The 140,798-nt window shown below is 36.6% G+C and overlaps 16 protein-coding genes across 19 annotated transcripts in view; 5 read left to right on the forward strand and 11 right to left on the reverse strand.

The window, feature by feature from the left end:
- Window positions 1–1,311: 1,311 nt before the first annotated feature.
- On the reverse strand, window positions 1,312–5,095 carry LOC130721858 (COP9 signalosome complex subunit 8). Of its 2 annotated transcripts, none has more exons than XM_057572440.1 (6): window positions 4,939–5,095; window positions 4,741–4,852; window positions 4,541–4,620; window positions 4,116–4,297; window positions 3,342–3,449; window positions 1,312–1,726 (listed from the first exon to the last, which is right to left on the reverse strand). In XM_057572440.1, exons 2-6 carry the CDS (start codon window positions 4,822–4,824, stop codon window positions 1,587–1,589), a joined length of 594 nt encoding a protein of 197 aa, XP_057428423.1. In that variant the 5' UTR covers window positions 4,825–4,852; window positions 4,939–5,095; the 3' UTR covers window positions 1,312–1,586. The 2 variants fall into 2 exon arrangements, with proteins under 2 accessions (XP_057428423.1, XP_057428424.1); XM_057572441.1 differs by having other exon boundaries at window positions 4,933–5,028.
- Window positions 5,096–10,019: 4,924 nt separating this feature from the next.
- Window positions 10,020–12,939, reverse strand: LOC130721857 (uncharacterized). Its single transcript, XM_057572438.1, has 2 exons — window positions 12,201–12,939; window positions 10,020–10,444 (listed from the first exon to the last, which is right to left on the reverse strand). Exons 1-2 carry the CDS (start codon window positions 12,858–12,860, stop codon window positions 10,358–10,360), a joined length of 747 nt encoding a protein of 248 aa, XP_057428421.1. The 5' UTR covers window positions 12,861–12,939; the 3' UTR covers window positions 10,020–10,357.
- A 4,456-nt stretch (window positions 12,940–17,395) lies between these two features.
- Window positions 17,396–21,352, reverse strand: LOC130724250 (uncharacterized). Its single transcript, XM_057575445.1, has 10 exons — window positions 21,199–21,352; window positions 21,014–21,118; window positions 20,850–20,915; window positions 20,511–20,687; window positions 20,301–20,414; window positions 20,059–20,130; window positions 18,801–18,884; window positions 18,590–18,690; window positions 18,180–18,264; window positions 17,396–18,016 (listed from the first exon to the last, which is right to left on the reverse strand). The coding sequence occupies exons 1-10, from the start codon at window positions 21,274–21,276 to the stop codon at window positions 17,618–17,620; spliced, it is 1,281 nt and encodes a 426-aa protein (XP_057431428.1). The 5' UTR covers window positions 21,277–21,352; the 3' UTR covers window positions 17,396–17,617.
- Window positions 21,353–23,019: 1,667 nt separating this feature from the next.
- LOC130726216 (mitogen-activated protein kinase kinase kinase 1-like) lies at window positions 23,020–27,199 on the forward strand. The gene is made up of 8 exons (XM_057577452.1): window positions 23,020–23,839; window positions 24,017–24,101; window positions 24,172–24,234; window positions 25,110–25,267; window positions 25,526–25,598; window positions 25,688–25,747; window positions 26,079–26,189; window positions 26,294–27,199. Exons 1-8 carry the CDS (start codon window positions 23,130–23,132, stop codon window positions 26,516–26,518), a joined length of 1,485 nt encoding a protein of 494 aa, XP_057433435.1. The 5' UTR covers window positions 23,020–23,129; the 3' UTR covers window positions 26,519–27,199.
- Window positions 27,200–45,722: 18,523 nt separating this feature from the next.
- On the reverse strand, window positions 45,723–49,452 carry LOC130723626 (kinetochore protein NDC80 homolog). Its single transcript, XM_057574735.1, has 4 exons — window positions 48,314–49,452; window positions 47,389–47,635; window positions 46,952–47,098; window positions 45,723–46,200 (listed from the first exon to the last, which is right to left on the reverse strand). Exons 1-4 carry the CDS (start codon window positions 49,396–49,398, stop codon window positions 45,961–45,963), a joined length of 1,719 nt encoding a protein of 572 aa, XP_057430718.1. The 5' UTR covers window positions 49,399–49,452; the 3' UTR covers window positions 45,723–45,960.
- A 3,507-nt stretch (window positions 49,453–52,959) lies between these two features.
- LOC130722444 (separase) lies at window positions 52,960–68,114 on the reverse strand. The gene is made up of 27 exons (XM_057573173.1): window positions 67,436–68,114; window positions 66,856–67,033; window positions 66,683–66,778; window positions 66,174–66,308; window positions 65,725–66,077; window positions 65,276–65,384; window positions 65,004–65,129; window positions 64,023–64,283; window positions 63,814–63,930; window positions 63,472–63,693; window positions 63,247–63,357; window positions 62,763–62,906; window positions 62,311–62,676; window positions 62,136–62,225; window positions 60,932–61,195; window positions 60,694–60,817; window positions 59,800–60,597; window positions 59,028–59,259; window positions 58,438–58,540; window positions 57,096–57,269; window positions 56,358–56,413; window positions 56,040–56,269; window positions 55,701–55,935; window positions 55,041–55,446; window positions 54,445–54,684; window positions 54,225–54,312; window positions 52,960–54,127 (listed from the first exon to the last, which is right to left on the reverse strand). Exons 1-27 carry the CDS (start codon window positions 68,032–68,034, stop codon window positions 53,610–53,612), a joined length of 6,375 nt encoding a protein of 2,124 aa, XP_057429156.1. The 5' UTR covers window positions 68,035–68,114; the 3' UTR covers window positions 52,960–53,609.
- Window positions 68,115–79,155: 11,041 nt separating this feature from the next.
- On the reverse strand, window positions 79,156–80,352 carry LOC130725817 (F-box/kelch-repeat protein At3g23880-like). The gene has a single exon (XM_057577006.1). The coding sequence runs from the start codon at window positions 80,350–80,352 to the stop codon at window positions 79,156–79,158; it is 1,197 nt and encodes a 398-aa protein (XP_057432989.1).
- Window positions 80,353–89,190: 8,838 nt separating this feature from the next.
- Window positions 89,191–90,056, reverse strand: LOC130726633 (uncharacterized). The gene has a single exon (XM_057577936.1). It carries the CDS (start codon window positions 89,952–89,954, stop codon window positions 89,391–89,393), a length of 564 nt encoding a protein of 187 aa, XP_057433919.1. The 5' UTR covers window positions 89,955–90,056; the 3' UTR covers window positions 89,191–89,390.
- Window positions 90,057–91,350: 1,294 nt separating this feature from the next.
- Window positions 91,351–93,620, forward strand: LOC130726133 (uncharacterized). Its single transcript, XM_057577362.1, has 7 exons — window positions 91,351–91,503; window positions 91,601–91,857; window positions 91,945–92,003; window positions 92,328–92,388; window positions 92,519–92,609; window positions 92,685–92,761; window positions 93,233–93,620. Exons 1-7 carry the CDS (start codon window positions 91,476–91,478, stop codon window positions 93,347–93,349), a joined length of 690 nt encoding a protein of 229 aa, XP_057433345.1. The 5' UTR covers window positions 91,351–91,475; the 3' UTR covers window positions 93,350–93,620.
- A 6,903-nt stretch (window positions 93,621–100,523) lies between these two features.
- Window positions 100,524–101,848, forward strand: LOC130725818 (F-box/kelch-repeat protein At3g23880-like). Its single transcript, XM_057577007.1, has 2 exons — window positions 100,524–101,033; window positions 101,255–101,848. Exons 1-2 carry the CDS (start codon window positions 100,524–100,526, stop codon window positions 101,846–101,848), a joined length of 1,104 nt encoding a protein of 367 aa, XP_057432990.1.
- A 626-nt stretch (window positions 101,849–102,474) lies between these two features.
- LOC130724691 (partner of Y14 and mago) lies at window positions 102,475–105,900 on the reverse strand. 2 transcript variants are annotated; one of them, XM_057575974.1, is made up of 4 exons: window positions 105,619–105,900; window positions 105,410–105,529; window positions 104,876–105,106; window positions 102,475–102,788 (listed from the first exon to the last, which is right to left on the reverse strand). In XM_057575974.1, the coding sequence occupies exons 1-4, from the start codon at window positions 105,817–105,819 to the stop codon at window positions 102,666–102,668; spliced, it is 675 nt and encodes a 224-aa protein (XP_057431957.1). In that variant the 5' UTR covers window positions 105,820–105,900; the 3' UTR covers window positions 102,475–102,665. The 2 variants fall into 2 exon arrangements, with proteins under 2 accessions (XP_057431957.1, XP_057431958.1); XM_057575975.1 differs by having other exon boundaries at window positions 105,640–105,898.
- Window positions 105,901–112,437: 6,537 nt separating this feature from the next.
- Window positions 112,438–117,104, reverse strand: LOC130723570 (uncharacterized). The gene is made up of 5 exons (XM_057574675.1): window positions 116,757–117,104; window positions 115,447–116,362; window positions 115,229–115,324; window positions 113,285–113,421; window positions 112,438–112,826 (listed from the first exon to the last, which is right to left on the reverse strand). The coding sequence occupies exons 1-5, from the start codon at window positions 116,978–116,980 to the stop codon at window positions 112,652–112,654; spliced, it is 1,548 nt and encodes a 515-aa protein (XP_057430658.1). The 5' UTR covers window positions 116,981–117,104; the 3' UTR covers window positions 112,438–112,651.
- A 3,559-nt stretch (window positions 117,105–120,663) lies between these two features.
- Window positions 120,664–125,265, forward strand: LOC130726734 (protein SUPPRESSOR OF GENE SILENCING 3-like). Its single transcript, XM_057578037.1, has 6 exons — window positions 120,664–120,880; window positions 121,635–122,481; window positions 122,575–122,866; window positions 122,961–123,205; window positions 124,151–124,308; window positions 124,868–125,265. Exons 2-6 carry the CDS (start codon window positions 121,651–121,653, stop codon window positions 125,055–125,057), a joined length of 1,716 nt encoding a protein of 571 aa, XP_057434020.1. The 5' UTR covers window positions 120,664–120,880; window positions 121,635–121,650; the 3' UTR covers window positions 125,058–125,265.
- Window positions 125,266–127,868: 2,603 nt separating this feature from the next.
- On the forward strand, window positions 127,869–133,753 carry LOC130726733 (sterol 3-beta-glucosyltransferase UGT80B1). Of its 2 annotated transcripts, XM_057578035.1 has the most exons (15): window positions 127,869–127,976; window positions 128,160–128,231; window positions 128,806–128,902; window positions 128,993–129,135; window positions 129,557–129,627; window positions 130,202–130,283; window positions 130,663–130,764; window positions 130,951–131,006; window positions 131,431–131,465; window positions 132,211–132,415; window positions 132,518–132,727; window positions 132,832–132,891; window positions 132,988–133,027; window positions 133,226–133,447; window positions 133,527–133,753. In XM_057578035.1, exons 1-15 carry the CDS (start codon window positions 127,908–127,910, stop codon window positions 133,578–133,580), a joined length of 1,518 nt encoding a protein of 505 aa, XP_057434018.1. In that variant the 5' UTR covers window positions 127,869–127,907; the 3' UTR covers window positions 133,581–133,753. The 2 variants fall into 2 exon arrangements, with proteins under 2 accessions (XP_057434018.1, XP_057434019.1); XM_057578036.1 differs by lacking the exon at window positions 133,527–133,753 and having other exon boundaries at window positions 133,125–133,368.
- A 903-nt stretch (window positions 133,754–134,656) lies between these two features.
- Window positions 134,657–138,156, reverse strand: LOC130724249 (uncharacterized). The gene is made up of 7 exons (XM_057575444.1): window positions 137,493–138,156; window positions 136,909–137,052; window positions 136,627–136,699; window positions 136,193–136,298; window positions 136,025–136,121; window positions 135,150–135,245; window positions 134,657–135,067 (listed from the first exon to the last, which is right to left on the reverse strand). Exons 1-7 carry the CDS (start codon window positions 138,153–138,155, stop codon window positions 134,912–134,914), a joined length of 1,335 nt encoding a protein of 444 aa, XP_057431427.1. The 5' UTR covers window position 138,156; the 3' UTR covers window positions 134,657–134,911.
- Window positions 138,157–139,225: 1,069 nt separating this feature from the next.
- Window positions 139,226–140,798, reverse strand: part of LOC130723471 (probable plastid-lipid-associated protein 4, chloroplastic) — a 2,301-nt gene continuing 728 nt past the window's right edge. The window contains exons 3-6 of the mRNA XM_057574542.1: window positions 140,475–140,573; window positions 139,835–139,909; window positions 139,561–139,628; window positions 139,226–139,473 (exon numbers count right to left, since the gene is read on the reverse strand). Coding sequence (XP_057430525.1) covers window positions 139,401–139,473; window positions 139,561–139,628; window positions 139,835–139,909; window positions 140,475–140,573 — 315 coding nt within the window. The 3' untranslated portion in view covers window positions 139,226–139,400. The remainder of the gene's footprint in view (window positions 139,474–139,560; window positions 139,629–139,834; window positions 139,910–140,474; window positions 140,574–140,798) is intronic.

A 140,798-nucleotide genomic window follows, 5' to 3' on the forward strand; every position in this document is an offset into this window, starting at 1 on the left:
GCACCCAACACGTTAGCGTGTGGCTTAAATATAGAAAAGCATGACGGTGACGGAGATATAAATGAATGATATCAAAATAATAAAAACCACCCTAAACCAAAATTAGCAAATAAATAAATACTACTTTAAATGTAAAAAAAATAAAAATAGAAAAGAAAAAAAGAAAGAGATAAGTAAAGGGAACACGTATGTATATATGACAGTTACAATTACAAACCCTATAAAATTACCTCGTTCTTCTCTGTTTCTTTCTGTCTTCTTCAACCATGGCACGACGACGCGAAAACAAAAAATCCTTGTTCTCTCAAACGGAGATTGAGGCTGCGAGAAACCTCATACAACTCAGCAACAGCATCACAACAGGTTCTACCACCGCCTACTCCGACGACAACAGCTCCAGCGTGCAGTGGAAGCCACAACAAAGCAACGTTGATGATGATCATGATGAATCACCACCATCACTATCACCATCATCCAGTGATGTGATTGAGGATGTGTTGGCAGATATAGAAGAAGATGAATGCTTGAAAAGGAGAAACAAGAGGTATCGCTACATCAGAGATTTATATCTAGTTACAGAGCCTGTAGTTTTCCATGAGCCTCCATCTAAAGTGAGGAAAGTAAGATGAACATCTTGACTTGTGTTAGAAGCTAACTTCATATTAGAGATTTCAAGTTCCTGATCAGTGTGTTTATAAGTATGTATATATGATGATCTTAGTGACTTTAGCATGGTTTCAAGCTTTTTTGGTTACTCAGAAATTTCCAGAAGCATTGCATATGATTCTGAATACTGCATATATTAAAGCATGATTCCCAGTAACGAATAAATTTTTCTTACACCGCCCATCGTAAATTGAGAACAGGAAAGCTAAGGTCGGTTATGGAAAATTAATTTTTTAACCATGGATCTTTTCTAACTTTATGACATTCTCGGTAAGAAACCCCCCAATCTGAGTTCTGAATAGAACAAAGAATAAAGTTAAATGTGAGTTAGAGGCTCCTAATTTGTAGATGCAATCTAGTTTATAATATATATATATATATATATATATATATATATCGGTTTACAGATTACAAGCTTGTGATGATCATTTACCTAAGGTAAGTTTGGCGTTGTTCTAATCAAGAACGGTATTAGTGTAAGAAGAAACTGAAGTGGAGTTGTTTCTTAGATTCAACTCGATAACAGGTTCCATTTCCTATTGATAATGCACTGGGAAGCAGGAATCCTAATCCAACTACAGTGTTAATGCATATTAATTATTGGCATTGTGCTACAATTAAAAGATTAGCTCTAATGACTAAATATTCAGCACAAATCAGAATATACAGACACTTATTTCTCAAAAGCAGGTATAATAAGCAAATATAAAAGTTATCTGTTCCACTATTACAAGAGAGTGGCATGTTCAGTAACTACTGAGGCTATGAGCTAATTAGGCGAATTTCACATAATCCAAAATTATGAAACAGAATGTACACACTTCCATGCACTTTGAAGAACATAAAAAGTAAGATTTATCAGACTCAAAAGGAAGACTTCAGAAAATAAATCGTTCAATTCCTTCACAAGATTGAAAGCTTCAATGCTCGAGATGGAAGACATATTCTGTCAATCGCTGCAATTTACTAGGATCTAGTTTCTGCTCTGTCACGACAGGTTGCTTCTTCACCGTAAGCATCCGGGACGCAGAGTCCACAGTCCAACCTTGCTGTTGTACATCTGCAATTATACAACCGAAAATGTCAACAATGATAACATGTAGAGGGAGCAGTATATAGTTATGATATAATGTAATCCTCACGGAAATATTTCAAAAGCCAGCAAAAACAAGACTACGCAAGTGGAAGTTGCAACATTATATATAGCTTCGTTGCTTATGATAACCAAATTGACACAATCAAGTTTAAATTGGCAATATTTGATTATGACAAGGAAGTTCTAATATTTTCCTTCTTTTCATTCCTCCCTCTTTGGTTCCCACTCCCATTCTTTTCTCCTTTAATCAGTCTGTTTTCAAGGAAGTTATTCTCAAATTAAGCCAGTGCTGTGTATGAAAAACCAAATACCAATTCTATTCAATTCTAAACCCAAACAAAACCACCACAGGCAGTCTCAAACAATATAAATGTAAAACAGTTATGAGGTACAGATTATATTGAGAAACTATAATAATAAATATCTAGCATGCATAACACTAAAACAGAAGACTTTTAACTATATCTACATAACTTTAACCCTGGTTGCAAGTGCTTAAAAAGTTAAACCGGTCATTGAACTGGATAAGACACTGGTTTAAGGTTAGGTTAAAATATGATTGAATCGGGATAGTTAGATATATATTCATTTAATATTATATAACATCATGTAATGAACTATCACAAAATGTTCAGAAATTAAGCTAAATTGAGCTAAACAAATACAATATGAAGACAGATGACAACAATCCATGATTCCATATATATCGGTCTTTGTTACTTGACATTAAATCTTTATATATTTTGTTTAAATTAAAAAAATACAAATCTGGCTAGTCCAAGACGCTTTTTTACCACTAGATTTTATCCAGTTTTCCCTAATTATGGACTGATTAAATTATCTCTTTATTGAGGTTCACTGATTTTATAATCAACCAGTCTTTTGGGTTTATAATCAACCGGTCTTTTGGGTTTATAATCAACCAGTCTTTTGGGTTGACGAGACTAGACACCTATGTAGTTCACCAGTTTTTTGGTTGAACCAACCAGTCCTGTCCAAATTTTTAAAACTACAATAACAACATGGAGCCTGGTCAACCTTAGAAGGTACTTTTATTGGCTATCCTATTAACAAAGCATATCATCGTGAAGTGTTATCGACGTGCCATACAGTGTATACAAGATAAGGCTTTTAGTTACATGCAGCCAATATTCAGTCAGTAGCAAAAGGGAGAAGATGGAGAGTTGGACCTCTATTACTAAACAGTCATAAAAAGTATCTGAGTCCGCCTTTCATAGGAACTATTTAAGGGCAAGATTCAAAGGAGTTTATTCAACCCAAACTGCCTGAGGGTTCTCAAGAAAGGACAGGTGCTAGGGATTAGATAAATATGTTTCATATATTCATGCAGAAATAATGCTTGTTTTTAGATATAGCACGAGATAATTAGTCTGAATTCATGTATTCGCAATTTATGTAATTGCTGGCCACATAAAACAAAAAACATGGATTGCTTGTGCATGTTGTTTAATGTTAAAATTCAATAATGTCAACCAATTACATGTGTCTGGACCAAGAGACAATAAATCAGAAATAGATATGCAATGTTTCAATCAAAGATGAACATAAAATTACTTACAACTTGTAGCATCATCCTCATTCATTCCCAAAAATAAAGCAGCATCTGCAATGCTTATTGTAGAATAGGCAGAGAGGAGCAGCTGAAACATCTCCTTTGTGTAAAGTTCTGGAAAAAGCTTACTAGTATTAATATCAAAACTGTACTAAACATCTTTGGAAAAAATATAGATGCAAAATACTTGTGATCTCAAACTATCTAGGAAAGCAATCCAAAGGCAATAAACTTAAAGGGAAAGGGAAGTCAAATCTTAAAAGGTGTTTAATCCCTAATCCTCCAAGTGTAAACTACAATACAATTTGTTTTCATCAAACTCATTCTAAAATTAGCCAAAAGGTAACATTCATATTCATAGCAAACATACTAAGGCCACATGTAGCTTTCTTTACGTTGTACATCTAAAACTGCATATAACCAACAATATAGAATAAATGAATAACACATCCACGCGTTAATGATTCACCCACACAGAATGGCCAACTTAGTTTCAGAACAACATATAGTCTAACAATGTAAAAGGTAACGTGTAATAGGTTATAAATGAAAGTAAGGGCAACATTTTGATCAAGTAGAAATCTATGTTAACAGCTTCACTGCTTTAGTCCAACAAATAAACTGAATTGATATCTATCTAGTTAGATTGTTAAGAAGATTTTCAAATTGAAGATAAAGTGAGTAGATTCAAGCCTTAACTAAAACAAACATGCAAGAATTTCATCATAACTTATGTAACTATGCTAAACCGGGAAGGCAAAGAATATTAAAAAAGCTTGCCTGAGAAAGCAGCAACAAATCCTTGGAGTTCCTGGCTCCAGTCAAAGCCGCGAATTGCCTCATGCACTCCAGCATAGTCACGCAACCAAAGCTTCTGGCCAATCCTCCACACAGCAGTGACTTCAGGCTTGTTTTCTTTGATTGAGGAAGGTATTGATTTCCAAAGAAAACGAGCGCTATTGCTGCAAGCAATATCACAACATCAAACAAACATGACAACTCTAAAAACAGAAACTAAATAAATTCGCAGGACACAACCAACCCCAGCACTTCAAAATTGATTTAAACAAATTGCAAATTGTAAATCAGAGATTATTTCATGACAAATATGCCAGTCAAACAACAAATTAGTGTAATTTGACAAGTAATATAACCCCCCAAGAACCAAAAACATGAGTAATTGAATTAAATAGAGAGGAAAATACATGTCATTCACATAAAAGTGAGAGAGAAGATGAATGGCGTAGGGCCAGTCGTCATGGTAACCAATGCCATCTGTTGCAACCTGAGTGATTGAGTGAGTAAAGGGTTAAGCGAAGCCATGAGAATAACAAAAAACAACCCTAAGGAAAGGAAGAAGCAGTAACAAAGAGAGAGAGATAAGTGAAGTGAAATAGATAGGTACCTGAAGCATGAGATTATCGCAGATATCAGCAACCTTGTCGTACGATTTCGATGCCAACGCCGCCGTCACCGTCGACAAATCCATCACTCTCAAAATTCGCTATCCCTGAACCCTGTAAATATGAATCGAACAATGAATAACACGGTACAAGTTAGGAATGGGAAACCTAACACGGCATTGGCGAAGTCATACCCATACCTTGATTCGACGACGACGACGGAGGAGAAAACCACAACTGGTTCCACCTTCTCCAACTCCTAGTGAGAACGGTTTCTACTCTTCTGTATAACTAGAGTATCATCTACGCTAACGACGTCGTTTTTACCTTGCTCAAACTGAGAACCCAAGAAAGTGTAAGGCCCATGAGTCAGCCCATATAAGATCGGTAGTAAGCCCAGTTGCATTGTAATGCAACCCATCACTGAGGATTGTATCTTATCTTTGCACACTTTTTACTATTTATAATTTTATAATTTTATATACATACCCCTTTAAGAAATAGATTAGGGTGTGTAAATTTGGAGCCGATCCAGAGAACTTGATGAGTTTCAACGTGGGTGAAGAGGTGGGTGGTGAACATGGAATCTGTTGGGCAAAATGAGTGGGAGGAGGTTGTGGTGGGATTGTAGGTGGCTGGGTGTGCTGGTATGATACTTCATCCAGGAACCAAGGATCTGCACATATTGGTCTTGAAAATCCACCATTAATGGCAGGGTAGGAAGGTGAAGAATGGGCGTAGAAAATGGATCTGGGATCTTGTTGTGCTGCAAGGATGGATGATAACACATCATAGCTGAGCACCATTGATGTAATGGAGGAAAGAGATCGATAATGAAAGCACCAAATTGGTAGAGAGAAACTCTACCAAGTAAAATCAAAGGAAGAAAACCAAAAGAAAACTAAAGAAAAGAAGATAAAATAAAACTTTGTCAATTTTCTTGTTAATATTTCATAATGGAAACCATACAACTTATACTAACTATCTACTCTAAGGGATGAAAGGTGACCTTACATGTGGCACCATCATAAAAAGTAGAATACTCTAGAACATGATCTAAATAACAAACTAGAAATAAACATAGAAATAATATTAACTAATTATATTTGGCCTAGTAACTCGAGGCCCATAAAGGATGTAGTTATAGAAGCCCATTAAGCATGCAACCCTCTACCATTACCATCCCCTTGAAAACATCCTTGTCCTCAAGGATGAGAAATAGACTATCCAAGCAATAATAAGAATCCACTCAAGAAGTGTAGTGCTATGCCAAAGCCCATGAAAGGAGTACAGAGTCTGTGAAGTGAACTCTGACATGGAACAAACTAAATATGTATTGTCTAATTCCATTTCAGAGAAACAAGTCCCAATGCCACGTCCTATTGCCAAAGGTGCTCTAATGGTCTTGTCCACAACAATGTTATGCCATATAAAGCTAACACCAGTAGAGTGACATTGCCACATAAAGACCATACATTTGTTGACCCAATGCCACACTAGCAAGCTGTGTTGGAGAACCCATACATGTGTTGACCCATCAGAATAATAATCCATGATCCAGAAATAAAGGTGGGGAAGGCAATGGATCATTGAATATGGGTTGAATTGTCCAAACAAGCTCAACGTTGCAAGACCCACATAAGTAACAGTAGACTGTGTAATGGTGCTTGCATTTGATCCAGTAAACATAGCCAAATCAACCTCAACATTTGATATATTGAGTACTATCCACTTGACTTGCTCCAGCAAGGCTACAAATGCATGGGTCAGATCTCTCCACAATAAGGGTTGAAACAGATAGAATTTGAGTATTTCTTGTGAAGACACCGGCGTAGGAGTGGGATGTGCTTTTGCAGCTTGCACTGGAAACTGGCCGTGATTGAAATTGAGATGTTGGACTTCCATAATGAACCATTCCTCTCTAAAAGACCTCTTCATCTCATCTTTTCTTTGTTCCCCAAGTGGTAGCCTCTGTGGATATGCAGCTAATAATTGAAAAACAACTTGGCACAAATGTTCCAGGTTTATGATTCCAGGGTCAAATAATTGAGGATAAAATTCATGTAGCGCATGTCTTCTAGCGGCAATCTGATCAGACGTGAGCTCCAAAAATTCAAGTGTCTGAGGCCTTGAATCAGCATCAAACGAATGACCCAATTGAGCTGATGTGAACATAGCAGCAAGGAGTTCATCAGAAAGGCCATTGACAGATAGTGTAGGCCAAACGCATGAATCGAAAAACCAGCCAAGAATGGCGTGAGGAATACTAGATCCTTGACAACTAGATGATACTCCCTTATCACCATTTGAAGAGTAACCATAAGGCAACATAGAATGTACAGCAACAAGTCCAGGGTCATAGTAATCATAATCATGTACTTGCTTTTCAAATTGAGCCTCATTATTTTTCTGCACCAACTCTTTCTCAAGCAACTCCTCAAACACTAGGTGATTTAATGTGAAATCTCCAGCAACACATGTATTTAAGGCCCCATATGCTAGCTTAAGAGTGTGAGTACAAATTCCCGGGTCAAAAGAAATTATGAACAAGCCAGGTTTAGCCAAGAACTTAAATAAAAGAGAGTCAAGAGCATAAGTAGAGTCAACTTGTTTCTCTTTATCTTCCAACTCATGCATTATGTCAAATAGTTTTCTCTCATGCATTTTATCAAACAGTTGGGGTGTAGTCTTAGAACCAATGCCATTTTTAGAAAAAATTGAACAAGGGACCAAGTCTGTGATGAAACAATTTGACATGAGATGCTTAGTAGAAGTCTGAGTGTGGACACCGGTAATAAACCAATAATCCAAGCAGTGTGAATGCCTACCAAGCCAGCCAAGATTGATTTGGAGAAAAACTTTAGCAGGCTGAGTGATAGAGGGCAATTTAATAGGATGTAGGTAACTCAACTTTGGGTCTTCAATAGCAAATGAAGCTACGTGACCATTGCCCAAAGTTGGAAGTAAATGAACAGTTCCAGGATCAAAGGGTGTGATAACAATTCCATGTAATTCAATTAGAAAACGTTTCCCAAAATAAGCATCAACATTGTTATGCCTAAACTTCTTCTCATGCATTTTGTCAAACACATGGTGACCAATAGAAAGTGTAGTCAGGGAATACTTTTCCTCTGCCGTAATGTGCTCACACCTTGGGTCGTCATGGTCCACATATGAAGTCTCCTCATATTTGTCTCCAGATGAGGTATTGGGATCAGTCACTGGTACTGCCATTGAATCCTGATCCACAGTGGAGGTAAGAGCTTGGGTTGGTTGACTATGCACAGATGTGGAAACAGAGCTCTTCACCAGTGTAGGCTCATTGCCTAAATCACCTCTCTGGTTCGCAACTTTCTCAAGGTTGTCTTTGTGACCCATCGTTGTATCAGCCTCAAACAAAGATCTGGTAGTGCTAAACTGAGGCTTCGCCATTGGTGTAGCATTGGATTCCACTGCCTGAGCTGTCATGGGTTGTAATGTGTTGGACACTGAAGAAGATTTCCCAGATCTGCTGGCTCCATTTTGCTCAAATTTGCATGTGATAAACTGAAATTTGAACACTTCTCGGAATTTGTCCCATGAATCAAGTTGGTGGCGCCACAGTTGGAACCATGTCAAGGCAAATCCCTCTAGATGCAGGGCAATAAAATCAAAGCGAGTTTCCAGTGGCCATGGGTGCTGTAGGAAATACAACTCTGTGTTTAGCAGCCAAAAATTTGGAGCCGATCCAGAGAACTTGATGAGTTTCAACGTGGGTGAAGAGGTGGGTGGTGAACATGGAATCTGTTGGGCAAAATGAGTGGGAGGAGGTTGTGGTGGGATTGTAGGTGGCTGGGTGTGCTGGTATGATACTTCATCCAGGAACCAAGGATCTGCACATATTGGTCTTGAAAATCCACCATTAATGGCAGGGTAGGAAGGTGAAGAATGGGCGTAGAAAATGGATCTGGGATCTTGTTGTGCTGCAAGGATGGATGATAACAGATCATAGCTGAGCACCATTGATGTAATGGAGGAAAGAGATCGATAATGAAAGCACCAAATTGGTAGAGAGAAACTCTACCAAGTAAAATCAAAGGAAGAAAACCAAAAGAAAACTAAAGAAAAGAAGATAAAATAAAACTTTGTCAATTTTCTTGTTAATATTTCATAATGGAAACCATACAACTTATACTAACTATCTACTCTAAGGGATGAAAGGTGACCTTACATGTGGCACCATCATAAAAAGTAGAATACTCTAGAACATGATCTAAATAACAAACTAGAAATAAACATAGAAATAATATTAACTAATTATATTTGGCCTAGTAACTCGAGGCCCATAAAGGATGTAGTTATAGAAGCCCATTAAGCATGCAACCCTCTACCACACAAACTCCTAGTAATTTCAGACCATGTAGAGAGTTGAGAGTTGTGAAACATCCACTTATATAACTCGAGGGCTTTTCCCTTCATAAGTTCATATAAAAAGAAGATAAAATCAAAGCGCTACTTTAGTGGGGTGTGATAGAGCATGAAATAGTGCTCCACCAGAAACAACCATTCAAGGGCCATCAATAGAGTCGAGTTACAATATAAGTGATTAGGGGCTATGATGGGTTTGCACTCAGTGAAACCCAGATGGAGGTGGGGGTCGTTATAGGAGGAGATGGATGCAAAAAAGGACCAGTGGTGAGGGGGAATGGTTGGTTGCTGCCTTACGGTCGTTACATAAATTTAAATATTTAGCGGTGGTTTTAAACATTCGCGTAATCAACATGCAAATTTTGTGGCAGTTTTGACTACACTCTCAAACCGTCATAAAATGTTTTTTATCCTTTTTAAGATACTCTGCCGATTGTTTCGATCTACGTATGCCCATTGGTGTTTAGTAGTATGCTTGTTTTAAATAATCATTATTGTTTTTTTAAGTTGTCACAACTATAGCAATAATTGTGCAAATTGCAAAATAATACTGTAGTACATTTTTTTTTGATAGGCATATTGTAGTACATTATAAATTGGAAACACCACTTGCCTTGTATAATGACTGAACATGTAATGTGAAGAAACCCGACAATTATTTTCTTTGTTCAAAAGGGCTATTCTATTCAACTTTAAATTTTAGAGCCATAAAAGAATGATAGAAGTGGCTTCCATGACAGATCTTACATCAAATTTCAATAATCAAATTGGCAAAATTTCTTATACATTTTTCAAAAGCAGAAAAGCTTAAGGAAAAAAGAAAGTTGAAAAAAGGGGGAGGGGTGGAGGTTGGAGGAGAGTGAGGAAGAGGAAATGAGAGAGAACTAACAAAAGCCCTTTAGATACCTCATCCACTCATTGGATTCACTTTACAGTTTGCACTTTGTTCCACAATTTCTTTTTTCTTCCAAGTGAAGTAATCAATTCATAATTTCTACAAAATTTTTGGAGAAAATGTTTAATAGCCTAAGTTGATATCTTGTCTAAAACCTTGTTCCCTGACTTAGGAGTTTAACAATTTTTTGTGACTCCTTTGATAGCCATTTCTAAAATTAACTCTAAAACTCCCATCCAAATTATGAGAGGCAAGTGAGAAATTGAGTGAAAAACAAGGACATTGATTGACAAATGATAGTAAGAGTTTTTCCCTCATTAGACACTCAAGCCATCGAATCCACACTGCTTGTAAGTGAGAGATTGCTTTCTTGGACTGATCACTATAGCACAATCCACAGAGACCTGTACAGTTGAATAATGCAACATCGTTAATCTTTTGGCCAAACATAGGAAGTTGGAGTGATTGAAAGGGCACCAAAACGCAGTTTCATTGCTTGCAAAGGTGAAAGTTTCACACTAGCAGATATGGAAACAGAAAGGTGATCCCACTCCCAATTCAATCCCATGTGCCCCACAATCAGGAGTCACATGCTGAAGACTTTTATTGGCCTAAAAAGTAAAAACAACATGGCAGTAGCGTTTGACATTTGCAAACTTTGTTTTTGGTCTATTCTACCTTGAATTTTATAGCTTAGATGAGGGGTACATATGAAAATGTGCAAAGTATAGTGTAGTTTGGAATCTCATTCAAAAATCATATAGTGGACAAAAACAATTTTCCTTTGCTTTTATTTCCAACCAACATAATTTTAGCTTTATCATAATTTTTGAACTAGTTTCTAAACATGTTTTGGACTTGTGGTACCCATCAAGCAACCTGGTTCATCTTCAACTATAGTGGGACCTAGTATTGTTATCTCTAACCATTCGTTTATTTGCTAAATTGGGCCTAGACAATCAATTATTAACTTTTATGTTTTACACACCCAAATTCTACAGCATTGTTTGGGTCCCAAATTCCTATTCCAACGTACTAGTATCATTTAAAACTTAAAGGTAAAACCTTGAAATTAAGGATTTCTCACTGTTGTCATGCCCCAAAAAACAGTGTGTCCGCAAGTCAAGGTGGAATTTGTTTTCAGTATGAGGCTATTGGAATGTCTCGCCATCATGGTATGCAGACAAACGCATAAAATTGCGGGACAACAAAGCACTTGTCAGCAGGAACCATTAATCAATGGTGAAAACAAAAGGAAAGCCCAGAAATCGATTTCACCAACTAGGAGTTTATTACTGCTAGCAAAAGTTTATTGACATAGGTATAAGCCTGAATAGTGAATACCACATGTTAATATTTAATTATTCAATCCACCTCATACTTACATAATGTATGTGTCATATTTTGAAATTATAATTTATAAATCTTTTGGATATTTTTTAATTGTATTAAATACCATATGTTTGATGACTATTGTTAATTTAACCATTAATACTTAGTCTTATTGATAAAATAATACTTTTATCATAGTATTTTATAAAAGATTAAAATCTTTTATTTAACTAAAACACACAAAAAAATTATTTACAAAATGTGGCAATGAGTAGTAAAATTATACCAAAAAAAAGTGTGAATGTCATGAAACGGTGCTGAAGCACAAACTGCAAAAATGTACCTCAAAATCATGAGATGTGAAATTAAGAAGGTATCTCCATTAAACAATTTCCATCATGACGTATTAATACTAGTAGTATATAGTAAAAATACAAAATAACCTTCAGCGCACGTTATCACATAGAAAATGTACTACTACTCATAGACAGTGCACGTTAGCTAGGAAAAGAAAAGGGAAAGACAAAGAAGAGAAGCAAAGAAAAAGCAGAGTGTGACAGAGAGTAGTGGAGTGGAATTCGCCACCCTCAAAGACTCGGTCGCGCAGAGACTCAGCCTCTACGCGACTGAGTCTTTGAGTGTGGCGGAGGAAAAACAAACCCAACCGATAAAATTAGCAATTGATAATCAAAGCGTGATTTTGTAAGCAAAATTGGAAATGTGAACTAAACTAAATTGGGAAAGTTGAGATCCTAATAATACCAGATTCCACAAATTGGAAGACCTAATTTCAAAACGATGATGAAGATTGAGAGTGAGAGAGTGTACCTGAACACCAGGAGAATCGAAATTCATGACCCGGATCTTAGCTCCGACGTCTCCCAATATCCGAAGGTCGACCCGGTCGTTAAGCGAGGCGTCTCTGATCAAATCAGCGGCGTCGGCCTGAAGCAAACTCATACGATCGACGGAGATGGTGGCGACAACTTGTTTCGTACTGTGAGCTTGCTGGAAGAATCCGGGAACGGAGGCTTTGCCGAGAGGGATTCCACGGTACATGATTGTGAACCGGGACTCGCCGTACCTGATCCCCACCTTATTGGGGTTGTCGGCGTTGAAGAGGAGGCGGATGGTGAGGGTGATTGAGGCGGTGGTGCCGGTTGGGTTATCGGCGGCGATGTTCATATATTGAACCCCAACTGACTGAAGATCGAACTGTGGCTTTTTGGGCTTCACCGCTAGGATGATGACGAGCACCACCGCCAGAGCAAGAAGTGCCAGGAATGACAGTAGAAGGAAGAGGCAGCAGCAGCAGCCTTTCAATGACGCCGATGATGATGGGCGAGAAGGTGTTCTCGGGTAGTAAGGGGGGTGAGGCTGGTGATAACCATTTGAAGAAACTGAGGCTACTGGTGCCGGTGGTTGTGACGGTGGCATTTGCCGTCGGTCGCCGTTGGGTTGTGGTGGCTGGTTGCTTCTTGTGGTCATATTCCCCTCTCTCCAATGACTGTGTATTTGCAGAGCTATGAGTGAGAGAGAGAGTGGAAATCAGAGAGTGATTTTGACGATGAAGGAGACTACTTATTGTTTCAGAAAGTAAATTAAATTAAAATTAAAATATTATACTAAAATAATTGGTTTCCATGTTACTTTCACACTGATTTTTATTTTATTTTTTCTGGATATTCGTTATCTGCCACGTCAAGTTTGTGTACTTACTCAATTCTAATTGATTTTCAAAATAATCCATAAGTTGCAATTTTGCATATTGTAAAGTCATGAGTTACTGTATGTAATCTTTGACATACATGTGATGTCTATATATATCCAGTGCATTTTATTAAAATACCCTAACACATGTTGTAACTCTGAGATATAGTCTAGGAATTAGCTTACTTCATTCCTTAATTATGAGATTAGTAGTTTGATCATCGATTATGGAAGTGAAATACATATTGTGATCAATCATTTACAACTTCGTGCAAACACCATTAACAAATGAATTAGTCACTATGGTTAGTGGTGAATACTCCAAGTTAAAAAAATTAAAGCATGTTCTAAAAATGTTTTCACCGTAACTTTTGCGTATACATATAAGTTAGAGTAATTTTGTTGGGTACCTATAAGTTATAATTACTATAAAGTGATGGTGTAAATGGAATTGAAGTTGGTAAGGGAAAATGCTTTTGAATGAATATGTAATTAAAAGTTGAAACGGTGCTCAAGAATATCCACAGTTTTTTCTTTCTAGTACGTGGTATTAAAGGCAAAATTTCGGTACCCACCTAAATTAGAACAGTTTCCTATCTTTTTAACTTGAAGATCAATGTTATTTTGAGTAATAAATTTTTATAAATTTAGTCTTGATATTTCAAATGAGACGTCGGATATTAAATGTTGAAAAAGAGCTATTGCATGTTATGATAAATAGGGGTACACCGTATATGGTGTAAATACGTTAAAAAAAACAAAATGTAAAAAAGAGATTATTTCAAATTCATGTAAGGTCGACCTGAAGATTAAGTGAAGCGTCTCTTATTAATTGGCGGTGTCAGTTTGAAGCAAAGTGATGGAGTAAACAGCCATTTTGGTCCTTGGTTGTGTATAGCTGTGACGGAATGGTCCTCAGCTTTTAAAAATGGTCGTTTTTAATCCTTGAATATGTTGACGTCGGTCAAGTTAGTCCTTTTTTCAATTTTCCGTTGGTCCCTGAGACGGAAAATGCCAAATGTCACGTTTTTTTACACGTTGGCATCCTACGTGGCTCTCCAATGGTTAGAATGAAAGTAAGTAAACACATTCAGGGACCAAAATGACGGTTTACTTCAAAAAATCACTTAACCATAATCTTCAACCTCATCTTCCCTTCATCCTCAATCTCACCTTCTTCTTTCATCATTTCCATAAAACAAACACAAAATCCTCAAATCTTCATCCTCCATCATCTTGACATAAAACTAAAATCATACCCAAAATAATCTCAATTCTTGTTCGAATCAAACTAAAAACCATACCCAAAATAAAACAAAAAATGAATTAACCATTAAATTGACATAAATCAAACAACATATGCCAACGGAATTTGAATTACACTTGTACAGATTTTTTAAAGTAGACTCGCATAAAAAAAGGGAAATAAAAGATCAAACAGGGGTCAAAAGCCATGAACTTTAAAGTCGTGTGCTAATAACTGGCACAAAATAGTCAGATCAAAGACAAGAAAAAAAAACTTTCTTATTCAATTTTGCTGCAAATTCATTCAATTTTTCCATCCCCAAAAGCTTGGAATAATTTTGTTGTTTGACTTCATCCCCTAAAGCTAAAGCTAGGGGTGCGCGACCTTTCCTTTTTACTTCTCCAAATTTAAGGAACCCAGAAAATGTCATAAACTCTATCTCCCAATTAAACACAAATTTCGTTGTTTGACTTTACCTTCTTTCTCACTTCTCCAATTTCTGAAACCCTAACATCATGAACCAGATCAGCCCACACTACTAGATCTGAAATCACTCGCTAAAAAATGAAGTAGAAAGAGGACCTGTTGAAGGAGCGCATCATCATAACCGGGCCACCACGCCTCCTACCACCGTGCCTGCAACCCCACGTTCTCAGTCCTGTAATGCACCACCTTCTCGCCGAATTTCCAATCAAACCCATCAACGAACCTGCGAGGAGTTTGATGGTGAAAGTGAAATTGTTGTTGGGGGAAATGGGGGTAGGGTTTGGAATTGGGTTCCGGAGGGTGAAATTAGGGTTTGATTCTGGGATTGAAGATGGGAGACAGGATTGGTGGAAGGTGTAGAAGATTAATGCGGCGAGGGAGATGAGGATCAGTGGGAGCATGTGCCTAACCCTAATCCCACCATTGTCCATTGGTAAGGGTTGAAGAAACACTGACAACAAAAAAATAATGAATAAAAAGACCCAAAAATGAAGAATAAGAGATGAGTAACATGAAGTTGAAGAAACACTTTTTTTGGGTTTTTAAAGTTTAATGGTTGAATATGGAAAAAGATGATGGAGGATGAAGATTTGGGGATTTTGTGTTTGTTTTCTGGAAATGATGAAAGAAGAAGGTGAGATTGAGGATGAAGGGAAGATGAGGTTGAAGATTATGGTTAAGTGATTTTTTGAAGTAATTCGTCATTTTGGTCCCTGAATGTGTTTACTTACTTTCATTCTAACCATTGGAGAGCCACGTAGGATGCCAACGTGTAAAAAAACGTGACATTTGACATTTTCCGTCTCAGGGACCAACGGAAAATTGAAAAAAGGACTAACTTGACCGACGTCAACACATTCAAGGATTAAAAACGACCATTTTTAAAAGCTGAGGACCATTCCGTCACAGCTATACACAACCAAGGACCAAAATGGCTGTTTACTCCAAAGTGATGCGGTCGACAGAAATGGTGGTGATCACTTATCTAACAATGCAAGTTTTTTGGTAGAACCACGAAGTAAAGGCTTTACTCAATGGAATTAAGAGTTATGTAAATACATCAAGTATGTCTCTATCTATAGCACCACCCAAATGTGTTATCTAATATGAGATTAGCTCAACCTCGTATTATAGACGAAGTTTGCACTTGGAGAACTTCATTCATCAAATAAACAAACACCTCTTGTGTTTAACAAAGGGTTGTTTTGCAACCTTTGATTACTTAAGAATAAAAATTCTAATACGTTGATAAATATATTAATTCATAGATTTTTCTAGTGTAGCACTGTAACTTCCACGCATGGATTCGCACCTTGCCACATTAAACTACTTTAGCATTAATTTAGGCATATTTCAACTTAGATTTGATCTTTACGTTTCTCAAATATCTGAACTTAGCTGAAAGTTCTCACAAGTAGGTCACTTTGGGACACATTTAACTAAAGCCAAGTAGCCTAGACTCTAAAAGTAGCACCAACCACATCACACCTTTCTTTCCAATTAAGAAAACCCTTAGAAGAGTTCATTTTTTTACCAAGTTGTTCTGGTCCTCTTCTTTTTCAAATGGTGATCAGAGAAAGATTGGGCAGGATAATTAGAACTGCTATTAATGATTGGAAGAGGAATGTTTTTAATATGATGATGACACACAAAGTGGGGCGGACATGTGAAAGAAAATAAGGTTTTTAAAAACTCGATTAAAAAGTATGAATAAGAGGAGAAAATCTCATTATTATATAGCTAGAAGCAAATCAGAGAAATTTTGTTAGCACTTTACCTAGTATTTCTTACATAATGCAGAGTCTTTAGTTTAGACTACCAATTAAATGAGAATTAAGTTGTGGAAGTCAAACAAAAAATGTGGCGCCTTTTAAACTAAAGGTGGGTGTTCTTTCTCATCTCACAAGCTAAAGAAAAAAGATGTCTCCATATCGATCCAACTACGCGGGTTCATGCATTTGTACTAACAAGAGCTATAAAAGGCTGGTGAAAATAATATAAGTGCAACCCAAAAGGGCATGAATAAAGGAGTATATGATTAGCTCCAGCAGTGTATCATGAACCGCAAAAGATTGATAAGCAGAATTAGTTCTCAAAAGCAATTAATTCAAAATTCCGTGAGAAGGAGCCTTGGAATCGAATTGAAAAGAATACACAAAATAATTATACCTTCACACTTGATTTCCCCTTCCATCCAAGAGAGAAAGGGAAAACAAATGAGAAAGAAATGACAGATATGATATATGATAGGAAATAAAAGGAGATAATAAGGGAAAGCAAGTGAAAATTAGATGAAAGAAAAAGTGAAGTGAATGAATCAAAACCTATACGAAATGATTGAAGATGATACACCAAATGACAACGCCCACTAACATGTTACAAGCAAGGATTCTCTTTACCCATGTTTGCAGCTGGTTGGAGATTTATCTTTTTCTTCCTGTGTTATAAAAAACAACACTGGCAGGTCGGCACATTATTGGAAATTATACAAATAATGTTTTCTTTGTTCTATTTAATTTGTCATCAGTGTCTTCAGAACCAGTTCAATCATTAAACCAGTCAAATAAATTCCAGATAAAAATTCACGGAAATTGAAATGGGATAAATACCAAGTTTGCTCGTTAAGGGCACAAACACAAGAAACATAGCACATTGCTATGATTCTACAAAGGGCAGCCATACAAAGAGATTCAATAAAGAAAGGTCATTAGAATACATAAAATACAAAAGTTCCAATACAGAAGGCTAGCATAGCAAGGGCTAAACTACAAAACACAATCTCATAGAATAATCGAACAATTGTTCACTTACGGTCCACATTATCAGCATCAGCTGCAGGATCTGCACTGGTGTTACCTGCTTCCGTCTTAATTGTTTCATCAATTCTTCTACCAGAATCATCGTCTAATTCATCATCCATCATATCATCCTCCCCGACGTTTATATCTTCCACATCGTCATAGTCTTCATTATTGCTTCCGTCAGGGATCTTTCTTTTCTTGGGACCATGCTCGAGCCTGTGAGTGTCCAACTCTTTGTCCATAGTTTCCTGTAAATTCTGGTCATTGTTTCCTTTCTTTGCATTCCTTGCATTCTGCCATCTCTCCAAATCCTTTTCAACATTGGCAAGATATTGCTCCCCGATCTGTTTCTGATACTCAGTCAATTCCTCTCTTCTTGCATTCTTCCATGCAAGGAAATCCTGCAGATTGAAGAAAAGGAAATTACATGAAAACATATACACTTTAAAAGCCAATAATCCTGAATTCAGTCTGACCATGAGAATGCACTCATAACCATCCATGTTACAACAAAAAATAACATCAATATAAGACCAAAACTATGAAATGCCTAAGTTTGACAACCTCTTCTTTGCGCTTCTCAATTGATATAGCATCCTCATCCAAGGGCTTGTTGGGCAAATAGTAGATTGGAGGCTCTGCTTTAGTCCTGCAAAAATGCATGCCACATCCATTCAAAGATTTAGCCCAAAAAGATTAAAGAAAAACTTTCATGTCAACCTAATATCCAGCAATGGGCAGGAAATTTCCAGTCATCAAGTTGTTTTAATACTACGATGCACGTGAACAGAAACTTATCTTCGTCTGAATAAAATGTGAATATGGACACTTTTGGACCAAAATTAAAAATAACCTGCAGAGCATCACAGGATATGGTGTCAGATAAAATAGAGATCCAGCTTTTGAAGTGGCCAGCAAAAGACTTGTCATGAGAAGACTCTTGCCTCATAAGTTTACAGTTCTAGGGGGCAAACCTTATAAAATTGTTTAGTCTTTTATGATGATCACTCCACCGAAGAAATAGCAACTCCAACTTCTTTTCTTCTGTCTTAGCAGATACACGTGCCCTAAGTGTCTGTCAAAAATATGGAAATGGAAATATATGCATATAAGAAAATATTGATGAGAATTAAAATGAAACTTTCATTTCAAAGAGCAAAGAATAGTTATCAATTGATAGCTAACCAAATCTCTTCTCCGTTTTTCAGCAATCTGTTCACGCTCCTCTTTCCTAAGCCTTTCACTTTCCTCACGTGCTCTTTGCTCAGCCTAGGAAAAGAGTATCAAGGTATTTTAGATTACTATGAAGCTTTGAATGTCAGAGAGAGAAGACAACGTGCAAGATAATTTGGTGCTTGGTGGTGGTGAATATCAAAGAACTACCAAGCATCATAACAAACCAGATATTAGGCTTTGCCAGAAGCATTGCCTGATCTAATATTGTCTTAATTTTCACCATGTTCATTCAAATTGGTGCTAGAGTTAATCTATAATGACAATACATGATATTCCACATAGCTTTTGACCCCCTAAAAACAAGTTTATGTGTAATCACAATTCACAACAACCAGCCATCTGAATATCATATGCAACCATTAACTTTCATAGCCAATTTAGTCAGGTAGGGTGAGAATTGATATAATGTCCATATATTAGGACATGAAGTTCATTTTATAGATACTAGCAGGGAAATTAAAACTGAGCTGCTAGGGTGGCAAAGGAATATCCCTGCCACATTGTCTCACACGTATGCACAGAAATAAAGAGAAGCTTGAAAAGAATGCATCGTCTTAGAAAACAGATTAGTATATGAAAACACTTGATATGCAGTGGCTATCAACACAAATTATTGGCTTAAGAATAGATGGAAATATATTATATGCCCTTGTAATTAATTAACATATTATCAAAAAACGCCAAATTTTTCAATTTATACCGATTGCATGTTAAAAATTACTACCTAGGAGAACATATCAACTGAGTATTTCTGAAAAAAAAAACCAAAATAATGCACTCATCAAAAATGTTTCACTGAGTCTTTTAAAGATTTTATAGAACATTAATATTAATAAAGAAAATGGCAATGTATAAATTTATCAAGTTCGTAATTCTGCATAATAAACTTAAATAAGGTGGATTGACTGAATTCATTTCAAGTGCATGTATTGCACTCAGTGTTATCAAATAGCGGCTATAAAGGTGCTATGCCGCTATAGTGTAGCGGATTTTGGCTAATCACGATGCCGCTATTGCCCACTATAGCGTGCTATTCGCCGCTAAATAGCGGCCGAAATAGCGGATTTTTGGGTCACCGCGATGGTCCGTGATCGCGATTTGACAACACTGATTGCACTCAAAGACACAAGCGGGTATAGCTACTTCATCTTCAGGACCCACTTCTTCAATAATAAGTCTGTTCGTACAACAATGGAAATGAACTTACTCTTTGCAGAGAATTAGATCTTCGCATAAATGCCTCTGTTCCTGAGAGTTGCTTGTCTTCCTTTCTGAATTTCTGGAACAGTTCAGGATAAAAGAAATATATAAAAATGCAGAAATAATCATAGTGACAAAAAACAGAGAATTTAAATTCTGCAGTAAATCAATGACTAAATTGAGCTTATAATACAATATAGCACTACAATCTACAAATGTGTTGAAAACCAAGTAATCAATCTAACATACCTCCAGCGTACCCAAAAGCTGACCCAGCATTCTCTTGTTCCTACTAACCAAGCTCGGATCCTCATTCTTTGGCAATACTCTCGGAACATGTTCCGCAGCAGGAATCTCAGAAGCCTTACATGAACAACAGGTTCAAGCATTACATTAGATATACAGCTTTATAACCCAACAATCATCAAGAAGGTTTTACATATGCAGATTTGCATTTACCATATTCGAAGTTCTCTGATTGCTATCTTTTCTAGACCACCCGCTTTGGTTAGAATTAAAAGCGTTCCTATCACTCTGACCGACTGCAGCAGTCCCATTCACAGCTTCAGCAGCTGAATCCTTTGCCTTCACATCATTCCCTGCATCAGCATCTTCAGGCAACTCCCCATCCTCCAGCTGAAATTCCAAACAGAGATTCAGTTAAAGGGGCATGACACCACTAGTTTTAATTCTTCAATTATCAGATAATGCACACTAAATTTTCAATTTTGAAGAACCATCCCCAATTATTACAATACATTCTCAATCAGATTATAAAATGAACAAACAGGGAAGTACCTTGACGACAGCAGATGAAAGTCGACGCTTCGCCGGAGGTTGATCATCAGAATCATTCCTGTCTCCCTGAATAACAAATCAAGTTACAGTGATCAATATAAGAGAAGAAATTGGAAGAGTGAACCCTAGCCTAGAGAAATAGGATGAGTGAAATAAATACTGACAGGACGATGAAAGGGGCGTTGTTGGCGAACACCATTGCCGCGAATTGAAGGAGCTGCAAGTGCACCTCTGCGTAGCCCTCGAGGATCTCGAAGCCTCTCTGTTATCTGCAAAATTCGAAGAGAAAACCATCAGAATCGAAAATCTTCGTATGTGAGAGAGTGGGGGCAGAGAGAGAGAGAGAGACCTCGCGCTGTTGACGAAGAAGCTCATCGATCTCGTTGCGGAGTTCGTCCTCCGTCTTCTCCACCGCCGTGCTCCCCATTGGCGTCAACACCTTGTGTTCTTCACTTCACTGTGTGTGATTTACAAAACAAAAACCCTTGCACTATATATACCTGTGATTTTTTTACTCAACCTAATTGCCTATCAACTCTTTTTCTATTATGTTAGGCTAGTTAGTTTTGTTATTATGATCATCATAAATTGTGATCAAAATCTATGTATTTCTTCATTGTGTTTCAATCAAAATATTTATATCACCTAATACTAATCTTGATTTTTCTTTTTGATCTTTGTCATTCGCGCCTGATTTAAAGAGTCATTACTAGAAGTTTGGCGGGAGTCTGTTTCATTGTTCCTCTCACGCGCGGTATATAGCCTACAACAACATCTCATTCTTATTTAGGCATCATTCGAACACCCAAAACCGTTTCTTTCTCTCTGAAAGTGGACACATCCGGATTATTTAGAAAAACCGCTAATATTAAACTTAATTGACGAAAATATTAATATCCGCTAATATTGAACTTAATGTTTTTTATCTTTACTCTCAATGTTTCTCCGTTTCGAAATCGTAATTATCAAGTTATCTCTTTAATAAATTACTTTTCTATAATTTTGAACTTATTTTCTCATCTTACAAAGTTTAACTTACTTAATAAATAGTGTCAAAATTAGATAAAAAAAATATATTAGAAACATAAAAATGTAAAATAATATAAGTAATGCGTTTATTTAGACATTAGTCGTCTTGTATAAAAAAATAGTCATCTTTTATCTATAACACAAGTATTATCTTATAAAATTTATTGAACGAGATCAAAAGAAGGTACATCAATACACAATAGAAATAATAAGTCACAAAGATAAAACTCCACACAAAAAAAAATATAAAATATAATTAATGAGAAAAATGTATTGCAAGAGAGTCTACAACAACATTACATTGATAAAATCGTAACACATGGATTTTGTGTATCATAAGAGAATCATTCTTAAAAATTACATTCTTTAAGTCAGCATCATGAGTCAAAAGTTTAGTGTCCATCTAAAGTAAGTGGCCTCAACATACAGGGGAACTAATATCATGTCATAACCTGGTCAGAGGCATCCCAAGGTTACGATCAAGCTATTTTATACTAAAAAAATGAGATCCCTTTTTAATTAACCTTTTTTAACTTGATTGAAGATACCTGAGCCATAAGCTTAATAACAAAGTTACAAGACAAATATTTACACTTAAGCCCCTAACTTATTAGTACACCTAATCAGAGTTTAGATTTTAGAACTATATGATATTATGAAAACTACTAGCAAGTACACCATAAATGGATTCAAGCCCTTAACACTGAGCCCATGAAAATGGGCCAGATAAAATCTAGGCTTTGGATATAGCAGCTGAGATGTTAGAAGCAACACTAAAACAATTGTGTTGGCAGAGATGATAAAACAATGACAGCTTGAAAGCTCAACCCAAAACATGATTTACTGCATAAAAAGTGTGGTGGAGGAGTTCACCATCCTCTATTGTTTAATTTAATTTATATCAGCAAAGATATAAACCTAGTTGTTAATACTTAAAAAGGATGATGATGGGTTACATCATGAAGAGCCACTTGAAGTTATCTTGAATCCAGTTCAGCATTTTTGACCCAAAAAAGAAATCCAGTCCAGCACCTAACGCCACGTGGCACAAGAAGCTTTCTCCATATCTTTGGTAACATAAATAAGTACAATGATCCCTTAAATAATTGATTAATTAAAAAATAATATTAGGAATGTTAATGTAGTGTGTTCTTGTGGCATGATGATGATGTGCCGTCTCTGAGACTCAGACAAAACAAAGAGCGTGTCTCTCCCTCTTTCTCTGTCTCAGAGGCAACATTCTATTCAACAATGGAGGAGGAGAAGCAGCAGCGTTTGAAACCACGCCTTGAACGGCGAAACGCCATGAAGAACATCAACTACAAAGTTGACTACATGCACTTCCACAATAACCAAACCAGCTTCCGTGTCAAGGGAGTCGACGGAGAATTCGACCACATCTTCCGAACACTTGGCCTCTCTGGACCTGAAGACTTTGCCATACCTACCGCAGCTTGGGAACAAGCACAGAAGACTCGCTCTGCTGCTTCATCTCCTCATGCTCACCATGATCATATTCATGGTGTAATGCTTCAAAGGGACATCAACAACAATAACAACAACCTTATTTCCTCCGAACATGAGTCAAAGTCAAAGGTTGTTTTGGGTCAGAATATCAGGGATGTGGTGGGGATTAAGGGTGTTAGACCTCCCGTTCTGGCGCCGCCGCCGGCGATGTTGCGGTCACTTGTTATTGTTGACGAGGTCACTCCCACTTGGGATTTGATGAGGTCACTCGCCCCCCAACATGATCATGATCATGATGATGATGGTGATAGTGATGTTATTTGTGAGAGTGGAATGGATCAAAAGGTTTCTTCTGATATGGATATGGTTGTTAGTGACGAGTCTTTTCACAGTGTCTCCCCAAATGGGTCTTTTAGAAGGACTTTCAGCTCATGGCAAAAGGGTGAAATTTTAGGGAAGGGGTCCTTTGGAACCGTGTATGAAGGTTTCACTGAGTAAGTACTAGCCATGAGTTAAGCTATAGTTTGGGAATTTTTGCCTGTAGCCAAATTGTTTGAATATCATGTTTTTCTCAAAGAGAACATTTGGTCAGTTAGTTATTGGTCTAATGGTCTATATTTTTCCTTGTTCTAAGTTCTAACTTCTAACACATGATTTTTCTTTTGCGGCAGTGATGGAATCTTTTTTGCAGTAAAGGAAGTGTCTTTGCTGGATGATGGAAGCCAGGGCAAACAGAGCATTTTCCAGCTTCAGCAGGTGGACAAACAGCTTTACATGTTCTTTTTTATTTTATTTCACGAACTAATATTCTTGGTCTTCCTTTCAGGAAATATCTCTTCTGAGTCAGTTTGAGCATGAGAATATAGTTCGATATCTTGGCACGGATAAGGTATGCTGTTCTCTAGTTAGAAAGTTCTTTTTTTTTTCCCTAGAATACGATTTTCTGTGAAGAATAATCACATTTTTAGATATGAGGGAATTTAATTAAGCATTTTGTATATCCCCAAGCATGTACTGATTGTTATTTAAATATGAGTGTGGATCCATATAGCTTCATGTTCTAAATTGGAGGGAGTAAGGTATTATGATGCTGATGGAAGGAGATAGGGGCCTCTCTTAATTTAAGACATTTCAGATAATAGAAATAGCAAACCGCTTTTCTTTTAAGATGCTACAATTTATGCACCAAATAGAAACAAATCTCCTCCTCAACCAGCCTCCTAGTCCTATCTGAGTTTGATAAAGATGGGACAAGATGACAAGTACCTTCTACTCATTCATGTACTGTGAAGTTTATAAAATACTGTCATTTTAGAACGTTGGAGTTCTATGAACAATCTGTTTCGAAGTTTATAACTGCAAACACACATTAAAGTAAACCATCTTTTTTTTTCCTTTTGGATTGCAAAGCTTTCTTTTTCTTATATTGTTCTGCATGCTTAACAGCAACTAGCAAGTGTGAAGGCATTCTCTGCAGTTTTACAACCACTACTGTTCGTGTCGCAATTTCACATGTTTGAATGAAGTAACACAATGTTCATTGGACAATATATGTCAATTCCTTTTGAAATCTGATGACAATTGACTGGGTATTAGATTCATGATTACCTTCCTCTTCATGTCTTTTGACATGATTGATTACCAATGTCTCATTGTTTAGGTGGTGCTCCATAAATGTATGATTATGTGACTTAATAATAATTGCTATTCAAGTGTTTTCTCCTTTCCTTTTCTTCATTTGTGTTTATACCTTTTGTTTTGCAGGAAAGTGATAAGCTTTATATCTTCCTTGAGCTTGTTACAAAAGGATCATTGGCAAGACTCTATCAAAAGTATCGTTTAAGAGACTCTCAAGTTTCTGTATACACAAGGCAAATATTAAGTGGCTTAAAGTATCTTCATGATCGTAATGTGGTTCACAGGTACCATGAGTGAATATTTGCCTTGATGAAGTGCAGTGATTTTACCTGTTATAACAGCAACTTTATTGTATTATGGTTTACGGATAAGAAGAATATGTTTCATGCTTGATGTTCTAGGTGGGGGGGGGGGGGGGATGATTTGCTTCAAATCATTGTAGAAGTTGGATGCAAGTGTTTGGAAATTGATGAATAAAATATCTTGAATTTACATTGATTTGCTACACTCTAACTTTTTCAATTGAAAAAATCAATTTTAAGGGATATCAAGTGTGCCAATATATTGGTTGATGCAAATGGGTCCGTCAAGCTTGCAGATTTTGGGTTGGCGAAGGTGGCTTTTTTCAGCTATATCAACTTTCTTGAATCAGTATCCTATCATTGAAAACTCCAATTGCTTATGTTTGAAATTTCTCTTTACAGGCAACCAAATTGAATGATGTTAAATCGAGTAAAGGCTCCCCATACTGGATGGCTCCTGAGGTTTGTCTCTCTACTCGTAGCACATCTTTGATACCATTCCTTTAATTGAATGAGATGGATCACATGACTGTCTAGTTCATTTTAGCTCATACACCATAATTTTGACATGCTTTAAGAACATAAATCTCAATCATAAGTACATTATATGTTTCCACTGAGGTTCCTGTACTGGACTGCATATTCATAATTTTGAAAGTTTAGTCTTTTCTATAAATGTGATTTACATGGGCTTTTGAAAGTTTGGCAATGTATCAGTGAACTGAAAAATGAATAATTTCGTATACATGGGCTTCTTAAGTGACTGGATTAACTTTGAATTGTTTGATTGTAGGTTGTTAACTTAAGGAACCGTGGTTATGGACTAGCAGCTGATATATGGAGCTTAGGGTGCACAGTTTTAGAGATGTTGACACGGCAACCTCCTTACTCTCATTTGGAAGGAGTATGTCATCATCTTTTCTTTGCCTTATTTTTATACTGATTGTCTCACTTAGCATCTATAAGATAACTGATGATAGATACTTTTTTTCCGCTTTGTTCCAACAGATGCAAGCGTTGTTTCGGATTGGCAGAGGTCAACCTCCACCTGTTCCGGAATCTTTATCAAAAGATGCTCGCGATTTCATTCATAGATGCTTACAAGTTAACCCAAATAAGCGACCGACTGCTGCTCAGTTATTGGATCATCCATTTGTCAAGAGACGACTTCTATCTCCACTTCTATCTCCCATTAGTCCTGTTTCTCCACGTATTAATCTTCTACTGTCTTAGGAGATCTCAATCGCACGAATTTGCCATGAAGAAATTCAGATTCATCCTCAAATTTTCACCGTTGATCCCATGCAAGCAAAATGATGCAGTTCTCAGGGTTTAAGCTTGTGGAATTGTTGATAACTACTGCAGTTGGACCCTACAATCTAAAGCTGGTTTGGTTATAATCACATTTGGTTATAATCCCCGGTGAAGGAGTATCTCTTATCTCACAAGGGGTTTGTGTTGACCGGAAATGTGAAGTTAGTGGAGATTAAGCGTGTTCTTGGATAAAAGTTGAGTGTAGTGTGTAAACAGATTTTCCTTCCAATAAAGTTCCATTCACTTTTGTCTCAAAGTGGTGCGAACGAGTATGCAAACATAACACAAGGAGATGGGACTCTGCATTTCTTATGCCAAGTACACAGCCACCAGTAGAGAGCTATGGTCATGTTTTGAAGTTCCCCTTGTCAAGCAATGGTTATTGGATCATCTGGCTTTGTCACAGGATCTCATGTTATAGTGTTTTGTTTGTGTGGACATTCTAACAGTCGCAAGTGTGGCCTAGTTGCTAGTACTTCTAGTGATAGGATCATAGGAATGTACCCCTTGACATGTAAATAGCTAGCCAAAAAAACGAAGTAGTTACTTGACATAGTTTTTTTTCCCACGAGTTCAACAGTAACGTTCACACTTTGACAACTTGCATCTCTTTGTCTTTAATCAGTTATTAAATTTAAAACCCTTGCATTATCAGACTGTAAAAGTGGAATTTTTTTTTCGGAAATGCTTAATCACACGACCAAATCAAAGCACGACTTATAAATACAGCACTTTTAGTTTTAAAAAATTAAATCAGACAAATGGTCCTTCTCTGCCTCCGAGTTGGGGTTCCAACATATCCATGACTTCGCAAAATCGGGGTCACCAAACCAGTGCCTGCACAAGAACATGGGGCTCCTCCTAACACTACATCATCACTGCCGTCATGATCACCGGCTTCGGCGCACCCATGAGGAGAACCATTCACAGCGGCACCATCATGAATTTGTTGTTGCCCAATTTCCAAAATTCAAGGCATTACGGAGTGCGACTCGTAGGTGCGCGACGGGGCGGACGTACCACGTCTCCGCCGGCTTGTAGAAGAGGTCACGAGCTCACTTGGGATTGTGAGGCAAGGCGGAACAAAAGTCTGTTTTCTTCTAAATACTAGATATAATACCCGTGTGTTGCACGGGAACGCACGGGTTAACTTACTATATTTTTGATAACATTTATGCATTGCTAGTATCAATCCTGAGTTCAAATATATCGAACATGATAACACTAAAATATTTTTGCTAGTATCAATCATATTGAAAAATTATTTAAACATTCATGCATTGCTACATTGAATTAACGATAAATCAAATATAAAACTAGTAGTGTAATTTTATTACTTACGCGGGAGCCAACAACACCATAAACGATACAATGTTTCCTGCACATCAAAGGAAGAAAATAATGTTAATTGGAGATTTATTTTGGTGCATCAGAAAATAATATATGTTTATTATAAACTGGTGTGTAATGTATATAATATAGGTTTCATCATATGTGTGCGTTTGTTACCTAAAACGCCGAAAATCAAAGCCAGGTGATGTTGCAAAATAACCAACAATGCCATGGTCTCACGTATGAATCTGCACGTGTTAGAATATCCATTTTAGATATAGTCATACTTCAGAAGTTAGATATCATATAGTCATATTACAGAAGTTATATATTTCTCAGTCAGTGCTTGGTCATCTTTATGATTGTTTACATTTTCTTCGTTTGGCTCATGTCTTATAGCATAAGTACCCAAATCAATATCTAGAGTGATTGTATCTAAAAGATTGAGCCCACGCAAATGCAGAAGAAAGAAACAAAACCAAATTAAGTATCAGAGTTACAAATACATGAGCCAAAATAATCCAGGGAAGCTAGAGTAATCTCATCAAATTCTACTAGTTAAGAGCCAAAACAACAACACATAATGTTAGAAGTATATTCAGAGTTCATATCAAACTATCTTCCAATTTAGGTGAACCAATGACAACAGTGTGAAGTGGATGGGCGACTATCGGTATTTGACGGGGGGCTAATTCCCATCAAATCTAGAGGTTGGCTCATAAACCTGGCTAGGAGCAAGTCTCTAGAACCAATCTACGTGCACGCACGCAGCACGCACGTAGCACACGCACACACACATTTATATATAAAAACGGTTTCTCATCACTTGTCTTTTTCCTTAATTAATCGTAATAACATTTCTTTTTTCAAGTACCTAAAAAAATCGTAAAAACATTTGTTATTTGTTATGAAATGTGTTCTTTGTTGCACTAATATGTTCTCATAGAGTTTAAGAGTTAAGACTATAAAATTACATTAAACAAGTAAGTTTTTCTTAACAAATCTCTATACATGCACACTATTGAAGGATTGAACATTAAACTAAATGGTTAAAGAATCTTTGTTTTTTATTCACTAATCTAAAACAAAAATGACATTACGAAAAGAAATACTAATAGTTATATTTAATGTTCACATTCGTGATTTGTTTTCATTTGTAGACTCTATTTTCACAAGAAAGATTTATTTAATGCTATTGAAGTTATTAAGAATTGAAGATTCCTCTCTGAAAAGCGCACACAAACCCAGATCCACAATGAGCTTCACAAGAGCTGCAAAATCATGAAGAAGGGTTGGTAACATAAGATCGAACAAAAGAAACCAAAAGAAAGAAAATATATAAAAAAACCTTAACAGACCTGAGAGAGAAAGAGAGTAGTCTGCAACTTTGGAACTTTCTTTCTTTGTGAAACAAGTGAAAATTAAATGAGTTTTGTCTATCTTGGTTAAAAAAATAAAAGGCTTAATTGCACTTTTGGTCCCTGATCTATCATGATTGTGTGATTTGACTCCCTCATGTTTAAAACGAGCGATTTTGATCCCTCAAGTTCTAATTTGTGAAAATTGTGTCCCTGCGTTAAATAGCCGTCCAAATTTGGACGGAAGTTGCCACCTGGCACTATTATTTACACCACCATGACGTGTATCTGCTAATTACACCACCATCCAAATTTAAAAATCTTAACTTATTTAATTTTAATCCTAATCAAATTATTAATCTCTAATCTTCCTCCATCTTCATCTCCATCTCCAAGCAATCTATAACATCAACAAAAAAAACAAATCCAAAAACGAACAAAAAACACAAATCCAGAAAAGGAACGAGTAAAGGAATCCATTGAACCATTGCTTTTCGTATCATGGAAATCTCAACTTTCTAGACACACATTTGATATATTCTTCATTCATCACACTAAATAAAATCAATCTTCATTCATCTGACTGGAAAAAAAATCAATTTTTAACCCTAATTTATCTAGAGCACGGGTGAAAGGATGCAAATGGCCAATTATTTGACCCAGATCTGCTTTTCACCCAAAAATTGTAATTGTTTTCTTCCCTGAACAAATTGGCAGCCGCTCAAAGAGAAAGAGAGAACGATTTGAGAGAAAAGCAAAAAACAGAGAAGAAAGGAAGAGGGAGAGAGCGATCGAAAAACGAGATGGAGAGAGCCAGGATTTGCCTTTGGTTTAAGGATCGATATGGATCTATTTGGGTTTGCCCCATCGGTGACAAACCCACACCCCCCACATTCGAATCCGACCCAAATCAAACAACAAAATCCCAACATGAATCTGTTAATCATCAAACCCAGCAACTAGTTTTTTTCTTTTCTATTTTGCAGAGTGAAATTCACATTGATGTAAATCTAGTTTGTCTCATTTTGGATTTCTGAGTTTTGGATTTTTTTTTTCTAGGTTGGGTTCTGGGTTTGATGATGGAGATTGGGTCTTCTGAAAAATGTTGGTGCCTTCTGAAAAATGAAGAACAGATGAGAGGTATGGAGAAGCTGAGGAAGAACGTGATAGATTTTAATTTCATTTTTTGAATTTTTAAATTTTAATTTTTTATATACTGAAGTGGCACCCAGGTGGCGTACTTAGCATAGCCACGCCATTAATGAATGCCAACTGAGCAACTTCCGTCCAAATTTGGACGGTTATTTAACGGAGGGACAAATTTTCACAAATTGGAACTTGAGGGATCAAAATCGCTCGTTTTAAACATGAGGGAGTCAAATCACACAACCATGATAGATCAGGGACCAAAAGTGCAATTAAGCCTTTTTTAAACTAATTTATTCTTGAATTTTATATTTTTAAATTTATAAACAAAATGGAGTACCTTGCAAAGAAAATTAAATTTTATAAGATTTATATGTGTATGTGAATGGAATTATAGAGTGCAAAAGTTTGTGACTTAAATTCTTTATGTTAGTGTTATCATTAGGCCTTTGAATTGAGATTTAAATCCAATATTTAAAATTTACATTTTTCTAACTTCTATAACCCATAAAGTATATTAATGTGTTTTCTTCATATTCACCTGTATTTTTGTTCCCCATGCTAAAGATTTTACTTTTGGGCGCTTTATTGGATAATAGTTGCAAAATCGAAACCAAGCTGTCAATGTTTTGTTCCAAAGGAATTTATTAAAACCCAAAATAATGAGAAAAGAAATTACAAACAGACACAAAATCAACCTTTAAATTGAAAATGGGCAAGGATAAGTCAAACACCAAAATCAAAATTAAATATGAATTTTGAGATTAGAAATACACACACATACAACTTTCACACAGAATTTCCTCACAGTATTTGTCATCCAGACAATAAACCCAAAAGCCAGACAATTACCATGTGTAAGAGAGAAATTAGCACAATAAAGTTGAAAGACAAATTTACTAATTTTAGGTTGAAGCAGATAATTTAGTGAAAGTATAAAAATAACCCCATGAATCAGTCATCCTCCAAGTTGCTTTTTTATATGTCATCGACTTTTCACATCATCATCATCATGTATATACACCCCTTTGAAAATTAAAAGCTATAAAAGGGGATAAGTAAAACTAAAACTTGATTACGACAAAAGATAAAGGAAACAAAAGAAAGACATTAGTACTTATATATACGAAATGAACAAAGAAAATTATCAAACATTAAGGTGATACCTAAAGTTGAACATCATCAAGTAAACCGCAACTTCCTTCGTTGAGAGTAGGGCTTGCAAGCATGGTTAAGTGCCAAGGGAAAAAATAGTAATTCAGCAAGCAAGGAAGTTAAAAAAGGAAATACATAAACCAAGACAAAAAAAATGCAATTGATGGCAAATATGGTTTTGTTGTAAGGAAGATTATTGAGATAGAAAATTGGAAATAATCAAATGACTAAAGCATAGGTGACCGGGTCATACCTTAATGTCGAAATCGACGCAGGTGATGCAGAGGGCTGGTAGAATGATATTTCTCTATTGTGTGTGTGCTTTGATGTGAGGAAAACTTGGTTTAGAGATTTTATAGGGAGATAGTTGAAGCTGAAGAGGTGGGTGATAAGGTGCAACTTGAGAAGATGGAAGATGAAGATACTATGTGAATTAAATTTTTTGGATGGTGGAAGATGGTTGATGAGAAGTTGTAACCGCTGAATGTGGAAGAGGAAGAGAAATTAATGTTTGAAAGAAGGGCAAAAGCCAATAACATTGGAGATGCAATCAACGGCCCTGATCCAATCTAACGAAAATAAGTAGTATATTTACACAAATGTCCATGCTTAATTTGAGAGTTGTGTACAATGAATTATTAAATTTCAAAGTTGCCCTCAAGGTAGCAAAAACTCTTCCTTTATAATTTAGTGAAAGTATAAAAATAACCCCATGAATCAGTCATCCTCCAAGTTGCTTTTTTATATGTCATCAACTTTTCACATCATCATCATCATGTATATACACCCCTTTGAAAATTAAAAGATATAAAAGGGGAATAAGTAAAACTAAAACTTGATTATGACAAAAGATAAAGGAAACAAAAGAAAGACATTAGTATTTATATATACGAAATGAACAAAGAAAATTATCAAACATTAAGGTGATACCTAAAGTTGAACATCATCAAGTAAACCACAACTTCCTTCGTTGAGAGTAGGGCTTGCAAGCATGGTTAAATGCCAAGGGAAAAAATAGTAATTCAGCAAGCAAGGAAGTTAAAAAAGGAAATACATAAACCAAGACAAAAAAATGCAATTGATGGCAAATATGGTTTTGTTGTGAGGAAGATTATTGAGATAGAAAATTGGAAATAATCAAATGACTAAAGCATAGGTGATCGGGTCATACTTTGATGTCGAAATCGACGCAGGTGATGCAGAGGGCTGGTAGAATGATATTTCTCTATTGTGTGTGCTTTGATGTGAGGAAAACTTGGTTTAGAGATTTTATAGGGAGATAGTTGAAGCTGAAGAGGTGGGTGATAAGGTGCAACTTGAGAAGATGGAAGATGAAGATACTATGTGAATTAAATTTTTTGGATGGGGGAAGATTTTTGAAGTCCAAAAGGTTGATGAGAAGTTGTAACCGCTGAATGTGGAAGAGGAAGAGAAATTAATGTTTGAAAGAAGGGCAAAAGCCAATAACATTGGAGATGCAATCAACGGCCCTGATCCAATCTAACGAAAATAAGTAGTATATTTACACAAATGTCCATGCTTAATTTGAGAGTTGTGTACAATGAATTATTAAATTTCAAAGTTGCCCTTAAGGTAGCAAAAATTCTTCCTTTATATATAGTATAGATTTGACATATGATTTTAGCTAGGTATACTAGAAGTTCACTCTATCTGCTTATGTTTGTACCGTTATTCTAATTTATATTTTTTATTTTTAATACACCAATGTCTTATGTGAAATTCACGTGTGTTTAACATCAAACACTACATTACCAATAAGGTTCAACGCAGTTTATAAATAGTTAAACTCATTTAGCATTTAGTCAATAGTTCAATTTTTAGGTGGCTATAAAAAAAATTATGATCACCAAGCCTTGAAGGAATTAATCTCATAACTATCGATCGTGGGATAGAAGAATACTCTCATTCAAAATTTAATGAACTTTGAAAGTGAAACTTGATACAGAAAAAATAAGCTACACAAGGACCCATATAATTAAGTTAATTAGCTATTGAATGAAAAGAGCACTATAGACGATAGCCATGATCCATGAACTCGATCAGGTATGTTTTCTGGGCGGGCATGCACTTCAACACTCCACAGTCACAAAATTGGCGTCAAATTTGTAGGAAGCTGAAAGAGACGTTTTAATCTATCAGTCACATAGCAAGACTGAATTTGAATTTCCCTAAAGAAAGTCAGTGGATAATAAAAAAGCTTCACTTGATAATAATAAAGTCATTGATTTTTAAAAAGCTTCACTTGATTTCTGGGAAAATAATTTCAACTAAAGTTCAACGTACCTTATAGTCAAATATGAAGAAGAAGACTACGCCTCGAAATGTGTAATTCAGGTTCCCTCTGATACGATTGTCCTACACGATGCTGGGACAAGAGGTTCGACAATCGCTTAACAATAAACAAAACTTAACAACAAAACAATAACACTCAGAAGTTGTTAACCCAGTTCAGTGAAAACTTTCACCTACGTCTGGAGGGTTTGCACCCAAAGAAAGGAAATCCACTATCTCAAGATTCAGGAATTACAGACACTCATGAACACCTCAGTTCATAGTTCACTTCCTAATCTACCCAGTGTATTTCTACTTAGAATCTCAACCTAAGTATGAGAGCCCCTCTCACTTTCTCTCAATCACTGCCACAGTGATTGGTAAACACAATGAACAATCAGAGTTTGAATGTAATCAAACAACACAGAACCCTTCTTTGCTTTATAGAATCAGTGAGCAAAGAGGATTCACAAATAACAAAGAACGAAGCATACTAACAAATCCTAAAACACACGATCTCTCTCTATCAGCTTCGGTGATCTTCACGTTTTAGGTCTTCATCCTTTTATAGACTTCAGCAGCGGTAGCATGGACTTTAGGGTTAGCACGGGCTGAAGAAACAGATTCCAATAACAGCAATTTGAAAACGCAATCTTGATAGATTCGGTTTCTTACTGCACAAGTAAAGATAGAAATCAATCTTTTAACAAAGATTGATTCAACAAATAACAACCCAATAACTAAAACCCTTCTGAGATAGTTACTTGCTCCTCAAGTAACTTAAAACATATCTTCAACAAATCTTCAGAAGGCCCATAACAGAAACACAAGCTGAGGACTGATGTCCTAGCTTCACGAGGTCAGATGCCACGGCATCTGCTTCGACAATCAGTTGTTTTGACAAAATGCAAGGCAACATGTTCCAACAATCTCCCCCTTTGTCAAATTTTGTCTAAAACAACTCACAATCAGAGAGGATAAAAACTAGAGAAAAAACTCTCCCCTTTAGTCAGAACTCCCCCTCAAACAAACGCATCTACACAACCCACTATCATACTTCAGAAGGCATAGTCGGAACAAAACACTTTAGCAGCACAAACACACAACCAGAGGTACAATCAGCCTTAGCACATGATAACATCAAAATGGATCAGTTTGAACATCATCGTATCAGAAATACTACCATCAGAAGTACTGCTCATCAGAGGCAACATTTCAGAAACAAACATAGCCATCGTCTTGAACTTGTCTTCAGACCAGAGCTAACACTATCAGAACACACATAGCACAGTAGAAACAGAAGCAACTTCTCACAACTTCTGAGAACATGAACATCTGAACCAAAACAAACTTCTGATCTGCGAGCATCTGAACAAAAACAAACTTCTGAACAAAAACAAACTTCTGATCTAAAACATCTTCTGATCTAAAACATCTTCTGAACTAAAACATATTCTGATCTGCGAACATCTGAACAGAACAAACTTCTGAACAAAAACAAACTTCTGATCTAAAACATCTTCTGAACTAAAACATCTTCTGAACTGAAACATCTGAACAGAACCAACTTCTGAACCTCAAACTTCTGAACATAAACAACTTCTGAACTGAAACATCTGAACAGAACCAACTTCTGAACCTCAAACTTCTGAACATAAACAACTTCTGAACCACAAAACTGCTCAAAAACAAATTTCTTCTGATCAAACTACTCCCCCTTTTTAGCACAAATTTGCAAAGGGTGCATCCAAAACAAAAGACAAGATCAAAATCAAAGCAAACTATGCTTCAGAACCGGACTTTTCCTTGGAACCTTCGGCACTTCTCTCTGTACTTGCTTCAGATCCTTCCTCCTCGTCGCTTTGTTCAACATCTTGACGTTCTTCTTCTTGTAACTTGAGTAGCAACGCATCAACTTTGAGCTTCCTGGCAGTACTCACCCGGATTGTTTCTTGTAAAGCCTTGGAGACTTCCAGTAATTCAGCAATTATGGCCTTAGTGTCAGATGCAGTCACAGTAGGCGCAGATGTTTTGCTAGTTGGTAAGGCAATGTCGAGAACATGTGGGTCCATAAACAAACGTTGATCCAAAGTGATTGGAACACCACAAGACATAGCCACATCATCAGCTCTGAGAATCTGAGGATGTTGCTTCAGAATGATCTCAGTAAGAAGTGATGGAAACGAAACAGGCAGCTTCACAGCACAAGTATCAGCATGCTTCAATGTCTGCTCAAACACAAAAGTTCCAAAATCAAAATCAATAGACTTGCCTATCCGATAGATTAATTTGGCAAGCGTTGCAGAACCTCCAGAAGTATGCTGAGTAGGAACCCAATTCACAGCACCAATCCTGTTAAGAATAGCATACTTCACACTCACATTTCCAGTAGAGAGCAGCTTCTTGCTAGGCCACTTCTTCACATAACCAGCGCTAAGTTCCTTGGCCACAACATCCATGGACACTTCTTCATCAACAAAGGCAATAGCACTTCTGCCAAGTGCTTGATTGATCACAGCAGGTGAGAACACAACACATTCAGCTCTCACATAGACTTTCCTGAATTCTGCACTATCAGGACGTCCCACATCAACAGAGAGATTTACCAAGAACTCTCTCACAAGCCTCTCATAGCACCTACCAACATTCTGAATAGTCTTCATCAGACCTGCTTTCTCAATAAGTGCAATAACATCTCTACATTCAAGAACATCAGAGCCAACTTCCCTTTCCTTGGCCATTCTCCTCTTGCAAACAAACTTCCACTTCTGAACATTCTCTTCTAAGTGAAAAGACACTCTATCAATAGGAACGGCAGGAACATTCTGAGGAATACGCTTACCAGAAAACTTCTTTTTCTCAGAAGATCGAATGTTCTGAACACCGACTTCAACATCTGATTCAGAGTCTTCAACGTCAACTGGAGTCTTCCTCTTCTTCTTCTCAGTGGGAGTCTTGTCTTCCTTTTGCTTTCCCTTACTCTTCACACTAGCCTGTCGGGACTTGTAGGTTATAGGTGAAGACTTGGATTTCTTTGATGGAGTAGGAGTGACTTCAGGAGAAGAAACCCTTCTTTTCTTCTTCATCCTCGCAGCAACACTATCAGCAAAGGACTCAGTCAGAGGAACATCATCAGAAGCATCATCAGAGATGTTCTGAACAGAGGCTGGAGCCTGGTTTGGCTCTTCAGAATTGGTACCCTCAGAGTTACCATTCTTTGGATCAGCATCCTTTGAAGAGGATGACACAGAGATGTCTGGCTGGGCAGCATTGCCTGAATCTTCATGAGAAGTGGAATCCTTTCCAGAATTTTCTTGAGCAGAACTTTCTTTAGACCTGGATGTCTCAACATTAGGTACAACATCAGGCACAGTAGAATCTTCATCATTGATCTCCTCTTCGTTAGGAACAATTGGGGCTTTGCTGTTCTTGACCTGTGATTCGTAGACCTTACACGTTGGGTTTTTTGATCGCATCTTCTTGAAGACTTTCTTGGACACAGAAGATGGTTGAGAAGTATCACTCTTCAAACCCATACACTTGACTCCTTTTGCAGTTCTCTCAATCTTAGCCTTGACAGATTCCTTCCTTCCTGAGCTTTGAGACATGATGAATCGAGAGTAAATACAAACAGAGTACAGAACAATGAGCACAACTTTCAGATGAACGATGATAAGTCTTGAAAAAGGTAGATGCACAAGCGGTTGAGAGAACACAATTTGACCGTTGAAGGTAGTTATAGGATAAGCGAACCATGAAGTAACCTTCTCTCAGCTGATGTCACAACGGCAGTTAATGATGAACAAAAATAAACTAGCCGTTGACACATATGGACACGCTAATTGCTATGCATCAAAAAGGCAAATCCCTAGATTTCCTCTTAATTTTTCAAATGTAAGTGCATCAAGGGGTTTTGTGAAAATATCAGCCAATTGCTTGTCAGTTGTAACATGTTCCAAGTTGACAATTTTATCCTCCACCAAGTCTCTAATGAAATGATGTCTAATATCAATATGCTTGGTCCTGCTATGCTGTATGGGATTCTTGGAAATATTGATTGCACTGAGATTGTCGCAGTACAATGTCATGACATCCTGTTCAACATCATACTCTTTCAACATTTGCTTCATCCACATGAGTTGAGTACAACTACTTCCGGCTGCAATATACTCTGCTTCAGCTGTAGACAAAGAGACACAGTTCTGCTTCTTGCTAAACCATGAAATCAAATTATTCCCTAGGAAAAAACATCCACCAGATGTGCTCTTTCTATCATCTGCACTACCGGCCCAATCTGCATCACAGAAACCAACTAAAGAAGAATTTGTATCATGAGTATAGAGAATACCATAGTCACTCGTGCCATTGATGTATTTGATAATTCTCTTGACTTGTAGCAGATGACTAGCCTTAGGAGCTGCTTGAAATCTTGCACATACACCAACTGCAAAGGTGATATCTGGTCTGCTAGCAGTGAGATACAACAAGCTTCCAATCATGCTTCTATAGAGACTTTGATCAACATCTTCTCCTTGCTCATCTTTGGACATCTTGATGTGTGTAGCAGCAGGAGTTCTCTTGTGACCAGCCTTTTCAAGACCAAATTTCTTGACTAGGCCTTTAGCATACTTACTCTGAGATATGAACATAGAATCCTCCATTTGTTTGACTTGTAGTCCTAGAAAATAGTTCAATTCACCAACTAGGCTCATCTCAAATTCAGATTTCATTTGTCGGACGAAATGCTCCACCATTGAGTTTGACATTCCTCCAAAGACAATGTCATCCACATAAATCTGTGCTATTATGAGCTTACCTCTGTCATTCTTCACAAACAGAGTTTTATCAATTCCACCCTTGCTGTACCCATTGCTTACAAGAAATTCAGTTAACCTTTCATACCAAGCCCTAGGTGCTTGCTTCAAACCATACAAGGCCTTCCTCAACTTGTACACATGATCTGGATGATGCGGATCTGTAAATCCTTTAGGTTGTTCAACATAGACTTCTTCATTCAAATAACCATTCAGAAAAGCACTCTTCACATCCATCTGATAAAGTCTGAACTTCAAAAGACAAGCAACACCTAACAAGAGTCTTATAGATTCCAGTCTAGCTACTGGAGCAAAGGTCTCATCAAAATCAACTCCTTCTATCTGAGTATATCCTTGAGCAACAAGCCTTGCTTTATTCCTTGTGACTGTTCCAGCTTCATCTGATTTGTTCTTGAAGATCCACTTAGTGCCAATGATGTTTACTTCTTCAGGTCTAGGCACTAACTCCCACACTTCATTTCTTCTGAACTGCTCTAGCTCTTCTTGCATAGCATTTATCCAGTATTCATCAGTGAGAGCTTCATTAACATTCTTGGGTTCTATCTTAGAGATGAAACAACTGTGAGCAATTATACTTCTGGATCTGGTAGTCACCCCTTCTTGAAGATTACCAATAATGTTTTCTTGAGGATGATTCTTCTGAACCCTGATTGATGGAGCTTTGTTTGTTGTGATATCTTTGTCTTCCTTTTCATCAGCACTTGTTTCTGACTCATTGTCGAGGGCGGTTGCTGGAGCATTAGCTGGAACATCAGCACCATCATCATCTTCATTCAGAACTGCTTCTTCCTTCTTGCTTGGTTCATCATCCACAGTCACATTCACAGATTCCATCATGGTCCTTGTGCGAGAGTTAAAAACTCTATAAGCTTTGCTGTTCATAGAATACCCCATGAAAATTCCTTCATCACTTCTAGGATCAAGCTTCCTCTTAGGATCACGATCTGCAAGAATATAACATTTACTTCCAAATATGTGAAAGTATTTTACAGACGGCTTTCTACCTTTCCATAGCTCATATTGTGTAGAGGATGTCCCTGCCCTGATGGTGACTCTATTATGTATGTAACAAGCAGTACTCATGGCTTCAGCCCAGAACTGGTGTGGAATCTTCTTAGCATGTAACATTACTCTGGCTGATTCCTGGAGAGTTCTATTTTTCCGTTCAACAATTCCATTCTGTTGTGGAGTGATGGGGGCAGAAAATTCATGGCTAATACCTTCTGTTCCACAGAACTCCAAGAATTTTGAATTCTCAAACTCCCTTCCATGATCACTTCTGATTCTTACAATCACACAGTCCTTCTCATTCTGAAGTCTCAAACATAGGTTCTTGAATATTTCAAATGTCTCTGATTTTTCTCTCATAAATTCAACCCATGTATACCTTGAAAAGTCATCTACACAGACAAACACATACCTCTTTCCTCCCAAGCTTTTAACTTGCATGGGACCCATGAGATCCATGTGAAGCAATTCCAGAACCTTCGTTGTGGTCTGATGCTGGATCATCTTGTGAGACACCTTGGTTTGCTTACCAATCTGACATTCTCCACATAGCTTCCCTTCTCCCAAGCTCAGATTGGGCAATCCCCTTATTGCTTCATCAGCTATAACTTTTTGCATGCTCCTGTAGTTGAGATGTCCTAGTCTTTGATGCCATACATTCACCTCACCTTCTTTAGTTAACATACATCTGGAAACATGAGCTTTTTCTTCTGATGTCCACATGTAACAGTTGTCTTTTGATCTGACTCCTCTCATCACAACTTTTTCATCATCAGTGGTCACAACACATTCTATCTTATTGAACTTCACATCATACCCTTGATCGCACAGTTGACTTATGCTGATTAGGTTGGCAGTTAAGCCATTTACAAGCAACACATTGTTCAAGTTAGGAGATTCTGTGCTAACAAGCTTTCCTACCCCCTTGATCTTTCCTTTAGCTCCATCTCCAAAAGTGACATAGTTGGTGGAGTGACTTCTGATATCTTGCAAGAAGCTCTTGTTTCCTGTCATGTGCTTTGAGCAGCCACTATCAAAATACCAATCTTCCTTTGATGATGCTCTGAAGGACGTGTAAGCTACCTGACATCTGACTTCACCCTTGGGCTTCCATTCCTTCCTCATCTGAACAGGTTTTTTATCGTGCATCTGAGGATAACCATATAACCTGTAACAGTAGGGCTTTATGTGACCATTCTTACCACAGTAGTGACACTTCCAAGGTACAATCTTCTCAGGCTTGAGCTGGGATTTCACATGTTGAGGTACATGTCTGGGCAATGAATCTGACAACTCATAATTTCTAGGCTTCTTGAATTCAGTTTGTTTCGCAGCAGACACAAATTTCTTTGAACCTTTCTGATTTTATTTGTTTGCAGTTCTATAGTCAAAGCCAATTCCCTTCAAACTCCCTCCTTGCTTGCTAGTTTCCGTCAGAATTTCATCAAGCATATCAGAACCACTGTTCAACATTCTAACAGATTTGTGAGTAGCTTCAAGCTTTCTTGTCAGAGTTGCCACTTCCTCTTGAAGTCCTGCATTAATCAACACTAGATTAGCCTTTTCCATAACATCAGCATTATTAAACTTACTTTGCCATTCCTCCAGATCTTCCTTCAGCTTTGTGCTGAGCTCTTTCAGCCTTTCATTCTGAGAGACAAGTTGTTCTATCTCACTTTGCTTTTCTCTCACAAGTTTACATGCTTCTTCCCACTTGATGTGTAGCAGCTTGTAAGTCTCAGCCAGTTCCTCATCTGTAATGTCCTCATCACTTGTATCAGACTCATAGACAGTTCCAGAGAAAGCATTGACTTTGTTTGCAGATATCTCCTCCTCAACTTCAGTGTCTTCATCTGACCAAGTTACCATCATACCTTTCTTCTGCTTCTTTAGATAAGTGGCGCATTCAGATCTGATGTGACCATATCCTTCACATTCATGACACTGCACTCCTTTATTCTGACCAGATTTTTCGTCTTCTTTGGTCTTCCTCTGTGAATTAGTAAATTTGGGTTTGTTATCGAACTTCATGTCCTGGACATTAGGCCTGGTTCTTTTATCAATCTTTCTCAATGCTCTGTTGAATTTTCTTGCTAGCATGGCCAGAGCCTCAGTCAGATTTTCACCCTCACAATCTTCATCATCACCTTCATCAGTGTTTGACACAAAAGCAATACTCTTATTCTTCTTCTCAGATTTTCCACTCAGTTTCAACTCAAATGTCTGCAAAGAGCCAATAAGTTCATCAACCTTCATGTTCTCAATGTCTTGAGCCTCCTCAATTGCAGTGACTTTCATAGCAAACTTCTGAGGAAGAGATCTCAGGATCTTCCTTACAAGCTTCTCATCTGACATAGGTTCTCCCAAAGCAAATGAAGCATTAGACAAGTCACGGACACGCATGTGGAATTCTGAAATAGTCTCTTCTTCAGTCATCATCAGATTTTCAAATTGAGTAGTAAGCATCTGAAGCCTTGACATCCTCACTCGAGTAGTTCCTTCATGTGCAGTTTTCAGAATTTCCCAAGCATCCTTTGCCACAGTACACGTATTGATCAGCCTAAACATATTCTTGTCAACTCCATTAAAAATAGCATTTAGAGCCTTTGAATTTCCAAGTGCAGCTTCATCTTCAACACTGGTCCATTCTTCTTCAGGTTTTTCAACAACAGTAGTAGAGGTGCCTTCAACCTCAGCCTTAGTGGGGTGCTTCCAACCCTTGACAATAGCTTTCCAAGTCTTGTTGTCAATCGATTTGAGAAAGGCTGTCATGCGAACCTTCCAGTAGTCATAGTTAGTACCATCCAGAATGGGTGGCCTATTGACTGATCCTCCCTCCTTGTTATCCATGAGAACTTGAATAAACTCTCTGGAGCTCACCCAACCAGAACAGGGTGCCTGCTCTGATGCCAATTGTAATTCAGGTTCCCTCTGATACGATTGTCCTACACGATGCTGGGACAAGAGGTTCGACAATCGCTTAACAATAAACAAAACTTAACAACAAAACAATAACACTCAAAAGTTGTTAACCCAGTTCAGTGAAAACTTTCACCTACGTCTGGAGGGTTTGCACCCAAAGAAAGGAAATCCACTATCTCAAGATTCAGGAATTACAGACACTCATGAACACCTCAGTTCATAGTTCACTTCCTAATCTACCCAGTGTATTTCTACTTAGAATCTCAACCTAAGTATGAGAGCCCCTCTCACTTTCTCTCAATCACTGCCACAGTGATTGGTAAACACAATGAACAATCAGAGTTTGAATGTAATCAAACAACACAGAACCCTTCTTTGCTTTATAGAATCAGTGAGCAAAGAGGATTCACAAATAACAAAGAACGAAGCATACTAACAAATCCTAAAACACACGATCTCTCTCTATCAGCTTCGGTGATCTTCACGTTTTAGGTCTTCATCCTTTTATAGACTTCAGCAGCGGTAGCATGGGCTTTAGGGTTAGCACGGGCTGAAGAAACAGATTCCAATAACAGCGATTTGAAAACGCAATCTTGATAGATTCGGTTTCTTACTGCACAAGTAAAGATAGAAATCAATCTTTTAACAAAGATTGATTCAACAAATAACAACCCAACAACTAAAACCCTTCTGAGATAGTTACTTGCTCCTCAAGTAACTCAAAACATATCTTCAACAAATCTTCAGAAGGCCCATAACAGAAACACAAGCTGAGGACTGATGTCCTAGCTTCACGAGGTCAGATGCCACGGCATCTGCTTCGACAATCAGTTGTTTTGACAAAATGCAAGGCAACATGTTCCAACAAAATGTAAAATGGAACGAATGAATAGCCATCAATTTTTGATTGCTATATATGGGTACTTTGAAAGTTATAATTACATTTAATAGTCAGTACAGATCATTGATTAGGCATAGTAGAAAATATACAAAATTCCAATATCAGTTGATAGGGCAATTAATAAGAAAGTCTGCAAGTTCACTCTAGTGACTAGAGTTTGTCTTGGAAGTTAGTCACAATATCTGCAAATGAATGAAATCACTACGAATGTTGTGAAAGTCCAGAGATTGTAAAGTCGTAAATCAAATCGTAAGATTCTCTCATAGATGTAAAAATACACTTAAACATATACATATTCATAAAAAATATATAGCATAGATAGAAAAATATAATGTAAATCTTATCATGATACTAAAGTTGAAATAAAAATTCATAATATTAACACTTTAATAAGAGTCATGAGCAGTAGGTTCAATGCAAAATCAAATCAAGTCTAGAAGGATTTCAAAATTAACATGGACTTAAAGTACAGTGTAGACATGTTAATTTAATTATAGTAGAAGCAGTTCCTTATTATGAAGGGTAAACATTACTTGTTAATCACTTAATCTGTCAGAGTTTTCTTCTATCATATCAGGATTCACCAGATTACATGAGGGAGCTTATAAAGAAAACCAGAACCTTAACTGATAAACCGTTTGGGGTTGGTTTGGTTCTGGCGTTTCCTTATGAGGAAAACTTGAAAGTGATTCTGGATGAAAAAGTAGCTGTCTTGCAAATTTACTGGGGTGATTGTACAAGGGAATTGGTAGCTAAGGCTCATGCTGCTGGGGTCAAAGTTATTCCTCAAGTGAGTTTTATGCCCATTTATCAATAGTACCAAGTTACTTATGCAAATTGGTATTCTAATTTTTGTCTTCCTTTCATTAGATATGCAAATTAATGATTCAATGCCTATGTCTGCTGCAAAGTTAAAATTAATGAAGCTCGTCTTAAGAAACTGAACCTGTCAGCTTGTTGTAACCTTTTTTTCTTTCTAACATACCTGTAGTTATGATAAAAAATCTAGCATTACTGAGTATAGAACTCATGATCTTTCTTCCTTGTTGCTATTAAGAAAACAGTTGGATGATTTGTAGTCAGTAGATCAATTGTGTCTAAGGCAAGTCAAATCTATAGAATAAACCAACTTTTTTTTTTCCTTTAAGATTGCAAAGCTCTGCATGCTTAACAGCAACTAGCAAGTGTGAAGGCATTCTCTGCAGTTTTACACAACCACTGCTGTTCGTGTCGTAATTTCACATGTTTGATTGAAGTAACACAATGTCCAATGGACAATATATGTCAATTCCTTTTGAAATCTGATGACAATTGACTGGATATTAGATGCATGATTACCTTCCTCTTCATGTCTTTTGACATGACTGATTACCAATGTCTCATTGTTTAGGTGGTGCTCCATAAATTATTCGACGTATGATTATGTGACTTAATAATAATTGCTATTCAAGTGTTTTCTCATTTCCTTTTCTTCATTTGTGTTTAGGCGGAACTATGTTAAGTGTTAACTTTATAAACTTTCTTGTATATGTACTATAAATATGCATCTTATAACAAATAACTTTCAGAGCCCCAGTGGTTAGTACTTTCCAATTTTCATGCAAGATTCCAGGTTCGAATCCTGCCTTGCTAACCTGGAATCCTGCCTTGCTATTTTTTTCATTATTTAAGATTTAACTAGCCTATTAGTAACTATTTCAATTGGATGATTTTCTCCAGATAAAAAGTATTGTCAAAATAATTAAAAATGAAATAACGTTTAAAGGTAAAAAAAATATTGAGAATATTTATTTATTTTTAAGATAACAACATTTGAATGTGATAAATTTTTCTCAAAAATTAATAATTAAGAGTAAAAATTTACATTCTTTTTCAAATAAAAGATGTGTGAGAACAGTTATAAAAAATGTTACTTAAAGGTACAAGAATATTAAAAAAAGGAAATGTAAAATTTTTAAGATTATTATTCTAACTTATAATAAATTCTCACTATATTGTAACAAAAAAAAACCTCAAAGTATATGAATTAGTTTAATCTTTATTTTTATATTATATATACATGCTGAATTGAAGCTTATCAAAAAAAAAAAATGCTGAATTGAAATCTTATAATTTTGGCACCCTCAATTTTTATATCCTAGTTCCGCCTTATACCTTTTTGTTTTGCAGGAAAGTGATAAGCTTTATATCTTCCTTGAGTTAATGCACGTATAAGTGTGCGGGCGTAACATTGTTTGGAGAAATACATCACTTGTCATCAAAGTAGAGCTTCATTGATCAAATGGTTCACATAACCAGCAATTAATAATAAAAACGGAAAACTAAATGAAGCAACAGTTGCAGTGTGCAGAAAAGAAAAAAGTGCCATGGAGAAGGTATATACACACACACACTATGTTTCACCTAATTTTTTTACTCAAGTTGGCGGGTTGCATTGAATACTCTACCAAATTCAGCTGAGAATGAACCTTGGTATGTTTCTGAGACAGCATTTGCAGTTTCAGATAGGTCCCTCTTCATCTCTGAAACTTTAGTACCCACATGTTCTTTGTATTGCGAGACTGAATCAACCAACTTAAAGAGTTTGCGAGCATGCACTTGAATTTCTTCTTCACTTTGTTTGGTTGCTTCTTGCAACTTCAACTCAGAGGCCTTGACAAAAATAATGAAGTTCATTAGATAAAATTTCATCACATGAATCAGGCTAATTTTAACCAAAAGCTAGCAGCCATGTTAATGAAGATTGGAAAAGCTCACATATATCTTCTTTCCAAATGCGTTTATTACATAATTATACTGATTCGGCAGATAAAAGACCGGCATGTATACATTTCACATTGAATTAGCCCTGTTACCAAGCTTGATATCCCTTGAATCAGTTCATTCTCCCTCTCTACACACACACACACTACAAATATATAGCTACATAGTACATACACTACATACTCCCTGTTGGCTGTTTGGATCCAGGTATGCCAAAGCTTATGCTGAAAAGGACTAGGCAAAACATAACAAAGGGCTAGAACAAAAACTAAGCAAAACATAAGAAGCAGCAAAATATACTTATGCTGAAAAGGACTAGGCAAAACATAACAAAGGATATAACAAATACTTATGCTCTTCGGTGCTCGCAAACTAGCACTCATTTGTGCACTGCATGTAGTCTGATCCCCCCAAAAAAGATTACATACTAATGGGTAGCATCAAGATAAATAAGAATTAACTCAAAAACATTACTAGTAAGAAATAGGCTGATCAATGAGGAGTTTACAGCGAACTTTGCTTGCCACTCCACAGTTATTGAAACAAAGATATAATGACAGACAAATGTTCAATCTCTTGAAGAACTCTTAGCATTTCAAACTCAATTGATTATTGAAGAAAAAAATAACCCAGAATTTACCTTTAAAACCTCAGCTACCTCCCTTTCCATATTGTCCAAGTCATGATCTGCTAGCTGGACATCCTCCAACATTTTCTGAGCTTCAGCAGAACATCTACCTGTGTAGTCCTGTGTTTCCTTCTTCATGATGTTCATTTGAGCTTCCATCTGGCAGATAATGACAAGCAGTAGAAAATAAAGTCAAACAAGTCTTCACACTTCACAAGGCAAGATGACTCTTGTTTCTTAAACCCATCTAACTCTACAAAAGAGTGTTTCAAAAATATTGCCAGAAAAAAAGGAAGTAGAGGTGTGTATCAACTTGATTGGTCATCAATACAATTCAGATTTCCCATCTAAATATTCAAGTTATACAACAGAACAACTTGTATCTGCAAAGTAAACATAGTGAAAACTAAGTCTTAAGATTAGTGCTAAACATGATGCAAAGCACTTACTTCATCAATGTATGACTGCATTGCTGCAAGCTGATTTCTTTTCCCCTCAAGCCTAGCAGCATTTTCGTTCGACTTCTGCCGAAGGGAAATTGACTCTTCCAATTTCCCCATAGAATTTTTCTTGATCTCATCAGCAAAGGAGTTAAGTGCAGGCTTCAGTGTGACTTTGTAATCAATGCCCATTATCTCAGCAGGCGTAGTTCCCTTGGGATTCAACTGATATTGAACACCATTGCCGATCTTCAGCCTAGAATCAGCACAAAAAAGAGCATGTTTGTGACAGAGACAGAAAACCAATGTCAGAATTGATTCAAGGCTATACCATTATCTATGTTTGGATTGACTGAAGTCTGAAAGTGATCAAATGGAGTGAAATCAATCATTAACTGTTCTTTTGTTTGAACTATCTAACATCAGATGAAGCAGAATGGAACATGACGGAATAAATTCCATCCTTCACTCCATCTAATAAATTACTCTCTCTTCCCCTAGAATTCAGGTGAAATGAAATGGAACAAATATTTTTTTATCACATACTTAAATGTTCCATTGATTGTTTGAATTGCTTAAGATGATATGAAATAGAATGGAATGCATCACTTTCTACCCAATATCTTATCCCATTATTACAATTTCCATTGAAACAACACTATTATTCCATTCCATTCTACCTAACCCATTCCATTCCATCTCATTTCATTTCATTCCATTCTACATTAGTAGAACTAGAAAACATTCAATATCAGAAATAATTCATGGGAGACCAGTAGCTAATAGACATAACAGTGAACAATGAACATGTGTTATCAAAGGCTCAGAGCACATTCAATTGGTAATGATGTTTATATACTATAAATTACAAAAACAAACGGATACTACAACAAATAACTAAGTGGCAGTGAGAGGTGAGTAAGAAGACACTAACCTTCTAAGGCCCTGGTTACCATCCATTGCGAGTGCCTCCAGGTCCTTGACCTTGTGGCCGAGCTCAGCGTCAGTTTCCCAACACTTTTCCTCCCATGTATTCCTAGCAAGCTCAGCCTCCCCGATATCCCTCTCCACAGCCTGCAACTCCTTCCTCATCCGCTCCACATCTCTGACATTAAACGTTTGCATTTCCACCCTCCTCTTCAGCTCCCCATTCTCCTCGCAAATCATCGCATTCTCCCCAACCTTAGCCTCAAGCTGCTTCTCCTTCTCCGCCAACACCTTCTCCATAGCCTCAATCTTCAACGAAAACTCCTCAATAATCTTGTGGAACTTCTTCACATCATCCTCCAGCATAGCCTTCTCCTTCTCAAGCAACTCCCGCTGCGAAGGCGCGTTCCTGAGCCTCTCCAGTTCCGCCTCCAAGGCAGCAGCAGCGTCCATGGTGGACTTGAGTTTCTCCTGAGCAAGGGCCTTCTCATGGAGGATCTTCTCGCGGATTTGCTGGTCGAGATTGTCAACAGCGTCGTCATCGCCGCGGATGAAGTGGAGGTAGCTGTTGAGCGTGTAGGTCAAGAGGAGGTTATTATGGAGAGGTGAAGGGGAAGAAATCGAGAGGTTATGGTGGAGAGATTTGCAGATCTGGACAAGCCAGTGGAGGAGAGCGAGGAACGTTGGCCACTGGTGCGGCGCTGCCGGAGATTTGAGGATCGATTTGTTGAGTTTGAAAGGGTAATTGAGACGCTTGAGGAGGAAGGGAAGATCGTCTTCGAGTTTGAAAGGGGAATCGAGGAGGAGAGAGAGGAGGAACTTGAGGGTTTCATGGATGTCTTTGGAGGAAGGAGATGATGCAGGTTTGAACGTGATGGGGAAGTTATGGGAAGCGAGGAACGAGTTGATGGTGGAAACCGCTGATTGTTGGAACGAGCGCTCCTTGTAGAGGTCGAGAGTGGGACGGGCGCCGATGCCGACGGAGGAGGGGCGGCTGCTGGCATCGGAGTCGCGGGGGCGGTAGGAGGGTGTCGGCGGTGGAGGGATGAAGGAGTCCTTCGGTTGCCGGCGAACGGGGCCGCTAGGTCTCATCTTCGCTGCTTCAATTTTCAATTTTGAATTTTGAATTTCTTTTTCAGTTTACTTTCGGTTTCGGAGTTTTATTTCAGTGTTTCGAATTCCCGCTCTTTATTATCATGTTTTCACATTTTTGCCCCTACTCTCTAAACACATTATTTCGGTGACTCCGCTATGGTACATGTGAGTTGGACCAGTAGAAAATAACCAATGTATTAAATGTGGTGGTTTTTATATTTTTGCTAAAATATTTTATTTCTGAAAATAAAAGTTTTATTATTTACAATATGATCTCTTACTTTTTTTTTTACGTTTATATTATCTCTTAGTTAATAGTTAATTTGTTTTAAGAAATTTAAAAACTTACTGAAAACTATCCCGAACAGGGTCCTAGTTAAATTGAGTTTTTGTCCTGAAAATTGTTTTAAGTGATGCGTTTACTAGATTTCACTCTCATTTGAAACCGTATGGAATTCTTCTTCGTCACTCGATGTGTTTATTAGATTTCACTCTCATTTGAAATCGTATGGAATCCTTCTTTGTCACTCACATTGCCATTATGGAGAGAGATGAATCCAAACACCACACTTCTTCATCTTCCATTTTTATTATCTCTCTCCCATCAAGATGTGTTTCTTCTCTCTATTGTAGTCTCTTCATTGTTGTTCATCACTTTCATCGTTTATGTGTTTGATTTGTTGGTTCTTTGCGTTTCCATTTCAACATCGTTTTCATCTTAGAAGCAATGTAATTTTTTGTGTTTTTTCAGGTCATATTCTTCTTCAAGTTTTGATTTTTGAGACTATAAGCGCACCAAACATGAGCACAATATACGTAAAAACTTCTTACTTTTTCCAGAAGTTATACGGTTATACTGCAATTTGTAAGTGCAGAATTGAAGGATATTTTAGGTATTATGTGGTGTAGAAATACATGTAAGTGGCAATAAAATCAAAACTTTTTTTAGCGTCGGCTACGTCATTGATACTTGATACATAGCAAAATAATCAATAAATCTTTCCAATATAAAAAAATATCAATAAAAACAACAAGGAAAAAAATTAAAGATACTTCCGTCACATCATTAAATATGACATTAATTTTTAATTTAAATAAAAATGAAATGTAATAGTTTAACCTATGTGTCATACAATGATTGGATGTTACGCCGACGGTCCATTAAACTCAATTAGAAAGTTTTTTTTTTGACGGACTCAATTGGATGTTGTGTTAGATTAAATTTGTAGGAATAATGAATTGGTGACGGTGATTGTTAAACTTCAAAGGGTGTCACGTGCCGGTTATTTTACCTGGTTTATGTAGTTAACTTTAGTTAAGTGACACATGTATTCACTCATACTTTCGATTTCTATGCATGATGAAAGAAACACAACTTCTCAAACGATAAGAAGTTGCGGCTTGATGCTCAAGATTCGACTCCTGCTACAACTATGGTGCTATTGTGGATGCTGCTTTAGCTCAGTTGAGGAAAATAAAACCTGTTACTGTGGAAGCTTTTTTTAAACGTTGTAATCTGATCTTAATCGTTAGGAGATTTGAATTGAACAAAATTTATTAGAGGGCGAAAGTCTTTCTGGGTCTGGGTGGGGTTGGTTTTGCAAAATAGGTTGTAGGTCATTGGCAAGTGTCTGTATATGATACACATAAAGGTTTCGGAGAAAAATAAACTGTCGCAGCTCATCTATCAACTTCCCTCTCTTATCCAGAGAGGAGAAAGTTTGTTCATCCACCCAAATCTTCACAAAGTCCAAAACTTGATCTTCAGATTCTGGTATTAAGTCTTCACTGCTCAAGATGGCTTCAGTAGCAAGAAGAAGAAAGTTATTCAGATTCTACCTTTCAGACCTACACAAAATTAAAATCATTAGTCAAAAACTCTAAAATCATTAGCAAAACATTCAATTCAATTTCAAATCAATTTTGGGACCTCATAAGAACATAAAACTTCTCTTTCAGGAAGTTTCTACTTCTTTCCCTCAACTCAGCAAAGGCAGCGAATAGGAACCCACCAAAAATTACACAGTGATGATGAAAGACTTCTGTGTTTCAAATGTTCCCACAGCGAATCGGACGACATGTCGCTCTTCCTTGTGGGTGGTTCAAGGATTCCTTCTGACCTCATAAAGCAATTTTGAAATATTTTTTTACCTAATCACGTGCCAATTATGATTAGATATAATTGTCCACATGAAATTTTCGCATCAATTTAGTCTCCAAAATTCTCTTAATTCAATTTTAACTCTTCTCCCACTGTCAATATTGAAAATAGATTCAAAGCTAAGAAACCAAAAAAATGAGGATAGAAGGGAGTGATTTTTTTAGAAAGTATTTTTTACCATCCAACTTCTACTTATGCTATTTATATTTTTTATCGTCATATTTGTGCACTCATGATATATTAGTTGTTCAATAAAATACAATTGTTATTTCCATTATGATAATATCATGTTTTTTTTTTTATTTCAAAAAAAAAGTATCATGTTTTTGAAGTATTGACTATTGTGTTAGTCATAGTAAAATAAATATTAAGCATTCAAATGTGTTAACCCAAAATGAAATAAAAAAATGAGAAAAACTACTTTTTAATTACAGTAGAAAATGAACAAGATGTTAAATCATAGACACAAGATAAGCATTGTGTGAAATTATTAAAAAATATTTTAAATTTATATAATTAGAGAGAGTTACTTACTATAAATATTATAAAATTGAAAGGTAGGAAAAACTTGATAGTTAATAGTTAATTGAAAAACTGAGACACTAATAGAACTGAAAATTAAAAAATTATGTACAATGATGATGAATAAATTAATGAAAAAATAAAGTAAATAAAGATGAGAATGTGAAAAGAGATTAATGGATATGCACTGTCAGTGTAAAGAAGTTTTACACTGACGTCCAATCACATTATGCCACATAAGACTAAGTAGTAACAAATCTTTTTAATTTTAATTAGTAAATTAATAAATTGCTGATGTGGCGGAAATCAATTGGGTGCATGTGTAAAATAAGTTTACACTGTCAGGGCATCTCCTATTTTCTCATGTGAAAAACTTATTAATTTCGTGTTTAATTTTTAATCAATTGTATTTAATTTAGAAATATAAAAGAATGCAATTTTTTTTTTGAAATTAAATTTGAAGTGAATGAATGCTTGTTGTGGGACCTGAGTTTCACATGTGAATTTTATTTTGTTTTTAGTTTTCTCGCCTAAGTTAAAAGTTAATTTCGTAAGTCGTAACACTTTCAAATCACAAACTAGTCTCTAATTTGGCAAGATGTAAAATTTCATCCTCACTTGATAAATCTCAATCAAAGTATAATGCAAAAATTAAATTTAGAATAACGGATTTTGATTCTCATATGTCAAATAAGTGAAATAAGAATATCAAGTATAATATTATGTTTATCTCTCTTCATTAATATTTAAAGAATTTCACTTATTTATTACACATTAAGAGATAAACACAAAAGGTCAACATGAGAGAACATGAACGAGTTTTCACAAGAGGATCCCAATCCAATTTTCAAATCATAAAAATAAATTTATTCTAGTAATCTTGACTTGAATATGAAAAGGTAAATTAAAATGAGATACATTTGATTCTTTTTTTTACAAGAGGAAGAGATACATTTGAAATTTAAAAAGTAAGAAAACAACCTTTTTGACAAACTAATGTTACATTATCTGTTTAACTCGGATTGCACTGTAATTGCACTCTGTCAATTGTGTCTAGAAATGTTATCAAAGAAGAATTATACATTGGATGGAATATCCATTTGTGTAACTATATAATCAGTTTATCAATTTATATTGAATACCCCCCACCATGCTCTTCTCATGACAAGGATTGCCCCAGTAAGTGTGAAGCCAGCTTCTGTGATTCCAACTGCCTTTATCATTACAGAAAGCTTACACTAAAGTCATCTAATTAAATAACAGACACCCCATGCAAGATTCTAACTTGCTTCTTGGGGAGAATGAAGTCTCAAAGTATGTATGCTCCCATATGCCTGGGGTCCATTCTATTGGACAGTTAGAAGTTAGTTATTGTGTAGTAAGTTGACTCGGTCAGTTGGGATCAAGCCACGTAGCGAAGGTGTACTTGTTGATTTTAGTTCAACACCCACATAGCAAATCTTCATAGATGACTCAATGCTCCTTCTTTCATAAACATTCAGTGGGATGTAGAGGGGTGGTAAGGCTAAATATTCTTCTTCCTCCAAATTCCAGTAGGAACACCATAACAAACTGGAGATGCCCCTGTCAAGTAAGGAAGGGTGCAAACTTCACGTGCCTGGCCCATGAAAGCTCCAATTTTGCGTCTGTGACCACAGATTTTAGGCGAATCACTCTCAGCAGCCAACTCTTGCACTTTCTTCCTTGGAACTTTCCTCTTAGGTCTACCCTTACCACCCTTCAAGTTCATGGCCTCAAATTCTTCTGATAATAAGTTGCATTGCATGCATTCTACTGGAAGATAAGATCTTTCTTCCAACCAGGCATCAAACATAGCCTTACCAAATCGATCAATATCCTTGTCTGTCACTTCCCACAGATTGGCAACTATGGCTGGAGAACCAGCCAGCAGATATGACAGGGGAATACCTTGCGGTGCATAGCTCCCATGTAATGTCAACGAACCACTACTGCACCCCATCAGAAGCGTAGCAGCACATCTCTCTAGTTTCTGAATCTCATGCCTGGGAATGTACTGTGCGCCTGTGCAGAAATTTAATCACCCTTGTAAATAGAAAAACAGAGAATGACAAATGTATTACACTATATGTATTATTTAAGATATTTCTTCAAGCTTTACCACTTCCATGCCCAAAATATATAAAAAGGTCATGACTTTTCAATGCTGAAGCCAATTCTTCGACAGTGGGCTTAGAACCTGCCTTTCCCTGTTGAGTAGTAATAAGATGAGAAAAGAAGACATGATTCAGGAGATGTATAGATAAAATAATTAGCAGGAACAAAAAAATATGTAGCATTTCGTTCATTTCATTCTTATCGAATTCAAACTGATAAAATACCTCCAGGTTTTGACCTCTAAAATAATCCTCAAACTGAATTTGAGTGCCGCCAAGATCACCATCTGGATTTAATAAATAAAAAGCATCTAGTGGATCTATTGAAGGAAAGGGTACTAAACTCCTTTCCCCTAGTTCCTCATGGTTGCAGCCTTTATCAAGAAGAGCAGAGATGCTGCTAACTGAAGGCATGCGATAAACCTCCTGGTTCCTTAGTATGGGCAAATTTTCCCAAGGAAGCATCTGTTACAGTCGCATAGCTTTGTTATTGAAGTCAGTATTAACAGGATAAGAACACAATACACTCCAGATTAAAACAAAAATACATAAATGCAATATGAATATAGCTATTGAAAATAGTGCTGCCAGTACTGGGAACGTTAGTTATAAAGCACATATATATCGTTTAATAAGAATATGAAAGAAACAGAAACCAATACCTGGTTTTAAATAGAAAATTGAAATGAATCTTAAAAAAGTAGCATTTTATTAATTTACCATATTACTAAATGATGTATTCTAAATCATCCAAATAGTAGAACTTATTGCTTAGACCTAACCCATAACTACATATTTATTAAGTAAAATAATCCACTTACCTGCACCTCATAATCCAGCACAAGAATTATAGGCTCTCTATTCATAGAGTCATCCACTTCCAGCATATTTATTGCTTCATTTAATAGTTGAAAAGCAACCTCAGAGAACATTCCAAATCCATTGGCTGCATTTAATAACATCCCACTCCTGGCTTCATCACAATAGCCTACCTTAGCAATATAGCTGTCTTTCTTTGAGCATAACGATGAAACCAATGTTTTTCCTTCACAAATATACTTGGAGCCTTCAAGAATTAGTTTAAGAAGACCCTCATCTACATCCAATTTACATTTAGATCTTAAATCCTTTACAAGATTCTTAAGCACTGAGTCAATTTTTTTGTAGTTAAGCCATTCTCCAAGAAGCAAGCATTTCCATGAACTAAACCACGAATCTTCAAGGTTCCTGGTAAGGTATGGCAATTACAACAGGAGAGATAACAATCAGTATCTAAAAAATTTAAATTATTTCTATCTAGTCAATGATTCCATTGTGCATAATACTAGTTTAAATTTGAGTTCCTTAATAAAGAATAGATAAAGCAAGTATTGCAGTGAGTAGAAGCTGTTAAACTATGCAGAAAGGATGCAAAAAAATGCAGGGCACATTCTCAAATCAAAGTTCAGGCAAATCAACTAATGAAATCGGAGGTACTGTACCTCAGCAATTCATCAAGACGGTGATCAAGGTTCTTTCTTCGGTTCCACCATAACATTCTATTCTCTGTTGTATCTTCCAAGGGAGATGTCGTTGATGCATAGTTCTCTTCCAAAATTGCTTTGAAGCCTGGAGCAATATCATCAACCAATGTAAAGCCCCAAGGGCAATGCCAGTCTTCTCTAGGTTTCTCACACTTGGGAGAATTTTTTGAACCTGTACTTGGATCATCCTCATCTGAAGCAGGTAATAAAAAGTTATAAACTACCTTGCTAAACTTCATAAGGCTAATACTTATATGAGATTATGTATACATGTGCCTACAGAAGCTATATATATACCTTGGGAAATAGAATCCAGTGGAAGTAACATCACAACAGGTTCATTCTTAAAACTCAGTCGTGATACCAGCATCCATGCTTGAACACGCTTAGGATAAGGCAACAATTCCTGCAGTAAACTAGTATAATCACATCCGAGCAAACTTATACAGATGATTGTTGTAGACGGAAGACCAGCCAAAAATCTTTTCACATATTCTGCAAGATCTACTGTGGCATCAGGCACAAGCCTGCAACATGAAGTAACACAGACAATTGGAACATCGCTCCAGGCTGTATTTGATTCTTTGCTTTATTATGCAATAAGAACAACTATACCTAAGTGAGTCGAATGTGCCTTCTTTGATGTCCGAAGATCCAGTGCCATATGGACCCTGAAATTGAACAATCAAATGATTTGCTAAATGATTGGACAGCACAAAAAATGCCTTTCATGTTTGATTTAAAAATGATCATGAGACGAAACAATAGATCATGAAGCACAAGAAAAAGTGTCTTAATATTTGCTACTGGAAAACCAGGGGTCAAACCCCATCAACATTCAACACCAACAGGAAAACAACCAGCAAGCCAAATTGGGCTCATACCAGCAGAACTCCGATTGCACCTCTAAAACATTTTGTTCTATACATCAACTAACAAACAGCAGATAAAAAGAAAGTTGCGTTTTGACACAGCTACTTGTACTGTGTTGTTCTACTTGTGCTACCTCTCCAGCCTTGATGTGCATCTCAAACGCATCCCCATAAGTCATGTTAGTGTGGACAATCAACATTCATGTACGATAAGTATATATTGGTTAGGATCCATTAACACCTGATGTACTATGTGTGAATGCATGTTTTCAAAATTGTAACTGTTCATGGGTTTGTATTGTGCTACATATCACTTTCAGCGACATGGCTGAAAGAATTTACTCTAGTATATTACTTGTGAATTTACAAGACCAATGACTAGTGTTTGGTTTCAAAAGTCAATATTTGTAATAAGACATTGATAAAATTCCACATTATTGATGAACATGAAGATATGTAAAAGATTAACAAGGGGTTGTACCTTGCATCTCCCAGTTAAATGTGAAAGGAACTGGTAAGTAAGATGAGTTCCAATGGAAGCTTGGTGGAAATATGAAGCCCAATAGTTTTCACCGATAGCGTCGCTAAGAGATGGTAGAGAAAATTGGTCACTTATGGCAGAAACTACATTCATCACAGCAAGTAATTTAGACACCTGTAACAGTATCATCAGCATACAAAGGTCATAACCTGCTCAATTGATAAAAGAAGAGTGATGGAGGAAGAGATAAAACAGCTGAGAATCAGGACTAAGCAACTCTATATGCATTCGCACTCAGCAAAACAATGGAAGTTAGAAAGTGCATTGCAGGTAATGATTAAGTATATCAAAATTTGATATATAAAAATTTATAATGATATTAATATATTTATTTCTCAAAATTCTGTAAACTAGATATTTTATAGAGCTCGTGTGGTTTACTATGTCAGCAACTTATACTTGAGTGTCAATTATTAACATGACAGAGGATATAGAATCTTTTTCATATAGAATGTGGATTTCAACCATAATAAAATGGTAGAAGAAGCCCTAGTAGAATATTCTTCAGATTAAACTTTGTTCCAATCTATGAAAGCTATCAGGACAAGTAATATGCAAGTATGCACTACTATAAATCTACTATCAGGAAAAGGCTAAGGGGTTCATATTTATGACATCATACCCAATAATAGTATTAGTGTTGTCAATCTCAGATAGCGGCGCATAGTGGCCCACAAAAATGCTTTTTTTTTTCAAAGACACAAAAATGCTATTGCGGTATAGGGCATAGCGGGATGGCCGCTATATTGACTTTTTTGTATAGTTTATATAAAATAACAATATACATATAAATGGTAAAAAAAATACTCAAAATTCATGGCACTTAATATTAACATTAAAAGGTCATAGGTGTCTTAAATAAAACATACTAATACCAACAAAAGTCAAGGTAACCAAGAAGTTTAAGTCTCTAATTCCTAAATTAAGTGTCTAAAAACAGTAAAGTTCTATATGACTTCCTCCTCATCCTCAAACTTGACTATTTTCAGTATGTTTCCGAAGCAAAAACCTTGAAATACCTCCCCAAAAAGCTCTCACATGAACTTTTAGTGGGTTGTTTTTGGGTTTTACCGGTTCCGCAAAATAGCGACCAAATAGAGCCGCTATTCCTGCTATTTCCTCCGCTTTAACAGCCGCTACACTGAACTGCGCAACAACTAGGAGCGGCCAACGGCCACTACGCAGTGCTATGGCGCTATAGCACGCCATTGACAACCCTGAATAGTAAGAACCAATTAAGTGAAAATTGTCATGGAAAATAGCTTGAAATAGAGAATATGACCTTTTGAAAAACTACAGGAACCTCTCGAGAGAGTACAAAGGCTACCATCAGCCAAGAAGCCAGGTCTTCAAACTTGATGGAAGGTAGATTACAAAAAATATTCCTGTAAGGAAAAACCAACATGCTTTATAAATATATCCCCGAAGGTAGACAATATTGTAGGAAAACTAAGAAACCAAATATTCACAATCCAATAAATATTTCCAAAAGAGCAGATGGATCTGGCTGATCAGAAAATTAAGGAAGAAGATTCTAAAAAATGAACACTGTTTATAACTAAGACTTTCTTATGATTACCTGAAAGATACTGCATGTCAAGCATGCACATTTATTCTGATTACAAACATACAAATTAAATACCATATTTGTAAGATGCGATTATTTTCAGAGAGTACATGTAAAGTATTATTATATACACATCAATTTAGTTAGTCAATCTACTTTATTGCTTATCTTACAGGTAAGCTAACAATGAGCATATTTTGGATGCCACTGTCTAACTACCTATAAATTTATTTTCCAATGAGAAAAGGAAAATGAATCAAAAGCAGGCTTCAACAACAATGAAACATACTAGTTAGTATGAATACCTCATTAAGTTGGAATGATAGTGCTTCAAAGAATACCAACAGATGTCATGAATTATTTCTGCACGTTCAATAGTAAATACATCTCCTGGGATCTCCTTTGCAACCGAATGGTGAAAACAATCTAGAGGGATAGAAAAGTCGCGGAATGGGTTTCTGCTGACCAGAACCGATATGCTCCTTTGAAGAATTTTACATGTTTCATCAATTTGACCAGGACATGCAGAGCATTTCACTGTGAATAAACAGTCATATTAGAAAAAGAACCAAAAATAACTATGCAATAAAAAATACATAACTGTAACCACAAAGGGGGAAAGAGAGAGGGAGAGAAATTTCTGCAATTTTTATTTTGAAGTTACAAGTCAAGAACACATCTTCAGATTCTAAATAGAAAATTATTAATAATAAATTTTGTCTGACTATGAGCAGCCAAGCCCATCAATTATATTTAAAAAAATGCACAAAATGATGGGAACCGAAGACATCACAAAAGCTATATGATGATTAGCAAATCAATAAGCAATTACTTTCATATTAATTTTGAAGGAATGCAGATATATAGCCCCCGAGCTTATATAAAGGCAAAAGCAAGCACAATGTCAGAATTTGTGAAAGGCAATTCTCAAGAGGCTTACCTTACACATAAAAAAGGTCATGTATATGCAAATATCTAGAAACAAATGTTGATGTACCAGCTGCAGATGTCTAATGAACAATGCTTGAATTTACATGAGCAGAGTAAATAACAGAAAATGAGAAATGGCTCTCATACCTAATCGAGTGAGTAGCTTCATTGAAAGTTTCCTTCGAACGAACTCCCATTTAAGATTAATAAAATTATCTAGTAACCCAGATTTCAATACTTCAGATGGAAGACATTGCCAACACCTCATTTTGGACAAAACACATGTTATAGGACCACTTGAAGAAATGCTGCAACCTATCTCGCTCAAAACGGGTTCCTTCTGACTCAGCATTTCAGACGGAGCAGAAACCTGATCCCCCCCCACGATTTCATTGAATTCCGACTTGCTGGAAGTGCTTGTATGTTGGTTCTGTGAAGAACGATATCTAGAACGAGTTAACCTTGGTTTATTCTCAACTATTACGTTTGAATCCTTCGGTAAAACCTTTGCTACATTTTTAGTCTTTCTATTATGTTTGGCTCCCATCTTGGTTTCTGGCCCCGCTTTCATGGATCTTATTTCATTTTCACCAGTTTCTTTTATGATAAAGCAAGTACAAGTCTTCCCGGTAGCACATTTGACATCTGTTGCAGTTCCATCACTGCAATCATCAGGACAGCTAAGAGAGTTTTTCCATTCAAAAAGGTTTAATTTATCCAGAGCTGATGTGTACCAACTTTTTGCAGTCTCGTCAGAAATAACCCTTTTACAAGTGCTAAATTTACTTTGACACAAGTCTCCAAGATACTCATACAGAGTAGCTTCGAGTGCTAATTTACACTTCGAGCAACAAAATGGTGTACTGCTGTCCTTTAAAATATGCTCAGCACATTGAAGTTCATCTTCTGCTAAATCCCAGAGTCTTTTCTTGACATACAGTTTTCCTAGTAAATCACACCAGAAAATGGCAAATCATACAAATCAAAGAATGAAATCAATCCATGGGCGAAATAAAATAAGACTGCAAGTAACTTACATACCTAAGAGGGAGGAAAAAGAAACTGTAAACAATGGCAGCTGCAGTGAACAGGATATGGCTTTCCCCCATCTTATGTAGGTTTCAGCCTCAGTTCCGTCTCCAATCACTTCATGGATGATTCCTACCTGCATGCATATATAAAATTGAAATGTAGTGGATATCAGGCCTTCTGCAAATACATTTAATACCATATATATGTGTGTGTGTGTGTGTGTGTGTGTGACAAGTAGAAGTCAAACCTGAAGAGTGCTCTCAAGATAACACTGCAGAATTTTCCACGGACTAAGATAGTTATCTTTTAGGTCCCATGATATAGAATCAAACAGCAAAATTTCCCTGGCAACTGATATCTTCACTCCAATTTTCTCCACACCATCCCTAAGATTCTTTGTGAAATCAGTCGTGATATTGTGCTCTTCAATCTGCTTCTGAACATTTTGCGTAAACTTCCCATGGAAGAGTTTGGTGCGTAATCTATGAGCTTCTTTTGCGAATGAAAGAGCCTATCAGTAAAAAAATCTATAAGTTGCAAAGCCGCCCAAGAGGTGTAGAACAAATAATGGCATCAAAAGATGGGCTTCATTGGTGCTTGTGGCACGTCGTGATAGATTGGGGAAACATCCCCTCCATATAAAATTTTTTCTTGACGAACAAATTACAAATGTGAGTAAAGTTAAAATTTGAGCTCATAATAGCCATTTTATTGCCAACTACTAGCTTAACATCCCTATAATCAACAATTAAGACAATTACAACAAAACAAACAAGCAATGATTGAAATAAGCTTGAGCGCTTGGCTAATAAGTAATAAGACGTATCGAATTCATTTCATGAAGTAAAAATCAGATATTGAAGAAAAAAAACTAAGACATTACCCCAGCTAAATGATACAATTTTGAAGTTGCGGAATTTTAAAGTTTTGCTTTTAAAGAATCAAGGTCTGCTTGGTTCAATAGTAGAAAATGGGAAGGAGAACTTTCACACAATCAAGTATAGATACATTCATACGTCATATTTTCACATTCTTATTTTTCATCTACATGTAATTAAGTCCAAATACATTTTCATTATTCACCAACTCAACCAAGTAGACCCTTGGGGATAAAACACTGATAAGATATCACCTCAAAAAGGCCAAACTATTAGGTTAAAATCTAGGAAACCATATACAAGTTGGATATTGATCACAAGTAAAAAGCAGCACCTAAGGCTTTGAGAGGAAGGGAGGGTATTAGGGTAAGCTCTCCCCTTGGCAAAATCCCCCAATTTGGAGGAACTCACACAAACAACTAGACAAGGGGTTTTAGAAGCCCCCCCCCCCCTCAAAAACTCACAAACCTAGCCAAAGAAAAATATGAAACGACTCAAATAGCAGTTTTAAAGCTTAAAGACTAATGATCAATATCAGAAATATAAGAATAAATTATATTCAATGTTTCTTACCTCCATTAAATGCCCAGTTGCAATGAATCTTTGGCTTAAATCATAGTAAAGATACCCAGCAATAAAAGCGGAATGACTTGGAACAGGAACCTAGGAGAAGATTATCAGAGAGAACAGAGTGACGATTTTAACTAAAAAATAAGGTATAATAAATTCTGTCTCAAAACAACCTTACATTTGAGGTCAGTTCAAGGGCAGCTTTTTTAACTTCATCAACAGTGATGTCGGTTTGAAAAGAGCTACCATGACTGCAAGAATTCCAATGACAGCTTGCAAACAAAAAAGAGAAATTATGTTGAAACCCTATTAATGATGATTGGTTTCCCTGAAGATAGCGTATCCAGGATTCAATATTCGAAAGTTCACTAAATCCATAAAATGAGTTCAGGATGAACGCCTCATTGACAGGAGAAACACATAGGGCATGACTAAGCCTTCTACTCTCCCACAGTACAGTCAACCACTTCTCAATTGAGACATTCCTTGACTTAAACATTCTAATCACCAGCTGATTTGCATCATTGGTGAGTTCCATGAAACCCTGAAGATATGTCATTGAAGCCAAAATACTGTCACTAAAATCTTATGCAGTAACCACATAAACAGAGAGATTTAAGAAAAACAAACCTTTAGTTGTAATAAATCGATTATGTTGTAGAGTAGAATCATTGTACTGTCAGACAACACACAACATTCCCCCTCTTCAAAACAATCCAGATAAGAAATGCTCAACCATAGATCCAAAGCAGCCTTGACATCTTCGAAGATTTGCTGCTTAATGACAAACCAAGATCAGCTTGTTGATAAAGGAAGAAATAGATCAAGATAAAGCGAAGATGATTACAAAGAGATCAAAGAATAAGAAAACCACTTCAAAATGATAAGAAAACACAAGGAGAACAAAGAATACATCAATGAAGCAAAGCTTCCCTATCTCTATTATATATATAAGGGGAACCACGCTATGGTACAGCAACAAGTAAACTGTTGGTTTGAATTACATAATGGTGATGACATCAAAATGAAAACTCCCCACCCAAAAATATGAAGAAAAAAAAAATCAGAAATAGTCTAATGACATAGTGAGCATTACCAATATGCGTTTTAGTACCTTTGAATCAGGTTCAGCTTCCTGGGTGCATAGTGCACGTAGGCAGTATGCTACAGACAACTGATGATAAATGGGATTCACATTGGTACTCGTCTGACTAGAAATCTCCTTCTGTTGAAGTGATATTACTTCATATTAATGAATGTGTACATATCCAACATAAAGTGCTTTACAGATAATAGGTTAAGTATTTGAGGGGGGCACAAGAAGAGCCAAACAGCTTACCATAATAGTTATTGCTTCTGACAGACACTGGATGCATCCCCTGGCACCAGCTACACCACAAAACCTTAATGCCTTTCCCTTTCTAACTAGAGCTTGTGCCTTTTGAAAACAACTATCTGGAGTGATATATATATCTTGCAGGAGAATACCCGTGATTTTTATTTGCTTTTTCTGACATAATTCTGGGTATTCAAGACTCATTTCCTCATATGCAGTAAGTTCCTGAACAGACATCAAGAAAAAAGAAAAAACATGTATTGAAGAAAGGTCCAATCACATTAAATATATAGCAGCAAAAATGTGATGAAATTTCTATGAAAAATATCCTCAAAGAGGCTGAACCTGCTCCAATATCATGCCAATGTTCCTCTTTGACAATTCTGTAGAAGAAGACAGCAGACAGTATAAGGTGGGAGAATCAACACTCTCATCCACAATCTTTGCACGTCTACATTCTATCTGCATGCATACCATATGATATAACAATCAATGGAAAGAAATAAGCTTAAATAGGAAGCTGCTAAATACTTACAAGCGCTATGTAATGATACCTTAACCCACTTCTTCACTACAGGTATAGGAGCTGGAAGCCTCTCAAACAGATCATTAGCAGTGGACCAGTTCTTAAGGATCTCAATCATTTTCTTTCTTATCTTAAGACTGTTGATGTCATTGAGAATATCTAAAAGTAGAGCACTTTTTGTGCAAGCATCCATTACACACTCTTTCAAAGCACTTTCCGACAGATCGCCGCAATGACATTTAATACAGAGCCATGATGCTTTACAACACAAGTTTAGAACCTTTGAAGCCTGTAGTGATCCATCATATAAAAACAAAAGTAGTTAGCACAAAAAATATGCCATTCTAATTTTCTACTTAGATCGAACACTTTCACATTCTCAATGTTCACCCACAATCTAAATATCTGCACTTCTTAATTCTGCAGTGTGTAAATCAATGGAAGCAAATGTAGCAGTCTTACATTACATGACTTGAGAAGCTTCTGCCTATAGTTTATTTATGTTTACTTTGAGATACAACATTATCAATCATTAGTTCAATTCTAACTGTAACTTTCCTTTTCTATTGAATTTGAACCTATAAAAACCATATTGGGTCTGTCATGATGCAACTATTTCAAAAGCTTAAACTATTAGCTAAAGACATATGAATAGTTTCATGTTATATTTCTAACACGCCCCCTTGCTTTCAGGCTGAACCAGTCATGGGCCTTTACTAAATACCTTAAGCTTTCAGGCTGAACTGGTTTTCTAACAAATGTATCAAATGTGATTTATGAAGTGATTCTATCTACATTCCACAGCATATCCAACTTTAACAAGAAGTCCAGTCCTCTTACTAATAGCTAATTCCTTCTAGTGCTGAAACCAGAGGGATAATATTGGTTCCCCCTTACAAGGAGCTCATGAAGTGCTCTAGGAAATTCTTAAGAAGCACATATATGATGTTTCCATGAGATATTGCATTATATAGCAGATTTCAGTTATTAAAAAAGGGTAATGGAATACCTCCTTTGGTTGCTTGTTTCTGTACAAAACTACAGCAATATTATAGAGACTAGCAATTATGTATTTCAATCTTTCTGTTTCAATCCATTTGCTGGCGATTATTAGCTTAACCAACTGTGTGCTCTCCTGAAATACGGGTAAAAAAACATTAGTTTTCAAAACATAAGATCTAATAACATTCTCATTATTGTTCAGAAATTCAAGAATTTGTGGGGAAAAACTATAGTAGAAATGATAACACCAAAAGAGCATTTGATGATAACAAGGATAACCTGGAGTTTAAGATTGCTTCTGATGGAAAGGGTGAAAGCTGCCAAAGATACATTGAGCACTGTTCTACTCTTTTCATCAAATCCATCACCATTTTTTGCAGATGTAAAACTGCAGCCAGAAAGAAGTGAAATTTAGAGATTTATTATGACAAATGCCACAAGATAGAAGTAATCACTGAAGAACAGATGGTCTAATCTTTCAAACCTGTTGAGATATCTTATATATAAACAATATGGCAAAAAAAATACACTCTTACAAACTACTTTCAGAATTAATGGGACAAGTGCAAATTCAAAGTAAAACAGAACAGGTTCGCATCTAAGACGAGTGACAAGTAACAATAACTCCTTTTTGGTGAACAGTAGATATAGAACAAAATAAAAAGATATGTATATCAAGCCTGCAAAACTGTACTCAAACAAAATAAACTTGAATATCTTGGATATACCTTGGACTAGAAAGAGTAAGTTGACAAAGGGTGTGAAAAGCATCTTGGACAGTGGACAGCATAGTCTTAGCAGAAAAATCATCCTTGTCCACCACCAGCTGTTTCCTTTCTGAGTTAATGGACTTAGCAAGAGGTTCACAAATAAATTTCAACGCCTCTACGTACAACGAAAGGTAAGCCCCACAATCAGAAGGTGGAGAATGCTGTAGTACTTGCTCGTTCTCAAGTAACGTTCCCAGCAAGTATTTAAATCTTCCACTGCTAGGATCTTCAGCCCTGGATTTCTGGTCATAGCTAATGATGACCAGCCCGGCAGAGTAAAGGCTCAGTATTGAATTAATTGGTGCCATAGCCTGCCAATGTACTTCAGTCAAAATGAAATACAAAATGTTCACAATAGTTGCAGATAAGAAAAGTGCTCAGGAAACCTTGGCGAAAGAAAAATATACCTGTTTAAAATGCTCTGCTATTTTGTTCAGATATTCTGCAAATTTACAACAAAAAATTGGATTTGCAGTCTGACATTTATTGACACAATAATATACAAGTTCAACAAACTCTGTTCCAGTATTCCCCTCTTCAACCTGAAAGGATAAATATAGTTGATGGATATAAGAATCAGGCACTCTTGCAAAATAAATACCAACACTATTATTTAGATGAAAAACAAACTAAACCACTACTAAAAAAATGTGGTCTTATCCAAAAACTCCTCAAATGAACAAAATAAGTCCATAAATCTTCTAAAGGTCTGATGCCTACAGATATTTGAATTTTTAACACCCTGGGCAGGTTGAATGGTGATAGGCCTAGACACTTAGGCCACAAAGCCACAATGACTGGAGTAAGTAGCTTTGTATGGTTACAGGTTACTTGTAGTCATGTTCTTACAATTTAATGATATTCCATCTAATTATGATCCAGGATCAATATAGCCATAGAATTTTGTAGAAATTACCTTGCACTCACGCATAACACAATCCAGTATATCCATGATATACAAGGATTTATTTTCCTGCTGTGTAAAGAACGAAGAGCATATCCTACGGGCAATCTGCGTTTAAAATTTAATCAGGATGGTAAGTGAAAGATGTATAGATGCGTATATCCAGAAGTGGGGGAACTGGTTACCTTAAAGACTTGATCTTTAACTGAAGATTTCACATACTCGGTCAATGTCGTACAGCAGAACGTAACCACCAAATCTCTATCGGAAAATGTTGTCTTCCCCAAGAAACTTAAAGCACATTTACCCAAGTGAATGACTAAAGTCTTATGCAGATTCTCATAAGAATTCGAATCTAACCCTCTGAAAAAATAAGTTGTACAAACCAGTAATTTAGTAGCATATATCAGTCCGGAGCATACAAATAACGCAGCCATGGGAAAAACAAGACTAATACCCAAATGAAGGCTCTCTTAGACAGTATTGAAAATAGGAGCCGGGCTCTTAAAACAAGTGACAGATGAAACCAATACTTGATAATATAAACACTAATCCACTAAACTAAGACTTTGGTTAAGCTTAAAAGTAACATATTATCCATCAATAAGTTGTTTTGAATTCATTCCTAAGTTTCTTAGATAAGTTCTCATGCTATAATTACTTACTCAAGCCAACTTTCATGTTATGGATTAAGCTATGTACACCCTTACAAGCAAAACCAACAGACAAAATAGTAGCAGCAAGCAGCAATAAGCATAGAGCTACCTGAGCCATGGCCTCACTTCCTCCACCAATTGAAGTACCCTCCTGAATTGCCCGTCATCTTCACCCGGGTCCGCGGCTGCACACCTGACCATGCTCACAACAATCTGTACGACCAACGAGCACAAGTCCTTATCATCCCCACCATCCTTATCAATTTCGGGAAGAATCTTACCCTTCCTCTTGACAGACCGGAGCTTATCTAAAACCGACAAGCACTCAGCCTCGGCGTGGCGGAGGCGGCTACAGTCCTCGGAGCAGTGGATGAAGCGAAGCCTCTGAAAGTGGACCTGGAAGGGCTTGGAAGCCAACTGAGAAGAGACGACGTCCAAGCAATCCAAGCAGAGGCTGTAAACGAGGAAGAACTCGTCGATGAGGTTGGTGGAAATGCGAGGGAGGCGTTTGGGGAGAATGGATAAGGAGGTGTTGAGAAATGGGAGAAAACGCTTGGCGAGTGAACGAATTAGGGTTTGGTTGGAGTTGGAGTTGTTGAGATCTGAGAAGGGACGGAGGTAATCGGAGACGAGGGCGTGGATGCCGGTGGAATCGGAGGATTGAAGCTTCGAGATGAGAGAAGCTTCGGTGGGTGATGGTGATGCCATAGCAACACAGTGAGAATGAGCACTGCGAGTGCGATTGGAGAAGCAAAGTGAAGAATGGGAGGTTGATTTCCAAGGCGCCAACGTTTCCACTTTTTATTTCAAACTTGCGGGAACTGAAGGAGAATGAGAAAGATAGAAAAAGAAGAGAGATAAACATAGGGCAATTAATAATAGCCATCAGATGAATTTGAATGGTCAGGATTAAACAGAGATGTGATAGAATATATTTTTTAAAAATAAGAGATATATGAAAACAAATGAGTATAAATGAAATAAAAGCTATCAAAGAATGCTAATTCTAATGTTTCTACACAACTTTGTCAAACACCTCGCATATGTCTAACCTCGCGGATGATCTTGGGCGATATCTTGGAGTCCATTTAGCCCACCAGTGTGTCCAAGCCAAGAATTATTAGTATAACTTTTTACATACTCAAAAGAGGATCCCTTCTTGGTGCTTTCATATGTTGGATTTTGCAGGCATAGAGCAACTCTTGCCAAGTCTGTCATTGCAGTGCTCCCCACGTACTGTATGCAAACCAAACTTCTTCTATAGGAGGTGTGTTATGGGCATGAGAAAATTAGGCGAGATTTTATTTGGGGAACCTCTCATAGAAGTATAGAACTGATAAGCTCCTCAATCGCTTGTGAAAAACTTTATCACCCTAAGCAAGAGGGTGGTTTAGGCCTTCGACGTACGACGTATGCATGATTTCAACAAGTCTCAAGTCATGAAGCTTGGTTGGGGGCTCATCTCGAATCTTAATGCTCTTTGGGCTTGAGTTGTGTGTGATAAATATGCGTGTGGTAATGGGCAAATTCCTCCTATTTAAAAATAGTTATTAAACACACCTTACCTGAGTTAATTAATCATCATCTTCGTTGGTGGCCAAGGGTGGATGCTTATTAAATTTAAAATGTTGTATAATTTTTTTTAAGAGCGGGCGAATATTATACTTATATACTTTTCTCTTTGGAAGAAGACTCTTTGCAATGTACGTGGTTCTGTCACTTGCCTCAGTGCTTTCACGTGTTTGAAGATTTTTTTTATCGTTAACATGAAGTATGTTTTGTTCACATCCAATTTACCTCTATTATTGTTAGATACATCAATATTAATATCAATCAATATATATTAGAAAAGCAAAACTTATATGAACCTTATTTGCTGAGGTGGCAGCTCCTGATTAATTATAATAAGAAAAATTTCACGTGTCATTCTCAGGTTAATTCTCATAAAAAAAAATTCCACATGTCATTCCATTTGATAATTTCTCTATTGTTGTCATTCAATTAGATAACTTTTCTTTTGTTGTGTTATTTTATCTTGAAACCGAATTTTAAAAAATTTGCCCTAATCATTTAAGATTTACCTAGATTACTCCTTACTAAATTTATTTCCAAAAAAATCTTGAAACGATTTTCATTATCTCTTTAAATTAGGAAAAGTCTCAAGCCTAATTTACTATATATTTACAAGAATCCCCTGATTTCTTCTTTTATTCTTTCTCATGATCTATAATATAAAATTAAAATATGTACTGCTGAGATTATAATTCATTAAAATTTTAAAAGATTTTCCCTAATTATCTAAGATACTACATATCAAAGATTTTCCCTAATTTGCGAATTGGGGGGTGGGGGAAGAGAGAAAGAAGGACGATTAATGGGCAAAGAGGAAAAAGATATAGGGAAATTGAAAATTTAAAATGTCAAATAAGAGAAAAGAGAGAGGAACGAAATTGGGGGAGAAAAAGAAAATTTGGGGGAATTAATGAGGAAAGATGAGAGCACATATTGTGAACAACTTTTAAAAAAAGATTAAAACATGTTAACTTAGAATTTAAAAAATAATAGCTGAAAACAAACTCACATAATCATGTTCATGACTAATTGATGTATCAAATATAATATACATATTTTTTGGGGGAAATGATGAGTAATATGTAGAAAAAATAAGAATGTGATGGGAATAAAAAATCGATAAAAATGAAAGAGAAAAATTGAATATATTTTCATTTTTGCTTTCTTCATTTTCACTTGTGTAAAATTTTGATACGATGTGTGAAATTTTTGTTTAACTTTATGTCGTAGCTATTCTTGATAAATAATAATAAGGCTTAAATAAGTTTTTGGTCTTTGCAAAATACATCATTTTTATTTTTAGTCCTAAAACTAAATGTTTTGTTTTTAGTCTTTGCAGTCAAGTTCTTATCCAAATTAAATAGAATTACACGTGACGTGATATAGGTTAAACGGTTATTACGTTAAATGATTATTGTGTTTATTCATTTATGTTTTTGCATTGATTGTGTTTATTCCGTTTAAGTTTGATGAAAAATGTGAAGGGAATGACTAAAAGAAAACCTATAATTTTGGGAGGATGTTAAACAATAATTATATTTTCAAGGGACTAAAAACAAAAATAATGTATTTTACAGGGCCCGATAACTTATTTAAGCCTAATAACAAAATACTTACCATTTAGTGTAAATTTGTTTGCTACTATTACTTACATATGATACACAACGATTGTAGTGGTAGAAAGTAATTTTTGAACTCTTAAGTTGATAGTTTGATTCCTATGGTATGCGCTTTTGAAATACCTTTGACCCTCAATACACATAATATTATAATATATTGGGTTGTAGAGACATGGGGTACATTGCTTAGGACTTTAGGGGGGAAAAGAGTTAGTTAATCGACGGTTAGAGTTAGTTTCATTATTCGGTGGATTAGTATAAATAGCTATTGCAAGCTAAACTCTCATTCATTCAGTGAGTTCCAATCGATATTTGATCATCCTCACTCTGTTCTGCGTTTTTCCCCATGGAGGAGAATCAAGAGAGGAGAAAGAGGCAGAAACAAGAAAAAGGAAGCAAGAACGACACTGATGAAGTGCACAATGAAGGAAGCCATGAAGGAATTGACGTGAAAAAGAAGGGAAAAGAGAAGCAGAGTGAATCAAAAGGAGAAGGTATGAGATTTAATGCTGGTTGATGTAGTGAGATTACGATGTGAATTCAATCTTTTCTGAATCTTTCCTAATCTGAAATCTTGTGCGTACGTCCAGGCATGAAGTGCCTCCAAAAAGGAACAAATTGGGAGTGTGGACATCAAAGGGCTCCAGGTTGGAACTACTGCGTCTTTCACATAAATATAGCGGCAGAGGACGCAGGTAATGCTAAATTTGATCTCAAAATTATCAAGTTCTGCAGTCGCTATCATGATTCCCAACTCATTGTTGGTATATCCATGTAATTTCCTGAATGCATGTTATCTTGATCAATGCATGTTATCCCGAATTCAACTTTTTGATTTAATTTAGTAATTTCCTGAATGCATGTTATCTTGTCTCATGTTATCCATGTTATCCATATTCTTTACTACTATAATAGCTAGGATGATAATGTGCAAGTGCATCACATTGTAAACATGATATAGAAAATTGCTTTTAGTGTAGGTAGAATAGAACTTTGATCAACTTCATATTTCTTAGGTTCCCCAATTATATTATTCATAAAATAAAAAGAGAAGAAGGGGTTTTTGTTAGAAAAGAGCCGATTTTAGATCTCATATTTTAACAGATTTCGATCTATACAGTAGCCAGTAGTCAGAGTAGTCACTGTCCTGATTCATATTCAAATCTTCCAAGGGAAAGTGGCATTAACAAAATCAAAATATCCTTATTTTATTCAGGGAGACTGGCTAAGACTATGACACTCAAACAAGCTTCTGCAAATGTAGATAATGTACTAAAAGAGTTAGCTTCACTGAAACTACCTGCTTACACTGTGGAAGAAGAAGAATCTGCTGCAAAGGAATTAAGTAATTGGGCAAGGCTGAAAGAACCTGGGACCTTGGTAGAAAAGAGTGTTGGTCAAGCATTAGTAGAGCTATCTGAGGTGAAAGTACCAGGTGCTGAAGAAGTAATTGAAGCTGAAAACAGAGCTGCAGCATTAAGCAAGAAGGCAGAAGAGAAAAAAAAGAAATTTTACTATCTTAAACTGAGAGAACAACTTTCCATAGCTAAAGCGGTAGCTTCTACTGCAAAACCGTCTGAAGCAGTTAACCTGGAAGAACAAGTAGAAGCTGCATTGAAGGCTATAGAAGAAAGTGAGACAGCAGAAGAAGGTCTTTTTCACGGTTAAGATCAAAGGAAATATTAGCTCCTGCACAGGAACAGTATCTGTACAAAGACCATATGATTTTTGGGACCATATTCTCTATAATGGGAAATACCACCTAGGTTATCTTCAGAATCTTATCTCATGTAGTCATGTAAACATTCATTAATTGTAGCATTCTCATTTCAGTATTTCACAATATTGCAAATCTTATAACAATAGGGTAAAATTTCCCTTTGAGTTGGAATGGTACTTTTCTATCACATATCATACCTGACGCATTCATCAATTTCATCTACCATGCTTGGATCCTATTGTTGACATCTCCATATATTGCCGCCAATTTTTTATGATGGACCTAAGGTGCTTCACATGCTTGAAACATTAGATTTTTGGAATCAAATATTCTCCAGCTTTCACCTCCAAAGTTAGAACTAGTGCATTTCTTACTAAAGTTGTATCCCATGTTCCCATGTACTCTACTTTAATTCTACTTAAAAACTTAACTAAAGAGGGGAAATAACTATGAAACGGATCACATTATTCATCCAAAGCAAACAAACCTCTATTAACTAATACCATGAGTTCAAAAAAAAAAAAACTAATACCATGAGTTTCAAAAATAACTAATACCATGATTTGTAATATTTATCCATCGCTAATTGAGTCTTTATGTTTTAGTCTTATTAAAGCAAATCACATGTTTATGTACCGAAAAAAGAAAAAAGAAATGTACCGAAAAAAGCAAATCACATGTTTCTTTTTCATAAGGATATGCATTCTTTTTTTTTTTTTTGAAAGAAGGATATGCATTCTTCAAACTATGACAGTATGATGAGTTTTGATAAAAACAAAATCGATTATATTTCCACTTTAAAAAAAAAATTATATTTTCAAATAATTATTTACCTATTAAATAATCAATCAGTTTTAGAAAAAAAAGTACTCCATCGGTTTCATTTTGTTTGACATTCAAAGTTGTTGCACCGAAAGTAGGGAATGTAAGTTTTTTTTTATCATACCTCTTATATTATATCTCACTAGTATTGATCACGCGTCATGCACGGATGAAATAAGAGTATAAATAAATGAATAAATAGATAAATTGAACTCAAATATAAGTAAATTAGCAAGCGTTAATCAACTATTGGTAAAATCATTCTTATAAACCACATTCATCATTGTTGAACACATGTTTTCTTTACTATCAATCATAAGAATAATCAAGTCTTTTTTCTATTTGTAACTCTCGCAAGTGATGCATACAATTGGTCATGGTCTCACTATAGGATTTTTTTTAGTAAATCGAAAAGTTAAATTGCACCCGCCAGGGATTGATCCTGAACCTTCCCCTCCCCAACCTATACGTCACCCAACTTTACCACTTGAGATATCATTCGGGGACGTTTGATCCTAGTATAGTACAACATTATTAATGTTGTCTCCGAGTCCTGTTGGATCCGCAATTTACTTCTGGAGCTTCACTTTCCTCTATCTCAGGCAACATTGCTTCACTGTGACAATGTTAGCGCTATATACCTCTCTGGAAATCCAGTGCACCATCAGCGTACCAATCATATAAAGATGGATATCCACTTTGTTCGGAAAAAGGTTGCGCGTGGCCTGGCTTGCGTCCTTCATGTTCCTTCCCGCCATCAGATTGCGGACATATTTACCAAGGGCCTTCTCGAGTCCTCTTTGATGATTTTCGTTTCAGTCTCAGCGTCGGTGAACCTCCCGCTTCGACTGCGGGGGTGTGATAGAATATAATATTCTTACTTTTATTCTTATGTAATTACTAGTATTTTTTACCCGTGCGTTGCACGGGGCCTTCTATTTTATTTTGTATTGTGTTTTTTTAATGGTTTTTTTAAAATTATTTATTTGTATGAAAAGGTGAAAAAATAATATTTTTTTTAATAATTAGGTTTTTTTTGTCGAAGTGTTAATTTATGTTTTTTTTTTGTCGTAGGTTTTTTCATGAGTGTATTTATTTTTTAATTTGTGTTGTTTGTCCTTGTTTATCTAATTGATACTTTTGATTTATTTTTTTGATATAACAATTTTATTGTACTTTACAGATAGAAGTAGTATTTTTTTGTAAGATCTTATTTAATATTAAGTTTGTCTTTTTGAGGTTCATAACTCATACGAAATAAATAATAATAAATTTATTTAAAATAATTTGAAGTTAACAGTATAAATCCATATTAAATTATCACTGTAAACCTTTATTTCTTCAGAGATGATCGATTACATGAAAATGATGTCAACTATATTAAATTTTACAAAATCATATTTTGCAGTAGGAGTAGTGTCACCTGTAACCTCTTTAGTTTTTGAGATGTTCATTCAAGTAATCTTATATTTGTGCTTTGTGACTCTATATTTTATAGCAGATGCTTGAACCATAAAATGTTGAATCGCATAAACTTGTCATACATAATGTGTGTCACTAAACTGTAGCATTTGAAAAACTACAATTTTAAAAATTCACTTAATTATGGTAACAATAAATAGTTTGGTTTAGGTACCATGAAAGTGGGGAAAACAAAGAAATTTAATATATTTTCAACGATTAAGAACAGTTCAATACTATTAACAATTTGAGATTTTTTGAAATCTCTTGTTTTCCACACATGAAGTACACAAACTGTTTGAGTCATCCTACAAAATAAAAAGTTGAGAAAATTAAAAAATAATTTTTTAGGTGTTTCAATTTGACATGATGAAATCAAGTTGAAGATCATCATGAAATAAAAACCATGTTAGAACACACGTAAACATTATAGGCTAGTTCATCAATAGTTAGTCGTTGGATATATGTACCTTAAAAAATGTTTTGAAGCGTGAGCCTTTGAAAAAAAAAAGGCAAATACCTCAACAAAGTTTATGTGAAGGGCATATGTTAAATGAGTATTGACACTTATTACTTTATATAGTTGTAGAAAAATGGGTTAGAGATAGTCTTTTTTTCTTTTGGTAAGATCTTATTTAGTATTAAGCATAAATTTTTGAATTTCATAACTCATATAAAATAAATAATAATAAATGTTTTTTAAGTAATTTTCAATTAATATTATAAGTTATTTTCTAAAAAAAATTAATAGTAGGAGTCTATAAAATGATATTGATGAATGAAGTTCAAGAGGAAGAGATAGGAGTTTTTTTTATTGAGTGACATTTAACTTTCAAGATTTATTATTAATATTAATTATTAGTTGATTAATACTTCAACAAACTTAAACTAATAATATGTGTCTTATGAAATTCATAACTTATATCATATTTAATATTAATTTTGACCTATGACATTCCATAACTCATATAAATTAAATAATAATAAATTTATTTAACATAATTTTGAACTTAATAGTAGAAAGTTATATACTTACATTGATGGAGGAAATTCAAGAGGAATATCAAACGGTTGAGATTAAAAGTCTGCTGAATATCGAACGGTTCTTAAAAATCACATATGAAATAATATGTATAATTACTTAAAAGCTCATAGATAAAAATAAATATATGAAACATTGTTTATTAATAACTATTTTACCCTCGAGGTTGCTAAACTTCTCCTTTATATTATATATAAATATAAATATAAATAAATAAATAAATATAAATAACTTTTCGAATTTCATAACTCATATAAAATAAATAAAATGATATAAATTGAGTTAAACTTAAGGTAGACGATGAAGATGACAACACTACACCAAGTTGTAAAATAAAATAAAGGTGACTCTCTGTAGTCGATTAAGTTCATAATGAAACAATAAAGATTACGAAAAATGCAAGAAACTTACATGTTTTCAAGATGTAACATTGGAAGAATGGAAAACAACATTGAAAACACCTGAAAGAAAAAAACAAATTGAAACTAAATCAATAAAATGTAAAAAGAGAAAAAAAGCTTCATTGTACCACATTAGAAGAAAAGATTGTCATTTGGTCAACTAAGTTCATAATAAATTAATCAAAATTAAAAAAAAAGCAAGAAACTTACATTGGTTGAAGATTAAATTGTCAAAAAATTGAAGCAAACATCATAAAATTGTCCAAGAAAAATAATGAAACACAATTAGAGAAATAACCAAGAAGATGACTTTAACGGTTTATGTAGAAAAAATATTTTTGAAACGAAATAAAAGTTATGAACATATCATAATAATATTGATAATCAATAGCAAAGAACAAAAACATGCATAAATTACAAAAGTAAAATAAAATGTGTAACTTTCATCTATTGAATAAGTGATAACAAAATGCATATTGCGAATAAAGACTAAATCTCACATGAGTGGGGGATAAAGAATGAGAAAAAATAAGACCGTTTGGGAAAAACCGTAGCATGAGAATAAAATCTGAAGAAGAAATGATGGCGAAATCATAACAAATAAATCAAAAGGGATAAATAAGGCAAAGAAAGAATGACACTTACCGGATGGAAGATGATGATGAAGTAAAACTCAATGTCTGAGAATGAAAAGTGATTAAGAAGAAGTGACCGGTGGAGAGGAAGAAGATGCAAAAGAAAATTTTCTAACCTGATGGAAGATATTCTTGTGCTGAAATGATGCTGTTAGAGAATCCAAATTAGAGAGATTTCCTGCACATGAATGGAGATGTTGAATATCAAAATGAAAGAGATGAAAATAAGTTGAAAGAGGAATGGAAAAATGTTTTATACATGGGAGAAGAAGGAAGAGACTCTTGGTGATTTTATGACCATAATCCATGATCATGAGTTACAAAAGCAACAAATAAAACGGCCAAGAATATGAAAAGGTTGTACAAAGAATTTCATAAGAAAATGATCAACGGTTAGGATTAGAAGAAATGAATGGTCAAGATTGATTTCATATTGAATTACTCACAAATTTACCTATTTGACCATGGAAAGTTTTCCACCCATATGCATTAAAATATTAAATTACAATTTTACCGTCAAGGTTGCAAAAACTCTCCCTTTATATAGTTTATAGATGCCTATAATTAGGGTTTAGTTTTTTATTAATAGTCAACCATGTACTTGTATAAATAGGGTGTTTACCCATCAATAATATTTACGGAATTGATTTCCTTCAGTTTTACTTTTTGAGTTTTTATCTAAAAAAAGTTAATTTTTTATTTCTCATTCATTTAATTTAAGTATTGAATTAGCATTTAAATTTAAATTAAATTATATGAAAATAAAAAATATTAATATAATGGTATTGTGAGACCGGAAAAATAGTGATAAGAACTAAGAACTCATGGTTGAAGCAAAATCTGTAAAAAGTTGCTTAAACACATGTAGCAGTATGAACCCACATAAATAATACTAAAAACTAGCATTGAGATGCTCTAACCATGTATGTAACCTCCAGAGAATTCACCCTCATACAATCATACTGCACTCCTGATGACCGAACAATCAGTCATTTTCCGATCATTTTCTCGCGTTCCCAATCACCCTCATATACCGTTCCATCTGACCATGTGTACTTTCCCTTTCCACGGGGCAATGTGCTCTTGATCTTACCAATGTAGGCATCCCCATTCGGAAAATTCCTCTGATCAAGCCTACAATTCACAAGAAACGTTGTGTGGAACCTCAGAATCCATTCTCATTGAGTAAAACTAATTTTGGATGATAATGTACGTTTGAGAGTCATTTTGGAGATTTGATTTCGGTTCTAAAATCAACTCTGCTAGAAGAGAGAGTAGCTTTGTGTGAACATAATCAACTTTGAGATTTTACAACTAAATTTTATAATATTCCTTCCATAGTCCTCCATTACTTGGAGCCTTTCTCTGATCTAGATAAGTTTCAGGATAACTATAAAAAGCATCATTTTGGTTAAAGATGCTCCGCAGTGCTGTGAGAAGAAAATTTGTGTCCCCCTTTTACCTGCCTTACAATATTTTGGCGTCCATGAATAACTCTGGAACATACACAAACATCACGGCGAGTCTCAAATCTCAAAAATGAAAAAGGACCAAAAAATTACAGTAAAAGGACTTCCTAGCAAGGAGAATTAAGCAGTTTTCCTTAGTGAAAATGCTTACTAAAATCTCATGATTGTATTGAATTTAAATTATGCCGTGATTTTAGCCACAATTGTTCAAGAAATTTATGGACTCCAAGGACGAAATCAGATACCAAGGTCTCTCATGGACAACTAGATTCTGCAGCAAAAAGGCTCAATATGAACTGCGTCTAGAAATCTTATATTTTATTTAGTGATTTTGTCACCTTCTTCCATTCATTAGTTTCATAATAGATTTGCATCCTTTTATAGGACAAACCACACATTCATATTGGGTTACAAACTTACAATCATGTGGAGTTCAACTGCTAAAGAAGAAATTGAATATAGCCAGAACCAATCCAGTATCCACTAATACAAAATCTGCATGAGTGAGGTATTATGATCAGATGGTGGGAGATAACAACTCAGATGACAAAAATGAGGAATTGTGGGAGCATAAATGCATAATGCTTCACTCCTTCAAGCAGGTCCCAAAGCAAAGTATTAGGAATATTCAATCCTGTCACAGGCAACAACCTACTATCCAAATAGGCTTCTAATTCTTCCAAATGGACAAAGTGAATCTTGTGCTAGTTATCTATACCATCAAAGCAGTCAACTCAAACATGATCCAAGTATAAAATTCAACAAAAAAGTCTCTCGCCATTAGGTACAATACTGCCAACTGCATCAAATATTGCAGCCAAAATGAGAGGCAACAGAAAACATAAATAACATGCATTAGGTTTCTAGTTTCTACCAACATAGCAAAATATAACCTGTTTGAAGCCACTGAAGCTGGAAAACCAAAATCGATTAACCATTTTCTCATAAATACAAATGAATATAACCAATTTTATTATATAGGAATTGTAAAATGGAAGATATAGCAATAGAGAATCCACAACCACGGCTGTAAAGTGTAAATCAATATTAAACAATGTATCGGGAGCATATATACTTTATACTTAATTTCAATGAGGTGAAATCATGCTTTCACTGCAAATCACGGCACTTGATGCAAATATGTTGGTAGGAATTTCAAGAGGATCCACTCTATTATCTCTGTGGTTATAGAGGAACATTTCTGGCAGCATGAGGACATCACCATTATCAAACATGTACAGAGGAAAGCCAAAGGGAAGCGGCAAGTTATGAGGTAGAAGATCTTTATCATGATTAATGCTGAGCAATTTAGTCCAAGACACATCAACTCCAAACTCCTTCATCTGCCAGATCACAAAATTGTTTCGCTCGTCCTTATGAGAAACACAAAGGTGTTCACACAAAACCCCAAGATGTGGATCACTAAACTTATGGGGCATAGCAGGCAGCATCAACCTCACAAACTCCTCCTTATCAAAATCGAACGAAAGAATCATGCATGAACCATTGTCCCACTTAATATTGTACTTATTAATTTCACAATGAAAATCATTCTCATAAATTTTGCGAATGACTAACCAGTTAAGAGTCCCGTTGAAGTGAACCCCAATTCTGTCCCTGCCCACTAGAGTGGTAAGATCGGATGGGAAACATCCAACGTGTCTCCAATTATTGTCACCCATGTTAAAAACAAGCACATCCTGGTTTTTCTCTATGAATAACACCTTGTAAGCGTTGCTCATATAATCATAGCCAAACCCACAATTGACATAGAGATAGGAGTGAACTTGTCCAGACATGTTAACATGTTCCGACATGATTGGTAATGTGAACGACTTTTGAGATGTTGATCTCGTGGTGGGATTCCAGAAACAAACCCAAAAAAAGTGTTGATCATGATTGGAATAATGAGTTCCAATCAAACAAACCAACCCATTACAGGAACCTATTGGCAAGTACGGATCATTCCAACTGGAGCGTAAGCGGTGCAATTCGTTGGTGATGGTTGAAGGAGGGGGTTTGAGAAACGATTTGATACGCAACGATGAGATGTCGTCATCAAAGTCACATGGAGGGAAGAATATTACAAGCGGGTTGGCGTTTGAAGCGGAGCATCGACGAAGGTGCAGTTTCACGAAGTGGGTGTCAGAGATGAGAGAGTTCAATGGTTTACACACCAACTTAAACCGCAACAGGGATTTCACTGGGAGACGTAACAAGATCTCCGTCATGAGTTCCTCAGGGAGTGGCCACTCAGTACCAAGTTTCTTCTGCTTGGGTTGCATGTTGCTTGCGGCTATGAATTTGTACTAGCAAACCTTAACCAGGTGATCCCTCGTACGTTTTTTTGAAAGAAGTGAGTTTGTTTTTGAAACTGAAAGAAGTGAAATTACACTGGTTTCAATGTTTTATTAGGATAGAGTACCCGTAAAGATATTTCATATATTTTAATTATATATAAACAAAAGATTTGCTAACTTTTTTTTTTGAAATTGAGATTTGCTAACTTAATCCTACTTAATTTAAAATTATTTAAATAGATATATATCTATTTTTTTACATGGAAAAACTAAATTGATGTATTTTATGAGAATCAATATCAATATTAATCGATCAATATCAATATCAATCAATATCAATATCAATCAATATATATTAGAAAAGAATAACTTCTATCATGTTGATTTTGTAATGTGTCACCATCAGGTTAATTCTCAGTGACGTGTCATTCTCAGGTTAATGAATTATCATAAAAAAAGTTCACGTGTCATTCCATTAGATAACTTCTCTTATGTTATGTTATTCTATCTTAAAACCGAATTTTAAAAGATTTTTCATAATTATCTAAGATTTACCTAAGATTACTCGTTACTAAATTTATTTCCAAAACAAATCTTGAAACCATTTTTATTATATATTTAAATTAAGAAAAATCGCAAGCCTAATTTAATACAGAATCCCGTGATTTCTCTTTTTATTCTTTCTCATGATCCATAATATACAAATAAAATATGTAGTGCTGAGATTTTTTTTTTTATTTTGAAAAAACCAAAATTTCATTAAAAACGCACAAGGTGTACAAACAAATGAATACAATGTTCATAGCCCAGGCCTAAATAGAACTAAGCACAGGCAACCAACAAGCAAAGATCAATAAATTTACAACCAAGAGTGCTAGCTAATAAAAGATACAAAATCAGAAACATGCTTCAGAGACATATGACAACACCATCTCCCTTTTAGGCACTCAGAAAACCTCAATAAAGACGATATAGACCTTAACCCTCCATCATGCAAATCAGAGGTTCCTTACTTCATTCATAAAAAAGATGATTTGAAGGTCTTCATCAATGATTTAAGCCACAACCAAGATCTCAACTTCACCATATCCAATATATGTACTGTTGAGATTATAATTAATTAAATTTTTAAAAGGTTTTCCCTAATTATCTAAGATATTGTATCAGTCATCTCCTCCTTTGTATATCAAAATATATATATATATATAAGAAAAGAATTAAATAACTTCTCTTCTGTTGACACGTGTTTCCTAAATCCAAAACAAATCTTGAAACCGAATTTTAAAAGATTTGCCCTAATTATCTAAGATTTAAACGAACACACATAATCACATTCATGATTAATTGATGTATCAAATGCAGTAGACATATTCTCCGTGCAAAGCACGAAAAAAAACACTAGTTATATTTTATATGAGAATGTAATAAAAAAACAGTAGTCACAAAACAATTTACATATTATTGTGATTTATATTAAATTTGTATATCCTTCAATTTTGCTGCAACAACATTGCACGTACAAGAGGATCATTCAGGTCCTAATTTTTTTTTTTAAATTGTTCATTCAATTAAGAAGAAACAAGGGCCTCAGAGGCTATTACATCAGATTGGACCGAGCCAATAAGTTCAAGAGGTAACTCCTCAATCCAAACCATAAAATCTAGACTAAAAAAAACTTTGCCAACGCATCAGCGACACTGTTCCCAGAATGACGGACAAAAACTAAATAAAAAAACATCAAAGCAAGAAAGCAAACTACGACAATCCAATAATAGAGAATCCAAAATAGAACATCCACCCCGGCGTTTCCAAGCCTCAAACAAAAGAAGACAATCCGTCTTAAACACAACTTGCCGGAAGCCAAGTTCCGTAGCCAAACCAAGTGGCCAGCGGAATGAGAGACCCTCCGCCACCAACGAAGTTGAAGCTGGTCCATTAGGGAGACAGGCAGCTGCCAGCACTTCTCCACGAAAATTCCGAGCAACGAGACCAAATCCAGCGTCACCGTTCTGAGCCATCACCGCATCAAAATTAACCTTGAACATACCCTGTGGTGGTCGTTGTAACACCCCCTTTTTCCCATTGTTTTATTTAAAAAGTTTATCAGAGTTTAAAAACATATCAAGGGAGTGTTACACTTCTTCACGAAAACTCATTAAAATTAATACTGATTGTGTTTGAAAATTTATAAGTTCATATGTTTTTCAAAGAATGAATTATTTCTGCCAATAAAATTTCTAAATCAGCTAGATAATCCCAAGATGCATAAAATCACTTATTTAAATAGGTTTATCCTCCATGATATTCCAATAAAATTCATCATACTCAAAACTGAATTTCATAAGCACTTCGGCCATCAACAATACGACATCGCCATAATTTAGAAAATTACTCAACAACTTCCATAAGGAGAGGTTATAAAATCCTCTCAACAGAAGTGTAAAAGTAACGTAAAATATCTACTCAGTGTTACATTACAGAGCAAGACACTTATTTTTTTATAATAATAATAATAATAACGTAAGTTAAGACTCTCCGAAGCTACTCTTCATGAGCCACATCTCTACCTCCAGTACCTGAGCGATGTCATTCCAACAGAAGGGTAAGAACTTACATTGTATAAAATATAGCATAACAAAGAGCAAGTAAACAATTCAGATTCTGCTTTATAAACTCTTGAACTTTTCTTTAAAATCTTAGTGATTATAATATTTGCTCTCAAGACAGTTTCACAATTCTTATTAATGTTTCGAAAAATTATAAGCTTTAAGAAGAATAATAATTCGACTTTACCACAACAGCAAAACAATTCACCAACAAATCACCAAACACATAAAACCACTGAAAACGTGAAACTTAGTGTGTGAGACTCCAATGCATGCATGTAGTACCAATTGTTAACCTTAGCGGTATCACCGCGTCCACTCCAGACAGTTAACCCCCAATGAAGTCCACTCCAGACTTCCAGAACCACTCCAGTTCTGGGACAAGCCCCAGTTTTCCGAGGAAAACGACACGTTGCCTCTTGACCAAATGAAGTGTATTTCGTGCAAAAACTCATAAATTAAGACATGCAATTTGAGACCACTCCAACCCCAAATATATAACATATTTTCTCACCAAATTCCATAACGGAAATCACACCAAAATTGCACAAAATAACACTTCAATATAATTATCAAATCATTCACTATTCCACCGACAAACTAGCAACAAAAAAATCATCAAATGTCTCAGATCAATTACCATAACCAGTTCCAGAATCAATCCCAGAAATAAGCAGAAACATAGCAAACTTGCAGATAATTCTGGTACTAAATGAGCAGTCCAAAAATTATGAAAAGTTTACCAAACATAGCCTTATACGTTAGCTTTCATATAAAATTGGTTTCACCCAATTTGGAATTCTGCAAAGAGAGTTATGCTCTCTACAACACAGGCTGTTAGGGTGTCTGCGAGCAGAAACATAGTGAACTTGCAGATAATTCTGGTATTGAACCAGCTATCCAAAAATTATGAAAATATTAACCAATATAACCCTATGAGTTAGCTTTCATAAAAAATTGGTTTCACTCAATTCAGAAGTATTGATAGGAACTCAAGGTTAGGGGCTAGTTAGTTAGTTAAGAGGGTTAGTAAGGCTGGTTGCCTATAAATAAGAAAGAGGTAGAGAACATTAGTATCTTTGTATTCAGTTAGGAATTGGGTTAGAGAGAGAAGTGGTTCTCTCTTTAGGCTTGGAAAGGGTGTTTGGTATCTCTTTCTATTGTGTCTCTCCCTAGTTTCCAATTGGGAATTAGGTTTATGCTCTCTACAGCATAGGGTGCTAGGGTGTCTGCGGGCAGAAACAGAGTGAACTTGCAGATAATTCTGGTAATGAACCAGCAATCCCAAAATTATGAAAATATTATCCAACATAACCCTATGAGTTAGCTTTCATACAAAATTGGTTTCACTCAATTTGGAATTCTGTAGAGAGAGTTATGCTATCTACAGCATAGACTGTTAGGTTATCTACGGGCAGAACAGAACCCAATTTTTCCCAAAACCTCAATTTCGCTCAAAATCAATTTTCCTCACCACATGTTAACACTCAACACAGTCTCTCAGTTCAGATTTTTCAAAGAAGTTGGGGGTTCTTCATGTTAAACTCAACCTCTGTTATACTACAATTATACAAGGTAAATTCAAACTCTTACCTCTTGAAGATCAAAGTCTAGGTTTTCTTCTCTTTTCTCCTCTCCTTGCTTTTCACGTGTTCTCCTTTGTGCGCTAACTTCTCCAATTCTCAAATTATGATTTCTCTCTTTCTAATTCACTCATAACTCTTAAATAGTCTTACAATGGGCCCCATTCCCAACTACTCACTTAAAACCTAAAACTCTTATTATCTATATCACATAATCAATTAATTATCTAATAAGATCACTTAATTACCTTATTAAATAATGAAATCACCTATTTATTCAAATCATTATATAACCTAATAATAATTAAAATAAATTAATAAATAACCTAATAACGAAAAATTGGGTGTTGCAGTTGTGACCAGGACATGAGCAGTGGGGCATGGGGAACCGAAGGGGCCTCTAATCGCTGCAAAGGTTTGAGGGAAGCCGCATAGCACAAAATCTGCTCCAGCGTGGAAGCCTTAGACATGAAGCACAACTAATTCCGAATAACCCAGATTGCGTACATCAAAGTGAGGAAAACACCAAGAGTGGACACATCTGCAACCTGCATAAATTCAGTGACAAAATCATGCACTTTGCACTCATGAGTAAGGCGAAACCCAAGAGAGCTAGCAAACCAGATTGGGCGCACAAGCGGGCAAAACAGCACCGCATGTTTCGCCGTATCCGGAGCTGCCAAGCACCGTGGGCACGTCGGATCAGGCACCAAGCCGCGAGCATGGAGGGATATCGAGGCAAGCCCTCCACCCGGTCTCACAACAACGAGGCAGCGCTTCAGCTTTCCAAAGCTTTCTCCAATCTGCATAATAGATATATTTATCATGCCATGCCTTTTTTTTTTATCAAATGGAGGGGGAACCCATAAACAAATGACCTAGCTGGGTGTTACAATCATACACCAACTAGTACCACCAACTCTATCAAAAAGTAGATGATCACAAACCTCTAGGGGAAGAAGTATGAAGATGAACTCCTAGACTACCATTATGGCCATGATGAGCCAAAACATCAGCTACCATGCCCTTCTTGTAATAACGAAACAAACATTTCATTGGTCTAACCGTCTAAGTGTAGGTTTAAGAATATGCCCTTAAAAAACTAAAAATTCAAATTCGAGAGTGTGTTTGTGTTTGTATAAGCCTTAGAAAAAAACGTCAATGCCCTTTTTTTTTCTAATCCATGCCATGAGCCTCTTTCACGTTTTTTATTTTTGGAAATTGGTTTTCCAGTTCGTTTCTTCTTTGAAGGTGAGAAAATGTAGAAGTAACTATATCCCAAACCCAAGCATGATGCTGATTGTGCACTTATGGCAATAGCGGGCTTTTGTATCCAAGTAATATAATTTTATTTGGAAATTATAGTTTTGAGGTATTTTTTTTATTTACTAATCTAATATAAATCGTCACTGTTAATGGCAATTATATTTATTTTTTTAATTTTTTTAAAGAATCGTCAATAGCATTGGAGTTTTTTTTTTTTTTTTTTTTTTTAAATAAATCGCCAACCATGTTGGCGTTTTTCATATTTTTAATTTTTTTTTTCTAACAATCGCCAACTATGTTGGTGTTTTTGACTTTTTATTCGTTTTTTTTAATCTTCAACCTGTTGGTTGGCTTTAAAAAAAAATAGTAATTAAAATGGTATTTAATCAATTGATACTCACACACAATTTTGTGTCATATCACTTTTGCAGCACTTTGATCATAAATATTTGAACCGATATTTAAAGATAAACATATGCATTGCATAATTTAATTCAAGAGAAAGTTTTTGTTGTTGTTGTGGAGTCGAGCAGCAACGGGTTTTTTTCTGCACACGTTGGGGTCGTTTCTTCCGAGGTTGTTCCAATTAACCGATATTACATGTGGGTGATTTAAAAAAAAAACAACCAACAGTTTGGCGATTTAAAAAAACAACAACAACCGTTGCACTCCTCTGTCAACCGCGATCAGTTTTGGCTCTGCAGCCGCCCTTCATCCTTCCATCGCTCTTTGAGGCTGCCGTGCGTGTCTACCAGCCACCTCGCAGAGCCTCTGCCTTTCATGCTGAGTCCGTTCGTGTTTCTCTCTGTTCTGGAGCACAATCGTACAGAGGGAGATAGGATCACATTCGTGTTTCTCTACCCTTGCAGCGCCGCTGGTAGTGGTGGCCTCTGACTGTGTGGTTTCTTGTTCGCGAGGTTGTACAATTCGTTACGGCGCTGTTCGGAAAGGGTGGGTCTTTCGGCGGGGCTTGCTTTCGGCGGTGATTCGTCGTAGAGGAGAGGAGGCAGTGTCCGTTGGTGGCAGTGTGGGTTTAAGCACGATGTTGGTTAGTGGCTCCCTCTTGCTATCCTTTTCCATTCGTGATGGTTCCCTTGAAAGAGACGGTTGAGGAATCAAAGTGGTGTGACGGCGGGAGTGGCAACCAGATACATTACTGCATTTTAATTCTTTGTTTTTTTTCCTTCTTTTTGCTTTTCTTTCAATTTTGTACTTGATTGTTGTTTTTCGTAACAAAGGTGGTATTTTAGCTTTAATTTTTTGCTATTTTCAGGACCGGAAGTGCGTATCATTGGATTATGTGATTCGTCATTTCTTCGATTATGCTACTCTACTTTTGGAATAGATGAAGCTTTGGTTCGTGTTGTGGTTTACCTCGTCGGTTTTTCTCATTTTGCTTGAACGGATGTTGATTCTCTTGTTGATATGTGTACTCTTTTATCTTATTAGGATTTTTCCCACATGGTTTTTTCTAGTAAAGTTTTAACGAGGGACTATCTTCAGAGATGATCATCCTAGAGGTAGCGGTGTGTTAGGCATGGTGTTCAACGTTTGGTGGCTTTGGTTGTGTTTGGTTGCTTGGTTTTTAGGTTGTGATAGCAACAACTGTTGTTCTGATCTCGTTGTTTGGTAGGCGTATGTGCACGCATAGTCCTCTGGTGGTCGTTACTGCTGGAGTTGGTCATGCAGTTGTTGTTATTACCCTTGAAGCAAGGTGCTAAATGTGACTCAGAGGCTCTGCGTTGATTGTACGTATTTGTTGTGTACGGTCTTGTCGTTGTTTGCGATCGTTATTTGTTGTTGGTGTTAGTCGTCGTTGTTTGCGGTCATTGTATTTTTGTTGTTGTAATTATTTCAAAGTCAAGAGGTTTATATCTCGATTCCTTATTCAATAAAGATTTTGCTTTAAAAAAAAAACACCAACATAGTTGGTGATTGCTAGAAAAAACAAAAAAAATAAAAATTAAAAGATAAGAAAAAAAGCAGCATGGTTGGCAATTTATTTAAAAAACGAAAACAAAAGTAAAACGCCAATGCTATTGGCAATTCTTTAAAAAAATATAAATAAAATCACCACTGAATTTATATTAGATTGGTAAATAAATAAAAAAGTATCACAAAGTTGTAATTTCCAAACTAAAGTATACTACTTTGGTACAAAAACCGCAATAGCTTTTATCGCTTGAATGAGAAAAACTTATTAAAATAAGCTCGAAATGGGATATAGCCCCGTGTGGAAACATAGCTTAATTAAGCGCTTATGTCGGTAATAAGCGCTTATTCATAAGCTATTTTAAATTTATTATCGAAATAAGTTAAAAATAAACTACATATAAGCATAAGCTCTTTTTCATAAGCTATCCTGAATAACTTATGAAAATAAGCTCAAAACAGCTTATGGTATGTCATAAGCTGTTTGCATAAGCTCTCCCAAACACTGACATAAGAGCTTATGCTATCAGATAAGCTCAAATAAGCTCCTCCAAACGGGGCCATAACCTTATAGGTGATACAAGCACTTATTCCCCCTATGCCACCTTCCTCTTCTTCAACAACCGCCTCTTCCTCAACCTTCACAACTACTAAATTAATTATATCCATTGGTCACTACTTGGTAATATTATCTAAAAGGAGACTTCTGCTGTTGAGCTGTAAACGGCTCAGCTAGAGAAAAGACTAGGCAATGCTTTGAAGCTGCTTCCAAATCTAGGATTGGAATGGACACTCATGGAGTAAAATTTATCTCATCTCATGCGAGCATTTAGCAGTTCATTACTTCATTTCCAATATATGAGGCTTTTCACACAAAGGCTGTAGTCAATAATTCAGCCCACCTGTGACCAGAATAATTCTATCTAGAAAAAATATATATATTAGATAATATACCATTTGCTATAGCTATTAAAGAAGCATGGTGTCAACATGTGCCATAGCACAAGGGAGATATGCTCCCAAAGCAAGACCTGAAACATTGAAGCTAACTGAAAGGAACATCCAGCTGATCAGAACAGAGCCATTGTTTCCTCCACAAACCAAAAGAAAAGAAGAATACAACACAAGCAAGCAGCTAAGAAGACAACTCATGACAATGGAGCAATGATGATATTAGAGTGGTGTTAAGTGTTAACTCTTATTGAATGACACACGGCTTTTCTTGCATTAAAAGATACTTGCCAACTCATAAATTTGGATTGGAACAACAGCAACATATTCTGTATGTCCTGAGTTGAGAGAATTGACAGTTAATTGGCAAAGTACATCATTTAAATGACACATGTTCTCCAAAATGCATAAAGAACCATGCATGATTCATGCATGGAGAATCATTCAGGTTTTTGCCCCAACATTTATAAATGAAAGCTTAAAAGTTAAAACTACTTTACTAATCATTCATCAAATCAGAAAACATAACCAATCCTCAGGAATTTTACATAAAGCATATAAAAAGTAAAACAACTTTCTAATTAATCATGTAATCATAACCATTGTCACACAGCAATAAGTAACAAAATTTCACATCAATCATGCTTAAACAGAACACAACAAAAACCCACTAACCAAAAACCTTTCAAAGCTCATCTTCCATTCTCAAGTACTCTCCAATGTCACCTTGGTGCAGCACAACAATCCCATTAGGGTCCAACTTCCTGCAATCCTGAGTAGACTTGGCAGCGATCCCAAATCCCAAAGGCACATCAGCCATGGAAAACACAACAACCCCATCACCAGCAGCAATATTCTCGGTGATTCGACCTAGAGCACCCTTGAGAACATGATTACCATACAGAAACGACATCTCAGACTGGGGTTTCAACCACACCTTGTGCTTGGCGTTAGCAGCGAGCAGGTTGAGGGCTTGAACGGTGAGGTGGAAGCTGCCGCTGTGAGTGTACTTGCCGATGCAGATTCCGAGGGAAACGAGGCTGGGTCGAGCGACGTTGGTGGCTCGCTTAACGAGGGACTCGCTGGCGTAGAAGATCCTGTTCTTGTGGAGGCGGAAGCAGTAGCGGCCAGGGGTGGAATCGGGGCCTTCGTGAGAAGGATTATCGACGATGTTCTTGAGGTTGTTGCCGACGAATTTGAAGAGCTTCTCGAACACCACGCTCGTTTCCGTCTCGTCCAATGGCCTCATCTTTCTTCTTCCTCCCTTTCTCTCTAGCAACAGGGTTTAATGGAATTAGGGTTTTTCGTTGTGTTGATTTTATCCTCAATTGGAGGGTGGGGGAAAAACAAATGATAAAAATCAACTGAACGGTGGTCTTAAACTATTATTTCTTCTTCTAAAATATTAAAATCTATATTATTTTTTTAAAATATTAACTTGTTATCTTAGTAGCCGGTATCAACTAGGGTTGCAAAACGGGCTTGGCTAGTTGGGTCAGCCCATTCTGTCTGTCTTATTTGCAGTTCGGTTAGGACTTTGGACCTAAATTATAAAAGTGAGCCAGTTTAACCTAACTCACATTTCGACTGGTTAATGGCGTGTTAGGTTGGGTCGGCCTACCAACACATAATTTCACCTTTTTTTGTAGGTTGTGTTTCATCTAAATTTTTCACGATTACATGACATAATCATGTGTAATTGTTGGTTGATTATTATTGGCTGAAGTAAACTCTTACTGATAATTGTACAACACATCTAGTATTAGTAATATTAAAAATATTAAGTAAGTGTTTATCAAAGAAAAAATAATATTTACTAGTGATTTGGTGGAAGTCGTTGACACCTACACTTGACGGTTGTTATTGAAATTATAGTTACCGTCACTATTTTTTGTAACAAAAAATGTAAATATTTGTTTGATATTATCATGGATAAAACTTTCTTATTGACTCGTAACTTTTAGAATAAAGAAGATGGTTTCAATTTCTACACGCGTTATCGTACATAGTCCAACAACCTATCAGTTTGCCAAAACTATGGGTTGAGTTGAGACTTTGAACGCAAATCCTAAAAGTTAGACATCACAACTCAACCCGCATTTTGACAGAATAGCGGGCTAAGTCAACCCCACTTTGCCAACCAATATTGTCACCACTCGTATTAACCACACAAGTTATTCCACCAATCGTGTAGGTTTATTGAAAATTGTGGATTCTTTAGTGGATGAGTTCAAGTATCATCCAGCAAGCTAGTTTCTTGAGCTTCACGGAAGTTTGTCTCATGATTGGATTGTTCAGATTCGTCACATTTATAGAGATGCAAATGAAGTAACTAATCACCTTGCTATTTTTTAACTGTGCTCAAATGCGATCGATCTCACTGTCTTACATGTCCTCCTTAAAGGCATGTTCCCATTATGGCTAGAGATATGTGTTAAGATACTGTGTTTATCTTTCTCATTCATCCCCAAAAAAATAAAAATTAAAGATTAATATTAACTCTTTAGGCAAAGAAATTAGAATGCCTTGTAATTTTTTTTTTCAAAAACAAAAAAACCACTTACAAGTATTTTTGGTCAAAAAGCACTTAGAAGTTAAAACCTTACATTAGATCGTGAAAGCCCATTAGTATGCAGAGCCCATTTCCGAACCCAACCTAAATATACAAACACGAGCCTCTTGTCTTCTCTAAAACCCTACAAACACACGAGCTGCAACTCAATCGCAACAGAGAAAGCAAGAGAAGAGAAACTCACAAAGCAGCCTCAAAATGCCAAAATCGAAACGGAATAAACAAGGTTTGTGTGTTTCAATTCTCTGAACATGAATCGCTAACCAATTTTGATTTGTAGCACAGAAAAAACTAAGAGAATGATGTTTTTGTTGTTGTTGCAGTTACACTATCGAAGACGAAGAAGAAGGGAAGAGAACACAAAGAGGTAATAGTGAACGCGATTAGAGATGCAGCTGAAAAGTACAGTTCGTTGTACGTGTTCTCCTTCGAGAACATGAGGAATCTCAAATTCAAGGAGTTCAGGGACCAATTGAAATCGAGTAGCAGATTCTTCCTTGGTTCCAACAAAGTCATGCAGGTCGCTCTTGGTCGTTCTGCTTCTGATGAGATCAAACCTCGCCTGTATAAGGTTTCAAAGGTTGTTACATGTTACCTACCCAACAAATTGTTTTTTGTTTTAATTAATTTTTTACTTATGATATTCTGTTGGTTTTTTCTCTTTTAGTTGCTTCGCGGAGATTCTGGCATGTTTTTTACCAATTTGTCTAAAGAAGAAGTTGAAAGGTAATCTTTGCAAAACTAGTATTTTGTAGTTTTATTGGTGATTTTTGGTTATGCAGTGCTATTCCTTTGCAGTTTAAATGGACTTGAAATTTAGTTATGCTCAGGAATGAGCAAATTTATTATTCAATTGTGCAGCATCTATGTCTTTGTGTTGTGTTATGTGTCTATATCATTGTCTTATTCTTATAGACTATGTGATATGATATATGATATTCAATTGTTGTGCTTAACTCAGTAGTTTATTAACATTAATGATATATGTCATTCTAGATGTCCCATTTTCTTCCTCTGACTCCAACTTGATCTTGTTGATGCCATTTGCAGGCTGTTCAATGGATATGAGGAATATGACTTTGCAAGAACAGGAGGCATTGCCACCGAAAAGGTGTTTAATCTAATTCATTTTTAAGTTTTTCTTCCATACAAAGGCCCTGTTGACAGAAACCATACATACATATGGCATGAATTTGAAATCTGTGTATAAAACTCAAACTTCCACTATATGAATGTTTCAGGTGGATCTCCAAGAGGGTCCTTTAGAGCAGTTTACACATGAGATGGAACCTTTTCTCAGGAAGCAAGGGATGCCTGTTCGGTTAAATAAAGGTACATTTTGTGATTATGGTTTAAATTGACCTGCCACCATTGAACATGTATAATTGATGTTGTCAAAATTTACAGGTGTTGTGGAGCTTGTTTCTGATTTTGTTGTTTGTGAAGAGGGAAAGCCCTTGTCACCTGAGGCATCTCGCATACTGGTTAGTTTTTTTTATTACTTAAATGTTTGAAACCCTGAAGTCATGCCACTTTGAGGAAGACTTTACTCGATCACCATTATTTTTCACAGCTATGTCTGAAAAAAAAAACACACACATGGAGTGTGAATGATAGAAAGCTCTTATATTATTCATTTTTCCCCTTCCTTCTTTAACTTTTATGTAGTGAGTGATACCATTGATTTTTTTTTCCTAGAGAGTTTAAAGTGCATCACATTGTTGCTTTTGGTTTTGTTTCTCTTTAAATTTGCAATATTCTTTTCCAACTCTCTGGCCTTAGTCAATTATAACGTGGGTTAGTGATAAGTATGCCTGTCATCTTCACTTATCTCATACCATCATATGTCGATGTAACAACCTACCAGTACAGGTTCAAAGTGTTCGTAATTGACACTAATTATTGTACTGTGATATTAATTTTCTAAAGAGGCTGACACGGACTGTTCTTTGCAGCGTTTGCTGGGAATCAAGATGGCTACATTTCGACTTCACCTGGTTTGCAGGTGGACTCCCGATGATTTTGAACTTTACATTGATGGACCTGGTGATTCAGATGTTGAATGCTCATAGTAACCCTGTTTTGAAACGATGAAGATTACAAGATTCGATGCGGATGTAATTTTTTGCGTAGGAGGCAGCCTTGGTTTGCTCATAGAATGCTATGTAGTGTCTGGCTATTTTCTGATAATGTATTTTTAGTGGATTTTATGAATGTGAGTCTTTCGTGTACTAGGGCAAGTGATCAACTGGGAAGTGGCATGTAGCCTGTCTGTAACTTATGAAAAATTCAAATTGTTATGATTACATTTTTAATTTGTTTAGCTATTTTTTTTGCTGCTGATATTCGCATCAAATTAATAACCTTCATGCTCCTGGAACTTTCTTTCAATTTCATTCTGAAAAAAATAATGTCTTCGTTAGTTGTGAATTTAGCCAATTTTGTTAGCCTATATTGAAATTGCTGGTATTGGTTTGAGAAGCTGATAGAGTCCAGGGTCTCCAACAATCTGGCAATGTGCCCATGATTGCTGATGGGCCAGTAGGGCCCAAGGCTTGGAAAGTTTATTCTAGAAGAGTCAAGGGTGGCATGACTCATAGTTAGTTAGCCAAGGGGTGACGTGGGGGAAAGAGAGTATCATTCATGTAATCAAAAGGAGTGTGAGGAAAGAGAGGGGGGTATTCTGTTAGAATCATATTGTTAGAGAGCAGATTGCATTGTGCTGCAAATCTGTAGGAGCCTAGCTCTTGTCAGTGAAGAGGAATCCCCTTTCCTCTCCTCTGTAATTCTTCATTCCATATTACTAATTAATACAAGTTCTCCCCTCTTAATTCCTTGCTGTGGTTATTTCTCTGAGTTTATCATTTGGTTCCTAACAATTTGGTCCGACCTGCCGGATACCAAATCGAGGAAGGGCCAGTGAATGCCACCCAGGAAACAGAACAAAGGAGCGAACAAAGAGATGGAGGCGAAAATCGCGACGCTGGAAGCAGAGCTTTATGGAGTCAAGTCGTCTTTGACGTCGATGGAGCGTAACCAGGAGACGCTCATCGCGATGCTGGAGAAATCCATGGGCAAGGCAAGGCTCGATGGAGATTCCTCTGGCGACAACGCAACCCCTGAGAAGGAAACGGATCTGAGATCAGGATCGGGAAAGGGAAGCATGGTCCGACTCACCGGAGACGTGCTTTCTGAGTTTCGACAATCAGCAAAGAAGGTGGAACTTCCTATGTTTGATGGCGATGATCCTGCGGGGTGGATTTCGAGGGCTGAAGTCTACTTCAGAGTCCAAGACACTCCATCGGAGGTGAGAACCAGCCTGGCTCAACTCTGTATGGAAGGCCCAACTATTCATTTTTTCAATTCGCTTCTCAGCGAAGATGAGAATCTGACTTGGGATCGCCTCAAATGCGCGCTACTGGAGCGTTACGGAGGTCAGGGAGACGGCGACATCTACGAGCAGCTCACCGAGCTCCGACAACGGGGCACCGTGGAAGAATACATCACGGCCTTTGAGTACCTGACGGCGCAGATTCCGCGCCTGCCTGAGAAGCAGTTCTTGGGCTACTTCCTTCATGGATTGAAGGGGGAAATCCGGGGACGAGTCCGGAGCATGGTGACGATGGCGGATTTGAGTCGGATGAAGATCTTACAGATCGCGCGAGCTGTAGAGAGGGAGACGATGCACGATAATGGACCGGGTCATGCGCGCTCGACCCGCCCATCCTTTGGAGGCAATCGGGGCCATGGGTCAGGAACCAGTCGGGGCTCCGACTGGGTATTTGTCAAGGGAAACAAGGAGGTCAATAATGGATCGGGCTACAATAACCCGCGTTCCGGAGGTAATGGGCCTCGAGGGGACAAATCAGCCCAACCAGAGAAAAAGCGTCCAAATCCAAAGGATAGAGGTTTTACCCACCTCTCTTACAATGAACTCATGGAGCGAAGGCAGAAAGGTCTGTGTTTCAAGTGCGGGGGAGCTTTCCATCCTATGCACCAGTGTCCTGACAAGCAATTGCGGGTTTTGATCATGGAGGATGAAGAAGATTCTGAAGGAGGAGGCAACCTGTTAGCAGTCGAAGTCAATGAAGAGGAAGAGGTGTCGGATGGTGAGCTGGGATCCATGAGCTTGTTTCAGTTGGGGCAAATGGCAAGGGACAAACCTCAAACTATCAAACTATTGGGATTCATTCAAGGAATCCCAATTGTGATATTGATAGACAGTGGAGCAACACACAATTTCATTAGCACTTCACTGGTTCACAAGTTGGGGAAGGAAATCCTGGACACACCTTCTTTGAGGATCACCTTGGGTGATGGGTCTCGAGCAAGGACTCAAGGGAAGTGCCAGGGCTTGATGTTGGTCGTTGGGGATCACCCCTTATGTGTTGATGCACAACTCTTTGAGCTGGGAAATGTGGACATGGTGTTGGGCATTGAGTGGCTCAGGACCTTGGGAGATATGATAGTCAACTGGGAAAAAAAGAAAATGAGTTTCTGGTCAGGGCATAAGTGGGTCACATTCCAGGGACATGACGAACAAGATGGTCTGCTAGTGGCCCTTCAGACTATGATGAGTAGGTCTGAATTCGCAGGGTACTTAGGTAAAGAAAGAGTTTACCTGGAGCAAGTTAATAGTGGGGTGACAAGGGACCAACAGGCTGAGTTGGAGGAAATTCTGGACAAGTACTCAGTGATCTTCCAAGACCCCAAGGGATTACCCCCAAAAAGAAACAAGCAGCATGCTATCACACTCAAAAAGGGAGAAGGACCTGTGAATGTAAGACCCTATAGATACCCTCACCACCAAAAAAATGAGATTGAGAGCCAAGTTGAAGAGTTGTTAGAAGGTGGAGTTATAAGGCATAGTACTAGTGCTTTCTCTAGTCCTGTGATCTTGGTGAGGAAGAAGGACCAAAGCTGGAGAATGTGTGTGGACTACAGGGCATTGAACAAAGCTACCATACCTGACAAATTTCCAATCCCCATCATAGAGGAATTGCTGGATGAACTTAATGGAGCTAAGTATTTCTCCAAGCTAGACCTTAAATCTGGTTACCACCAAGTAAGAGTTAAAGAGGAAGATGTACACAAGACTGCCTTTAGGACACATGAGGGCCATTACGAGTATTTGGTCATGCCATTTGGCCTCATGAATGCCCCATCCACTTTTCAAAGCCTCATGAATGAGATTTTCAGAAACCTTCTCAGAAAAAGAGTGTTGGTGTTTTTTGATGACATATTGGTCTACAGCAAGGATTGGTCTTCACACTTGGAGCATTTGCAAGAGGTCTTAGACATATTACAAGTGCAAGGCTTGGTAGCTAATAAAAAAAAGTGTTTGTTTGGCAAGGAGAGAGTAGAGTATCTGGGACATTTAATTTCTGATAAAGGGGTGGAAGTTGATCCCAGCATGGTGGACAGTGTCACTAGTTGGCCTACACCTAGAAATGTCAAAGGGGTGAGAGGATTCTTGGGCCTCACTGGATATTATAGGAAGTTCATCAGAGATTATGGCAAAATAGCCAGACCCTTGACTGAATTGACCAAGAAGAATGGGTTTGAGTGGAATAACAAGGCTCAGGAGGCTTTTAACACTTTAAAACAGAAACTCACTACTTCACCTGTGCTGGCCTTACCAGATTTTTCCAAAGAATTCACTATTGAGTGTGATGCTTCAGGGGTAGGAGTAGGAGCAATCTTGCTGCAAGACAAGCGACCCATTGCCTATTTCAGCAAGGCATTAGGGGTAAGAAATCTTGCTAAGTCTGCATATGAGAAGGAGTTGATGGCTTTGGGGTTAGCAATTCAGCACTGGAGACCGTATTTGCTGGGAAGGCACTTTAAGGTGACCACTGACCAAAGAAGTTTGAAGGAATTGCTTCAACAGAAGGTGGTGACCATGGAGCAACAGAATTGGGCAGCCAAGTTGCTTGGGTTTGACTTCGAAATTAGCTACAAGCCAGGGAAACTAAACAAAGGTGCTGATGCACTTTCAAGGGTGAATGAGAATATGGAATTGCACTAGATGGGGTCTCATGTTGATTGGTTGGCAGGGAAGGATTTGAAAGAGGAAGTGAGTCAGGATGAGGAGTTGCAATTGATAATAAAGGCTGTTCAAGAGAAGAAAGAAAGCTCTGTGGGATATTCTTATGACAATGGCATTTTGTTGTATGAAGGAAGGTTGGTTCTACCAAGGCATTCTCCTTTGATTCAGACTATGCTAAATGAATTTCATGCTACACCTCAAGGAGGACATTCAGGATTCTATAGAACTTATAGAAGATTGGCTGCTAATGTCTATTGGAGAGGTATGAAGGCTGCTGTACAGAATTTTGTGAAGCAATGTGATGTGTGTCAGAGGCAAAAGTACCTTGCAAGCTCTCCGGGTGGTCTTCTTCAACCCTTACCCATTCCTGATCGAATTTGGGAAGATTTGTCCATGGATTTCATCACTGGCCTTCCTAAGTCTAAAGGATATGAGGCAATTCTAGTGGTGGTGGATAGGTTATCAAAGTATGCTCATTTTATTCCTCTCAAGCACCCTTATACAGCTAGAAGCATAGCAGAGGTATTTGGGAAGGAAATAGTTAGGTTACATGGAGTGCCCTCTTCCATTGTGAGTGACAGAGATCCTATATTTGTAAGCAATTTCTGGAAAGAATTGTTTAAGCTTCAAGGGACTAAATTGAAGATGAGTATAGCCTACCATCCTGAGTCTGATGGGCAATCTGAAGTGGTGAACAGGTGTTTGGAAACATACTTGAGATGTTTCATTGCTGATCAACCCAAGTCTTGGGTCACTTGGATTCCATGGGCAGAGTATTGGTATAATACTTGCTTCCATGCTTCTACGGGTATGACTCCTTTTGAGGTGGTTTATGGGACGGTCTCCCCCTACTATTACACGCTGGATACAAGGTGACACCAGGGTGGAAGCGGTCCAAAAAGAGCTGTTAGAGCGAGATGAGGCTTTAAGACAGCTAAGGCAGCAGCTAACTAGAGCTCAGGATAGGATGAAACAGTTTGCTGACAGAAAAAGATGTGACAAAAGCTTTAGCATTGGAGAATGGGTCTTTGTTAAGTTAAGGGCCCACCGCCAGAAATCCGTAGTTACAAGAATTCATGCTAAGCTTGCAGCTAGGTACTATGGTCCTTATCCAGTGGTAGCTAGAGTAGGGGCAGTGGCTTACCAACTCAAATTACCTCCAGGGTCAAAGGTGCATCCCGTGTTCCATGTGTCACTTTTGAAGAAGGCTGTAGGCAATTACCAGGAAGGAGAAGAACTCCCTGACCTTGAAGGGGAAAGTGGTTTCCTTATTGAACCCTTGGCAGTTCTGGCAACCAGGTCAGTTCAATTTCAAGGGCAATCCACCAAGCAACTTCTCATTCAGTGGAAGGGACAACAACCTGAGGAGGCTACCTGGGAGGATGCTGAGATGATGCAAAGCCAGTTTCCTTCTTTTTGCCTTGAGGACAAGGCAAGTGTTCATGGAGGGGGCATTGATAGAGTCCAGGGTCTCCAACAATCTGGCAATGTGCCCATGATTGCTGATGGGCCAGTAGGGCCCAAGGCTTGGAAAGTTTATTCTAGAAGAGTCAAGGGTGGCATGACTCATAGTTAGTTAGCCAAGGGGTGACGTGGGGGAAAGAGAGTATCATTCATGTAATCAAAAGGAGTGTGAGGAAAGAGAGGAGGGTATTCTGTTAGAATCATATTGTTAGAGAGCAGATTGCATTGTGCTGCAAATCTGTAGGAGCCTAGCTCTTGTCAGTGAAGAGGAATCCCCTTTCCTCTCCTCTGTAATTCTTCATTCCATATTACTAATTAATACAAGTTCTCCCCTTTTAATTCCTTGCTGTGCTTATTTCTCTGAGTTTATCATTTGGTTCCTAACAGAAGCTTAGCTTTGATGTTAGCTCAGTGTGACTATTCTTTACTTATCGTTTGTCATGCATAGAGCTGTGTTAGAAACTAAAAGATAAAGTAGGTGCCAGCACTGAAATAGGCTATAAAGTCAATATTTTCTTCAGTTTCAATAGTTATCAAATCAAAATTCAAAAAAAAAAAACGTGACAATTAAAAGTTTCTTTCATGATTAGATGGTTTTAGAGGTCTTATCATATGCTAAGTCTAATACTTTATTCAAGTAGCGGGTGTTTAAGGCTATTTATCTTCCAACTGTTTTAGCTCCTTACGCCAATCATCCCGTTTTGCTAGCTTCTCTAATTGCTCTGCACTTCTCTGTTGTAGAGCTTCTGTAAGTTGTATCTGCAACCAATAGTCAAAATGGAAAAGCACCATATGAACCCTCTATAGTTCTTCAGCAAGATGGAGAAATTTAAAATACATGTACTAAATTTTGAAAGTCATCCCTTAATATAATAGAAGGTGGGCTTGACAACGGAACTGAACAGGGCATAATATAGCGTTATATAACATTAAATGTTTCATATTTGATTGAGCATAGAAAATTGAAGTTAACAAAATATATTTTTCAGATATATAAACAATAACAGAACCATAAATGCCCTCTGACCAAATACTCCCTAGAAAACCATTAAAATATTGGCCACAGATTAATTAAAGCCTATTGTGAGACATATTCATTTGGACTTCTTGCTAAACATAAACATATTTGTTACCCACTTAAGGTATATTGATTGAGGCCTGAACTCCCACTTCATAGGTTCTTGATAAATCAGAATTCAGAAACAAGTCCATAACATCAAGGATGAATTGGCGAGAGATCAGAGTTTAAACATGTTTACGCAGCAATATACATATTTCCAAGTGAGAGTTTTCCTATGAAAGACTGCCTTAAGCATATTGACTTAGGCTAGTGTACCCTTGCGGCTTGCAGTCATATAAATCAAAGTTGCCAATCGTAAAAAGTATTTTAATTGGGATCCTAGGATGAATCTGACGGTTGAACTAAAAACATTGGGCGGGCTAACATATATTCAAGCTGTTGCAGGCCCATAAATAAAACCGTACGTAATATCTGTTGAAGATGTGGAAGATTGAGTACATATATTAGGATTTAGGATTGATCCGTCACTTTTCATCTCTCAAGAATATAATAGAATTTATGTTACAATATTCTTTATTTATTTACCTATGTAATTATACATGTAATTAGGTTTAGATTTGTTTAAATTTTATTGTTTAGTAACTCTTACTTGTAAAATACATTGTAAGTATCAATAGGAATACAATTCAATAATATTCTAACACTCACAACCATGGAAATCTGTCCCCAATTTGTTCTCCCTTCCGAACTCTTAATAGAAATCTTGTCATGGCTTCCTGTGAAGAGCCTCATACGATTCAAGTGCGTTTGCAAGTCATGGAAATCACTCATCTCTAACGACAAACCATTCGTCAAACTGCAACTGGACAGAAGATCGCCCAAAAACAACCACGTACTCCTCACCTCAAGACAACCACGCTCCTCTGACTGCTGCTTCATTCCGTGCCTCGTGACTCGCTTGCTTGAGGACCCGTCATTCATTATCAAGCAAGATAGATTCCTCCCTTTCGAGGACATCGAGTTCGAAAAGGTCATTGGATCATCTAACGGCTTGGTATGTTTGCAAGTTGGTGGTTATGGTCGCAGGTTATGTTTCTGCCTCTGGAACCCTGCCACGCGCTTGACGTTCCACATGTCGCCACCCTTAACCTTAACCTTAGACGGTAAATTCGGGGCTCTCAATTATGGCTTCGGCTATGATGTTTCATGTAACACTTACAAGGTAAGTTGAAATCCCAATATCCTTTTCAAGATTATCCTTCCAGTTTCATGTCTCAGGATCAAGTAACTTTTGATCGTGCCGTGTCTTCCTCTTTTTCTAAATTGCGTGCGCAATCCTTAATATTGTAAAATTTAAAATTATAATACCACTTTGATTCATTCATGTTATCAACTTATCTATTATTCTTCAAATTAAGACTGATTATTTTCTCTTTTTGCTAGGTTGTGGTGGTATTGTCTCTCTATCATCCTAATGATAGAGTGTCCGAAAAAGTGACAGTTGTTCATTGCACTGGTGATAGTTGTTGGAGAGAGACTTTGAGCGTCCCTGACGTCCCATTTGAGTTTTATCATATATGTGGAGCGTCTTTAGGTGACTGTGTTAATTGGTTAGCAAACAAGTTCCAACAGTTGCTGATTGTTTCCCTTGACATGCGTGATGAGAAATACCGGTTATTGTCATTACCTGAGGGTACTAGTGATGTGTCTCATGCTGAGATACAGGTTTCGGGAAATTGTCTTTACCTTTTTTATGACCACAAGAGAACCCACTTTATTGTGTGGAAAATGAGAGAGTTTGGAGTTCAAGAGTCTTGGACTCGTTTGGTGAATATTAGTTACAAGCATCTTCAATATGATCTGCTTCATCAATGGCTGATATGCTTGTCTGGAGATGGAGACATCTTTACGCTCGAAAAAAATGGAAAATTGGTTATAATATATAATCTAAGTGACAATAGCGTGAAATATGTTGAATTTCCCAACAAATCTTGGTTGGGTGCCAATGACTATGTAGAGAGTCTGATTTCACCTTGACCTTGTTAAGATTAAGCTCATCGGTGACAGTTTATTTTTCTGATTAATTATGTTTTGTAGTGATTATTGTTATTTAACTTTACTAATTTTTCGGTGACTTTATTGGCTGCTGTTAATTTTAGTTAAGCTTCTTTGGTGCTTGAAAGTGTCGCAGAATATGATGCTAGTTATAAACTTATAATAATTTGTCCACATGCTTAGATAAAAATGATTACTTTTAGAACGTAATTTTAAACCTAAATATAGTTAGTTATTTTGCGCTTATCAAAACTGTACATTTCTTTCAAAATAGTTTATCTACCATACTTAAATGCAGAAAAAGGCTAAACAACAGGGATAATTAAGAAAAGTAGCAGAGCAGTTCAAAAGGATTAGGACAGCTATACAAATATTAAATTTCAATGTAAAAGTTTCCCTTAATCTAATGCCAACTGCAGATTTCATCAGAGTACTCAATTGCTCTTTTCTTATTTGCACAGCTAGTATACAGCCACAAGCCTTTGCAGGTCTTTAGAAAGAATGCAAGAAAAAAAAATGAAAAAATGCAAGAAAAAATGTGACAATGAAAAACATCCTTCATGGATTAAAAGAAAAGTTCATATCCCATGAAGAAAACATCACTAATATCAAGCTAAGACGTCAATTTTTTTTCCTTCAATATCAAAAGTTATCCTAATGTGAAAATGCAAACAAAAATGAGAAGATGAAAAAATCCTTGTGGATTAAATGGTTAATATCACATTGAGAAAACATCTAAGAGCTACACATTCTTATCATGCTAATTCTAGTACTTTGTTCAAGCAGCTGGTGTTTCAGGCTATTTATCCTCCAACTGTTTTAGCTCCTTACGCCAATCATCCAGTTTTGCTAGCTTCTCTAATTGCTCTGGCTTCAAATCTTGCTCTGCACTTTTCTGTTGTAGGGCTTCTGTAAGCCGTATCTGCAACCAATAGTCAAAATGAAAAAGCACTACATGAACCCTCGATATTTCTTCAGCAAGATGGAGAAAATTAAAACACATGTACAGATGTACTACATTTTGAAAGTCATCTAAGGTGGTGTTTGACAACAGAACTGAACAGGAAATAACAAAACGTAACAGAACATGACAATAATGTTCTATGTTTGGTGTTAGGTAGCTTCAGGTTATTAGAGTTTAGAACAGAACCATAAGTCTAATACTCTAATTACATATATAACCTTAAATGTTTAATATTTGATTGAGTATAGAAAATTGAACTCAACAAAATTTATTAAATAAATAAATAACAGAATAGAACCATAAATCCCCTCCGACCATTTACTCTCTAGAAAACCATTAAAATATTGGCCACAGTTTAATTAAAGCCTATTGTGACACATTTCATTTGGGCTTCTTGCTAAACATAGACATATTTGTTAGTTGTTACTTGTTACCCATTTGTGATATTTGATTGAAGCCAGGACTCTCACTTCATAGGTTCTTGATAAATCAGGATTCAGAAGTCAATCAATAGCATCAAGATCAATTGGCGAGAGATCAGAGTTTAGACATGTTTAGACAGCAATATGCACATTTCAAAGTAAGGGCAAGAACATATTGACTCCTAGGTTAGTGTACCCTTGCAGCCATAGAAATCAAAGTTGCCAATCATAAATGATATTGAAACTGTGGATAGATAGCAACACCTTACGTAATTCTAGGGATGTTTGAGGGTGGACCAAAGTATTTTTGGTCCATGGGAGCACCAAGGAGTCAAGGACATATTCGGTAATGTATGATCAAGTATCAACACATTAGAAACCCTTTGATTTTCTCACATGCTCAGACCACAAGCGGCTATCAAATCACCATCTCCATTGGTGCCTTTAGAACTCCTCTGGGCGGAACACCTTACAAGAAGCCCACTACCGGCACATCGTCATCATCCTCGTCCACCATGGACCTATTACTTCCTTTCTTGCATTATTGCTTGTTTTCCCTTCTTCAGTACTACAAAACTCCATGGCAGCAGTTACCACGAAAAGGTGCTATTTTCCCAATCTTGCCATCATTGTTTCTTGCCTGAGCACCACTGCTAGCTACCAAGTTGCTCTTTCTCTCCGCAGCACGAACCACCAATCCTTCTGCTGTGAGCTTGCTGGTCACGGTTCTGGAAGCCTTACCGTCCTCTCAAGTTGTTGTAGCCCCTTCCTCTCCCCCTTCTCCGTTTCCTTTTCTTCTATTCTTTTTCCCTCGCTCTCAATTTGTCGTCTGTTTTCTCCACCGTGGACCTCCCACCTCTCTTTAAAAAATAGATGACGATATTGCGTGACCATCATCCTGAATTCAGAGATCAGCTTCCACTTCTGAGTTGTCAAACGAAAACGATAGATGTTGGGGTTTTGGAATCAGGGAAGAGGTGAAAGAGATGTCAGTGTGCATTTACGTTCTTACCCTTTTATTTTCCATTCAATCCAAACCGCTCATTTAAAGACTATTCCAAGAATCTCATATCTAATGGTGCTAAATCAGTGGTCTACGGGTAGACCAAATTACCTCCAGTCCACCCTATACAGACCCGTAACTCTATACCATGTTAAGATAACCGTGGAGGAAAGCAATAGCGACCAATGCAATTGTTCATAAGATAACGGACCAAAGTTAATCCCTGACCAGCACTAGCAAAATTTCTAATCTTAAATTCCAGTTTTCGTTTTAAAGCAAATTTAGTCTATATCATCGACCTAACTCTCCATTACCCACTTGGACCCTACATAATTCAATTTCAGGCATTGACTTGTATGCATATATTATATCATAGCTGCATTATTAAGTTCATAAGAAGCTTAATGGAAAACAGAGAAAAAGAGGACCATTCAAGGTATATGGAGATGCAGAACAGATGACCTGTCATATTTACTAAAAGTAACTTCATCAGAGACACGGTTCTTATTAGCTAAAAAATAACAAATGTTTCAAAATCTTCATCACATGCATGCGTGTTGAACAGATAAATCAGGCTAAAACTCCTAACAGAAGAAAGTCGTAAAGAATAGTAAGTTTACCTTCTTTTTCAGCGCTCGAATTCTTTTCTCTATATCTTGACCTGACTCAGAACCGTCAACAGAATTGGCGGCAGGAGTAACAATGGAGGAATCTCCAGAAACAGCTAGCTCATTCATCTGAGTTGTTAATGAATGGACAGGCTCTGATGAATGACTTGAATTCTCAACGGTTGCTAATGTTTCTTGCTCGCCACTATCTTGAGCTACATTTGAGTCCTTATCAAGGGCAGCCTGCAAGAAGTCAAAAAACACGCAACAAAAGCTTGAATATAAGCAGCTCGAGTAACTAAATTCTCTATTGTCACAACAATGGAATACAATTTAATCTACCTATATACCCTACTCATTCGGGAAACTGTAGCTGTCCCTCCCAACAAATGCCTTTTCTGGTATTCGAACTTGTGTTCTCATCCTTATGCTGTCTAACTAACTAGCTTATAGTTATTACTACTAGACCAACAACACCTTGTTGGTTGTACCTAATACACTTTACCATAGCTAAATACTTGCTAATGTAAATGTTGCAGGATATACCTGAAGCCGTTTTTCCTTCTTTCTTTCATTCCTCTTGCCTGCTTTGGTCCTTGGTTTTGGTTCCAATTCAGGGTCATAACCTGGAGGTCCAGAATGTGAGGCCATCTCCTTCTTAAACTCCTGCATCATCAAATAAAATAAAGACTCACTCACAGTGAGTGAGTACAAGTACAAGGCAACATTATGAAATAAAGATGATTGAATCCAACATTCCAACAAAGTGTACTGACGAGGGCAGGTTTGGGATGATAAATAGCGACTTCTTCTTGAGGGACATAGCCGGCTCTGATGCGAATAGGCTTGCGGAGGGTTCCGTCGGGTCGGCGGGTCGGAGCGAGGATCCGTTCGCCTTGTTTTAGGGTTTTGCTGAGCTGATCTGATGCTTGATCTTCGCTGCCACTACACGCCATCGCCTTCTCGCTCAGACAGAACAGACACCTTTTGTTTTTCTCACTTCACTCTTCAATTTCACTTCACTTCGGGAGTTGGGTTTGGGCCCCCCTATGGGGCTCCCCGCCCCACTTAAAGTGGGGAAATTACTGGAGCGCCCCCCTTTAATAGAATACGGAAGACACATTTCCGTATTGAATACGGAAGTTTAATATCCGTATTATATTAGTATGTAAACCGGCAAGGGTTTATTCAAACCCATTTCAAACCCATTTCCGTATTTTGCCAAGCTCTTCTCCCCTCTTCAACCTTCGATCTCTGTCGCTCCCCTTGCTTGAACCGTGTACTTGAAAGGTTCCATCATCTCCATCAAAGCTCTTCACAACCCCATTCTCAGAATTGAAACCTAGAGGTAAGGATTTTTGGATTTTCCCCATTTAACTTGAAATTATGTTAATCATTGAACCCTAGGGTAGTCGATTGTTGCTTGTGTAGAGGTATTGTTGGCTGAAATGTCTTGAATGTGGTTTGGGTTTAGGGCCGATAGCTCATTGTCGTTAATGGCGTTTCTGGGTAAATACGGATCACAGGTTTCCGTATTGAATATGGAAAATGGTTTTCCGTATTCAGTATGGAACATGGTTTTCCGTATTGAATACGGAAAAACGTTTTCCGTATTCATCTCAGAACCAAACCCAACACTTATAATTGATTCTGGGTTCAGAATCAATTATAGAAGGTTTCCAAAGCATTTGTGAGTAGTTTCTAGATGCCATAATTGATTATTAGGAAAATAAAAGTTGATCCAAGCATGCATAATCCACAGAAGATCCGATTATCATCTATGTACTTATAAAATTCTAGGAATTTTCCATTTGCTTGCATCATGTTTCTGTCTATGGCTGAAATGGTATATATAGTGAATGTTTGCTCTGAATATATAGTGAGAATGAAGAACAGAAAGAGGTCTCATGCTTCTAGTGAGGATGTCGGGGCTACTGAGGATAGACACCGGCGGTTACATGCTTCTAGCCGGCGCGGCGATCATGCTGCAACCTCTCAGGCGGTGGAGGCTTCAGCTCCAGTTGTTTCTCCGCCGTCTCCCATGATTGAGGTTCCTCTGGTTGATTATCCGCCGTCTCCCACGGTTGAGATACCTACAGTTGTTTCTCCGCCCTCTCCCATGGTTGAGTCATCAGGCGAGGAGTCCTCAGGCGAGGAGTCCTCAGGCGAGGAGTCCTCAGGCGAGGAGTCTTCCGGCGAGGAGTCATCAGGCGAGGCCTCATCCGGCATGGGAGGATCTGACGAGGATAGTATTCCTCCGCCTACTGTTGATGCTGATGTCCTGCCGCCAGAGCAGGGGGAGCAGGGGGCACAGGGTGGCGAGGAGGACCTGATCCAGAGGTTGCCGCCGTTTCCGGGGGGGCCTGTTGAGCTATCGCTCCTCACCCATTATGCTGATCACAAGGCTCCCTGGGCGTGGCATGCACTCCTACGCACAGACGAGCGGTATGTGGACCGTCGACAGTTGAAGGTGGCCACAGCTGGGGGGAAGGTTTGGAACCTTGCTTGTGATGGTGATTCAGACAGTCACAGGCGGGTTCGAGAGTTGATTGAGCAGACGGGTCTTCATCAGCTACCATATTGCAGCTACCCGGTGACAGATGCAGGCCTTATTTTGGCCCTTGTGGAGCGATGGCATGAGGAGACTAGTAGCTTCCACATGCCGTTCGGGGAGATGACTATCACCTTGGACGACTTGTCGGCTCTTCTCCATCTCCCCATGGGGTCGAGGTTCTATACGCCTGGGAGGGGGGAGAGGGACGAGTGTGCAGCGCTCTGTGCTCAGTTGATGGGAGGATCTGTTGGTATTTATGAGGCTGAGTTTGATACGAATAGGTCCCAGACTATTCGCTTTGGGGTCTTGCAGACCCGGTATGAGGCTGCGTTGGCGGGTATGTCTTAATTATTATTGTATTAATCTGAGGTGATGTCTACATAGCTTTGGTGAATAAGAGGAACACCAAAAGTAACAAGCCAAGCTTCATATTCTGATGTGAATCTTCCTAAACGTGTACCATATGGGGCGCACCAGCTTACTGATGTAGGATCAACATACCGTTCCCACTGGAGAGCAATTGGCGGCATAGAATGTCCAGGAGTTAGATGGAGCTACATTATAGAGAATAACAATAAAATTAGATAACTTGCAAATACAACAAATCAATTCACCAATTGGATATTAGTGTACTCAATCAAAAAATACCTGTACAAAGTGATTAATCACATGACCAACAGCTATAACAGGATGTACATCCGGTGGACCTTCTCCTCTTAGTGGAAGGTATGACCAACAACCCGTAGAGGAGATGGATATGAAAACCACTTGGAACCTGGTTGCTACAAGGTATCCCATCTCTGGCAGTTGCATCCATTTATCCTCGGTAGCCGGATCACCAGGAGGAAGAGTGAGTCGGGAATGTAAGGCATTAACCACATGTCTGGACCACATTTCATCATACAACCCTCTATGTCGTTCAAGTTCTTCTATCAACGCTGCCCTAACCCATGACCAATTTTCCTCACCTGATGGTAGTCCGAGTAATGCAGCAACGGCTCTATAGCCACAGTTACCATCATCCTCAACATTCTGAACTGTTTGTATATATGGGTGGAAAAAGGCTGGAAAATGACCCATGAAATAGCTTGTATCAGACTTCTTCACACGCTTCTTCTTCTTTGGTGGTTGTGAAACCTTCTTTGCCTCTCTGATCTCCCTATCAACATGTTCAAAACCTGAAAGATCACGGGTCAAGGATCCTATTGCTTTATTCTTAGGTGGTATTTTCTCATTCGCCTTAAGAGTGCGCTTGGACCTTATCTTAACCGCAGGAGTACAAAGTGAACTGCTTTCAGGACAATAGATCGCTTGAAGCTTCCTCCTTACCATACTCTGCCCTCCAGTATCCAAAGAACTGAAATAATGTGTCAATGCCTCAACTTCTGGTTGCATATCTCCATGGTTCATGCCGCAAATATGGTTGCTGGTAGTATCTGCAACAGGTTCAGGTACATGCTCCCAACTCAGTCTCTTCCAGAATGGATGAATTGACTCATATGGAATTCTTTCATAACCTGCAAGTTCACAAAAGTGTCACTTTCAATAACAAATAGAATTAATTGACAAGAGAGTGGTTGACCGGTGACCTGCAAGTTCACAACCGCAAGGTAGTCCATGAGTCTCTCTCAACAAGCAATCGCATCCGCCGTAGGACTTCATTCTTATATGTTCATCGTCGATGAGCTGCAGGCATTTGTTTGACACAAATCCTCTAATATTTGTGTAAAATGGGAACATGAAAATGTGATCAATTCTGTGAATACTGCGCTCAAACGATGCTAATATTTCAGTATGTCGATTACATGTCAAACTATGCGACGCATCCCATGAAGTGGCCAGGTCACCCTTGCAATCCCGTAACATCTTCTTCAAACTGGCATGTGCACCCTCAGCCCTGCAAACAACAAATAGATATCTTATTAACAACAATCTATCAAATGAACAAACAACGCATAAATTAAGCTCATGTAATTTTTTTACCTGTTACTTGTTGTTGTTCCAAAGTGCATCACATGATTTGTCCATGCCTTGGCGAATTTCTCCTTGTGAACCAACCATGTAGTAGAACAATAGGAGGTAAAGTTGCTGTATTTTGCCTTGCACATATTAAACAATTGCATCCATTTCACTTCAAATTCTTCAACTGTTGCAGCATCCACCACCTCTGCCCACTTCATCATAACCAACTCAGCAAAATCATCTGTGCCAACATAGAGTTTGCACTTTGCCAAAACACACTTGTTGATGTGCCACAAGCATAATAAATGTGTAGTGTTAGGAAGGCTTTGCTTAGCAGCACTCAATAAGGCAAGATCCCTGTCAGTAACAATCACCTTAGGCAACATGGCTTGATCAGCTAATAGAGACTTCATACACTCCAGTGCCCAAACGTAGTCATCTGTGCCCTCATTAACAATGTAGCAAAAGGCTATGGAGTATGTCTTATCTGTGGAAGTCAGTCCAACAATCTCAAGCAAGGGAATTGCATATTTGTTTGTCTTGTATGTGCAATCCATAATCACTACATATGGAAATGTGTTGAACAGTTTGATAGCATTTGGATGAGCCCAAAATACATCCCTAATGACTTCCGATCCAGGCTCATGTCTTTCAAAGTGGACATACTTGTCACCGTCCAACTTCTTCAACAAGTGTTGCATTTCTGTCAATCCCCCGCGGAGGGATTTTCTTAACCTCTTGCAAACACCATAAATCTGAGATATGGTAGTCAAGTTTGAAGGATTGTTTTCCTTCAAAGTCAACAACATCTTTCTCGGTGGAACCCAACTCCTTGTCATTTTTCCCACTTGCTCCTTCTCTCCGGGTTTTAGACGACCAACAAAATTGTGCCCAAGTAGTGACCTAGCTGGTTCATGGTTGTGTATACCTTCCATCACCTTTAGCCGCCAATCTCTATCTATGCCATTTTTCCTAGGTCGTCCTTTTAGTCTAAAAGGACAACCTGTCTTTTGTGATCTCGTCCCTTCAACAAGGTCAGGGTCTCTATAAGGAACATATTTACCATGCTTCTCGCACCCCAACATGACATAAGCTTTTCTGCTTCCATTCCCACCATAATCTGACTTTGTATCAACGTAACATATCCATTTTCAATCGCAATTCCATGAACCCAATTGATAAGATCATCACGGGTAGGGAAAATCTGTTATAATAATAAGAATTGATTACAAGGGTGATCAAGACATAATAAGAATTGATATATTACACTCTCAAAACAATGCAAAAATATGTTCAAAGAATACCTGATCAGTTGCAAATAAATGCGAGACATCTATACTTATACACGGGGGCACAAATGCTGGTGGTGGCACCTCTGTAGTGGCCTCTTCAGGTTGACCATTGTGAAATCCAGCTTCAATCAATTGTGACTCACCAAAGAAAAATGAATCTGTCATCCCTGGAAGAGAATACGGAAAGTTACATTCCATACTCAATACGGAAATATACTTTCCATACCGAATACGGATTGTTACTTTCCATACTGAATACGGAAAGTACCTTTCCATATTCAATACGGAAGATAACAATCCGTATTATATCACGACTCAGAATTCAAAAACCCATCCTTCTAACTACTTAAACTACTTAATCTAACTACTTAAACTACTTAATCTAACTACTTCCACTACTTAATCCTACAAAATAACAACAAATAAACACATAGACTTACCTCTACTACAACACTTGTTGTAGTGGTGGAGAGCTTGGGAAATGAAGGAGTGGATGGTGGTGGAGAGCTTGGGAATGAAAGTGAGGTAGGAGAGGGTGAGAGAGAGGGTGGTCTGGAGGCATTGAGGAGGTTCAGGGGGGCTGGTGAGGGGTTGGTGAAAGTTGGTGAGGGAGGAGTAATGGTGGAAAAAGGGGGAATCCTGTCAGAGTTAAATACGGAAAATACCTTTCCGTATTCATCAAAATATAATACGGAAAGTACCTTTCCGTATTCAGTTAAATTGAATACGGAAAGTACCTTTCCGTAGGGCACTTTTGGGTTTAAAAAAAAAAGGTGGGGCGCGCAGCCCCATAGGGGAGGCCCCAAACCCAACTCCCCTTCACTTCACTTCACTTCGATCAACAACACATGTTTTTTAAGGTACACATTGCCAAAGAATATATGTTTGGGAAATAAAGTGATTCAATTATAATTTAGAAATCAAAACTATGTATCCCTATTATAATGACTAATTATGTGAGTGTGTGACTATTTAGTTTTTCGCCTTTAATCAACGTATTTCATCGCACAGTAAATAATTGTGAGACTAATTTCTCTCCTCAGTGCATTAAGCGGTAGAAGACTCACGAATTAGTTTTGTGAATAGTGTTGTAGAAGTGTAATATCTATCTACTAACCGTGTTAAAATAATTATAAGAAATTTTATTAAACTTTACCATTTTGTTATTTTGTTGCACCAAAATCAATTAAAATAAAAATATAATATATAAGTCATTATTGGAGATATTTGTATTTTGTATTCTACCATGTAGATTAATTAAATTTAAATTTATAAATTTATACCAAGATGATGGTGATTTAGAGATGTAGAAATATGTTTCGATGAAGATGTGTTAAGTTTTTAAGATTAAAAGCTAATTTTAAAAAAAAGGGGAAAATGCACCTAACCATCCTAAACTAATAATAGATCATAATTGTCTTTGAATTGTCTTTGAAGGATGACACATGTCTTACACCAAAAATACTAAGTTTATAGAACAATCGATTGAAACAATAGTAAAAGTTTAAGAATTAAGTTAGATAAAATAAATGTTCATAGTGTCACTTTGCTAAAGATACAAAGTTCAATGTGGATTATATACAATTTTCCTTCAAAAGAATATTTTTTCTAGTTTAAAAAATTGGATAAATGATTTATATAGTTGAACCATTTCAATTTCGTACTAATATTTGTGTTAATTTTGCATTTTATAAGAAATTGGTAACTCGCAACCACCCCAACCAAACCAAACCCAAGATTATTATGTCTAAAAGTGCGAGGGAAAGGACACACCAATTTTGATCATCTGCATGTGCAATATTTCATTTGGTATACATTAATTACATTCATGTTAATTGAAGCAACTGATATCTAAAACAAAGAATATGAAGCTGCTATTACAGACACAAATGAACAAAATTTTACAACACCTCTTGTTGAGGGTTGGTCTGAGACTTACAATCCCAGGTGGGAAATAAGCACAAGAAAGCTGTTAAGAGCTCATTCCCTTTTATCCTCTTCTGATTCATCGTCTTCATCAAAAGATGCATCAGTTCCGCCATTCTTCTCTTGCCTCACTAAGCTCAGTTCACCCTGACCTTCCTGCTTTCGCTTAGTTAGAGCCTGACCTTCTTCATCGTCAGATTCTTCTCCTACTTCCTCTGAATACGCATACCTATACATTTCCAGAGGCAAATCAAACACAAGCGAGACTCTTCCCTAAGCCATTTGAATCAGAAATTACAACATGAAATGACATGCCTTTTTTTTTCACTGTTTCACTAATACAACTAGCATTATAATATTACAGCAACATTAGCATTAACACATGAAGAAAGCATAAAGTTCAACTGGTAACCAGACACATGCCATATAATGCAAATCATAATGTGCCTAAACCCTCCAACCCCAGAGAACAAACTGGAAAATTTGCAAAGTAGGATGCAATTATGCTTTACAATAAAGGTGATTTCTATAGACAAGGCAATCTCATTAGAGGAGTCAAAAATTTCAAAAGCTAGCAGCTGCTTACTGATGATATTTATCTAATGAATCAATTCAAAATACAAATATAACCCATGATAAATGTTGGGAAGGAAAAGTCATGTTAAGGACTTGACCAAGACAATTCACCTTTGAGAGCTTTGGGAAGGTGCCCAGAGATAACATATAACACAGAGGAGTGCAAATGCTAGAATGTCCCAGAAAGCAGTGATGATCCAAGCACTCTGCCAGCGCTCATTGAAAGGATCTGTAGCTTTGAAGTATACCTGATAGCAACACAGATTTTTTTTTTTGAAAAATGAATGCTATATGACAGTAGATTTCCATAAGGAAACGACATTCAGCAATTTATTGCTAAATTGATATAAGAAAATTCAAATAAGCCAAACGCAGTTAACACAAGGGATAGAAACACCCTATAATATTCCTTTCAAGTGTAATTTTTTATAAAGTGAAGAATCCCATTAAGTCATCACCAAACTCATACACCATTTAATCAATTTTACTTTTAATGTGTCTGCTTTTAAAGTGAAGAATCCCATGAAGTCATTCACTGAAGCATATTTAGTTTTTGATTCCCTTGACAACGATATTTGAACTGCCTCTTTTCTGTTAAGAATTGGTTTTCTTGAAGTTTCGGTGACAAACAACAATAACAAGCTGTATTCAATTAGGTGAGAGGTCGGTAATATACCCAAAGAAAAAGTAATAGATGATAACATGATAGGATCAAACCCCGTGTGACACAGGTCTACCGTAGGAGAAATAAGAAGGCTACAGGGATAAAAGAGTAAATAATAGAATATAATATATTTTACTTGTAACTAATGAAGGAAGTATTCATAAGCTTCCTGGTAGTATGCATATATAGGGGAAATTGGGGAAAAAGGGGTATGGATTGATTTGTTGGGTATTTGTGGGAGAGTTCCTGGTTCTCTCGAATCAACCAGGGTATCTTCATTCCTTCTCTAGTTTCTGTATCCTTAATCACTGGTTTCTCACCAATTGTAGAGGGTACCAAGTTCAGTCAATATAATATTTTCCTTGAATTTCTGGGTTCTTATCATAACAGATGCTACTTTATAAGTTAAGATCTCTTATAATATAATCAAATGCTAGGGGCCATACAATGCAGGCAAAAAGAGTACAGATAAGCTTAAAAACATATCTATCAAAATGCTAAAACTGACAGGACACAAGACGTGAAAACCTATTGTTCTCTCACAAGCTCCAAATACATAGGTGCGATGTGGACTATGGTCATCAAGAAAAATGATGCAATTAGGCATGTGTATATAGGGATTAATGTTGTCTAAAGCATTTGAGGCATTCACCTCGATGCTGAGTTGAGGCATACTAGGTTGCCAGCCCAAACACCTTAATGATGTTTGGTAGATGCTCCCATCTCTAGCTGATGTGGGATGAATAGAGGGTGGATGAATAGCCAGTCTCTAATTTTTTCAGAGAAATGACAAGCTGCCTCCGTCCAAAAAACTTACAACCAGTGGAAATGAATTTGAAAGAGAGATTTGATTCTATTGTACCTATCAGAATCGATGCACAATGAAACACACGACCATTCCATGTCTGTAGAAGTTGGCAATTACCAAACATGGGGAGAGCTAAGGCAAAAGATATGCTTATTTGAGAGGCTTAAGAGCTCTAAGCTAGGACATACACTTCATACAGTGACAAGTGAGGGTGTTTTGGGGTAATTTGGCTCCTTGATGTGAGCTATTCTCCCTCATTTCTCTCTGCCCCAGATGAACCACACCATTGTGTTTTTTCCGGTCCAGTACTTGATTGTGAAATAAAAAATATAAAGGAATAGGACCTAAATGTAAAGGAAAGGAATAGAAAATAAAGAAAGCTTGAAAAGGGCTAATAAATCAAAGTGCATGACAGTATTTACACGTTCTCATTTCTTCTTCTGCAACAATGCACTATAAAAACAGTGCAACAGGAATATTAGTTATTTGTGGGGGGATAAAACAAACATCACAGTTATTAATTGCAAGAAGTCCATGTTATTTTGTACAAGATAAAATAAAGTAAATGGATTATAAGCCTCACCTCATATCCAATCCAAACAACTGAGGAGATAACTGCTACTGCTAGTGCATTTGAAAATTTCCTATAAATATCCAACTTAACAGAACTCCGTTTTGCCTGACAAGGGAGATCCAAAAACAAAAAGGTAAACATATTGAAAAAAATGATATGAAATTCAAAACAGAACTTTGGAGGTAGGGCATTGTAAAATAATAGCAACTTTATGGAATGAAGAATACCTGCAACTGCTCCAGTGTTTTGGAAAGAGATGTAAAAATCCATAATATCAAAAATGCATCCAAGAAAGAATTTGGAAGAACTAGAATGAGCCTTGCCCTTCCTGATACATCATTGATAGTCCCCACGTATTCAGTAATGTTCAGCAACTCTGATGCTAGAAAGTAAGTTATTCCAAGTAAAAGAACCTTTGAAGTAAGACCACCGAGAGTGGGCCGCACAACACCATATCCCATTGAGACAGAAAGAATGAGAAGTCGCGAAATCGTTTTCCTTATAGCCCCAACAGTGACAACCCATGTTGTGAGAACAACAGGTCTCGTTCCAGTACTGTTGAAATTGGCATACTCAAAATACCAGAGAATCATCTCAAACAATCCAAGAGCAATGACAGCTGCGATACAGTGCTGAAGTAGCAGCACATCATTCCAAAACCTCACATACTGAAGTAACCAAATGATGCCAAGGACGACATAAGCCAGTGCCATAAACACATAGAACTTCTTCAACGGGGCCATCCTACCAGGCAAGTACCCATCAGGGTTTTTCCAGATAGTCTTCCCAGTCATCACCATATCCTTGAGCTTGGGGTCACAAGCGACAAAAAACAAATTATACATTCCAGTCTTCGTGATGGGAACTTCCCTAGAATCTATGCTCGCGGTTCTGTATTTCCCCTTGAATTGTATATCTAAAACAACCGGCCAATTAATATCTGTTGCAGAAGCTCTCTTGATAATCTCCCCTCGCTTACAAGCCCCCATCTTAGCTAAATCAGGGGTGCAACAGATTGCCCTCTGTCCACCATAAACAGAACCACCTATATCATCCCGATCAGCAGCCTCAAAAATTATAACGTGTATCGGCACAGTACCCTTGGCCACACTTTTTCTTCTCCTAAAGGTGATATTCTCAAACCTATCCCCCAAAAGCAAAATAAATAAAAAAAAAGTTAGTATTTGCTCTTCTGTTTAACTCAAACATGAGGAAATGGTAAAATCCATAAGCAATTCCAATCCTAACATTTGAAAGAATACTAAAGACACAAGGATTTTCCATTGTTCAATTACAATGCTGGGTTTCCATATCTGTCATAAAAATTGCAGCTTTATTTTGAGGAATGAAAACTGATAAAAAAAATGGCAGCCCATATATTATATCATCTTGAAAGCAAGCAACATTGAGAAATGATGGATCAAAGTTTCTAACTTTGGCCTCATAGCAGCAAATGGAATAATGGGTAAGAATCAACCTTGAATCATTACTTAGTTCAGTTAAATCGATCGAGAGAGAGAGTAGTAGTAGTACATACCGGATGTAAGAAGGGGCCTGGTGGGAGGGGGCGGCGAGGATGCCTTCACTGCCGCCGGAGAGGAGGTAAGCATTGCCGACATCTTTGAAGGATTCATGGTTGTAGGTGTGGATGGATGCGAAGGTGGTGGTGGTGAAAAGCAAGGAAGAAAATAGTAGAAGTATCAACAGGTGTAATGAAGAAGAAGAGGAAGAAGAAGGTGGTGGTGGTGGTGCGAACAACATGGATCTAACAATGGAATGCTGAATCTATGCCGATACAGACTGAGAGAAGATTGGATCGGATCAACGGAAACTAAGCGGAGCAAAAGAAAGAGAGAAAGAAGGAAGGGATTGAGTGAGTGAGAAAAGGGACATGTTGGCTCGGTAGGTATCATATCATATCTTTGCCTTCACGCGCGGATCAATCACGTGAGACTATGCCCATATCTCAATAACCACTTTCAAATAACTACAAAAATAATGCTAAGTACTAGTAGTTAGGGGTGGAAATAGGCCAGGCGGCTCATCAGGGGCCTATGACTTGGCTCGTTAGAGGCTCGGCTCAGCTCGGCTCGTTTATTAAAAAGGTCAGGCTTAGGCTTTATTAAAAGCTTGTTTAACTAAAAAGGGCAGGCCCAAACTATTAAAAAAGCCTATTTGGCCTAACAGGCCGACCTATTTATATATTATTTTTATTAATAATATAAATAAATATAATATAATAATATATTATTTGATTTTTTAAAACTGATGTATAGTTTAGTATAAAAGAAAACCTCAAGTCCCTACCCTAACCTAGATTAGAAACGTTCCAGACATATTCAATGATACAAATTTAGTTTTTGAAATGCAATGATACAGGTTTTTTTATTTGAAAAGAAAGTGCAATGATATATAAAAGACTTATTAGCCCGCCATCCTATTCTTTTGATAAAATTGTCTGTTAAATAGGCTTTTAAGCAGGCTTGTAGGCCAGGCCAGGCCTTAGAAAAGGTCAGACCAAGCCACAAAATTTGGCCTATTGATAGGCCACAGGCCAGGCTTGGGCCACGAAAAGATAATACAGGCCAGGCCTAGGCCACGCAAAGCTTGGCTCGGCTCGGCCTATTTCCACCCCTACTAGTAGTGTATTGCTCTTTCCTTCCGATTTTTAGGAAATAATTCTTTCACACCCATTTCACCTTTGGTTTATGGAAAGATTAAAAATATGATTCTTTCAACAACAAAAAAAATGATGAATAATACGATAGGATAAAGTCTTGGTAAGACTGATATGGAGAAAGAAGGAGGCTCACAGGTTGGTTTTTGGGCTCACCATGACGCTATGTAATTTATAAACTTTAATATTGACTAAGTCGATGTTAAATGTAAGCTTCACAATTTAAAAACCTAGACCTCAGCGTCAGTCAAGCCAAGAGTAAATTAATATTTGTATTTTTATTATGGGGTAGGCGGAGTAAGAGGTCCTTACATTGTTCAGTGCTAAAGGTGAAAAGAAAATTGATATTTTTGGTCTCATATACATTGATGAATAAGCTTGGACCTAAATAAGATAAATGTGGTAATTGGATGTACTACCGATAACATGGAGGAAATGATAATGATGTAGATGAGATTTTCTTTTTTGTGTAATGAGAAGTATTCACACGCCACTTGATAGATTTACACTGCAAAATGCATGACCATTTTTGGTCTCATATCTGTTTATGAAAAATCAGCTTAGGTGTCCAAGAACATAAGTCGACTTCAATAAGATATATGAATGAAGAAATCATCATATAAAAAAGCTGTCACATAATATATCATACCATAATAAGGGCATTCTTGATATTTTAGTCAGAATGATATATTGCTAGACACCGCTCATTATTTGTAATATTAAATATATATTTGATCAAACTCTAGTGTAAGTGAGAAATTGTTGTAACATGCACTATGAGCTTAATATTATATAACCTCACACATAAAATCAACCTAGTATATATTATTATATTGTCTTATTGGGCTAGATTCATTAAATGAGTCCAACTCCTATATGCAATAATCAGAGTTAGCCATCTTAGGAGTACGTCCATTATATACTTATAAATAAAGCATAAGATGCATAAACTACAGAGACGAGACTGTAGAATGAGCCACAATAGTTTTCTATTGGGAACGTTAGCGTGAACTTCTAGAGAGACGAGACTGCAATTTCTTCCTGCACTTATTACGTTACAAATGTATTTAATCCTTGTTTTTTGAACTTTGGAATGTATTTCATAAGAACTTAGAAAATCAATATTTCGTTACGACTTTTTTATGTTAGATCCACCAAAATACCATCCTTTGGAATCACTTCTTCCTTTAACTACGAAAATGTATCGTATTTTTGAAACACTCACAAATTATATCATATTTCAAGTGAAATTTGTTCAGAATCTCAAGGAATAGATGTTAGCATTTCCTACGTGTGGGCTTCCAGTGATTGGTGGATCTTTATTTCACAAAACGAGTTGAATGAATAACTTGATACTTTTCCCGGAAGCTCATGAAGTTATTTGATCCAATGTGAGTATGAGAATCACCATTATGATATTTAAATTTATTGGGCTTAAGCCCAACTGATAAGTGTGCTCAATTATTGCTTAGGGCCAAGTAAGTGACATATATGGCCCATGATGAGTAAAAAGTAGGGTTATATATATATATATATATATATATATATATATGGTTATGATCTCATCTCCTCTCTTAAACTTCAGCTGCGCAGTTTTCCCATCGAGAGCACAGTCATAGAGAGTGAGAAGAGAGAAGCTAGGATTCTGATCCGGAGTGCACACCTGTAGACTGGATCTCATTGCAGGTATATTCTTGAAGTTGTGGCTATTCTCATTGTGTTTTCAAGAGGTGCACAACTTATCTTAATCATGTTGGTGTTCTAAATCCAGATCCACTTGATATTCATTTTTAACATTGAATTTGATTGAAGTGTGCATGAGATTGTTTGAATTGAACCTAATATCATTAACCATGGGTAAAATATAGAATGAATGTGGGAGAATAATTCAATATTAATTAAAAGTATGAGTTTTCTTGATGATAGGAGACATGGGGTCCCATGAGTGAATCAAAAGTTGGATCTACATTGGATCTCACCTAAATCGATTCATCTATCTTCATGGTGCGAAGTTTGGTTTCAAACTTTGATTCTAATAGGGGAAGTACGCCATGCAAATGTCCCTTGTATGATCTACATATCAGGGAAGACATGTGAATCTGCATGTAAGGATATGCAGATCTTTAGGGAGAAGGGTTTGACCAGATCTCGTATCCAGCAACCTGATCTATAAAAACGGGTAAAAAAAGGCCAAACACTTGCTCAATCTCAATTTCTATCTTGATTTTAGGCTGATCTCATTTTCCCAAGGGGAAAACCCCTTGGCGGAGAAGGTAAAAGTTTGGCGATGTTGTGCGAAGAGAGGAAAATTGCGGCGCATTAGGGTTTTTTGTGTGCGCCGCCGACAACAAATGAGAGTATAATTCTTAATAGTAAAGTTTCTATAAAAAAATTTAATGCATTTTTTTTTGGTATAATTTTTTTTAATGTAAATCTAATAGAATATTAAAATTTACTTTTAATCATGTCAAAACATTTATCCCTCATAAAATTTACCCCAAACCATGCAAATATATCATATATTTTAAACACACGTGAATTATATTCTCTTCAAGTAAATACTTATCACGTGCACATCTATATAAAGAAAAGAAAGATAAAAACCTCTTAAAAAAGTGTCAATAAGAAAAAAATAGTAGGATATGTTTGTCTTCCAGATAGCATGCTTTGAAAAACCAAATTTAGCATTCCAATCTCAAAAATATAAAAGCAACCCTTTGGGATGGATCAATGTGTTGAATGAATTAATGGAGCTGAAAAATCTAAAACTAACTCACATTGAATTGAATTGATCAATGTTATCAACCGAAGAAGGTGAAGAGTGAATCATCTTGTAGTTGTAGGTAGGCCCCATCAACGATTTCCCTGCAGACTCACTCACCCAATCTCTGAGAGGCGCGTGTGTATCTTTCTAGTTATATAATACACTATTGAAAAATTCATACGTATTCAATCTTCATCACCATTGTCATCACTGCCATCAGGTGCTGCTTCTTATTCTGCATTGCATCTTCTTCTTGTTCTTCCACTCTTTCCATTTTCCAATTCCATGTTTTTTCCTTTCTTTCTTGCGTTTCAATCACGTACAATGCCATTGCCGCTTATCAAAAAAAAAAAAAAAACGTACAATGCCATTGCCTTATTTGATTGAATGCGTTATTCTGTTACCTCCCTCTGTGCTTTTTCTTTTTTTGGCAATGTAGAAATAGTATTCCATTTCTGGAACCATCACCAAGATTGTATGGTACTATGGTTACAGAGGAAACCAAATTTCAATGTGGCATTGATTGTTTATGAAAATTGTATCCAATTTTTTGATTGAGCTGTTAACGTGCGATGAATTGTTCCTGACTATGTGTAATTTCCACCCCATGTCTCTGTACTTGCATCGTTTCTGAGTTGCTTATAAGGTTTTCAGTTTCACATTATCATTGAATTTTGCCTTTCTGTTTATGAAACTGTTTACACTAATTTTTCTTGATATAATGAGTTAGAATTTTTGTATTGTTTTCATTTCTTATCTATTTTATGTTTAAACTAGCTGATTCTGAATCTGATGCATATCTGGAGTTTTTAATGCTAGATGTATTATTCTGATTGAAATTAGTCAATATCTATCATCTTTGTTTGTACTTTTCCTGATTGGTACATTATTGGAACAACATTGCAAGTGAATGTGATTAATGATTAATTATTACTTGTTCTTTGCAATTACTAATGATCCCAACTTTGTGACAGGTGGTGAAATTGAATCATGGCTGAAGGTGGTGCTGATCCATTTCCAAAGTTGGGAAGTGTGTACAGAGGCTCTGGTGGTGCCAATTCCAAATCCAATCAATGGAGGCGTAATGCAGGGACAGGGAGCTCCAAACAGATTGCTGTGAAAACTGGTGGTGGTGATTCCAGGGGGAGCTCAAGTCAGCTGCAGAATATGCCTCAAAAACCAAATGCTTGGGGACAATCAAATCTGATCCAAAAGCTGAACAAGGAGGGTCCTGGTGGATCAGGGCTTGGAACTTTGAAGGACAGCAATTTGCCTCCAACATTGAAGAAAGGATCAGATTCTTCTGATGGAGTTCCAGAACCTGATTATGAAACTATTGATGGTGGAACTGGCACTGATTCTGATGAGGATTTCCAGTATGACAGCGATGATGATGTTGAATTTGATGATACTGACTCCGAAACCGGAGTGAAAGGCCATGAAGGGGCTAAGAAGAACAAGTGGTGTAGGGATTTCTTTGGCAGGCTAGACAAGGTGGCGAGTCAGGTTGAGAAGCTCGATTCACCATCAATCCGCTGGCATTGCCCTATATGCAGAGGGGGTCCTGGAGCTATTGATTGGTACCATGGGTTGCAGCCCCTTTATGTTCATGCCATGACAATACAAGTAAGGTTTGCAATAGTGCATCGACTATTTGCTGATACTTTGAAGGAAGAGTGCAGGAGGAGAGGAGCTCCATTAACAAGTGAGGCCTCTGGTTTGTGGGAGGGCCTTGATAAGAAACTCAAGGATCATGAAATAGTTTGGCCCCCAATGGTTATCATTATGAATACAAAATCTCAGAGGGGTGAAAACAACAAAGTACAACAATATTCTTGTCTTGTTTTCATAAGAGTCTTTGTCTTTTGTTATTTTGCTTTGTGTTTTTCTTATGCTAAATTCTTTGAATTGCAGTGGACTGGAATGGGGAATCAAGAGCTCCTTGATAGCTTCAGTGATTATGCTGCAATGAAGGCTAGGCACTCATATGGTCCACAAGGGCACCGGGGGATGAGTGTTTTGATTTTTGCTGAAACTCCAGCAGGCTATTTAGAAGCTATGAGGCTCCATAAGCATTTCAAAGAACAAGGAAGAGATAAGGAAGCTTGGGGTCGTTGTAGGAATCCATATGTCCCAGGAGGGAGGCGCCAACTTTATGGTTACTTGGCTTCTGGAGAAGATTTGGAGAATTTCAACCAGCACTCAGGTGGTCTTTTTTCCTTTGTAGCAATTATATTGCCTTCTTACAATTCTGCATAATATTTGGACTTATTGTTGCTGTTACATCTGTAATTGTTTAGGAAAGACAAAATTGAAGTATGAGCTGAAGTCATATCAAGAGACGGTTGAGAGCAAGATCAAGCATATCAATGATGATATTCAACAGCTTGACTATTTCAAGGACAAAGCAGCCAAGGAACAATTTAAATCAGAAGTTTATGCAAACACTTTATCTAAAGTAACTGACAAGTTACGCCAAGCAAAGCTAGAAAACCGTGTTGTGCGAGAACGTACTAAAGAGCAACAAGAACAGAACAAGGATGAGGTAATGTCATGAGACAAAGATTTACTACTACTACTACTACTGCTACTATTATTATTTTTATTATTATTAATATAGTGCACAATAGTTTGTTCAAGAAGATGCTTGGTTGTTATATAATTAAGAGCTTTTGTGCATAAAATTGGTGAGGGTACTTCTAATGTTGAGGATGTCCTTTTGATAAATATGATAGCTATAGCTATGAGAAACTAGTAAGCTAAGGCTATTTTATGTACCTTTTGTTAGCATTTTTTTGGGTATGGGCTTTTGTTGATTGGTGGTGTCTTGGTTTTTTAAAACAGGTTGTATGCATAACTTTGATCTTTTTTCTGGAAGCCCATATAATTATTTGATCAATTATGGGTTTGAGAATCATCATGCTTATATTTTTATTTATTGGGCTTAAGCTCAATTGTTAAGTGTACTGGATTATAATGTAGACTGTAGAGCTAAATAAGTGATCTAGGACCCATGTTAGGGTTATTGTTGTGTATATATGATCAGGATCTCTCTCCTCTCTTAAACTCTAGTTGCGCAGTCTTTCCATCAAGAACTTAGTTATAGAGAGAGAGAGGGAAGAAGATACTGATCTGAGAGTGTGATAAGAACATCACTAGAGCTACAAGAGATCAAATTCAAATTGCAGGTAGCTTCTTGAAGTTGTTATCATTATTATTGTGTCTCCAAGAGATACACAATTTATCTTGTTAATATTGGTGTTCTAAATCCTAGTCTAGATCAAGTTAAATTTATATCCCTATCAGTTTTGCAACTTAGTTTATCTGCTAACATTTTTCAATGCTAAAACGTTGTTTGATTGTGATTTTCATGAGAAGGTCAAGGTTACAAATTTGAAACTTAGTTACTGTCTGGGTTGATTCTGGCGGTGGCTTTCTGAATGATGATAAAAAGAAGACTGATCATTTTGATATATTAATTTCTTTCTAGATGGACGCCCAGGAGAAATTTTTCCTGGATCAAATTCAAATCATTCAGCAAGCTAGAAAGGCAAAGGAAGAGGAGTTTGAGAAACTGCAGGAGGCACAACTTGAAGAAGGAAATTGGGTTTATGGAGACTCTTCTGAGAAAGAGGAAGACAAGAAAATGTATTATTCTCTCACTCTCCATTATTTTAAAGCATATTTGAAACTTTATGATTCATTTTATATTATTATTATTATTATTTTACAACATTTGTCATTGCTATGGTTGAATTCATTAGAGATTTGACTAAAATGGTGCTATAAAGGGTAGAACAATCATTTCTCCTAAACTAACTTGTGGGGTAGAGTTAAATCTGAGCCAAAAAGATGTTATCACATCTCATCCTATATCTGTTTAGTGTTGTTCACTCATATGCTTGTTATCCTAAACCGTTTATTGGTGTCAATCTATATGTGTGTGACATGAATGTGTTGAGAAGTTTTATATTAACTAGAGATATGACCAAAAATAGTCTTTATAAATGATATAACAGCTCTCACCCCTCCCCTTAGCTTAGCTTATAGGGTAGAGAAAAACCACACCCAAGTTGGAAGACATTCATATGTATTCTTTTTGGCCAAATTTGTTGCTTTCTTTTACTACATTCATATTATTATTCCTTGTCTTTCTGAAGCAAAACTCCCTTGCTTTTGGCATTAACAAATCTATCTTCAATAACAGCATGGAGATGAGGGAATTCGAGGAAGGGAGATTTAATGTAATAAAAATTCATGATGATAAGAAGAAGGCCCTGCAGAAGAAGCACTTGCAGGAGCTGATGGAACTGGAGAAGGAGCTTGAAAATGAAATGGTGCAGCTCATGGACAAGTTCTCTTCTGGCCAGACTCAAGAAGAAAGCAATCAGAAATGATTGGAATACATGCTCTGTGTTATACCAAATTTTACCTGCATGTACTTTGAAAGTTGAAAACTGAGAGTTGGTGAGACTCACTTCACCACTGTTTTAATTCCCCTTTAGACCGGTTTTTTAAAGTGGGGTTTTGCGATCTTATTACAATTATTGCGGATTTTGGTTGAATGGTTTAATTTTAAAAGTACATTTATTTTAGCGGACCCAATATTTGCGCACATAATTTTTATACAATTGGTGCATTGAATTTGTTGTCTTGCAGCGTACAGACACATCATATTGAGGATATGATGTCCGTCTTAGAATTCATCTAGAATGATTCTTCACTTCAAGAATTCATCTAGAATTCGTCTGAGACTAATTCTGCTGCTTGTGGTGGTGTGGTGAGAGACCACGATGGTCACTTCTTGTTTGGATATTCTGTGAATTTAGGTTCCTATTCTATTTTGCATGGTATCCCTTAGTTATAGAGAGATCAAAAGTTTGCTTGTGCTCTCAGTTCCATTTGAAGCATATTTTTAGGGAAGTTAATCTGGTTGCCAATTCGTTTGGAAAGAATGACTTCTCCTTGCTTATGCCGATGAGGATTTATGATAGTTTTTTCATCATTTTCTTTAGTTTCTTTTATGTTTTTTTTTTTGTCAATGGTAGAAATTTCATTCAATACCCAAAGGGTTGCCTGACGGCACTTACAACATGTGAGACTAAATCTCAAGCGAGCGATATCGCAATGCAAAGAGTAAACAATTAGAGACAAGCATGCACACTCATACAACTAAGCTGAAAAATCCAGCTGAAATCATGAAGTAAAAATCCTAAGGGTAGCACAAAAGCCCCTAAAGACTCCAAATCAAAGAAACCGAGATGCCAGTTGACTTCTAAGCGGTAAAGCTTATTTATCTTCGATTTTAATCAGCGCTCCCATTTACAACTCTTCGACTCTGCCGGAGTTGCATTGTGCGACTATCAGGGAAGTTTAGTGACTTCAGCCGCAACAAGGTGGACAAGCCAGCATATCAGTAGATAAGGAGAGGAAAATGACTTCTGTAGAACCAGGAGCAATGTTGAGGGGTGGTGGAAGCTGCCATGACAGTGCGAAAGACAACCAGATCAACAGAGGAGGGTGCCATGAGCAGGGGACAGAGAAAGTGGAAGTACCCAGCCGTCAAGGAAGGTGAATAGGAAAGAGTAAAGGGCGATGGGGAGCACTCACAGTGCCACAACGACCCAAACTCAACTACAAATCAAACCAGACCAGTAAAGGCCTCAGCTTTCATTCCAGATCTTTGCCAGAAAGTGGAAATAGGGGATAGAGACCTCAGATCTGTGAAGCGACTGTGGCGTAGGTGGCAAAGGTGCTCACGACATCTGTGATGGCGAGATGGTGGCTGCATCTTCATTGTTTCCCTACTGGATTACAGCAACGATCCGGTGGTAGTGGAGGCGGCCAAGGCGGAGGAGGGGCGGCGGTGAGCGGAGGAAGATGGCGGCCAAAGGAAGGGAAGAAACCCAAACATAAAACCCACTTATTTGGGTAGAAAATCCACCTTAAGTGGAATAAAACCCACCTATTGTGAGAGAAAAACCTACCAAGCAGGGAATAAAACCTCCCTAGAGGAGGAGAAACTCCCCATGGGGGAGGAGCCCAATACTCTATATGTAAGAGAGTAGTTGGATCTAGGCCCGTATTAAATTAAAAAAAAGATTATTCAAGATAAACTACAACGAGTAAGGCCCTTTTAGGATACAATTGCCATTGCTAAAAACTAACGGAAACACTTAGTTTGAGTGAAAAAATGAAAGATTTCTTATTGAAATAAAAGTTTTTTCAGGTTATACTTAACTAGTATTTAAACATGCTAATAATTAGATACATATGTTTGGATATTTGTTGTCACTAATGCAAATATATATTAGTATTCACTTCGAGCTAAAATATAAACATAATAATTCTTATAGATTAAAATGAAAGGGAGTTTAAATAAATAATTGTATATAAACACACTAAATATGAAAACTCCGTGCTGCATGTTAAATAGGAAAAAATCATGTAGTAAACACCTTTACTCCTTTTAGAATAACTCTTCATTCACAAAAGTTTATATATTTATTTATTTATACATCGGAAAAGATAAATTACAATCCTTCAAAATTGATTCTTGTACCTCTCTCTCTCCAACTCTTGGATAATAGAGAACTAAGTTAAGTTCTTAGAGAGTTGAAATTTGTTGTTGGTGTTTAGATTTGCCGACCACTGACTCATCCGAACATTTTAAAGTTATTGGGAGCACTTCTCTTGAGACGTATATATTTATATTTTATGAATTTTGAAATAAAAAATTGGATTATTATTTTAAATTCACAACACATCCTTCAAAAATAATTATTATTAATATTTATCTTTATATTTATTTATGGATCTAAATTCATCTTGAACAAAAGCTGTCCTTTGTAAAACACTGACGGAACTTACGATGAAGTTCTCCTCTCTAAGATTCTGTCGCTAATCCCATATCAAACCAGGATTTTGTGACGAATTGATATTCCGTCGCAAACAACCCACTGTTAGTAAATTCACTAAATTGTTTTAACTATAATTTTTTGGTAAATATTTTATTTTACATTATTAAAAAAAAACCTTTTTTATTAACACGTGCAAAAAGTATGAAAAGAATGTCACCATTTTCTTTTAAATTTTAATAAATTCATATTTTTATTTGCACTTATTAGTAAAATTACTTATTTATAATAAAAAAGTAAAATGGGATATATAGTAAAATAATAAGAAGAAAAATGAAGCTACTCTACTGTGTTTGTTTGTGTTGCGAGGAACAGAGGAAAGGGGTGGAGATGGAGAGAAGGAATCCGAAAGCAGTGTTCATGGCCTTCGGCACTAAAGGCGATGTCTACCCTCTTGCTGTCAGTGCTTCTTCTTTTAATATTTCAATTTATGTTCTTTGATATTTGGTAAATTTTTGAACTGGTATGATATCAGCCAGGTATAAATATCAATGTTGTGTAATATTTTGATGATTGGTTTAGACAGTTTGGCTTGAAAAATGTGATTTGCAACAGTTTGCATTGCATTGTTGTTCATTGCAGGCCATTGCAGCTGCTTTTGCTGGTGACCAGAGACAATACAGTGTGACTCTAATAACTCATTCAGCACATGAGGTTTGCTTTATAAACATTTACATCATCAAGAGCATTATATTAGTTTGAGCAGTCACACTTGATTGGTTTATTTTTTGAAAAGTCAACTCATTTTTTACCAAGTGAAACAAATGTATCGACTTTTAAAAAATAAACCAATTGTATTAAGTGTGTTAGAGAGTTTTTCTATTGATCAGCCAAAGACACTTATGCATTAACAGTGAAGTACAATTTTGTTAGAGAGTGTGTTGGTAGCACTCCTCAGTTTGAGAAATAAAAAGCAACACACTATTAGTTTTCTAGTCACTCTGGATACAGGATACCCTTCATTGGGTTTAGTGCTAGATGGTACTTTGTTTGTCACATTATCATTGTGATTACTTATTCATGATTCATCATCATTCTCCACTTGGCAACAATAATGATTTGGTTAACTCCTCCACCTATGTTATTCACATAATTTCCAGTAATACAAAGAAATTAATTTTTATTGCTATAGTGTTGGTGACCATGTTAAAATTATGTATTTCTACTCCTTTTTATTTTCTTCCCTTACTTTTAATAGCTGATAGTTGAACAAAATATTTCCTTGCAGAGTTTAAGTCCTCACTTGGCTGAAAAACATGTTGAATACTGCCCAGTTTCATCACCTCCAGTTCTTTGTGCTGCTGATCAGAATAATTATGATGAAGGTTTGACTATCAACTTGGTTCTGCTTAAAAATGTAGAGAGAAAATTTAAAAGGAGAAACTATAGTTCTAATAGGTCTTCTCTTTTATCAGGGAAAGCAGAATCATCGTTTTTCTTGCAGAAAAAGAAAATTACGAGAGATCATAGACAAGAATGCTATTCTTTAATTGAAAGGATATTTGGAGATGGCCCAAGCATGCAGGGCGATCTTCTTGTGATAAACTTTTTTGCTTTGGTATTCCATACTGACAACTTTTATTGAGATGGACTTTTTTGACAAGTTTCTGAGATCATTGGGGGGTGAGGATTTGATTGAAGCTAAGACTTGATATCGTTAATGGAAATTGATTTATAAAAATGTTATGATTGCTTTAGTGGAACTGAAAAATAATTTATTAAAAAACTTGGCTGTGCTCAAGGAGACAATGAGACACCTAACGAGCATGTTGGGGAAGAGTTTGTAGTAGATGTTCCTGTTAGAAGAGTACAATAATACTATTTTTTCCTTGAATAATCTTGTGAGGTTATGAAATTTCTAAACTGCTATGCATGTGTGTGTTCTACATGCTTATTTATGTGCAATTGTACATAAACAATTCAAATTCCACTAAGGGTTTAAGTGCTCTGTAATGAAGGAGGTTTTCATGATGGTTTAGGAAGGGTGGAGCCTTGCGGAGAGTTTTTCTATCCGTTGCATTGTAGCTGCACCTTATGTTGTTCCATACAGGTACTTAAGAAGTTCATGTTCCTTCTGTATCATCACATATTGTAGAATTTGGATAAGCGGTGCTTGTTTTGTGGTGGGCAGTGGCAATCTTGCAAGAGCATCAATGCTCATGAGTTTCTCCTAACATTTGGAACCTTGATCATTGATTTTTCCTTAATAATAATTGATAAAACATATAAATTTTGAAAATCACAAAATGTTCCCAATAACTATTGTTTGGCAAATTTATCTTGAATAATTTATTAGCTATATACTTTTAATGAACTTTTAACCAGAGTGCTAGTGTATGCATAAAATGCTCAATTCTATGTTGTAGTTATATGGCAAAGAAAACTGCATCACAGTGCTCAAGTGAGAAGAGCTAACGTGTTTGTTAGTTTGTACTTTCTTGCATTATTGGCATATGAGTTGTGCTTTTTCGCCTCAGAAACACAGTATGTTTTCATCAACAAAAAAAAAAGATTGTCCCTAGATATTTGAATGTACAATATGACATTCAGTTGATGACTGACTTTGGTGTTTGAAGCTACTATCTAAATTCTAAATACATTTTGATCATTGATTTACTGTGTAGTGCACCTGCAACATTTGAAAGCCAATTCCAAAGAGAACTTCCTCTTTTATATAAATATCTGATTGAAGCTCCTTCTGGTAAGGTATTTATTTAGTTTTTATGCTCGAATGTTTTCATTTTAGAAAGATTCCGCTTGAAGTACTTCTGTTTCTTTTCCTGCTTACATTGTGCCTTTTCCTTTATAAAAGAGAAGTCATGGGATAAAATAAATATGAAAAGATTTGCATTTTTTCTTGCTGCAGTTGGTAGCTGATGAAACTTTAGGGTTTAGATAGAGCAAAGTGGAAAAAAAGAATGACAAATAATGCTACATACATATACAGTAACATAATGCACCTAGTACAGAGTAGGTCAAGCAATAGTACTACTTAACAGCCTAGACATCTTTTAGCAGGAATTAGAGCTTCTATATTAATTTTTTAGCTTCTTGTTTATTCTTTAATCATATTCTTTCCATGCAGGTCTGCTGGAAGGATGTGATTCATTGGATGTGGCCTCTTTTTACCGAAAATTGGGGATCATGGAGAAATGATGACTTACATCTGAGTCCATGCCCTTTTACTGTTCGTGTTTCCTGACCTTATTTTTCCGGCATTTAATATAGTGAATTTATGGTTACAAGTTTGTGCTTCATAGTTCATAGAATGTCTTTGCCACCTCTGTTAGGTTGCTGTAGACATGTACCCTTGCAGAGGATTATGGGGAACCCATTCTTTTGAACTAACATAGGCACCTTTTTGAGATTTCAGGATCCAGTTACTGGCATTCCTACATGGCATGATAGGCCACTATCTCCTCTTGTGATGTAAGTAATGAATTCTGAATGCTTAAATTATTTTCATATTGATATTTTTGGCCTTGTTGCTCTAATAGTCCATGTGTATTTGTGTGATGAGCTGTTTCCAAATTGTGTGGAATTTTGAAACGACTACAAGTTACCGACCGAGGCTTTAAGGCTTTATTTATTTATGAAAAAAGAAAGTTTTGCATTGTATGTGATTTCTAGAAGTTGTGTAAAGCCAACAAAACTGCCACTGGGTAATTTTTCTTTTATGGTCATAGTCATTTAAGTTCCTAATAAATAACTCTTTCCTTTTGATGCAACTTGATTGTAGATTGTTTTAGATAATTGCGTGATAATATATAGATGATAAACTTACTTGTTCTTTTCAATTGATATTCAATGTTAGGTCTGATTTATTTCATTGACTGTATGCACTGTTCAACAGGTATGGCTTTAGTAAAGAAGTTGTTGAATGGCCAGGTATGTCTTCTTTTACTATACACCGGCATTGTCTACTTTGATGTTGTGTGTCTAGAGTTGAAGTGAATTTCCTTAACCCTCTGTTGCATGCATCTATACTGTTTTCTTTTATTTATCCATTTGGATGACTATCTTGATATAAATAAGACCATAAATCGAGACAATATTGTATTATAGTTGCAGTAACAGTTGAGGGGTGCAGAGTAGTCCAATAAAATGCTTCTCAAATTATGTTATGACTTTCAAGTGTCTTTTGGCACCAATTTTATGCCCCGCAATGAGCAATAGCTTTCAGTAATCATTGTAACTGTAATCTCTTCTGGTTTGCTAACTAGTAATGAAACTGAAAGAGTGAAAATGAGGAATGTGTCAAGGCTTATACTTTGTCTAAATAAATTCCTTATCAATTTCGTTCCTACTAAGCATTCATTCAATAAAGCATCAAGCAGAAATTTCTTTGAAATCTAAGTATGTGAATTGTGATTATTTTGGTAGGGAAAAGGTTACAATTTATTAGTCATGATAAAGTTTCTACGTTGATTTTATATTTGATTAAACACTCTGATCTCAAGACTCATGATTAATGGGGATGTACTGAAGGCTGTTTCAAAATCCACATTTGTGTTATGTTATAATCTTGCCATGTTTTTACCAACATTTGATTTCTTAACTCACTGTATGGATTTAGTACACTCGTCTTTAGGTTTTCAGTTTTATCATCTGATTAGATTTAATGCATTGACAGCATATTGGCCATCAAAAGTGCGGGTTTGTGGTTTTTGGTTTGTCCCTACTGAATGGCAGTTCACATGTGAGAAATGCCGAGAAACATCAGTATTTGATTCATCAGTACATCAATATGCTAAAGATGAATCATGCCCCAGTCATTTAGAGTTGCTAAACTTTATAAAGACTAAACCAATCTTTATTGGGTTGAGTGCTATTGGAAGGTATAACAATTTTTTCTTCAACCTTCTAACATTGTGTAACTGTTGATTAGTAATTGTAATTATATGTTTTTCAAACCTGATTATTCTCTTTTTCACTGGCAGCATGGGTTTTCTAAAAGATCCTCGTGCATTTATTTGTGTTCTTCAAATGGTCCTGAACACCACAAATTATAGATTTATTCTCTTCACTGCTGGATATGAACCTTTAGAATCAGTGGTCCGCACAATTGCTGCTGAAGCATCACCTGACCAGAAAAATTGGAGTGAAGATTGTATCCCTCTTTGTGATGGGCGACTTTTTTGTTTTTCTGGGTGAGTGTTCTTCAGGTAACTTTACTACAACAAACTTAAACTTACGAGGGAAAAGGGTTTCCTTTTAATAGAATAATTGCGATTTCACTTACCATTGAATATAGGTCCATTCCATATGGTTGGCTTTTCCCAAAATGTGCTGCTGTGATTCACCATGGAGGCAGGTAGGAGAATTAGTATTCTGGCTGTTTCAATATTATCATTGAATTGAAGGATTCAAAAGGATGCTTACTAATCGATATTCTTGCACCTGAAATTAGTGGAACTACTGCTGCTGCGTTACAGGCTGGCACACCACAGGTTTGTAATGAATCAAATCTTTGCTAACATAGATGTTTTATTTGGGCTTAAAAGTACATGTCTGCTGAATGCATCTCATATGTTTCTGCCTGCATAGGGTTGTTCGATTAAATTAACTTCTCCAATTCAACAAAATTCTCTTGAAGCCAATGATCATTTTTTGTCAAATGTACTTGATTTGGTTGAACGAGATGGCAGGTAGTGTGCCCTTTCATGCTAGATCAGTTTTATTGGGCTGAAAGAATGTATTGGCTTGGTATTTCACCTGAACCACTCAGTAGACACCATTTGCTTCCTGATAAAAATGATGATAGAAGTGTCCAAGAAGCTGCACATGTACTATCACTGGCGATACATGATGCACTGTCATCAAGAGTTAAAACACAGGCTATAGAAATTGCTGAAAGACTATCACTTGAGGTAATAAAGTTTGTCTTAAATTTTGATCTGAAAACTGTAAGCCTAGAGGTTCATGCATTCATGATCTTTCAACTTTCAGGACGGTGTATCAGAGGCAATTAAGTGCCTCAAGGAAGAGCTAGACTTGAATTGAAATATAAGGCCGTTGAAATGTTCCAAGAATTTGCTTGGCTTTTCTTCGCCACTGATTCAAAAAATGTACCAATTCACATACGAGCTGACTGCATTTGATATTTTGGGCTTACTCTTTGAATAGATGCATTCTTTCATATAATCATTCTAGTTCTCGTTAAAGTTTTAAAATTAGTTTTTTGTGAGTTTATTAAATTTATCATGTGTAGCACAGAGAGTAATGCACAAGGGCATCTCACAACCGGTAAGGCGGTAACTATAAACTAAGTCTTTTTGGAAAACTTGGTTTATTCCCGTTTTACAACACTCCAAGATGATATTAAGGGAATTTCACAGTTCCATTCAACAAATAAGCCTAACCCATTGGAAATGAGTCTCAATGTTTTATTTTTAAATGTTACTCGATTTGCTTAGTATTCAAGAAACATGAGAAGTAGGTGAATAATGAATTGCAACCAGAAAAATCAAAGAATTTGGAAATCTTAAAAGAGCATATCATTCTTTTATTATTATCCCACATTAAGTGCATGTTTGGATACGCGGTGGAAAACTACGATTTTAAAATCATGGTGGTCAATCCCAAAAGTTAAGGAAATTTGCTTATGTCCACCGTGATTTTCCAAACATATTCTCTTAGTTGTTGGTTTTTTTTTTTTTGAAGGTTAGTTGTTGGTCAATGTTCTTTCATTTTGATGTTCCCGAATACTAGTTCAAAAATTATTCTATTGTTTAAAAAAAATCAAATTTTACAAATTTGAATAATTATTATGCTATTATAGAATAATTAGCTTCTATCGGAGTTTAAGCCATTTACATTTATATGAATTACCGGCTTTCCTCTTCCATGTCATTCATCTTCATTCAATTCAAGAGCAATAAATCATACCCTCAAAGTTCCCTAAGATCACAATTTACCATTTTCTCCTAGTTCAACACTAATCAAGAATTAAAGAAACATCAATTAGTTTCTGAATATCACAGGACATAAGTTTAGAGCAAACTCAAGTGACACAAATTTGTCATTCATTGAGAAACTAGCTATAAATTCTCTTTGTAAATAAAAGAAAGAATCAGGGATTTCAAACTACATGACCATTCTGACTTATATAACTTATGAATAAATTGCCTATATGCTTTCCCTTTCTACTCTTCTCTACCAGGGTTAAGAATTATATCGCAATATACAACAAATATGAAAAAATAGCAGTTATGAACCTCTGACCAGTACCAATGGTATATATTTTTTTTGCTAATATGATGCTCAAGTTCAAGTAACATGGCTGAATTCAATAATTTGTAGTTTCCTCACGTGTCTTCAATCTACATAATGAGCTATCCTGGAATGCTATTTCCAAGGACAGGACTATCATCTTGAACTATTTCTTCCACTGGGTTTTCCTTTGCCCACACAGCTGCATCTAGATACCCAAGCTCAAAGAGTCGGTCAAGAACTGCATCTTCTGCTGGCTCAAGTGCCCAGTTAAAAAGCTGAAATGATTCCATACAGAATGCTCATCATCTACGTATCCTCAAGATACTTATCATGTTAATTCATAAAATTCAGGAATACCTGTCGGGGGCTACAAGCGTTTTCTGGATTGCAGTCTGGACTGATCCCTATCCCTTGTAATCCCAAACGACTTGCTGGGAAAGCACAAACACGAACCTGTGAAGTGGTAAATGCTTATACATATTGAAACATGACAATGAACTTAAAAAAATCATAAATCTCTTTCATCACATCAAAACTGAAACAAAACAAACCTAAATGCAGTGCAGACACTATGACCTGCCAAGTTCTACTAAAGTTCTCTTATCCAGAACACACGAGCTTCCTGTTGCTTTATAGATTTCTTTCACAAATACAAGACTACCCTTCATCACTTCTCAGATGTTCCAAGAAAGTCAGAATTATTTTCTTAGCCATCTATTTATCTTAATACCTCAAGGCTCAAACTAGCTGTTGAATACAGATCATGGAGTTTCAATTTGTTTAAGCTCATTCAGAATAGATAATAGAGAGAGGAATATGCCACTTCACTTTCACACTGAAAAGTACCTTAAGAAATGGATAGCCTAAAATAACATTATCAACCCTGAAAATTATTCTTTAATCAATCATAGGTAGATTTTGGGAAAATTACTAAATAACCATCTCAATCTTTGTAGAGGCACCCAACCCTCCAAGTGACACCTCACAACAAGTGAACAAGTGAGTAGTGCATGCAATGATCTTTTCCTTGAAAACTAGAAGTTTCTGAATTTGGCCAGGATGCCTCAGATGTTCCCTTCTTAGATAATAGATACCACATACGAGTAAAATAATAGAATGTACAAAACAAAAAATATCTTATAAGGCTTCCAAATGCATTTAAACAGCGGTTTCAGCGAAGAATCAATCAATTGAAATAATAGTCCAACTAGTAAATATTTTAATAAACTTACGGTTTGTGCTGCAGATGTTGGTGGCATAAACAACGTCAAACCCCCATCAATGCATAGTCGATTTCGAAACATTGTTGCTGGCCTTGGTGCAAGATATCTGCAGTGAGTATAAGTTTTAAATTTACTCATCCATTTATAACAAGGTAATATAGTGTACTAACAAATCACCCTGGGATAAAGGAAGAAGTAAAAACTGCGTTGATGAGATCTTCCTTGGAATCAAACTGATCCACCAACAAACCCCTGGGTCTCCAAAGAAGCTGTGTCACAGCAACTGCGACAGAAAGTACATCTCTCAAGACAAAGCAGGATTCAGAAATCTCAACTACTAATAAAGAGAACTTAGGCAGTTTTCAAAACTAAATTTTTGGCCCAAAACTTCGGTAAGAGAATCCTTATCTTCTAATTGGTTCAAAAACTATACTATGAAGTCATAGATGCAATTTAGTAACTAAAATAATACATATAAACTGTGGTATACAGCTACACCCCATATTTTCTCTGTTAAGTATGTGTTACTTCCGATCCTAGAGATATAAGTTTCCAGTTTTACTCTTAGCGCAAGACATTTCCATAATGAAAATAGTGCAGGGCAGTATTACCTCGAACTCTCCCATTTGATCTTATATGAGCATCATCTGGCAAAAACTTGTCAAGAACATCACGCAGAACAGCCTGTGCAGAAAAATAGTACCAAAAAGATGAAATTTGAACCAAAGAAAAAACCCAAGAGCACACTATTACAATAGAAGAAAGTCTCTCAGCTTTCCGTCATGGATACGAATTCACGCAGGCTCTCATTTGCAATCAAATGAGACATACTAATTACTAAAACTGTGGTCAAGACCAACTACATAGAAAGTACTTTCAGAATAGAGGTATACCCCCAGCCGAAATGCAGTCCCCCGGTTCCGGCAATCTTCAGCCAATATTTTAGTAGCCTTCAATGCTTCTTCCATACTTGCTCCGGAAGCAATCACAGCACAGACTATGGCCCCAGCAGAGGAACCGGCTAAGGGTGTGGTATCCTGCACGAGCATCATAAAAACTCTAAACTAAGAATTCACAAGTATCCAATTTGACGAAGATAGGAAGATAAACATACATCACCAACTCCACTCCTATTTCAAATTGCACTTCCCATGAACAAATTTTCTAACTTGAACTATCACAATTCAACAATCAACATCCAATAGAAACCAAGTCTATGACTAAACAACTTAATTAAGCATCTAAAACACATAAGTAAGTGCTTATTCCTAAGTTGCTTTGAAAAGCTTATTGGAATAAGCCCAAAATAGCTTATAAGTCAGTATAATATAAGTGCTTATTTATAAGCCAATCTGAGCAACCGATGAAAATAAACTCAAAACAGCTTATAGATATACAGATATGTAATAAGCTATTTTATTCTCATAAGTGCTTATAGATATTGTAGCTCTACATATGGAGACATTGATTCACTGACCTTGATGTAATGATTCTGAATGAGAAACTGAGCAACTCCGAGATGGTAAGGGAAGAGAAGACCAGCAGCAGAGAAGCTAAAGCCAGGGGAGGTGACGACTCGCCTACTGCGCTCGGCCTCAACGTCCTTGACCCTCTGCTCCCAAACGACGTCGGGTTGAATCTCATCCTCCACCACAGCCCCAATCCTCTCCTCCTCGTACAATTCACGTTTCTTCAGTGCTGCTGAATTCTCGAACATGGCCACGGAAGCGGAATCGTCGCCAACGCCGCTGCGGCTTTTGATAAGGCGCGAGGCGAGGGCGAGGAAGAGCTCGCCGGTGGCGATGGCGAAGGATTTCTTCTCAGGCGGAGGAGTGGGGAGGAGTGGAGGTGGGGGAGTGTTGTTGGGCGAAGAAGAAGAGGAGGAAGCGAAGGTGAGGAATTGGGTGCGGCGGCGCGTGGTAGAACGGAGGAGAAGAGTGGAATTGAGAGAAGGGAATCGGAAAGTGTGGGCATGGTACGGTGAGGAAATGGTGGGAGCCATGCCCAATGGAGGAGAGGACACTCCTGGTTGTGTATTGTTATTGGTAGTTAAGTTTGAGTTCCTTCCAATCCCATTGCTTTTAACCTTTTTCTCTGGCTTTTTGTTATTTGACTTATTTCGATTTTCACGATAGATCATAGAGAAGAAGAAGTAGACAACTTTTTCCTTTTAAAGGGTGTTTGTCCAATGGTTAGGTTGGATTGGAACTAGGCTAAAATATAATTTCAGTTTCACTTTGATTTAGTTTCTTTTTTGGAAAAATTAGTTACAATTTGGATTGTCAAAGTTAAAAAATGGAAAATGATATTGTATTTTTCAAATTTCTTTTTATCTTTATATATGATTTCTCTTTGTGAGGCCACATGGGACATGGGTGCTAAAAGTAGCAAGACCTCATGTCAAAAAATGGATTTTTTTAAAATTAAACTAAAATACTATTCAGTGTCAAAAAAAATTGGATGAGAAAAAGAAAGGATAATGTTTCATCCACACCTTTCTTTTGAGGTCCTCTTTTTTGAGGTGGAGAGGTGGAATGGTGAGAGATAGGAAGAAAAGAAAAAGTAAGAGAGAGAAAATATGAGATGTGATAGATGATAAGATAAGAGAGATAGAAATAAAAAGAGGTGAAAATGAAGTGTTTAAAAAATGAGGTATGTATATATCATTACTCGAAAAAGAAACATTGGTTACTTCATCTTTATTTTATTTAGTCTCATGCTAATGTGTTTGCTCACCGTTCATTATTAGCGGTTTCTGACCGACACTATGTGGACCAAAATTTTTAAATCAACTTTTTGTGTTGGCTTAACCTATGTTAAAGAGGAGAAATTAGTGTCGTAAAAAATATATGAGATTGGTCGAATAATTTATTCCGCTCATAAGAGTTGAAAATCAAATTATTAATCACTTGCTTTAAGGTACTAAGTGCGGAACCGTTAACTCGCTTGGTTTAAACTACTAATTAAGTTTAAAAGCAAAGATTGAATATTCAATAAGCTATGCATTGAAATATGTTATATGAGAAAAAGGATGATGCACCGACGGTGTAAATTTTTTTTACACCGTCAACCAATCAGATTTCAAGGATGTGTCACGTCAATTAATGAAATTAAATAAAAAGAGAGATTTTCTCATATCCTTAAAATCTGATTGGTTGACGGTGTAAAACGTCGGTGCATAAAAATTAAACTCTTGAAATATTACCTTGAATAACAACTTTAAATAGGATATATACAAATAAAAATAAATAATGAAGGGGTAGAAATTGATCTAGGAGGATAAACATTTATTGATTTTTGGCCCATTGGTAGCATTAATTCATGCTGAAAATGTAAACTGATGAAGGCAGTACAAGCAAAGCAACTCTTGGAGAATCCACCAACATCAAAGAGGAACTCTATAGGATGGATCCACCATTTTCAAGATGAACAAGTTACCTCTATTACCTCTTGATATTCTGTCAAGTTCATGCAAAAGAAAGAAATTCAGACGTAAGAGTACTCAGCAAGGAAACTTAAAAGTCTATTACAAGTCACAGATTTACCTTAACTCTTCATCCAAATAAGTAATTTCCAACTGGCCACGACCACTCCCAGAGGATTTGATTGGTATCTGAATTTAGCATTGTGGACTCATTTGTCAGGAAAAGGTTGGTGAATTGCAAAAGAAATAAGGATAAATAAAGAAAGATACTCTCATCCTAGTATGAATGCATGGTTACCTAATATCTTATCTGATTCTTTAAATAGAAAAAACAGATTCATGGAATTACCAAACAATATGACCAATAGACTAAATATGAAAAGTAATTGACCTACCAGACTTGCAATCTTGAAGAAGTCAAATTTAACAGCCACCCTTTTAGAGTTAAGAGGCACCAAATTGGCTGTGGCCTGCAGCAATAGTGGCAATTTGTAAGCTCCAAGCTTCCAAAGCATTGTGAATTTGATGATGTTAGACAAAAGTTCTGGTAACCAGTTATTTAGCTTCTATATCTCATAAAGTTTACACTTTAGGATTTGTTTATCAATTATGAGCTTAGAAAAATGGCCTTTAAGACTGAACTACTGCTTCAGACACACATTCATACTTGAAAGAGTTCAAATGAAAAATTCATGTTTTGAAGAACTTATTTGAGCTTATGCTATAAGTTAAGCTCTAAGCTCTTATGCAAGTGTTTGGGAGAACTTATGTAAACAGTTTATGACTTATCTTCTGAGTTTATTTTCATAAGCTGCTCAGATTAGCTTATGAATTAGCATACATGCATATTACATATAACCAAGCCTCTCAAATTAGCTTATCTATCACATAAGCGCTTTGTGATCATAAACACTTCATTAAATTGTTTATCCAAACACCACAAATAGACCAAACCAGCATCAAAAACCATTTTAATCATGTGAAGTCTTTATTAAGATTTAAAGTAGTGGCTATAGCTGTAGTGCAGTGCAGTACCTGGTTGTAGAACGGCCAAGTTTCTATATTTTGAGCTCTCAAAGTATCCCCATTAATCGCCTGATAGATCTTTCCATTTGGTCGCAAGAATTTTGGCCTCTAGGATAGTTTAACAGAAATTAATTCTCATTTTACTAATGCAAATAAATTGAGAGCAAAATCAATCATATCATAATTCTTAGAAAAAGGAAGAACAACCATAACTCGTGCTAGAAGTTAAATCAACAAACCAAATGCACATTTTCAAAATTCAATTTGGGAAATGTAATTAGTTACCACATTGGATGGATATTTTATTTATACTTCTTCAAACAGAAATCGCCT

The sequence above is a fragment of the Lotus japonicus genome, chromosome 6 (assembly GCF_012489685.1).
Source record: "Lotus japonicus ecotype B-129 chromosome 6, LjGifu_v1.2".
In the NCBI taxonomy this organism is placed as follows: domain Eukaryota; kingdom Viridiplantae; phylum Streptophyta; class Magnoliopsida; order Fabales; family Fabaceae; genus Lotus; species Lotus japonicus.

Bases quoted from the DNA above. Each gene is read 5' to 3' on its own strand.
- LOC130721858 (XM_057572440.1), bottom strand. From the start codon at position 4,824: ATGGATTTGTCGACGGTGACGGCGGCGTTGGCATCGAAATCGTACGAC. The intron at 4,298-4,540 runs GTATTTTCCTCT...TATTGCTTGCAG, and splicing joins CACTTTTATGTGAATGACAT to CAATAGCGCTCGTTTTCTTT. The intron at 1,727-3,341 runs GTAAGTAATTTT...GTATAATTGCAG, and splicing joins TGAGGATGATGCTACAAGTT to ATGTACAACAGCAAGGTTGG.
- LOC130721857 (XM_057572438.1), bottom strand. From the start codon at position 12,860: ATGACCACAAGAAGCAACCAGCCACCACAACCCAACGGCGACCGACGG. The intron at 10,445-12,200 runs GTACACTCTCTC...TCAACTGTACAG, and splicing joins TCGATTCTCCTGGTGTTCAG to GTCTCTGTGGATTGTGCTAT.
- LOC130724250 (XM_057575445.1), bottom strand. From the start codon at position 21,276: ATGGGGAGCACGGCGGTGGAGAAGACGGAGGACGAACTCCGCAACGAG. The intron at 20,131-20,300 runs GTATGTTAGATT...GAACTGTTCCAG, and splicing joins AGCTTTTGGGTACGCTGGAG to AAATTCAGAAAGGAAGACAA. The intron at 18,017-18,179 runs GTTGTCAAACTT...TTCAATCTGCAG, and splicing joins TTGAGAAGCGCAAAGAAGAG to GATTTCCTTGCATGGAAGAA.
- LOC130726216 (XM_057577452.1), top strand. From the start codon at position 23,130: ATGGAGGAGGAGAAGCAGCAGCGTTTGAAACCACGCCTTGAACGGCGA. The intron at 25,268-25,525 runs GTACCATGAGTG...ATCAATTTTAAG, and splicing joins GATCGTAATGTGGTTCACAG to GGATATCAAGTGTGCCAATA. The intron at 26,190-26,293 runs GTATGTCATCAT...TTGTTCCAACAG, and splicing joins CTTACTCTCATTTGGAAGGA to ATGCAAGCGTTGTTTCGGAT.
- LOC130723626 (XM_057574735.1), bottom strand. From the start codon at position 49,398: ATGAGACCTAGCGGCCCCGTTCGCCGGCAACCGAAGGACTCCTTCATC. The intron at 47,099-47,388 runs GTAAGTGCTTTG...ATTATCTGCCAG, and splicing joins TGCAGTCATACATTGATGAA to ATGGAAGCTCAAATGAACAT. The intron at 46,201-46,951 runs GTAAATTCTGGG...ATTTTTGTCAAG, and splicing joins AGGTAGCTGAGGTTTTAAAG to GCCTCTGAGTTGAAGTTGCA.
- LOC130722444 (XM_057573173.1), bottom strand. From the start codon at position 68,034: ATGGCATCACCATCACCCACCGAAGCTTCTCTCATCTCGAAGCTTCAA. The intron at 63,358-63,471 runs GTAAGCTGTTTG...TCACTTCAACAG, and splicing joins CAGAAGCAATAACTATTATG to AAGGAGATTTCTAGTCAGAC. The intron at 57,270-58,437 runs GTCATATTCTCT...ATACTGTTACAG, and splicing joins TTCCTGTAGTTTTTCAAAAG to GTGTCTAAATTACTTGCTGT.
- LOC130725817 (XM_057577006.1), bottom strand. From the start codon at position 80,352: ATGCAACCCAAGCAGAAGAAACTTGGTACTGAGTGGCCACTCCCTGAG.
- LOC130726633 (XM_057577936.1), bottom strand. From the start codon at position 89,954: ATGAGGCCATTGGACGAGACGGAAACGAGCGTGGTGTTCGAGAAGCTC.
- LOC130726133 (XM_057577362.1), top strand. From the start codon at position 91,476: ATGCCAAAATCGAAACGGAATAAACAAG. The intron at 91,504-91,600 runs GTTTGTGTGTTT...TTGTTGTTGCAG, and splicing joins ATCGAAACGGAATAAACAAG to TTACACTATCGAAGACGAAG. The intron at 92,610-92,684 runs GTACATTTTGTG...CAAAATTTACAG, and splicing joins GCCTGTTCGGTTAAATAAAG to GTGTTGTGGAGCTTGTTTCT.
- LOC130725818 (XM_057577007.1), top strand. From the start codon at position 100,524: ATGGAAATCTGTCCCCAATTTGTTCTCCCTTCCGAACTCTTAATAGAA. The intron at 101,034-101,254 runs GTAAGTTGAAAT...TCTTTTTGCTAG, and splicing joins TTTCATGTAACACTTACAAG to GTTGTGGTGGTATTGTCTCT.
- LOC130724691 (XM_057575974.1), bottom strand. From the start codon at position 105,819: ATGGCGTGTAGTGGCAGCGAAGATCAAGCATCAGATCAGCTCAGCAAA. The intron at 105,530-105,618 runs GTTGGATTCAAT...TTGATGATGCAG, and splicing joins TCAGTACACTTTGTTGGAAT to GAGTTTAAGAAGGAGATGGC. The intron at 102,789-104,875 runs GTAAACTTACTA...TATTGGTTGCAG, and splicing joins TTCGAGCGCTGAAAAAGAAG to ATACGGCTTACAGAAGCCCT.
- LOC130723570 (XM_057574675.1), bottom strand. From the start codon at position 116,980: ATGTTGTTCGCACCACCACCACCACCTTCTTCTTCCTCTTCTTCTTCA. The intron at 116,363-116,756 runs GTATGTACTACT...TTTGGGGGATAG, and splicing joins CAGGCCCCTTCTTACATCCG to GTTTGAGAATATCACCTTTA. The intron at 112,827-113,284 runs GTGAATTGTCTT...GGAAATGTATAG, and splicing joins CCTTCCCAAAGCTCTCAAAG to GTATGCGTATTCAGAGGAAG.
- LOC130726734 (XM_057578037.1), top strand. From the start codon at position 121,651: ATGGCTGAAGGTGGTGCTGATCCATTTCCAAAGTTGGGAAGTGTGTAC. The intron at 123,206-124,150 runs GTAATGTCATGA...ATTTCTTTCTAG, and splicing joins AAGAACAGAACAAGGATGAG to ATGGACGCCCAGGAGAAATT. The intron at 124,309-124,867 runs GTATTATTCTCT...CTTCAATAACAG, and splicing joins AAAGAGGAAGACAAGAAAAT to CATGGAGATGAGGGAATTCG.
- LOC130726733 (XM_057578035.1), top strand. From the start codon at position 127,908: ATGGAGAGAAGGAATCCGAAAGCAGTGTTCATGGCCTTCGGCACTAAA. The intron at 129,136-129,556 runs GTATTCCATACT...ATGATGGTTTAG, and splicing joins TGATAAACTTTTTTGCTTTG to GAAGGGTGGAGCCTTGCGGA. The intron at 129,628-130,201 runs GTACTTAAGAAG...TTTACTGTGTAG, and splicing joins CCTTATGTTGTTCCATACAG to TGCACCTGCAACATTTGAAA.
- LOC130724249 (XM_057575444.1), bottom strand. From the start codon at position 138,155: ATGATCTATCGTGAAAATCGAAATAAGTCAAATAACAAAAAGCCAGAG. The intron at 137,053-137,492 runs GTCAGTGAATCA...ATGCTCGTGCAG, and splicing joins TTCAGAATCATTACATCAAG to GATACCACACCCTTAGCCGG. The intron at 135,068-135,149 runs GTATTCCTGAAT...GAATCATTTCAG, and splicing joins ACGCTTGTAGCCCCCGACAG to CTTTTTAACTGGGCACTTGA.